Here is a 144179-nt window from a genome sequence, read left to right as displayed (position 1 = left end):
AACAGTCAGTCTTCTTGTACTTAAGTCGGCCTTGTGCCTTTTGTATTAAATTCCGATGCAATTTCTGTGTTTTATCGTCAATAAGAAGGTCAGAGGGATACAGTAAATCTGAAGTCAAGCATCGGAATCTATAACTAGTGTCACAGGAATGGCTCAACACATAGACAGTAGGAAAAGTCAGTCTACATGTACTTAAGTCGGCATTGTGCCGTTTGTATTAATTTCCGATGCAATTCTGTGTTTCGGAATCTTTAACTAGTGTCACAGGAATGGTTCAAAACATAGTCAGTAAGAAGAGTCAGTCTTCTTGTACTTAAGTTGGCATTGTGCCTTTTGTATTTAATTCCGATGCAATTAGTGTGTTTCATCGTCAATAAGTAGGTCCAAGGGATACAGTAAACCAGAAGTGAAGCATCGGAATCTATAACTATTGTCACAGGAATGGCTCAAAACATAGACAGTAGGAAGAGTCAGTCTTCCTGTACTTAAGTCGGTTTTGTGCCTTTTCTATTTAATTCCGATGCAATTTCTGTGTTTCATCGTCAATAAGTAGGTCAGAGGGATACAGTAAACCTGAAGTGAAGCATGGGAATCTATAACTAGTGTCACAGGATTGGTTCAAATCATAGAGAGTTGGAAGATTCAGTCTTCTTGTACTTAAGTCGGCATTGTGCCTTTTGTATTTCATTCCGATGCAATTTCTGTGTTTCATCGTCAATAAGAAGGTCCGAGGGATATAGTAAACCTCAAGTGAAGCATCGGAATAAAAAACTAGTGTCACACGAATGGTTCAAAGCATAGAGAGTAGGAAGAGCCAGTCTTCTTGTACTTAAGTCGGCATTGTGGTTATTCTATTTAATACCGATGCGATTTCTGTGTCTCATCGTCAATAAGAATGTCCTAGGGATACAGTAAACCTGAAGTGAAGCATCGGAATCTATAACTAGTGTCACAGGAATGGTTGCAAACATAGTCAGTAAGAAGAGTCAGTCTTCTTGTACTTAAGTCGGCATTGTGCCTTTTGTATTTAATTCCGATGCAAAATCTGTGTTTCATCGCCAATAAGAAGGTCCAAGGGATACAGTAAACCTGAAGTGAAGCATCAGAATTTATAACTAGTGTCACAGCAATCGTTCAAAACATAGTCAGTAAGAACAGTCAGTCTTCTTGTACTTAAGTCAGCCTTGTGCCTTTTGTATTTAATTCCGATGCAATATCTGTGTTTCATCGTCAATAAGAAGGTCCAAGGGATACAGTAAACATGAAGTGAAGCTTTGAAATCTACAACTAGTGTCGCAGGAATGGTTCAAAACATAGACAGAAGAAGAGACAGCCTTCTTGTACTTAAGTCTGCATTGTGCCTTTTGTATTTAATTCAGATGCAATTTCTGAGTTTCATCGTCCATAAGAAGGGCAGAGGGATACAGTAAACCTGAAGAGAAGCATCGGAATCTTCAACTAGTGTCACAGCAATCGTTCAAAACATAGTCAGTAAGAACAGTCAGTCTTCTTGTACTTAAGTCGGCCTTGTGCCTTTTGTATTAAATTCCGATGCAATTTCTGTGTTTCATCGTCAATAAGAAGGTCCAAGGGGTACAGTAAACCTGGAGTGAAGCATCGGAATCTGTAACTAGTGTCACTGGAATGGTTCAATCATAGACAGTAAGCAGAGACAGTCTTCCTGTACTAAAGTTGGCATTGTGCTTTTTTATTTAATTCCGATGCAATTTCTGTGTTTCACCGACAATAAGAACGTCCAAGGGATACTGTAAACCTAGAGTGAAGCATCGGAATCTATAACTCGTGTCACAGGAATGGTTCAAAACATAGACAGTAAGAAGAGTCAGTCTTCTTGTACTTAATTCGGCATTGTGCGTTTTGTATTTAATTCCGACGCAATTTCTGTGTTTCATCGTCAATAAGAACGTCAGAGGGATACAGTAAACCTGGAGTGAAGCATCGGAATCTATAACTAGTGTCACAGGGATGGTACAAAACATAGACAGTAGGAAGAGTCAGTCTTCTTGTACTTAAGTCGGCATTGTGCCCATTGTATTTAATTCCGATGCTATTTTTGTGTTTCATCGTCAATAAGAAGGTCCAAGGGATACAGTAAACCTGAAATGAAGCATCGGAATCTATGACTACTGTCATAGGGATGGTTCAAAAGATAGTCAGTAAAAAGAGTCAGTCTTCTTGTACTTAAGTTGGCATTGCGCCTTTTGTATTTAATTCCGATGCAATTAGTGTGTTTCATCGTCAATAAGAAAGTCCAAGGGATACAGTAAACCCGAAGTGAAGCATCGGAATCTATAACTAGTGTCACAGGAATGGCTCAAAACATAGACAGCAGGAAGAGTCAGTCTTCCTGTACTTAAGTCGGTATTGAGCCTTTTCTATTTAATTCCGATGCAATTTCTGTGTTTCATCGTCAATAAGAAGGTCAGAGGGATACAGTAAAACAGAAGTGAAGCATGGGATTCTATAACTAGTGTCACAGGAATGGTTCAAAGCATAGTCTGTAAGAAGAGTCAGTCCTCTTGTACTTAATCCGGCATTGTTGCTTTTGTATTTCATTCCGATGCAATTTCTGTGTTTCATCGTCAATAAGAAGGTCAGAGGGATACAGTAAACCTGAAGTGAAGCATCGGACTCTATAACTAGTGTCACAGGAATGGTTCAAAACATAGTCAGTAAGAAGAGTCAGTCTTCTTGTACTTAAGTCGGCATTGTGCCTTTTGTATTTAATTCCGACGCAATTTCTGTGTTTCATCGTCAATAAGAAGGTCCAAGGGATACAGTAAACCTAGAGTGAAGCATCGGAATCTATAACTAGTGTCACAGGAGTGAATCAAAACATAGTCAGTGAGAAGAGTCAGTCTTCTTGGACTAAAGTTGGCATTGTGTGTTTTGTATTTAATTCCGATGCAATTTCTGTGTTTCGTCGTCAATAAGAAGCTCCAAGGGATACAGTAAAACTGGAGTGAAGCATCGGAATCTATGACTAGTGTCATAGGGATGGTTCAAAACATAGTCAGTAAAAAGAGTCAGTCTTCTTGTACTTAAGTTGGCATTGCGCCTTTTGTATTTAATTCCGATGCAATTAGTGTGTTTCATCGTCAATAAGAAAGTCCAAGGGATACAGTAAACCAGAAGTGAAGCATCGGAATCTATAACTAGTGTCACAGGAATGGCTCAAACATAGACAGTAGGAAGAATTAGTCTTCCTGTACTTAAGTCGGTATTGAGCCTTTTCTATTTAATTCCGATGCAATTTCTGTGTTTCATCGTCAATAAGAAGGTCAGAGGAATACAGTAAAACAGAAGTGAAGCATGGGATTCTATAACTAGAGTCAAAGGAATGGTTCAAATCATAGAGAGTTGGAAGATTCAGTCTTCTTGTACTTAAGTCGGCATTGTGCCATTTGTATTTCATTCCGATGCAATTTCTGAGTTTAATCGTCAATAAGGAGGTCCAAGAAATAGAGTAATCCTGGAGTGAAGCATCGGAATCTATAACTAGTGTCACAGGAATGGTTCAAAACATAGTCAGTAAGAAGAATCAGTCTTCTTGTACTTAAGTCGGCATTGTGCCTTTTGTATTTGATTCCGATGCTATTTTTGTGTTTCATCGTCAATAAGAGGGCCCAAGGGATACAGTAAACCTGGAGTGAAGCATCGGAATCTATAACTACTGTCACAGGAATCGTTCAAAGCATCGACAGTAAGAAGAGACAGTCTTCTTGTACTTAATTCGGCATTGTGCCTTTAGTATTTATTTCCGATGCAATTACTGTGTTTCATCGTCAATAAGAAGGTCAGACGGATACAGTAAATCTGAAGTGAAGCATCGGAATCTATAACAAGTGGCACAGGAATGGTTCAAAACATAGTCAGTGTGAAGAGTCAGTCTTCTTGTACTTAAGTCGGCATTGTGCATTTTGTATTTAATTCCGATGCACTTTCTGTGTTTCATCGTCAATAAGAAGCTCTAAGGGATACAGAAAACCTGAAGTGAAGCATCAGAATCTATAACTAGTGTCACAGGAATGGTTCAAAACATAGTCAGCAAGAAGAGTCAGTCTTCTTGTACTTAAGTCGGCATTGTGCCTTTTCTATATAATTCCGATGTAATTTCTGTGTTTCATCGTTAATAAGCAGGTCCAAGGGATACAGTAAACCTGAAGTAAAGCATCGGAATCTATAACTAGTGTCACAGGAATGGTTCATATCATAGACAGTGGAATGAGTCAGTCTTCTTGTACTTAAGTCGGCATTGTGCCTTTTTTATTTAATTCCGATGCAATTTCTGTGTATCATCGTCAAGAAGAAGGTCAGAGGGATGCAGTGAACCTGAAGTGAAGCATCAGAATCTCTAACTAGTGTCACAGGAATGGTTCAAAACATAGTCAGTAAGATGAGTCAGTCTTCCTGTACTTAAGTCGGCATTGTGCCTTTTGTATTTAATTCCGATGCAATTTCTGTGTTTCATCGTCAATAGGAAGGTCCAAGGGATACAGTAAACCTGAAGCGAAGCACCGGAATCTATAACTAGTGTCACATGAATGGTTCAAAACATAGTCAGTAAGAAGAGACAGTCTTCTTGTACTTAAGTCGCCATTGTGCCTTTTGTATTTAATTCCGATGCAATTTCTGTGTTTCATCGTCAATAAGAAGGTCCAAGGGATACAGTAATCCTGGAGGGAAGCATGGAATCTATAACTAGTGTCACAGTAATGGTTCAAAACATAGACAGTAAGAAGAGTCAGTCTTCTTGTACTTAATCCGGCATTGTGCCTTTTGTATTTAATTCCGATGCAATTTCCGTTGTTTCATCGTCAATAAGTATGTCAGAGGGATACAGTAAACTTGATGTGAAGAATCGGAATCTATAACTAGTACCACAGGAATGGTTCAAAACATAGTCAGTAAGAAGATTCAGTCTTCTTGTACTAAAGTCGGCATTGTGCCTTTTGTATTTAATTCCGATGCAATTAGTGTGTTTCATCCTCAATAAGAAAGTCCAAAGGATACAGTAAACCGGAAGTGAAGCATCGGAATCTATAACTAGTGTCACAGGAATGGCTTAAAACATACACAGTAGGTAGAGTCAGTCTTCCTGTACTTAAGCTGGTATTGAGCCTTTTCTATTTAATTCCGATGCAATTTCTGTCTTTCATCGTCAATAAGAAGGTCAGAGGGATACTGTTAACCAGAAGTGAAGCATGTGATTCTATAACTTGTGTCAAAGGAATGGTTCAAATCATAGAGAGTGGGAAGAGTCAGTCTTCTTGTACTTAAGTCGGCATTGTGCATATTCTATTTAATACCGATGCGATTTCTGAGTCTCATCGTCAATAGGAAGGTCCAAGCGACACAGTAAACCTGAAGTGAAGCATCGGAATCTATAACTAGTGTCACAGGAATGGTTCAAAACATAGACAGTAAGATGAGTCAGTCTTGTTGTACTTAAGTCGGCATTGTGCCCTTTGGTGTTTAATTCCGATGCAAAATCTGTGTTTCATCGCCAATAAGAAGGTCCAAGGGATACAGTAAAGCTGAAGTGAAGCATCAGAATCTAGACTAGTGTCACAGGAATCGTTTAAAACATAGTCAGTAAGAAGAGTCAGTCCTCATGTACTTAAGTCGGCCTTGTGCCTTTTGTATTTAATTCCGATGCAATTTCAGTGTTTCATCGTCAATAAGAAGGTCCAAGGCATACAGTAAACCTGAAGTGAAGCATCGAAATCTATAACTAGTGTCACAGGAATGGTTCAAAACATAGACAGAAGAAGAGTCAGTCTTCCTGTACTTAAGTGGGCATTGTGCCTTTTGTATTTAATTCAGATGCAATTTCTGTGTTTCATCGTCCATAAGAAGGGCAGAGGGATACAGTAAACCTGAAGTGACGCATCGGAATCTATAACTAGTGTCACAGGAATGGTTCAAAGCATAGACAGTAGGAAGAGTCAGTCTTCTTATACTTAAGTCGGCATTGTGCCTTTTCTATTTAATTCCGATTCAATTGCTGTGTTTCATCGTCAATGAGAAGGTCCTAGGGATACAGTAAACCTGAGGTGAAGCATCGGAATCCATAACTAGTGTCACAGGAATGGTTCAAAACATAGACAGTAAGAAGAGTCAGTCTACTTGTACTTAATTCGGCATTGTGCGTTTTGTATTTAATTCCGACGCAATTTCTGTGTTTCATCGTCAATAAGAACGACAGAGGGATACAGTAAACCTGAAGTGAAGCATCGGAATCTATAACTAGTGTCACAGGAATGGTTCATACCATAGTCAGTAAGAAGAGTCAGTCTTCTTGTACTTAAGTTGGCATTCTGCCTTTTGTATTTAATTCCGATGCAATTTCTGTGTTTCATCGTCAATAAGGAGGTCCAAGGAATAGAGTAATCCTGGAGTGAAGCATCGGAATCTATAACTAGTGTTACAGGAATGGTTCATAACATAGTCAGTAAGAAGAGTCAGTCTTCTTGTACTTAAGTCGGCATTGTGCCTTTTGTATTTAATTCCGATGCTATTTTTGTGTTTCATCGTCAATAAGAAGGTCCAAGGGATACAGTAAACCTGAAGTGAAGCATCGTAATCTGTAACTAGTGTCACAGGAATGGTTCAAATCATAGACAGTAGAAAGAGACAGTCTTCTTGTACTTTAGTCGGCATTGTACCTTTTTTATTTAATTCTGATGAAATTTCTGTGTTTCATCGTCAATACGAAGGCCCAAGGGATACAGTAAATCTGGAGTGAGGCATCGGAATCCATACCTACTGTCACAGGAATGGTTCAAAACACCGACAGTACTAAGAGTCAGTCATCTTGTACTTAATTCGGCATTGTGCCTTTAGTATATAATTCCTATTCAATTTCTGTGTTTCATCGTCAATAAGAAGGTCAGAGGGATACAGTAAATCAGAAGTCTAGCATCGGAATCTATAAGTAGTGTCACAGGAACGGTTCAAAACATAGTCAGTAAGAAGAGTCAGTCTTCTTGTACTTACGTCGGCATTGTGCATTTGTATTTAATTCCGATGCAATTTCTGTGTTTCATCGTCAATAAGAAGGTCCAAGGGATACAGTAAACCTGAAGTGAAGCATCGGAATCTATAACTAGTGTCACAGGAATGGTTCAAAATATAGTCAGTAAGAAGAATCAGTCTTCTTGTACTTAAGTCGGCATTGTGCCTTTTGTATTTCATTCCGATGCAATTTCTGTGTTTCATCGTGAATAAGAAGGTCCAAGGCATACAGTAAACCTGGAGTGAAGCATCGGAATCTATAACTAGAGACACTGGGATGGTTCAAAACATCGACAGTAAGATAAGTCAGTATTCTTGTACTTAAGTCGGCATTGTGTCTTTTGTATTTAATTCCGATGCAATTTCTGTGTTTCATCGTCAATAAGAAGGTCCAAGGGATACAGTAAACCTGAAGTGAAGCACCGGAATCTATAACTAGTGTCACAGGAAGGGTTCAAAGCATAGACAGTGGAAAGAGTCAGTCTTCTTGTACTTAAGTCGGTATTGTGCCTTTTGTATTTATTTCCGATGCAATTTCTGTGTTTCATCGTCAATAAGAAGGTCAGAGGGATACAGTAAACCTGAAGTGAAACATCGGAATCTATAACTAGTGTCACAGGAATGGTTCAAAACATAGACAGTAAGTAGGGTCAGTCTTCTTGTACTTAAGTCGGCATTGTGCCTTTTTTATTTAATTCCGATGCTATTTATGTGTTTCATCGTCAATAAGAAGGTCCAAGGGATACAGTAAACATGGAGTGAAGCATCGGAATCTATAACTACTGTCACAGGAATGGTTCTAATCATCGACAGTAGGAAGAGTCAGTCTTCTTTACTTAATTCGGCATTGTGCCTTTAGTATTTAATTCCGATGCAATTTCTGTGTTTCATCGTTAATAAGAAGGTCAGAGGTATACAGTAAATCTGAAGTCAAGCATCGGAATCTATAACTAGTGTCACAGGAATGGTTCAAAACATAGTCTGTAAGAAGAGTCAGTCTTCTTGTACTTCAGTCGGCTTTGTGCCTTTTGTATTTAGTACCGATGCAAGTTCTGTGTTTCATCGTCAATAAGAAGGTCCAAGGGATACAATAAACCTGGAGTGAATCATCGGAATCTATAACTAGTGACACAGGGATCGTTCAAAACATAGACAGTAAGAAGAGTCAGTATTCTTGTACTTAAGTCGGCATTGTGCCTTTTGTATTTAATTCCGATGCAATTTCTGTGTTTCATCGTCAATAAGAAGGTCCAAGGGATACAGCAAACCGGGAGTGAAGCATCGGAATCAATAAGTAGTGTCACAGAAACGGTTCAAACATAGTCACTAAGAAGAGTCAGTGTTCTTGTACTTAAGTCGGCATTGTGCCATTTGTATTTAATTCCGATACAATTTCTGTGTTTCATCGTCAATAAGAAGGTCCAAGGGATACAGTAAACCTGGAGTGAAGCATCGGAATAAATAACTAGTGTCACAGGAATGAATCAAAACATAGTCAGTAAGAAGAGTCAGTCTTCTTGTACTAAAGTCGGCTTTGTGCCTTTTGTATTTAATTCCGATGCAATTTCTGTATTTCATCGTCAATAAGAAGGTCTAAGGGATACAGTAAACCTGAAGTGAAGCATTAGAGTATATAACTAGTGTCAAAGGAATGGTTCAAAACATAGTCTGTAAGAAGAGTCACTCTTCTTGTACATAAGTCGGCATTATGCCTTTTGTATTTAATTCCGATGCAATTTTTGTGTTTCATCGTCAATAAGTAGGTCCAAGGGATACAGTAAACCTAAAGTGAATCATCGGAAAATATAACTAGTGTGACAGGAATGGTTCAAAGCATAGACAGTGGGAAGAGTCAGTCATCTTGTACTTAAGTCGGCATTGTGCCTTTTGCATTTAATTCCGATGCAATTTCTGTGTTTCATCGTCAATAAGAAAGTCAGAGGGTTACAGTAAACCTGAAGTGAAGCACCGGAATCTATAACTAGAGTCACAGGAATGGTTCAAATCATAGACAGTAGGAAGAGACAGTCTTCTTGTACTTAAGTCGGCATTGTGGATTCTGTATTTAATTCCGATGCAATTTCTGTGCTTCATCGTCAATGAGAAGGTCAGAGGGATACAGTAAATCTGAAGTCAAGCATCGGAATCTGTAACTAGTGTCACAGGAATGGTTCAAAACATAGTCAGTAAGAAGAGTCAGTCTTCTTGTACTTAAGTCGGCATTGTGCCTTTTGTATTTAATTTCGATGCAAGTTCTGTGTTTCATCGTCAATAAGAAGGTCCAAGGGATACAGTAAACATGGAGTGAAGCATCGGAATCTATAACTAGTGACACAGGGATGGTTCAAAACATAGACACTAAGAAGAGTTTGTATTCTTGTACTTAAGTCGGCATTGTGCCTTTTGTATTTAATTCCGATGCAATTTCTGTGCTTCCTCGTAATTAAGAAGGTGCAAGGGATACAGTAAACCTGGAGTGAAGCATCGGAATCAATAACTAGTGTCACAGGAATGAATAAAACATAGTCAGTAAGAAGAGTCAGTCTTCTTGTACTAAAGTCGGCATGGTGCCATTTGTATTTAATTCCGATGCAATTTCTGTGTTTCATCGTCAATGAGAAGGTCCAAGGGATACAGTAAACCAGGAGTGAAGCATCGGAATCTATAACTAGTGTCACAGGGATGGTTCAAATCATAGACAGTAAGAAGAGTCAGTATTCTTGTACTTAAGTCGGCATTGTGCCTTTTGTATTTAATTCCGATGCAATTTCTGTGTTTCATCGTCAATACGAAGGTCCAAGGGATACAGTAAACCTGAAGTGAAGCATCGGAATCTATAACTAGTGTCACAGGAATGGTTCAAAACATAGTCAGTAAGAAGAGTCAGTTTTCTTGTACTTAGGTCGGCTTTGCGCCTTTTCTATTTAACTCCGAAGCAATTTCTTTGTATCATCGTCAATAAGATTGTCCAAGGGATGTAGTAAGCCTGGAGTGAAGCATCGGAATCTATAACTAGTGTCACAGGAATGGTTCAAAACATAGACAGTAAGAAGAGTCAGTCTTCTTGTACTTAAGTCGGCATTGTGCCTTTTTTATTTAATTCCGATGCAATTTCTATGTTTCATCGTCAACAAGAGGGTCCAAGGGATACAGTAAACGTGGAGTGAAGCATCGGAATCTATAAGTAGTGTCACAGGGATGGTTCAAATCACAGACAGTGAGAAGAGTCAGTATACTTGTACTTAAGTCGGCATTGTGCCTTTTGTATTTAATTCCGTTGCAATTTCTGTGTTTCATCTTCAATAAGAAGGTCCAAGGGATACAGTAAACCTGAAGTGAAGCATTAGAGTATATAACTAGTGTCACAGGAATGGTTCAAAGCATAGTCAGTAAGAAGAGTCAATCTTCTTGTACATAAGTCGTCAATGTGCCTTTTCCATTTAATTCCGATGCAATTTCTGTGTTTCATCGTCAATAAGTAGGTCCAAGGGATACAGTAAACCTGAAGTGAAGCATCGGAAAATACAACTAGTGGAACAGGAATGGTTCAAAGCATAGACAGTGGGAAGAGTCAGTCTTCTTGTACTTAAGTCCGCATTGTGCCTTTTGTATTTAATTCCGATGCAATTTCTGTGTTTCATCGTCAATAAGAAGGTCAGAGGGATACAGTAAACCTGAGGTGAAGCATCGGAATCTATAACTAGTGTCACAGGAATGGTTCAAAACATAGACAGTAGGAAGTGACAGTCTTCTTGTACTGAAGTCGCATTGTGCCTTTTGAATTTAATTCCGATGCAATTTCTGTGTTTCATCGTCAATACGAATGTCAGAGGGTTACAGTAAACCTGAAGTGTAGCATCGGAATCTATAACTAACGTCACAGGAAAGGTTCAAAACATAGTCAGTAAGAAGAATCAGTCTTCTTGTACTTAAGTCGGCATTGTGCCTTTTGTATTTCATTCCGATGCAATTTCTGTGTTTCATCGTCAATAAGAAGGTCCAGGGGATACAGTAAACATGGAGTGAAGCATCGGAATCTATAACTAGTGACACAGGGAGGGTTCAAAACATCGACAGTAAGAAGAGTCAGTCTCCTTGTACTTAATTCGGCATTGTGCCCATAGTATTTAAATCCGATGCAATTTCTGTGTTTCATCGACAATAAGAAGGTCAGAGGGATACAGTAAATCTGAAGTCTAGCATCGGAATCTATAACTAGTGTCACAGGAATGATTCAAAACATAGTCAGTAAGAAGAGTCAGTCTTCTTGTACTTAAGTCGGCAATGTGCATTTTGTATTTAATTCCGATGCAATTTCTGTGTTTCATCGTCAATACGAAGTTCCAAGGGATACAGTAAACCTGATGTGAAGCATCGGAATCTATAACTAGTGTCACAGGAATGGTTCAAAACATAGTCAGTAAGAAGAGTCAGTCTTCTTGTACTTAGGTCGGCTTTGTGCCTTTTCTATTTAACTCCGATGCAATTTCTGTGTATCATCGTCAATAAGAAGGTCCAAGGGATATAGTAAACCTGGAGTGAAGCATCGGAATCTATAACTAGTTTCACATGAATGGTTCAAAACATAGACAGTAGGAAGAGTCAGTCATCTTGTACTTAAGTCGGCATTGGGCCTTTTGTATTTAATTCCGATGCAATTTCTGTGTTTCATCGTCAATAAGAAAGTCAGAGGGTTACAGTAAACCTGAAGTGAAGCATCGGAATCTATAACTAGAGTCACAGGAATGGTTTATATCATAGACTGTAGCAAGAGACAGTCTTCTTGTACTTAAGTCGGCATTGTGGATTTTGTATTTAATTCCGATGCAATTTCTGTGCTTCATCGTCAATGAGAAGGTCAGAGGGATACAGTAAATCTGAAGTCAAGCATCGGAATCTATAAGTAGTGTCACAGGGATGGTTCAAATCATAGACAGTAAGAAGAGTCAGTATTCTTGTACTTAAGTCGGCATTGTGCCTTTTGTATTTAATTCCGTTGCAATTTCTGTGTTTCATCTTCAATAAGAAGGTCCAAGGGATACAGTAAACCTGAAGTGAAGCATTAGAGTATATAACTAGTGTCACAGGAATGGTTCAAAACATAGTCAGTAAGAAGAGTCAGTCTTCTTGTACATAAGTCGTCATTGTGCCTTTTCCATTTAATTCCGATGCAATTTCTGTGTTTCATCGTCAATAAGAAGGTCAGAGGGATACAGTAAACCTGAGGTAAAGCATCGGAATCTATAACTAGTGTCACAGGAATGGTTCAAAACATAGACAGTAGGAAGAGACAGTCTTCTTGTACTGAAGTCCTCATTGTGCCTTTTGAATTTAATTCCGATGCAATTTCTGTGTTTCATCGTCAATACGAAGGTCAGAGGGTTACAGTAAACCTGAAGTGTAGCATCGGAATCTATAACTATTGTCACAGGAAAGGTTCAAAACATAGTCAGTAAGAAGAATCAGTCTTCTTGTACTTAAGTCGGCATTGTGCCTTTTTGTATTTCATTCCGATGCAATTTCTGTGTTTCTTCGTCAATAAGAAGGTCCAAGGGATACAGTAAACCTGGAGTGAAGATTCGGAATCTATAACTAGTGACACAGGGAGGGTTCAAAACATCGACAGTAAGAAGAGTCAGTCTCCTTGTACTTAATTCGGCATTGTGCCCATAGTATTTAAATCCGATGCAGTTTCTGTGTTTCATCGTCAATAAGAAGGTCAGAGGGATACAGTAAATCTGAAGTCTAGCATCGGAATCTATAACTAGTGTCACAGGAATGGTTCAAAACATAGTCAGTAAGAAGAGTCAGTCTTCTTGTACTTAAGTCGGCAATGTGCCTTTTGTATTTAATTCCGATGCAATTTCTGTGTTTCATCGTCAATACGAAGGTATAAGGGATACAGTAAACCTGATGTGAAGCATCGGAATCTTTAACTAGTGTCACAGGAATGGTTCAAAACATAGTCAGTAAGAAGAGTCAGTCTTCTTGTACTTAGGTCGGCTTTGTGCCTTTTCTATTTAACTCCGATGCAATTTCTGTGTATCATCGTCAATAAGAAGGTCCAAGGGATATAGTAAACCTGGAGAGAAGCATCGGAATCTATAACTAGTGTCACATGAATGGTTCAAAACATAGACAGTAAGAAGAGTCAGTCTTCTTGTACTTAAGTCGGCATTGTGCCTTTTTTATGTAATTCCGATGCAATTTCAGTGTATCATCGTCAATAAGAAGGTCCAAGGGATACAGTAAACCGGGAGTGAAGCATCGGAATCTATAACTGGTGTCACAGAAATGGTTCAAAACATAGTCAGTAAGAAGAGTCAGTCTTCTTGTACTTAAGTCGGCATTGTGCCTTTTGTATTTAATTCCGATGCAATTTCTGTGTCTCATCGTCAATAAGAAGGTCCAAGGGATACAGTAAACCTGGAGTGAAGCATCGGAATCAATAACTAGTGTCACGGGAATGAATCAAAACATAGTCAGCAAGAAGAGTCAGTCTTCTTGTACTAAAGTCGGCATTGTGCCTTTTGTATTTAATTCCGATGCAATTTCTGTGTTTCATCGTCAATAAGAAGGTCCAAGGGATACAGTAAACCTGGAGTGAAGCATCGGAATCTATAACTAGTGTAACAGGGATGGTTCAAATTAAAGACAGTAAGAAGAGTCAGTATTCTTGTACTTACGTCGGCATTGTGCATTTTGTATTTAATTCCGATGCAATTTCTGTGTTTCATCTTCAATAAGAAAGTCCAAGGCATACAGTAAACCTGAAGTGAAGCATTAGAGTATATAACTAGTGTCACAGGAATGGTTCAAAACATAGACAGTAGGAGAAGTCAGTCTTCTTGTACATAAGTTGGCATTGTGCCTTTTGTATTTAGTTCCGATGCAATTTCTGTGTTTTATCGTCAATAAGTTGGTCCAAGGGATACAGTAAACCTGAAGTGAAGCATCGGAAAATATAACTAGTGTAACAGGAATGGTTCAAAGCATAGACAGTGGGAAGAGTCAGTCTTCTTGTACTTAAGTCGGCATTGTGCCTTTTGTATTTAATTCCGATGCAATTTCTGTGTTTCATCGTCAATAAGAAGGGCAGAGGGATACAGTAAACCTGAAGTGGAACATCGGAATGTATAACTAGTGTCACAGGAATGGTTCAAAACATAGACAGTAGGAAGAGACAGTCTTCTTGTACTGAAGTCGGCATTGTGCCTTTTGTATTTAATTCCGATGCAATTTCTGTGTTTCATCGTCAATAAGAAGAGTAGAGGGATACAGTAAACCCGAAGTGAAGCATCGGAATCTATAACTAGTGTCACAGGAAAGTTTCAAAACATAGTCAGTAAGAAGAATCAGTCTTCTTGTACTTAAGTCGGCATTGTGCCTTTTGTATTTAATTCCGGTGCAATTTCTGTGTTTCCTCGTCAATAAGAAGGTCCAAGGGATACAGTAGACATGGAGTAAAGCATCGGAATCTATAACTAGTGACACAGGGATGGTTCAAAACATCGACAGTAAGAAGAGTAAGTCTTCTTGTAATTAATTCGGCATTGTGCCCTTAGTACTTAATTCCGATGCAATTTCTGTGTTTCATCGTCAATAAGAAGGTCAGAGGAATACAGTAAATCTGAAGTCTAGCATCGGAATCTATATCTAGTGTACCAGGAGTTGTTCAAAACATAGTCAGTAAGAAGAGACAGTCTTCTTGTACTTAAGTCGGCATTGTGCCTTTTGTATTTAATTCCCATGCAATTTCTGTGTATCATCCTCAATAAGAAGGTCCAAGTGATATAGTAAACCTGGAGTGAAGCATCGGAATCTATAACTAGTGTCACAGGGATGGTTCAAAACATCGACAGTAGGAAGAGTCAGTCTTCTTGTACTTAATTCAACATTGTGCATTTGGTATTTAATTCAGATGCAATTTCTGTGTTTTATCGTCAATAAGAAGGTCAGAGGGATACAGTAAATCAGAAGTCTAGCATTGGAATCTAAAACTAGTGTCACAGGAATGGTTCAACTCATAGTAAGTAAGAAGAGTCAGTCTCCTTGTACAAAAGTCGGCATGGTGCCATTTGCATTTAATTCCGATGCAATTTCTGTGTTTCTTCGTCAATAAGAAGGTCCAAGGGATACAGTAAACCTGGAGTGAAGCATCGGAATCTATAACTAGTGTCACAGGGATGGTTCAAATCATAGACAGTAAGAAGAGTCAGTGTTCTTGTACTTAAGTCGGCATTGTGCCTTTTGTATTTAATTCGGATGCAATTTCTGTGTTTCATCGTCAATACGAAGGTCCAAGGGATACAGTAACCTGAAGTGAAGCATTAGAGTATATAACTAGTGTCACAGGAATGGTTCAAAACATAGTCAGTAAGAAGAGTCAGTCTTCTTGTACATAAGTCGTCATTGTGCCTTTTCCATTTAATTCCGATGCAATTTCTGTGTTGCATCGTCAATAAGAAGGTCAGAGGGATACAGTAAACCTGAGGTAAAGCATCGGAATCTATAACTAGTGTCACAGGAATGGTTCAAAACATAGACAGTAGGAAGAGACAGTCTTCTTGTACTGAAGTCCTCATTGTGCCTTTTGAATTTAATTCCGATACAATTTCTGTGTTTCATCGTCAATACGAAGGTCAGAGGGTTACAGTAAACCTGAAGTGTAAAATCGGAATCTATAACTAGTGTCACAGGAAAGGTTCAAAACATAGTCAGTAAGAATAATCAGTCTTTTTGTACTTAAGTCGGCATTGTGCCTTTTTGTATTTCATTCCGATGCAATTTCTGTGTTTCATCGTCAATAAGAAGGTCCAAGGGATACAGTAAACCTAGAGTGAAGCATCGGAATCTATAACTAGTGACACAGGGAGGGTTCAAAACATCGACAGTAAGAAGAGTCAGTCACCTTGTACTTAATTCGGCATTGTGCCCATAGTATTTAAATCCGATGCAGTTTCTGTGTTTCATCGTCAATAAGAAGGTCAGAGGGATACAGTAAATCTGAAGTCTAGCATCGGAATCTATAACTAGTGTCACAGGAATGGTTCAAAACATAGTCAGTAAGAAGAGTCAGTCTTCTTGTACTTAAGTCGGCAATGTGCCTTTTGTATTTAATTCCGATGCAATTTCTGTGTTTCATCGTCAATACGAAGGTCCAAGGGATATAGTAAACCTGGAGAGAAGCATCGGAATCTATAACTAGTGTCACATGAATGGTTCAAAACATAGACAGTAAGAAGAGTCAGTCTTCTTGTACTTAAGTCGGCATTGTGCCTTTTTTATTTAATTCCGATGCAATTTCAGTGTATCATCGTCAATAAGAAGGTCCAAGGGATACAGTAAACCGGGAGTGAAGCATCGGAATCTATAACTGGTGTCACAGAAATGGTTCAAAACATAGTCAGTAAGAAGAGTCAGTCTTCTTGTACTTAAGTCGGCATTGTGCCTTTTGTATTTAATTCCGATGCAATTTCTGTGTTTCATCGTCAATAAGAAGGTCCAAGGGATACAGTAAACCTGGAGTGAAGCATCGGAATCAATAACTAGTGTCACGGGAATGAATCAAAACGTAGTCAGCAAGAAGAGTCAGTCTTCTTGTACTAAAGTCGGCATTGTGCCTTTTGTATTTAATTCCGATGCAATTTCTGTGTTTCATCGTCAATAAGAAGGTCCAAGGGATACAGTAAACTTGGAGTGAAGCATCAGAATCTACAACTACTGTCACAGGGATGGTTCAAATTAAAGACAGTAAGAAGAGTCAGTATTCTTGTACTTACGTCGGCATTGTGCATTTTGTATTTAATTCCGATGCAATTTCTGTGTTTCATCTTCAATAAGAAGGTCCAAGGCATACAGTAAACCTGAAGTGAAGCATTAGAGTATATAACTAGTGTCACAGGAATGGTTCAAACATAGACAGTAGGAAGAGTCAGTCTTCTTGTACATAAGTCGGCATTGTGCCTTTTGTATTTAATTCCGATGCAATTTCTGTGTTTTATCGTCAATAAGTAGGTCCAAGGGATACAGTAAACCTGAAGTGAAGCATCGGAAAATATAACTAGTGTAACAGGAATGGTTCAAAGCATAGACAGTGGGAAGAGTCAGTCTTCTTGTACTTAAGTCGGCATTGTGCCTTTTGTATTTAATTCCGATGCAATTTCTGTGTTTCATCGTCAATAAGAAGGGCAGAGGGATACAGTAAACCTGAAGTGGAACATCGGAATGGATAACTAGTGTCACAGGAATGGTTCAAAACATAGACAGTAGGAAGAGACAGTCTTCTTGTACTGAAGTCGGCATTGTGCCTTTTGTATTTAATTCCGATGCAATTTCTGTGTTTCATCGTCAATAAGATGAGTAGAGGGATACAGTAAACCCGAAGTGAAGCATCGGAATCTATAACTAGTGTCACAGGAAAGGTTCAAAACATTGTCATCAAGAAGAGTCAGTCTTCTTGTACATAAGTCGGCATTGTGCCTTTTGTATTTAATTCCGGTGCAATTTCTGTGTTTCCTCGTCAATAAGAAGGTCCAAGGGATACAGTAGACATGGAGTAAAGCATCGGAATCTATAACTAGTGACACGGACGGTTCAAAACATCGACAGTAAGAAGAGTAAGTCTTCTTGTAATTAATTCGGCATTGTGCCCTTAGTACTTAATTCCGATGCAATTTCTGTGTTTCATCGTCAATAAGAAGGTCAGAGGGATACAGTAAATCTGAAGTCTAGCATCGGAATCTATAACTAGTGTACCAGGAGTTGTTCAAAACATAGTCAGTAAGAAGAGACAGTCTTCTTGTACTTAAGTCGGCATTGTGCCTTTTGTATTTAATTCCCATGCAATTTCTGTGTATCATCCTCAATAAGAAGGTCCAAGGGATATAGTAAACCTGGAGTGAAGCATCGGAATCTATAACTAGTGTCACAGGGATGGTTCAAAACATCGACAGTAGGAAGAGTCAGTCTTCTTGTACTTAATTCGGCATTGTGCCTTTGGTATTTAATTCAGATGCAATTTCTGTGTTTTATCGTCAATAAGAAGGTCAGAGGGATACAGTAAATCAGAAGTCTAGCATTGGAATCTATAACTAGTCTCACAGGAATGGTTCAAAACATAGTCAGTAAGAAGCGACAGTCTTCTTGTTCTTAATTCGGCATTGTGCATTTTGTATTTAATTCCGATGCAATTTCTGGGTTTCATCGTCAATAAGAAGGTCAGAGGGATGCAGTAAACCTGAAGTGAAGCATCGGAATCTATAACTAGTGTCACAGGAATGGTTCAAAACATAGACAGTTGGAAGAGCCAGTCTTCTTGTACTTAAGTCAGCATTGTGCCTTTTCTATTTAACTCCGATTCAATTTCTGTGTTTAATCGTCAATAAGAAGGTCCAAGGAATATAGTAAACCTATAGTGAGGCATCGGAATCTATAACTAGTGTCACATGAATGGTTCAAAACATAGACAGTAAGAAGAGTCAGTCCTCTTGTACTTAATCCGGCATTGTGTCTGTTGTATTTAATTCCGATGAAATTTCTGTGTTTCATCGTCAATAAGAATGTCAGAGAGATACAGTAAACCTGAGGTGAAGCATCGGAATCTATAACTAGTGTCACAGGAATGGTTCAAAATATAGTCAGTAAGAAGAATCAGTCTTCTTGTACTTAATTCGGCATTGTGCCTTTTGTATTTAATTCCGATGCAATTTCTGTGTTTCATCGTCAATAAGAAGGTCAGAGGGATACAGTAAACCTGAAGTGAAGCATCGGAATCTATAACTAGTGTCACAGGAATGGTTCAAAACATAGACAGTAGGAAGAGACAGTCTTCTTGTACTTAAGTCGGCACTGTGCCTTTTCTATTTAATTCCTATTCAATTTCTGTATTTAATCGACAATAAGAAGGTCCAAGGGATATAGTAAACCTGGAGTGAGGCATCGGAAACTATAACTAGTGTCACAGGAATGGTTCAAACATAGACAGTAAGTAGGGTCAGTCTTCTTGTACTTAAGTCGGCATTGTGCCTTATTTATTTAATTCCGATGCTATTTCTGTGTTTCATCGTCAATAAGAAGGTCCAAGGGATACAGTAAACATGGAGTGAAGAATCGGAATCTATAACTACTGTCGCAGGAATGGATGTAATCATCGACAGTAAGAAGAGTCAGTCTTCTTGTACTTAATTCGGCATTGTGCCTTTAGTATTTAATTCCGATTCAATTTCTGTGTTTAATCGATAATAAGAAGGTCAGAGGTATACAGTAAATCTGAAGTCAAGCATCGGAATCTATAACTAGCGTCACAGGAATGGTTCAAAACATAGTCAGTAAGAAGAGTCAGTCTTCTTGTACTTAAGTCGGCATTGTGCCTTTTGTATTTAATTCCTATGCAAGTTCTGTGTTTCATCGTCAATAAGAAGGTCCAACGGATACAATAAACCTGGAGTGAAGCATCGGAATCTATAACTAGTGACACAGGGATCGTTCAAAGCATAGACAGTAAGAAGAGTCAGTATTCTTGTACTTAAGTTGGCATTGTGCCTTTTGTATTTAATTCCGATGCAATTTCTGTGTATCATCGTCAATAAGAAGGTCCAAGGGATACAGTATACCAGGAGTGAAGCATCAGAATCTATAAGTTGTCACAGAAATGGTTCAAACATAGTCAGTTAGAAGAGTCAGTCTTCTTGTACTTAAGTCGGCATTGTGCCTTTTTGTATTTCATTCCGATGCAATTTCAGTGTTTCATCGTCAATAAGAAGGTCCAAGGGATACAGTAAACCTAGAGTGAAGCATCGGAATCTATAACTAGTGACACAGGGAGGGTTCAAAACATCGACAGTAAGAAGAGTCAGTCACCTTGTACTTAATTCGGCATTGTGCCCATAGTATTTAAATCCGATGCAGTTTCTGTGTTTCATCGTCAATAAGAAGGTCAGAGGGATACAGTAAATCTGAAGTCTAGCATCGGAATCTATAACTAGTGTCACAGGAATGGTTCAAAACATAGTCAGTAAGAAGAGTCAGTCTTCTTGTACTTAAGTCGGCAATGTGCCTTTTGTATTTAATTCCGATGCAATTTCTGTGTTTCATCGTCAATACGAAGGTCCAAGGGATACAGTAAACCTGATGTGAAGCATCGGAATCTATAACTAGTGTCACAGGAATGGTTCAAAACATAGTCAGTAAGAAGAGTCAGTCTTCTTGTACTTAGGTCGGCTTTGTGCCTTTTCTATTTAACTCCGATGCAATTTCTGTGTATCATCGTCAATAAGAAGGTCCAAGGGATATAGTAAACCTGGAGAGAAGCATCGGAATCTATAACTAGTGTCACATGAATGGTTCAAAACATAGACAGTAAGAAGAGTCAGTCTTCTTGTACTTAAGTCGGCATTGTGCCTTTTTTATTTAATTCCGATGCAATTTCAGTGTATCATCGTCAATAAGAAGGTCCAAGGGATACAGTAAACCGGGAGTGAAGCATCGGAATCTATAACTGGTGTCACAGGAATGAATCAAAACATAGTCAGTAAGAAGAGTCAGTCTTCTTGTACTAAAGTCGGCTTTGTGCCTTTTGTATTTTTTTCCGATGCAATTTCTGTGTTTCATCGTCAATAAGAAGGTCTAAGGGATACAGAAAACCTGAAGTGAAGCATTAGAGTATATGACTAGTGTCACAGGAATGGTTCAAAGCATAGTGAGTAAGAAGAGTCAGTCTTCTTGTACATAAGTCGGCATTGTGCCTTTTGTATTTGATCCCGATGCAATTTCTGTGTTTCATCGTCAATAATTAGGTCCAAGAGATACAGTAAACCTGGAGTGAAGCATCGGAAAATATAACTAGTGTAACAGGAATGATTCAAAGCATAGACAGTGGGAAGAGTCAGTCTTCTTGTACTTAATTCAACATTGTGCATTTGGTATTTAATTCAGATGCAATTTCTGTGTTTTATCGTCAATAAGAAGGTCAGAGGGATACAGTAAATCAGAAGTCTAGCATTGGAATCTATAACTAGTCTCACAGGAATGGTTCAAAACATAGTCAGTAAGAAGCGACAGTCTTCTTGTACTTAAGTCGGCATTGTGCCTTTTGTATTTAATTCCGATGCAATTTCTGTGTTTCATCGTTAGTAAGAAGCTCCAAGGGATACAGCAAACCTGAAGTGAAGCATCGGAATCTATAACTAGAGTCACAGGAATGGTTCAACTCATAGTAAGTAAGAAGAGTCAGTCTCCTTGTTCAAAAGTCGGCATGGTGCCATTTGCATTTAATTCCGATGCAATTTCTGTGTTTCTTCGTCAATGAGAAGGTCCAAGGGATACAGTAAACCTGGAGTGAAGCATCGGAATCTATAACTAGTGTCACAGGGATGGTTCAAATCATAGACAGTAAGAAGAGTCAGTGTTCTTGTACTTAAGTCGGCATTGTGCCTTTTGTATTTAATTCGGATGCAATTTCTGTGTTTCATCGTCAATACGAAGGTCCAAGGGATACAGTAAACCTGAAGTGAAGCATTAGAGTATATAACTAGTGTCACAGGAATGGTTCAAAACATAGTCAGTAAGAAGAGTCAGTCTTCTTGTACATAAGTCGTCATTGTGCCTTTTCCATTTAATTCCGATGCAATTTCTGTGTTGCATCGTCAATAAGAAGGTCAGAGGGATGCAGTAAACCTGAGGTAAAGCATCGGAATCTATAACTAGTGTCACAGGAATGGTTCAAAACATAGACAGTAGGAAGAGACAGTCTTCTTGTACTGAAGTCCTCATTGTGCCTTTTGAATTTAATTCCGATACAATTTCTGTGTTTCATCGTCAATACGAAGGTCAGAGGGTTACAGTAAACCTGAAGTGTAGCATCGGAATCTATAACTAGTGTCACAGGAAAGGTTCAAAACATAGTCAGTAAGAAGAATCAGTCTTTTTGTACTTAAGTCGGCATTGTGCCTTTTTGTATTTCATTCCGATGCAATTTCTGTGTTTCATCGTCAATACGAAGGTCCAAGGGATACAGTAAACCTAGAGTGAAGCATCGGAATCTATAACTAGTGACACAGGGAGGGTTCAAAACATCGACAGTAAGAAGAGTCAGTCACCTTGTACTTAATTCGGCATTGTGCCCATTGTATTTAAATCCGATGCAGTTTCTGTGTTTCATCGTCAATAAGAAGGTCAGAGGGATACAGTAAATCTGAAGTCTAGCATCGGAATCTATATCTAGTGTCACAGGAATGGTTCAAAACATAGTCAGTAAGAAGAGTCAGTCTTCTTGTACTTAAGTCGGCAATGTGCCTTTTGTATTTAATTCCGATGCAATTTCTGTGTTTCATCGTCAATACGAAGGTCCAAGGGATACAGTAAACCTGATGTGAAGCATCGGAATCTATAACTAGTGTCACAGGAATGGTTCAAAACATAGTCAGTAAGAAGAGTCAGTCTTCTTGTACTTAGGTCGGCTTTGTGCCTTTTCTATTTAACTCCGATGCAATTTCAGTGTATCATCGTCAATAAGAAGGTCCAAGGGATACAGTAAACCGGGAGTGAAGCATCGGAATCTATAACTGGTGTCACAGAAATGGTTCAAAACATAGTCAGTAAGAAGAGTCAGTCTTCTTGTACTTAAGTCGGCATTGTGCCTTTTGTATTTAATTCCGATGCAATTTCTGTGTTTCATCGTCAATAAGAAGGTCCAAGGGATACAGTAAACCTGGAGTGAAGCATCGGAATCAATAACTAGTGTCACGGGAATGAATCAAAACGTAGTCAGCAAGAAGAGTCAGTCTTCTTGTACTAAAGTCGGCATTGTGCCTTTTGTATTTAATTCCGATGCAATTTCTGTGTTTCATCGTCAATAAGAAGGTCCAAGGGATACAGTAAACTTGGAGTGAAGCATCAGAATCTACAACTACTGTCACAGGGATGGTTCAAATTAAAGACAGTAAGAAGAGTCAGTATTCTTGTACTTACGTCGGCATTGTGCATTTTGTATTTAATTCCGATGCAATTTCTGTGTTTCATCTTCAATAAGAAGGTCCAAGGCATACAGTAAACCTGAAGTGAAGCATTAGAGTATATAACTAGTGTCACAGGAATGGTCCAAAACATAGACAGTAGGAAGAGTCAGTCTTCTTGTACATAAGTCGGCATTGTGCCTTGTGTATTTAAGTCCGATGCAATTTCTGTGTTTCATCGTCAATAAGTAGGTCCAAGGGATACAGTAAACCTGAAGTGAAGCATCGGAAAATATAACTAGTGTAACAGGAATGGTTCAAAGCATAGACAGTGGGAAGAGTCAGTCTTCTTGTACTTAAGTCGGCATTGTGCCTTTTGTATTTAATTCCGATGCAATTTCTGTGTTTCATCGTCAATACGAAGGGCAGAGGGATACAGTAAACCTGAAGTGGAACATCGGAATGGATAACTAGTGTCACAGGAATGGTTCAAAACATAGACAGTAGGAAGAGACAGTCTTCTTGTACTGAAGTCGGCATTGTGCCTTTTGTATTTAATTCCGATGCAATTTCTGTGTTTCATCGTCAATAAGATGAGTAGAGGGATACAGTAAACCCGAAGTGAAGCATCGGAATCTATAACTAGTGTCACAGGAAAGGTTCAAAACATTGTCATCAAGAAGAATCAGTCTTCTTGTACTTAAGTCGGCATTGTGCCTTTTGTATTTAATTCCGGTGCAATTTCTGTGTTTCCTCGTCAATAAGAAGGTCCAAGGGATACAGTAGACATGGAGTAAAGCATCGGAATCTATAACTAGTGACACGGATGGTTCAAAACATCGACAGTAAGAAGAGTAAGTCTTCTTGTAATTAATTCGGCATTGTGCCCTTAGTACTTAATTCCGATGCAATTTCTGTGTTTCATCGTCAATAAGAAGGTCAGAGGGATACAGTAAATCTGAAGTCTAGCATCGGAATCTATAACTAGTGTACCAGGAGTTGTTCAAAACATAGTCAGTAAGAAGAGACAGTCTTCTTGTACTTAAGTCGGCATTGTGCCTTTTGTATTTAATTCCCATGCAATTTCTGTGTATCATCCTCAATAAGAAGGTCCAAGGGATATAGTAAACCTGGAGTGAAGCATCGGAATCTATAACTAGTGTCACAGGGATGGTTCAAAACATCGACAGTAGGAAGAGTCAGTCTTCTTGTACTTAATTCGGCATTGTGCCTTTGGTATTTAATTCAGATGCAATTTCTGTGTTTTATCGCCAATAAGAAGGTCAGAGGGATACAGTAAATCAGAAGTCTAGCATTGGAATCTATAACTAGTCTCACAGGAATGGTTCAAAACATAGTCAGTAAGAAGCGACAGTCTTCTTGTACTTACGTCGGCATTGTGCCTTTTGTATTTAATTCCGATGCAATTTCTGTGTTTCATCGTCAATAAGAAGCTCCAAGGGATACAGTAAACCTGAAGTGAAGCATCGGAATCCATAACTAGTGTCACAGGAATGGTTCAACTCATAGTAAGTAAGAAGAGTCAGTCTCCTTGTACCTAAGTCGGCATTGTGCCTTTTCTATTTAACTCCGGTGCAATTTCTGTGTATCATCGTCAATAAGAAGGTCCAAGGGATACAGTAAACCTGGAGTGACGCATCGGAACCTATAACTAGTGTCACAGGAATGGTTCAAAGCATAGACAGTAAGAAGAGTCAGTCTTCTTGTACTTAAGTCGGCATTGTGCCTTTTTTATTTAATTCCGATGCAATTTCTGTGTTTCATCGTCAAAAAGAAGGTCCAAGGGATACAGTAAACCAGGAGGGAAGCATCGGAATCCATAACTAGTGTCACAGGAATGGTTCCAAACATCGACAATATGAAGAGCCAGTCTTCTTGTTCTTAATTCGGCATTGTGCCTTTAGTATTTCATTCCGATGCAATTTCTGTATTTCATCGTCAATAAGAAGGTAAGAGGGACACAGTAAATCTGAAGTGAAGCATCTGAATCTATTACTGGTGTCACAGGAATGGTTCAAATCATAGTCAGTGAGAAGAGTCAGTCTTCTTGTACTTAAGTCGGCATTGTGCATTTTGTATTTAATTCCGATGCAATTTCTGGGTTTGATCGTCAATAAGAAGGTCAGAGGGATGCAGTAAACCTGAAGTGAAGCATCGGAATCTATAACTAGTGTCACAGGAATGGTTCAAAACATAGACAGTTGGAAGAGCCAGTCTTCTTGTACTTAAGTCAGCATTGTGCCTTTTCTATTTAACTCCGATTCAATTTCTGTGTTTAATCGTCAATAAGAAGGTCCAAGGAATATAGTAAACCTATAGTGAGGCATCGGAATCTATAACTAGTGTCACATGAATGGTTCAAAACATAGACAGTAAGAAGAGTCAGTCCTCTTGTACTTAATCCGGCATTGTGTCTGTTGTATTTAATTCCGATGAAATTTCTGTGTTTCATCGTCAATAAGAATGTCAGAGAGATACAGTAAACCTGATGTGAAGCATCGGAATCTATAACTAGTGTCACAGGAATGGTTCAAAATATAGTCAGTAAGAAGAATCAGTCTTCTTGTACTTAAGTCGGCATTGTGCCTTTTGTATTTAATTCCGATGCAATTTCTGTGTTTCATCGTCAATAAGAAGGTCAGAGGGATACAGTAAACCTGAAGTGAAGCATCGGAATCTATAACTAGTGTCACAGGAATGGTTCAAAACATAGACAGTAGGAAGAGACAGTCTTCTTGTACTTAAGTCGGCACTGTGCCTTTTCTATTTAATTCCTATTCAATTTCTGTATTTAATCGACAATAAGAAGGTCCAAGGGATATAGTAAACCTGGAGTGAGGCATCGGAAACTATAACTAGTGTCACAGGAATGGTTCAAACATAGACAGTAAGTAGGGTCAGTCTTCTTGTACTTAAGTCGGCATTGTGCCTTATTTATTTAATTCCGATGCTATTTCTGTGTTTCATCGTCAATAAGAAGGTCCAAGGGATACAGTAAACATGGAGTGAAGAATCGGAATCTATAACTACTGTCGCAGGAATGGATGTAATCATCGACAGTAAGAAGAGTCAGTCTTCTTGTACTTAATTCGGCATTGTGCCTTTAGTATTTAATTCCGATTCAATTTCTGTGTTTAATCGATAATAAGAAGGTCAGAGGTATACAGTAAATCTGAAGTCAAGCATCGGAATCTATAACTAGCGTCACAGGAATGGTTCAAAACATAGTCAGTAAGAAGAGTCAGTCTTCTTGTACTTAAGTCGGCATTGTGCCTTTTGTATTTAATTCCTATGCAAGTTCTGTGTTTCATCGTCAATAAGAAGGTCCAACGGATACAATAAACCTGGAGTGAAGCATCGGAATCTATAACTAGTGACACAGGGATCGTTCAAAACATAGACAGTAAGAAGAGTCAGTATTCTTGTACTTAAGTTGGCATTGTGCCTTTTGTATTTAATTCCGATGCAATTTCTGTGTATCATCGTCAATAAGAAGGTCCAAGGGATACAGTATACCAGGAGTGAAGCATCGGAATCTATAAGTTGTCACAGAAATGGTTCAAACATAGTCAGTAAGAAGAGTCAGTCTTCTTGTACTTAAGTCGGCAATGTGCCTTTTGTATTTAATTCCGACGCAATTTCTGTGTTTCATCGTCAATAAGAAGGGCCAAGGGATACAGTAAACTTGGAGTGAAGCATCGGAATCAATAACTAGTGTCACAGGAATGAATCAAAACATAGTCAGTAAGAAGAGTCAGTCTTTTGTACTAAAGTCGGCTTTGTGCCTTTTGTATTTTTTTCCGATGCAATTTCTGTGTTTCATCGTCAATAAGAAGGTCTGAGGGATACAGAAAACCTGAAGTGAAGCATTAGAGTATATAACTAGTGTCACAGGAATGGTTCAAAGCATAGTGAGTAAGAAGAGTCAGTCTTCTTGTACATAAGTCGGCATTGTGCCTTTTGTATTTGATCCCGATGCAATTTCTGTGTTTCATCGTCAATAATTAGGTCCAAGAGATACAGTAAACCTGAAGTGAAGCATCGGAAAATATAACCAGTGTAACAGGAATGATTCAAAGCATAGACAGTGGGAAGAGTCAGTCTTCTTGTACTTATGTCGGCATTGTGCCTTTTGTATTTAATTCCGATGCAATTTCTGTGTTTCATCGTCAATAAGAAGGTCTGAGGGATACAGTAAACACGAAGTGAAGCATCGGAATGTATAACTAGAGTCACAGGAATGGTTCAAAACATAGATTGTAGGAAGAGACAGTCTTCTTGTACTTAAGTCGGCATTGTGCCTTTTGTATTTAATTCCGATGCAATTTCTGTGTTTCATCGTCAATAAGAAGGTCAGAGGGATACAGTAAATCTGAAGTCAAGCATCGGAATCTATAACTAGTGTCACAGGAATGGTTCAAAACATAGTCAGTAAGAAGAGTCAGTCTTCTTGTTCTTAAGTCGGCATTGTGCCTTTTGTATTTAATTCCGATGCACGTTCTGTGTTTCATCGTCAATAAGAAGGTCCAAGGGATACAGTAAACCTGGAGTGAAGCTTCGGAATCTATAACTAGTGACACAGGGATGGTTCAAAACATAGGCAGTAAGAAGAGTCAGTATTCTTGTACTTAAGTCGCCATTGTGCCTTTTGTATTTAATTCCGATGCAATTTCTGTGTTTCATCGTCAATAAGAAGGTCCAAGGGATACAGTAAACCGGGAGGGAAGCATCGGAATCTACAACTAGTGTCACAGAAATGGTTCAAAACATAGTCTGTAAGAAGAGTCAGTCTTCTTGTACTTAAGTCGGCATTGTGCCTTTTTTATTTAATTCCGATGCAATTTCTATGTTTCATCGTCAAAAAGAAGGTCCAAGGGATACAGTAAACCAGGAGGGAAGCATCGGAATCCATAACTAGTGTCACAGGAATGGTTCAAAACATCCACAGTATGAAGAGCCAGTCTTCTTGTTCTTAATTCGGCATTGTGCCTTTAGTTTTTTATTCCGATGCAATTTCTGTATTTCATCGTCAATAAGAAGGTAAGAGGGACACAGTAAATCTGAAGTGAAGCATCTGAATCTAATACTAGTGTCACAGGAATGGTTCAAATCATAGTCAGTGAGAATATCAGTCTTCTTGTACTTAAGTCGGCATTGTGCATTTTGTATTTAATTCCGATGCAATTTCTGTGTTTCATCGTCAATAAGAAGGTCAGAGGGATGCAGTAAACCTGAAGTGAAGCATCGGAATCTATAACTAGTGTCACAGGAATGGGTTCAAAACATAGACAGTTGGAAGAGCCAGTCTTCTTGTACTTAAGTCAGCATTGTGCCTTTTCTATTTAACTCCGATTCAATTTCTGTGTTTAATCGTCAATAAGAAGGTCCAAGGGATATAGTAAACCTGGAGTGAAGCATCGGAATCTATAACTAGTGTTACATGAATGGTTCAAAACATAGACAGTAAGAAGAGTCAGTCCTCTTGTACTTAATCCGGCATTGTGTCTGTTGTATTTAATTCCGATGAAATTTCTGTGTTTCATCGTCAATAAGAATGTCAGTGAGATACAGTAAACCTGAGGTGAAGCATCGGAATCTATAACTAGTGACACAGGAATGGTTAAAAATATAGTCAGTAAGAAGAATCAGTCTTCTTGTACTTAAGTCGGCATTGTGCCTTTTGTATTTAATTCCGATGCAATTTCTGTGTTTCATCGTCAATAAGAAGGTCAGAGGGATACAGTAAACCTGAAGTGAAGCATCGGAATCTATAACTAGTGTCACAGGAATGGTTCAAAACATAGACAGTAGGAAGAGACAGTCTTCTTGTACTTAAGTCGGCACTGTGCCTTTTTTATTTAATTCCTATTCAATTTCTGTATTTAATCGACAATAAGAAGGTCCAAGGGATATAGTAAACCTGGAGTGAGGCATCGGAAACTATAACTAGTGTCACAGGAATGGTTCAAACATAGACAGTAAGTAGGGTCAGTCTTCTTGTACTTAAGTCGGCATTGTGCCTTATTTATTTAATTCCGATGCTATTTCTGTGTTTCATCGTCAATAAGAAGGTCCAAGGGATACAGTAAACATGGAGTGAAGAATCGGAATCTATAACTACTGTCGCAGGAATGGATCTAATCATCGACAGTAAGAAGAGTCAGTCTTCTTGTACTTAATTCGGCATTGTGCCTTTAGTATTTAATTCCGATTCAATTTCTGTGTTTAATCGATAATAAGAAGGTCAGAGGTATACAGTAAATCTGAAGTCAAGCATCGGAATCTATAACTAGCGTCACAGGAATGGTTCAAAACATAGTCAGTAAGAAGAGTCAGTCTTCTTGTACTAAAGTCGGCATTGTGCCTTTTGTATTTAATTCCTATGCAAGTTCTGTGTTTCAGCGTCAATAAGAAGGTCCAACGGATACAATAAACCTGGAGTGAAGCATCGGAATCTATAACTAGTGACACAGGGATCGTTCAAAACATAGACAGTAAGAAGAGTCAGTATTCTTGTACTTAAGTTGGCATTGTGCCTTTTGTATTTAATTCCGATGCAATTTCTGTGTATCATCGTCAATAAGAAGGTCCAAGAGATACAGTAAACCAGGAGTGAAGCATCGGAATCTATAAGTTGTCACAGAAATGGTTCAAACATAGTCAGTAAGAAGAGTCAGTCTTCTTGTACTTAAGTCGGCATTGTGCCTTTTGTATTTAATTCCGAGGCAATTTCTGTGTTTCATCGTCAATAAGAAGGGCCAAGGGACACAGTAAACCTGGAGTGAAGCATCGGAATCAATAACTAGTGTCACAGGAATGAATCAAAACATAGTCAGTAAGAAGAGTCAGTCTTCTTGTACTAAAGTCGGCTTTGTGCCTTTTGTATTTAATTCCGATGCAATTTCTGTGTTTCATCGTAAATAAGAAGGTCCAAGGGATACAGTAAATCTGGAGAGAAGCATCGGAATCAATAACAAGTGTCACAGGAATGAATAAAATATAGTCAGTAAGAAGAGTTAGTCTTCTTGTACTAAAGTCGGCATTGTGCCTTTTGTATTTAATTCCGATGCAATTTCTGTGTTTCATCGTCAATAAGAAGGTCCAAGGGATACAGTAAACCTGGAGTGAAGCATCGGAATCTATAACTAGTGTCACAGTGATGGTTCAAATCATAGACAATAAGAAGAGTCAGTATTGTTGTACTTAAGTCGGCATTGTGCCTTTTGTATTTCATTCCGATGCAATTTCTGTGTTTCATCTACAATAGGAAGGTCCAAGGGATACAGTAAACCTGAAGTGAAGCATCGGAAAATATAACTAGTGTAACAGGAATGGTTCAAAGCATAGACAGTGGGAAGAGTCAGTCTTCTTGTACTCAATTCGGCATTGTGCCTTTTGCATTTAATTACGATGCAATTTCTGTGTTTCATCGTCAATAAGAAGGTCAGAGGGATACAGTAAACCTGAAGTGAAGCATCGGAATCTATAACTTGTGTCACAGGAATGGTTCAAAGCATAGACAGTAGGAAGAGACAGGCTTATTGTACTGAAGTCGGCATTGTGCATTTTGAATTTAATTCCGATGCAATTTCTGTGTTTCACCGTCAATAAGAAGGTCAGAGAGATACAGTAAACCTGAAGTGAAGCATCGGAATCTAAAACTAGTGTCACAGGAATGGTTCAAAACATAGACAGTAAGAAGAGTCAGTCTTGTTGTACTTAAGTCGGCATTGTGCATTTTTTATTTGATTCCGATGCAATTTCTGTGTTTCATCGTCTATAAGAAGGTCCAAGGGATACAGTAAACCGGGAGTGATGCATCGGAATCTATAACTAATGTCACACAAATGGTTCAAAACATAGTCAGTAAGAAGAGTCAGTCTTCTTGTACTTAAGTAGGCATTGTGACTTTTGTATTTAATTCCGATGCAATTTCTGTGTTACATCGTCAATACGAAGGTCCAAGGGACACAGTAAACCTGGAGTGAAGCATCGAAATCAATAACTAGGTTCACAGGAATGAATCAAAACATATTCAGTAAGAAGAGTCAGTCTTCTTGTACTAAAGTGGGCATTGTGCCTTTTGTATTTAATTCCGATGCAATTTCTGTGTTTAATCGTCAATAAGAAGGTCAGAGGGATACAGTAAATCTGAAGTCTAGCATCGGAATCTATAACTAGTGTCACAGGAAAGGTTCAAAACATAGTCAGTAAGAAGAATCAGTCTTCTTGTACTTAAGTCGGCACTGTGCCTTTTGTATTTAATTCCGATGCAATTTCTGTGTTTCATCGTCAATAAGAAGGTCCAAGGGATGCAGTAAACCTGGAGTGAAGCATCGGAATCTATAACTAGTGACACAGGGATGGTTCGAAACATCGACAGTAAGAAGAGTTAGTCTTCTTGTACTTAATTCGGCATTGTGCCCTTAGTAATTAATTCCGATGCAATTTCTGTGTTTCATCGTCAATAAGAAGGTCAGAGGGATACAGTAAATCTGAAGTCTAGCATCGGAATCTATAACTAGTGTCACAGGAATGGTTCAAATCATAGTCAGTAAGAAGAGTCAGTCTCCTAGTACTTAAGTCAGCATTGTGCCTTTTGTATTTAATTCCGATGCAATTTCTGTGTTTCATCGTCAATACGAAGGTCCAAGGGATACAGTAAACCTGAAGTGAAGCATCGGAATCTATAACTAGTGTCACAGGAATGGTTCAAAACATAGTCACTAAGAAGAGTCAGTTTTCTTGTACTTAGGTCGGCTTTGTGCCTTTTCTATTTAACTCCGATGGAATTTCTGTGTATCATCGTCAATAAGAATGTCCAAGGGATGTAGTAAACCTGGAGTGAAGCATCGGAATCTATAACTAGTGTCACAGGAATGGTTCAAAACATAGACAGAAAGAAGAGTCAGTCTTCTTGTACTTAAGTCGGCATTGTGCCTTTTTTATTTAATTCCGATGCAATTTCTGTGTTTCATCGTCAATAAGAAGGTCCAAGGGATACAGTAAACGTGGAGTGAAGCATCGGAATCTATAACTAGTGTCACAGGGATGGTTCAAATCATAGACAGTAAGAACAGTCAGTATTCTTGTACTTAAGTCGGCATTGTGCCTTTTGTATTTATTTCCGATGCAATTTCTGTGTTTCATCTTCAATAAGAAGGTCCAAGGGATACAGTAAACCTGCAGTGAAGCATTAGAGTATATAAATAGTGTCACATGAATGGTTCAAAACATAGTCAGTAAGAAGAGTCAGTCTTCTTGTACATAAGTCGTCATTGTGCCTTTTCCATTTAATTCCGATGCAATTTCTGTGTTTCATCGTCAATAAGTAGGTCCAAGGGATACAGTAAACCTGAAGTGAAGCATCGGAAAATATAACTAGTGTAACAGGAATGGTTCAAAGCATAGACAGTAGGAAGAGTCAGTCTTCTTGAACTTAAGTCGGCATTGTGCCTTTTGTATTTAATTCCGATGCAATTTCTGTGTTTCATCGTCAATAAGAAGGTCAAAGGGATACAGTAAACCTGAAGAGAAGCATCGGAATCTATAACTAGTGTCACAGGAATGGCTCAAAACATAGACAGTAGGAAGAGACAGTCTTCTTGTACTGAAGTCGGCATTGTGCCTTTTGAATTTAATTCCGATGCAATTTCTGTGTTTCATCGTCAATACGGAGGTCAGAGGGTTACAGTAAACCTGAAGTGAAGCATCGGAATCTATAACTAGTGTCACAGGAAAGGTTCAAAACATAGTCAGTAAGAAGAATCAGTCTTCTTGTACTTAAGTCGGCATTGTGCCTTTTGTATTTAATTCCGATGCAATTTCTGTGTTTCATCGTCAATAAGAAGGTCCAAGGGATACAGTAAACCTGGAGTGAAGCATCGGAATCTATAACTAGTGACACAGGGATGGTTCAAAGCATCGACAGTAAGAAGAGTCAGTCTTCTTGTACTTAATTCGGCATTGTGCCCATAGTATTTAATTCCGATGCAATTTCTGTGTTTCATCGTCAATAAAAAGGTCAGAGGGATACAGTAAATCTGAAGTCTAGCATCGGAATCTACAACTAGTGTCACAGGAATGGTTCAAAACATAGTCAGTAAGAAGAGTCAGCCTTCTTGTACTAAAGTCGGCATTGTGCTTTTTGTATTTAATTCCGATGCAATTTCTGTGTTTCATCGTCAATACGAAGGTCCAAGGGATACAGTAAACCTGAAGTGAAGCATCGGAATCTATAACTAGTGTCACAGGAATTGTTCAAAACATAGTCAGTAAGAAGTGTCAGTCTTGTTGTACTTAGGTCGGCTTTGTTCCTTTTCTATTTAACTCCGATGCAATTATTGTGTATCATCGTCAATAGGAAAGTCCAAGGGATATAGTAAACCTGGAGTGAAGCATCGGAATCTATAACTAGTGTCACAGGAATGGTTCAAAACAAAGACAGTAAGAAGAGTCAGTCTTCTTGTACTTAAGTCGGCATTGTGCCTTTTTTATTTAATTCCGATGCAATTTCTGTGTTTCATCGTCAATAAGAAGGTCCAAGGGATAAAGTAAACCGGGAGTGAAGCATCGGAATCTGTAACTAGTGTAACAGAAATGGTTCAAAAGATAGTCAGTAAGAAGAGTCAGTCTTCTTGTACTTAAGTCGGCATTGTGCCTTTTGTATTTAATTCCGATGCAATTTCTGTGTTTCATCGTCAATAAGAAGGTCCAAGGGATACAGTAAACCTGGAGTGAAGCATCGGAATCAATAACTAGTGTCACAGGAATGAATCAAAACATAGTCAGTAAGAAGAGTCAGTCTTCTTGTACTAAAGTCGGCATTGTGCCTTTTGTATTTAATTCCGATGCAATTTCTGTGTTTCATCGTCAATAAGGTGGTCCAAGGGATACAGTAAACCTGGAGTGAAGCATCGGAATCTATAACTAGTGTCACAGGGATGGTTCAAATTATAGACAGTAAGAAGAGTCAGTATTCTTGTACTTAAGTCGGCATTGTGCATTTTGTATTTAATTCCGATGCAATTTCTGTGTTTCATCTTCAATAAGAAGGTCCAAGGCATACAGTAAACCTGAAGTGAAGCATTAGAGTATATAACTAGTGTCACATAAATGGTTCAAAGCATAGTCAGTAAGAAGAGTCAGTCTTCTTGTACATAAGTCGGCATTGTGCCTTTTGTATTTAATTCCGATGCAATTTCTGTGTTTTATCGTCAATAAGTAGGTCCAACGGATACAGTAAACCTGAAGTGAAGCATCGGAAAATATAACTAGTGTAACAGTAATGGTGCAAAGCATAGACAGTGGGAAGAGTCAGTCTTCTTATACATAAGTCGACATTGTGCCTTTTGTATTTAATTCCGATGCAATTTCTGTGTTTCATCGTCAATAAGAAGGTCAGAGGGATACAGTAAACCTGAAGTGAAGCATCGGAATCTGTAACTAGTGTCACAGGAATGGTTCAAAACATAGACAGTAGGAAGAGACAGTCTTCTTGTACTGAAGTCGGCATTGTGCCTTTTGTATTTAATTCCGATGCAATTTCTGTGTTTCATCGTCAATAAGAAGAGTAGAGGGATACAGTAAACCTGAAGTGAAGCATCGGAATCTATAACTAGTGTCACAGGAAAGGTTCAAAACATAGTCAGTTAGAAGAATCAGTCTTCTTGTACTTAAGTCGGCATTGTGCCTTATGTATTTAATTCCGATGCAATTTCTGTGTTTCATCGTCAATAAGAAGGTCCAAGGGATACAGTAGACATGGAGTAAAGCATCGGAATCTATAACTAGTGACACAGGGATGGTTCAAAACATCGACAGTAAGAAGAGTAAGTCTTCTTGTAATTAAATCGGCATTGTGCCCTTAGTACTTAATTCCGATGCAATTTCTGTTTTTCACCGTCAATAAGAAGGTCAGAGGGATACAGTAAATCTGAAGTCTAGCATCGGAATCTATAACTAGTGTACCAGGAATTGTTCTGAACATAGTCAGTAAGAAGAGACAGTCTTCTTGTCCTTAAGTCGGCATTGTGCGTTTTGTATTTAATTCCCATGCAATTTCTGTGTATCATCGTCAATAAGAAGGTCCAAGGGATATAGTAAACCTGGAGTGAAGCATCGGAATCTATAACTAGTGTCACAGGGATGGTTCAAAACATCGACAGTAGGAAGAGTCAGCCTTCTTGTACTTAATTCGGCATTGTGCCTTTGGTATTTAATTCAGATGCAATTTCTGTGTTTCATCGTCAATAAGAAGGTCAGAGGGATACAGTAAATCTGAAATCTAGCATCGGAATCTATAACTAGTCTCACACGAATGGTTCAAAACATAGTCAGTAAAAAGCGACAGTCTTCTTGTACTTAAGTCGGCATTGTGCCTTTTGTATTTAATTCCGATGCAATTTCTGTGTTTCATCGTCAATAAGAAGCTCCAAGGGATACAGTAGACCTGAAGTGAAGCATCGGAATCTATAACTAGTGTCACATGAATGGTTCAAAACATAGACAGTAAGAAGAGTCAGTCCTCTTGTACTTAATCCGGCATTGTGCCTTTTGTAGTTAATTCCGATGAAATTTCTGTGTTTCATCGTCAATAAGAATGTCAGAGGGATACAGTAAACCTGAGGTGAAGCATCGGAATCTATAACTAGTGTCACAGGAATGGTTTAAAAAATAGTCAGTAAGAAGAATCAGTCATCTTGTACTTAATTCGGCATTGTGCCTTTTGTATTTAATTCCGATGCAATTTCTGTGTTTCATCGTGAATAAGAAGGTCCAAGGGATACAGTAAACCTGGAGTGAAGCATCGGAATCTATATCTAGTGACACTGGGATGGTTTAAAACATCGACAGTAAGATGTGTCAGTATTCTTGTACTTAAGTCGGCATTGGGCCTTTTGTATTTAATTCCGATGCAATTTCTGTGTTTCATCTTCAATAAGAAGGTCCAAGGGATACAGTAAACCTGAAGTGAAGCAACGGAATCTATAACTAGTTTCACAGGAATGGCTCAAAGCATAGACAGTGGGAAGAGTCAGTCTTCTTGTACTTAAGACGGTATTGCGCCTTTTGTATTTAATTCCGATGCAATTTCTGTGTTTCATCGTCAATAAGAAGGTCAGAGGGATACAGTAAACCTGAAGTGAAGCATCGGAATCTATCACTAGTGACACAGGAATGGTTCAAAACATAGACAGTAGGAAGAGACAGTCTTCTTGTACTTAAGTCGGCACTGTGCCTTTTCTATTTAATTCCTATTCAATTTCTGTGTTTCATCGTCAATAAGAAGGTCCAAGGGATACAGTAAACACGGAGTGAAGAATCGGAATCTATTACTACTGTCACAGGAATGGATCTAATCATCGACAGTAAGAAGTGTCAGTCTTCTTGTACTTAATTCGGCATTGTGCCTTTAGTATTTAATTCCGATTCAATTTCTGTGTTTCACCGATAATAAGAAGGTCAGAGGTATACAGTAAATCTGAAGTCAAGCATCGGAATCTATAACTAGTGTCACAGGAATGGTTCAAAACATAGTCAGTAAGAAGAGTCAGTCTTCTTGTACTTAAGTCGGCATTGTGCCTTTTGTATTTAATTCCGATGCAAGTTCTGTGTTTCATCGTCAATAAGTAGGTCCAAGGGATACAATAAACCTGGAGTGAAGCATCGGAATCTATAACTAGTGACACTGGGATCGTTCAAAACATAGACAGTAAGAAGAGTCAGTCTTCTTGTAATTAATTCGGCATTGTGCCCTTAGTACTTAATTCTGATGCAATTTCAGTTTTTCATCGTCAATAAGAAGGTCAGAGGGATACAGTAAATCTGAAGACTAGCATCGGAATCTATAACTAGTGTACCAGGAATTGTTCAGAACATAGTCAGTAAGAAGGAACAGTCTTCTTGTACTTAAGTCGGCACTGTGCTTTTTGTATTTAATTCCCATGCAATTTCTGTGTATCATCGTCAATAAGAAGGTCCAAGGGATATAGTAAACCTGGAGTGAAGCATCGGAATCTATAATTAGTGTCACAGGGATGGTTCAATACATCGACAGTAGGAAGAGTCAGCCTTCTTGTACTTAATTCGGCATTGTGCCCTTGGTATTTAATTCAGATGCAATTTCTGTGTTTCATCGTCAATAAGAAGATCAGAGGGATACAGTAAATCTGAAGTCTAGCATCGGAATCTATAACTAGTCTCACACGAATGGTTCAAAACATAGTCAGTAAGAAGCGACAGTCGTCTTGTACTTAAGTCGGCATTGTGCCTTTTGTATTCAATTCCGATGCAATTTCTGTGTTTCATCGTCAATAAGAAGCTCCAAGGGATACAGTAAACCTGAAGTGAAGCATCGGAATCTATAAGTAGTGTCACAGGAATGGTTCAACTCATAGTAAGTAAGAAGAGTCAGTCTCCTTGTACTTAAGTCGGCATTGTGCCTTTTCTATTTAACTCCAGTGCAATTTCTGTGTATCATGGTCAATAAGAAGGTCCAAGGGATATAGTAATCCTGGAGTGAAGCATCGGAATCTATAACTAGTGTCACATGAATGGTTCAAACCATAGACAGTAAGAAGAGTCAGTCCTCTTGTACTTAATCCGGCATTGTGCCTTTTGTATTTAATTCCGATGAAATTTCTGTGTTTCATCGTCAATAAGAATCTCAGAGGGATACAGTAAACCTGAGGTGAAGCATCGGAATCTATAACTAGTGTCACAGGAATGGTTCAAAATATAGTCAGTAAGAAGAATCAGTCTTCTTGTACTTAAGTCGGCATTGTGCCTTTTGTATTTAATTCCGATGCAATTTCTGTGTTTCATCGTGAATAAGAAAGTCCAAGGGATACAGTAAACCTGAAGTGAAGCATCGGAATCTATAATTAGTGTAACAGGAATGGTTAAAAGCATAGACAGTGGGAAGAGTCAGTCTTCTTGTACTTAAGTCGGCATTGTGCCTTTGTATTTAATTCCGATGCAATTTCTGTGTTTCATCGTCAATAAGATGGTCAGAGGGATACAGTAAACCCGAAGTGAAGCATAGGAATCTATAACTAGAGTCACAGGAATGGTTCAAAACATAGACAGTAGGAAGAGACAGTCTTCTTGTACTTAAGTCGGCATTGTGCATTTTGTATTTAATTCCGATGCAATTTCTGTGTTTCATCGTCATTAAGAAGGTCAGATGGATACAGTAAATCTGAAGTCAAGCATCGGAATCTATAACTAGTGTCACAGGAATGGTTCAAAACATAGTCAGTAAGAAGAGTCAGTCTTCTTGTACTTAAGTCGGCATTGTGCCTTTGTATTTAATTCTGATGCACGTTCTGTGTTTCATCGTCAATAAGAAGGTCCAAGGGATACAGTACACCTGGAGTGAAGCTTCGGAATCTATAACTAGTGACACAGGGATGGTTCAAAACATAGGCAGTAAGAAGAGTCAGTATTCTTGTACTTAAGTCGCCATTGTGCCATTTGTATTTAATTCCGATGCAATTTCTGCGTTTCATCGTCAATAAGAAGGTCCAAGGGATACAGTAAACCGGGAGTGAAGCATCGGAATCTATAACTAGTGTCACAGAAATGGTTCAAAACATAGTCAGTAAGAAGAGTCAGTCTTCTTGTACTTAAGTCGGCAATGTGCCTTTTGTATTTAATTCCGACGCAATTTCTGTGTTTCATCGTAAATATGAAGGTCCAAGGGATACAGTAAATCTGGAGTGAAGAATCGGAATCAATAACTAGTGTCACAGGAATGAATAAAACATAGTCAGTAAGAAGAGTCAGTCTTCTTGTACGAAAGTCGGTATTGTGCCTTTTGTATTTAATTCCGATGCAATTTCTGTGTTTCATCGTCAATAAGAAGGTCCAAGGGATACAGTAAACCTGGAGTGAAGCATCGGAATCTATAACTAGTGTCACATTGATGGTTCAAATCATAGACAGTAAGAAGAGTCAGTATTCTTGTACTTAAGTCGGCATTGTGCCGTTTGTATTTAATTCCGATGCAATTTCTGTGTTTCATCGTCAATAAGAAGCTCCAAGGGATACAGTAGACCTGAAGTGAAGCATCGGAATCTATAACTAGTGTCACATGAATGGTTCAAAACATAGACAGTAAGAAGAGTCAGTCCTCTTGTACTTAATCCGGCATTGTGCCTTTTGTAGTTAATTCCGATGAAATTTCTGTGTTTCATCGTCAATAAGAATGTCAGAGGGATACAGTAAACCTGAGGTGAAGCATCGGAATCTATAACTAGTGTCACAGGAATGGTTTAAAAAATAGTCAGTAAGAAGAATCAGTCATCTTGTACTTAATTCGGCATTGTGCCTTTTGTATTTAATTCCGATGCAATTTCTGTGTTTCATCGTGAATAAGAAGGTCCAAGGGATACAGTAAACCTGGAGTGAAGCATCGGAATCTATATCTAGTGACACTGGGATGGTTTAAAACATCGACAGTAAGATGTGTCAGTATTCTTGTACTTAAGTCGGCATTGGGCCTTTTGTATTTAATTCCGATGCAATTTCTGTGTTTCATCTTCAATAAGAAGGTCCAAGGGATACAGTAAACCTGAAGTGAAGCAACGGAATCTATAACTAGTTTCACAGGAATGGCTCAAAGCATAGACAGTGGGAAGAGTCAGTCTTCTTGTACTTAAGACGGTATTGCGCCTTTTGTATTTAATTCCGATGCAATTTCTGTGTTTCATCGTCAATAAGAAGGTCAGAGGGATACAGTAAACCTGAAGTGAAGCATCGGAATCTATCACTAGTGACACAGGAATGGTTCAAAACATAGACAGTAGGAAGAGACAGTCTTCTTGTACTTAAGTCGGCACTGTGCCTTTTCTATTTAATTCCTATTCAATTTCTGTGTTTCATCGTCAATAAGAAGGTCCAAGGGATACAGTAAACACGGAGTGAAGAATCGGAATCTATTACTACTGTCACAGGAATGGATCTAATCATCGACAGTAAGAAGTGTCAGTCTTCTTGTACTTAATTCGGCATTGTGCCTTTAGTATTTAATTCCGATTCAATTTCTGTGTTTCACCGATAATAAGAAGGTCAGAGGTATACAGTAAATCTGAAGTCAAGCATCGGAATCTATAACTAGTGTCACAGGAATGGTTCAAAACATAGTCAGTAAGAAGAGTCAGTCTTCTTGTACTTAAGTCGGCATTGTGCCTTTTGTATTTAATTCCGATGCAAGTTCTGTGTTTCATCGTCAATAAGTAGGTCCAAGGGATACAATAAACCTGGAGTGAAGCATCGGAATCTATAACTAGTGACACTGGGATCGTTCAAAACATAGACAGTAAGAAGAGTCAGTCTTCTTGTAATTAATTCGGCATTGTGCCCTTAGTACTTAATTCTGATGCAATTTCAGTTTTTCATCGTCAATAAGAAGGTCAGAGGGATACAGTAAATCTGAAGACTAGCATCGGAATCTATAACTAGTGTACCAGGAATTGTTCAGAACATAGTCAGTAAGAAGGAACAGTCTTCTTGTACTTAAGTCGGCATTGTGCTTTTTGTATTTAATTCCCATGCAATTTCTGTGTATCATCGTCAATAAGAAGGTCCAAGGGATATAGTAAACCTGGAGTGAAGCATCGGAATCTATAATTAGTGTCACAGGGATGGTTCAATACATCGACAGTAGGAAGAGTCAGCCTTCTTGTACTTAATTCGGCATTGTGCCCTTGGTATTTAATTCAGATGCAATTTCTGTGTTTCATCGTCAATAAGAAGGTCAGAGGGATACAGTAAATCTGAAGTCTAGCATCGGAATCTATAACTAGTCTCACACGAATGGTTCAAAACATAGTCAGTAAGAAGCGACAGTCGTCTTGTACTTAAGTCGGCATTGTGCCTTTTGTATTCAATTCCGATGCAATTTCTGTGTTTCATCGTCAATAAGAAGCTCCAAGGGATACAGTAAACCTGAAGTGAAGCATCGGAATCTATAAGTAGTGTCACAGGAATGGTTCAACTCATAGTAAGTAAGAAGAGTCAGTCTCCTTGTACTTAAGTCGGCATTGTGCCTTTTCTATTTAACTCCAGTGCAATTTCTGTGTATCATGGTCAATAAGAAGGTCCAAGGGATATAGTAATCCTGGAGTGAAGCATCGGAATCTATAACTAGTGACACATGAATGGTTCAAACCATAGACAGTAAGAAGAGTCAGTCCTCTTGTACTTAATCCGGCATTGTGCCTTTTGTATTTAATTCCGATGAAATTTCTGTGTTTCATCGTCAATAAGAATCTCAGAGGGATACAGTAAACCTGAGGTGAAGCATCGGAATCTATAACTAGTGTCACAGGAATGGTTCAAAATATAGTCAGTAAGAAGAATCAGTCTTCTTGTACTTAAGTCGGCATTGTGCCTTTTGTATTTAATTCCGATGCAATTTCTGTGTTTCATCGTGAATAAGAAAGTCCAAGGGATACAGTAAACCTGAAGTGAAGCATCGGAATCTATAATTAGTGTAACAGGAATGGTTAAAAGCATAGACAGTGGGAAGAGTCAGTCTTCTTGTACTTAAGTCGGCATTGTGCCTTTGTATTTAATTCCGATGCAATTTCTGTGTTTCATCGTCAATAAGAAGGTCAGAGGGATACAGTAAACCCGAAGTGAAGCATAGGAATCTGTAACTAGAGTCACAGGAATGGTTCAAAACATAGACAGTAGGAAGAGACAGTCTTCTTGTACTTAAGTCGGCATTGTGCCTTTTGTATTTAATTCCGATGCAATTTCTGTGTTTCATCGTCATTAAGAAGGTCAGATGGATACAGTAAATCTGAAGTCAAGCATCGGAATCTATAACTAGTGTCACAGGAATGGTTCAAAACATAGTCAGTAAGAAGAGTCAGTCTTCTTGTACTTAAGTCGGCATTGTGCCTTTGTATTTAATTCTGATGCACGTTCTGTGTTTCATCGTCAATAAGAAGGTCCAAGGGATACAGTACACCTGGAGTGAAGCTTCGGAATCTATAACTAGTGACACAGGGATGGTTCAAAACATAGGCAGTAAGAAGAGTCAGTATTCTTGTACTTAAGTCGCCATTGTGCCATTTGTATTTAATTCCGATGCAATTTCTGCGTTTCATCGTCAATAAGAAGGTCCAAGGGATACAGTAAACCGGGAGTGAAGCATCGGAATCTATAACTAGTGTCACAGAAATGGTTCAAAACATAGTCAGTAAGAAGAGTCAGTCTTCTTGTACTTAAGTCGGCAATGTGCCTTTTGTATTTAATTCCGACGCAATTTCTGTGTTTCATCGTAAATATGAAGGTCCAAGGGATACAGTAAATCTGGAGTGAAGAATCGGAATCAATAACTAGTGTCACAGGAATGAATAAAACATAGTCAGTAAGAAGAGTCAGTCTTCTTGTACGAAAGTCGGTATTGTGCCTTTTGTATTTAATTCCGATGCAATTTCTGTGTTTCATCGTCAATAAGAAGGTCCAAGGGATACAGTAAACCTGGAGTGAAGCATCGGAATCTATAACTAGTGTCACATTGATGGTTCAAATCATAGACAGTAAGAAGAGTCAGTATTCCTGTACTTAAGTCGGCATTGTGCCGTTTGTATTTAATTCCGATGCAATTTCTGTGTTTCATCTTCAATAAGAAGGTCCAAGGGATACAGTAAACCTGAAGTGAAGCATTAGAGTATATAACTAGTGTCACAGGAATGGTTCAAAACACAGTCTGTAAGAAGAGTCAGTCTTCTTGTACATAAGTCGGCATTGTGCCTTTTCTATTTAATTCCGATGCAGTTTCTGTGTTTCATCGTCAATAAGTACGTACAAGGGATACAGTAAACCTGAAGTGAAGCATCGGAAAATATAACTAGTGTAACAGGAGTGGTTCAAAGCATAGACAGTGGGAAGAGTCAGTCTTCTTGTACTCAAGTCGGCATTGTGCCTTTTGTATTTAATTACGATGCAATTTCTGTATTTCATCGTGAATAAGAAAGTCCAAGGGATACAGTAAACCTGGAGCGAAGCATCGGAATCTATAACTAGTGTCACATGAATGGTTCAAACCATAGACAGTAAGAAGAGTCAGTCCTCTTGTACTTAATCCGGCATTGTGCCTTTTGTATTTAATTCCGATGAAATTTCTGTGTTTCATCGTCAATAAGAATCTCAGAGGGATACAGTAAACCTGAGGTGAAGCATCGGAATCTATAACTAGTGTCACAGGAATGGTTCAAAATATAGTCAGTAAGAAGAATCAGTATTCTTGTACTTAAGTCGGCATTGTGCCTTTTGTATTTAATTCCGATGCAATTTCTGTGTTTCATCGTGAATAAGAAAGTCCAAGGGATACAGTAAACCTGAAGTGAAGCATCGGAATCTATAATTAGTGTAACAGGAATGGTTAAAAGCATAGACAGTGGGAAGAGTCAGTCTTCTTGTACTTAAGTCGGCATTGTGCCTTTGTATTTAATTCGGATGCAATTTCTGTGTTTCATCGTCAATAAGAAGGTCAGAGGGATACAGTAAACCCGAAGTGAAGCATAGGAATCTATAACTAGAGTCACAGGAATGGTTCAAAACATAGACAGTAGGAAGAGACAGTCTTCTTGTACTTAAGTCGGCATTGTGCCTTTTGTATTTAATTCCGATGCAATTTCTGTGTTTCATCGTCATTAAGAAGGTCAGATGGATACAGTAAATCTGAAGTCAAGCATCGGAATCTATAACTAGTGTCACAGGAATGGTTCAAAACATAGTCAGTAAGAAGAGTCAGTCTTCTTGTACTTAAGTCGGCATTGTGCCTTTGTATTTAATTCTGATGCACGTTCTGTGTTTCATCGTCAATAAGAAGGTCCAAGGGATACAGTACACCTGGAGTGAAGCTTCGGAATCTATAACTAGTGACACAGGGATGGTTCAAAACATAGGCAGTAAGAAGAGTCAGTATTCTTGTACTTAAGTCGCCATTGTGCCATTTGTATTGAATTCCGATGCAATTTCTGTGTTTCATCGTCAATAAGAAGGTCCAAGGGATACAGTAAACCGGGAGTGAAGCATCGGAATCTATAACTAGTGTCACAGAAATGGTTCAAAACATAGTCAGTAAGAAGAGTCAGTCTTCTTGTACTTAAGTCGGCAATGTGCCTTTTGTATTTAATTCCGACGCAATTTCTGTGTTTCATCGTAAATATGAAGGTCCAAGGGATACAGTAAATCTGGAGTGAAGAATCGGAATCAATAACTAGTGTCACAGGAATGAATAAAACATAGTCTGTAAGAAGAGTCAGTCTTCTTGTACATAAGTCGGCATTGTGCCTTTTCTATTTAATTCCGATGCAGTTTCTGTGTTTCATCGTCAATAAGTACGTACAAGGGATACAGTAAACCTGAAGTGAAGCATCGGAAAATATAACTAGTGTAACAGGAATGGTTCAAAGCATAGACAGTGGGAAGAGTCAGTCTTCTTGTACTCAAGTCGGCATTCTGCCTTTTGTATTTAATTACGATGCAATTTCTGTGTTTCATCGTCAATAAGAAGGTCAGAGGGATACAGTAAACCTGAAGTGAAGCATCGGAATCTATAACTTGTGTCACAGGAATGGTTCAAAGCATAGACAGTAGGAAGAGACAGGCTTCTTGTACTGAAGTCGGCATTGTGCATTTTGAACTTAATTCCGATGCAATTTCTGTGTTTCACCGTCAATAAGAAGGTCAGAGAGATACAGTAAACCTGAAGTGAAGCATCGGAATCTATAACTAGTGTCACAGGAATTGTTCAAAACATAGACAGTAAGAAGAGTCAGTCTTGTTGTACTTAAGTCGGCATTGTGCCTTTTTTATTTAATTCCGATGCAATTTCTGTGTTTCATCGTCTATAAGAAGGTCCAAGGGATACAGTAAACCGGGAGTGATGCATCGGAATCTATAACTAGTGTCACACAAATGGTTCAAATCATAGTCAGTAAGAAGAGTCAGTCTTCTTGTACTTAAGTCGGCATTGTGACTTTTGTATTTAATTCCGATGCAATTTCTGTGTTTCATCGTCAATAAGAAGGTCAGAGGGATACAGTAAACCCGAAGTGAAGCATCGGAATCTATAACTAGTGTCACAGGAATGGTTCAATACATAGACAGTAGGAAGAGACAGTCTTCTTGTACAGAAGTCGGCATTGTTCCTTTTGTATTTAATTCTGATACAATTTCTGTGTTTCATCGTCAATTAGAAGGTCAGAGGGATACAGTAAACCTGAAGTGAAGCATCGGAATCTATAACTAGTGTCACAGGAAATGTTCAAAACATAGTCAGTTAGAAGAATCAGTCTTCTTGTACTTAAGTCGGCATTGTGCCTTTTGTCTTTAATTCCGATGCAATTTCTGTGTTTCATCGTCAATAAGAAGGTCCAAGGGATACAGTAAACCTGGAGTGAAGCGTCGGAATCTATAAATAGTGACACAGGGATGGTTCAAAACATCGACAGTAAGAAGAGTCAGTCTTCTTGTACTTAATTCGGCATTGTGCCTTTAGTACTTAATTCCGATGCGATTTCTGTGTTTCATCGTCAATAAGAAGGTCAGAGGGATACATTAAAACTGAAGTCTAGCATCGGAATCTATAACTAGTGTCACAGGAATGGTTCAAAACATAGTCAGTAAGAAGAGTCAGTCTTCTTGTACTTAAGTCGGCATTGTGCCTTTTGTACTTAATTCCGGTGCAATTTCTGTGTTTCATCGTCAATAAGAAAGTCCAAGGGGTACAGAAAACCTGAAGTGAAGCATCGGAATCTATAACTAGTGTCACAGGAATTGTTCAAAACATAGACAGTAAGAAGAGTCAGTCTTGTTGTACTTAAGTCGGCATTGTGCCTTTTTTATTTAATTCCGATGCAATTTCTGTGTTTCATCGTCTATAAGAAGGTCCAAGGGATACAGTAAACCGGGAGTGATGCATCGGAATCTATAACTAGTGTCACACAAATGGTTCAAATCATAGTCAGTAAGAAGAGTCAGTCTTCTTGTACTTAAGTCGGCATTGTGACTTTTGTATTTAATTCCGATGCAATTTCTGTGTTTCATCGTCAATAAGAAGGTCCAAGGGATACAGTAGACCTGGAGTGAAGCATCGGAATCAATAACTAGTGTCACAGGAATGAATCAAAACATAGTCAGTAAGAAGAGTCAGTCTTCTTGTACATAAGCCGGCATTGTGCCTTTTGTATTTAATTCCGTTGCAATTTCTGTGTTTCATCGTCAATAAGTAGGTCCAAGGGATACAGTAAACCTGAAGTGAAGCATCGGAAAATATAACTAGTGTAACAGGAATGGTTCAAAGCATAGACAGTGGGAAGAGAAAGTCTTTATGTACTTAAGTCGGCATTGTGCCTTTTGTATTAAATTCCGATGCAATTTCTGTGTTTCATCGTCAATAAGAAGGTCAGAGGGATACAGTAAACCCGAAGTGAAGCATCGGAATCTATAACTAGTGTCACAGGAATGGTTCAATACATAGACAGTAGGAAGAGACAGTCTTCTTGTACAGAAGTCGGCATTGTTCCTTTTGTATTTAATTCTGATACAATTTCTGTGTTTCATCGTCAATAAGAAGGTCAGAGGGATACAGTAAACCTGAAGTGAAGCATCGGAATCTATAACTAGTGTCACAGGAAATGTTCAAAACATAGTCAGTTAGAAGAATCAGTATTCTTGTACTTAAGTCGGCATTGTGCCTTTTGTATTTAATTCCGATGCAATTTCTGTGTTTCATCGTCAATAAGAAGGTCCAAGGGATACAGTAAACCTGGAGTGAAGCATCGGAATCTATAAATAGTGACACAGGGATGGTTCAAAACATCGACAGTAAGAAGAGTCAGTCTTCTTGTACTTAATTCGGCATTGTGCCTTTAGTACTTAATTCCGATGCGATTTCTGTCTTTCATCGTCAATAAGAAGGTCAGAGGGATACATTAAAACTGAAGTCTAGCATCGGAATCTATAACTAGTGTCACAGGAATGGTTCAAAACATAGTCAGTAAGAAGAGTCAGTCTTCTTGTACTTAAGTCGGAATTGTGCCTTTTGTATTTAATTCCGGTGCAATTTCTGTGTTTCATCGTCAATAAGAAAGTCCAAGGGGTACAGAAAACCTGAAGTGAAGCATCGAAATCTATAACTAGTGTCACAGGAATGGTTCAAAACATAGTCAGTAAGAAGAGTCAGTCTTCTTGTACTTAATTCGGCATTGTGCCTTTTTTATGTAATTCCGATGCAATATCTGCGTTTCATCGTCAATAAGAAGGTCCAAGGGTTACAGTAAACCTGGAGTGAAGCATCGGAATCCATAACTACTGTCACAGGAATTGTTCAAAACATAGCCAGTAAGAAGAGCCAGTCTCCTTGTACTTAATTCGGCATTGTGCCTTTAGTAATAAAATCCGATGCAATTTCTGTGTTTCATCGGTAATAACAAGGTCCAAGGGATACAGTAAACCTGGAGTGAAGCTTCGGAATCTATAACTAGTGACACAGGGATGGTTCAAATCATAGACAGTAAGAAGAGTCAGTATTCTTGTACTTAAGTCGGCATTGTGCATTTTGTATTTAATTCCGATGCAATTTCTGTGTTTCATCTTCAATAAGAAGGTCCAAGGTATACAGTAAACCTGAAGTGAAGCATTAGAGAATATAACTAGTGTCACAGGAATGGTTCAAATCATAGTCAGTAAGAAGAGTCAGTCTTCTTGTACATAAGTCGGCATTGTGCCTTTTCTATTTAATTCCGATGCAGTTTCTGTGTTTCATCGTCAATACGTACGTACAAGGGATACAGTTAACCTGAAGTGAAGCATCGGAAAATATAACTAGTGTAACAGGAATGGTTCAAAGCATAGACAGTGGGAAGAGACAGTCATCTTGTACTCAAGTCGGCATTGTGACTTTTGTATTTAATTACGATGCAATTTCTGTGTTTCATCGTCAATAAGGAGGTCAGAGGGATACAGTAAACCTGAAGTGAAGCATCGGAATCTATAACTTGTGTCACAGGAATGGTTCAAAGCATAGACAGTAGGAAGAGACAGGCTTCTTGTACTGAAGTCGGCATTGTGCATTTTGAACTTAATTCCGATGCAAATTCTGTGTATCACCGTCAATAAGAAGGTCAGAGAGATACAGTGAATCTGAAGTGAAGCATCGGAATCTCTAACTAGTGTCACAGGAATGGTTCAAAACATAGACAGTAATAAGAGTCAGTCTTGTTGTACTTAAGTCGGCATTGTGCCTTTTCATTTAATTCCGATGCAATTTCTGTATTTCATCGTCTATAAGAAGGTCCAAGGGATACAGTAAACCGGGAGTGATGCATCGGAATCTATAACTAGTGTCACACAAATGGTTCAAATCATAGTCAGTAAGAAGAGTCAGTCTTTTTGTACTTAAGTCGGCATTGTGACTTTTGTATTTAATTTCGATGCAATTTCTGTGTTTCATCGTCAGTAAGAAGGTCAGAGGGATACAGTAAACCCGAAGTGAAGCATCGGAATCTATAACTAGTGTCACAGGAATGGTTCAAAACATAGACAGTAGGAAGAGACAGTCTTCTAGTACAGAAGTCGGCATTGTTCCTCTTGTATTTAATTCCGATGCAATTTCTGTGTTTCATCGTCAATAAGAAGGTCAGAGGGATACAGTAAACCTGAAGTGAAGCATCGGAATCTATAACTAGTGTCACAGGAAATGTTCAAAACATAGTCAGTTAGAAGAATCAGTCTTCTTGTACTTAAGTCGGCATTGTGCCTTTTATATTTAATTCCGATGCAATTTCTGTGTATCATCGTCAATAAGAAAGTCCAAGGGATACAGTAAACCTGCAGTGAAGCATCGGAATCTATAAATAGTGACACAGGGATGGTTCAAAACATCGACAGTAAGAAGAGTCAGTCTTCTTGTACTTAATTCGGCATTGTGCCTTTAGTACTTAATTCCGATGCAATTTCTGTGTTTCATCGTCAATAAAAAGGTCAGAGGGATACAGTAAAACTGAAGTCTAGCATCGGAATCTATAACTAGTGTCACAGGAATGGTTCAAAACATAGTCAGTAAGAAGAGTCAGTCTTCTTGTACTTAAGACGGCATTGTGCCTTTTGCATTTAATTCCGATGCAATTTCTGTGTTTCATCGTCAATAAGAAGGTCCAAGGGATACAGAAAACCTGAAGTGAAGCATCGGAATCTATAACTAGTGTCACAGGAATGGTTCGAAACATAGTCAGTAAGAAGAGTCAGTCTTCTTGTACTTAAGTCGGCATTGTGCCTTTTCTATATAACTCCGATGCAATTTCTGTGTATCATCGTCAATAAGAAGGTCTAAGGGATATAGTAAACCTGGACTGAAGCATCGAAATCTATAACTAGTGTCTCAGGAATGGTTCAAAACATAGACAGTAAGAAGAGTCAGTCTTCTTGTACTTAAGTCGGCATTGTGCCTTTTCTATATAACTCCGATGCAATTTCTGTGTTTCATCGTCAATAAGAAGGTCCAAGGGTTACAGTAAACCTGGAGTGAAGCATCGGAATCTATAACTACTGTCACAGGAATTGTTCAAAACATAGCCAGTAAGAAGAGCCAGTCTTCTTGTACTTAATTCGGCATTGTGCCTTTAGTAATTAAATCCGATGCAATTTCTGTGTTTCATCGTTAATAAGAAGGTCAGAGGTATACAGTAAATCTGAAGTGAAGCATCGGAATCTATAACTAGTGTCACAGGAATGGTTCAAAACATAGTCAGTAAGAAGAGTCAGTCTTGTTGTACTTAAGTCGGCATTGTGCCTTTTGTATTTAATTCCGATGCAATTTCTGTGTTTCATCGTCAATAAGAAGGTCCAAGGTATATAGTAAACCTGAAGTGAAGCATTAGAGTATATAACTAGTGTCACAGGAATGGTTCAAAACATAGTCAGTAAGAAGAGTCAGTCTTCTTGTACTTAAGTCGGTATTCTGCCTTTTGTATTTAATTCCGATGCTAGTTCTGTGTTTCATCGTCAATAAGAAGGACCAAGGGATACAGTAAACCTGGAGTAAAGCATCGGAATCTATAACTAGTGACACAGGGATGGTTCAAACATAGACAGTAAGAAGAGTCAGTATTCTTGTACTTAAGTCGGCATTGTGCCTTTTGTATTTAGTTCCGATGCAATTTCTGTGTTTCATCGTCAATAAGAAGGTCCAAGCGATACAGTAAACCGCGAGTGAAGCATCGGAATCTATAACTAGTGTCACAGAAATGGTTCAAAACGTAGTCAGTAAGAAGAGTAGGTCTTCTTGTACTTAAGTCGGCATTGTGCCTTTTGTATTTAATTCCGATGCAATTTCTGTGATTCATCGTCAATAAGAAGGTCCAAGGGATACAGTAAAACTGGAGTGAAGCATCGGAATCTATAACTAGTGTCACTGGAATGCTTCAAACCATCGACAGTAAGAAGAGACAGTCTTCTTGTACTTAATTCGGCATTGTGCTTTTATTATTTAATTCCGATGCAATTCCTGTGTTTCATCGTCAATAAGGAGGTCAGAGAGATACAGTAAATCAGAAGTGGAGCATCGGAATCTATAACTAGGTTCACAGGTATGGTTCAAAACATAGTCAGTGAGAAGAGTCAGTCTTCTTGTACTTAAGTCGGCTTTGTGCATTTTGTATTTAATTCCGATGCAGTTTCTGTGTTTCATCGTCAATAAGAAGGTCTGAGGGATACAGTAAACCTGAAGTGAAGGATCAGAATCTGTAACTAGTGTCACAGGAATGGTTCAAAACATAGTCAGTAAGAAGAGTCAGTCTTCTTGTACTTAAGTCGGCATTGTGCCTTTTGTATTCAATTCCTATGCAATTTCTGTGTTTCATCGTCAATAAGAAGGTCCTAGGGATACAGTAAACCTCAAGTGAAGCATCGGAATCTATAACTAGTGTCACAGGAATGGTTCAAATCATAGACAGTGGGTTGAGTCAGTCTTCTTGTACTTAAGTCGGCATTGTGCCTTTTGTATTTAATTCCGATGCAATTTCTGTGTTTCATCGTCAATAGGAAGGTCAGAGGGATGCAGTAAACCTGAAGTGAAGCATCGGAATCTATAACTAGTGTCACAGGTATGGTTCAAAACATAGACAGTAGGAAGAGTCAGTCTTCTTTTACTTAACTCTGCATTGTGCCTTTTGTATTTGATTCCGATGCAATTTCTGTGTTTCATCGTCAATAATAAGGTCCAAGGGATACAGTAAACCTGGAGTGAAGCATCGGAATCTATAACTTGTGACGCAGGGATGGTTAAAATCATAGACAGTAAGAAGAGTCAGTATTCTTGTACTTAAGTCTGCATTGTGCCTTTTGTATTTATCTCCGATGCAATTTCTGTGTTTCATCGTCAATAAGGAGGTCCAAGTGATACAGTAAACCTCGAGTAAAGCATCGGAATCTATAACTGATGTCACAGGAATGGTTCAATACATAGTCAGTAAGAAGAGTCAGTCTTCTTGTACTTGGCATTGTGCCTTTGGTATTTAATTCCGATGCAATTTCTGTGTTTCTTCGTCAATGAGGAGGACCAAGGGATACAGTAAACCCGGAGTGAAGCATCAGAATCTATAACTAGAGTCACAGGAATGGTTCGAAACATAGTCAGTAAGAGGAGTCAGTCTTCTTGTACTTAAGTCGGCATTGTGCCTTTTGTATTTAATTCCGAAGCTATTTTTGTGTTTCATCGTCAATAAGAAGGTCAGAGGGATACAGTAAACCAGAAGTGAAGCATCGGAATCTATAACTAGTGTAACAGGAATGGTTCATATCATACACAGTGGGAAGAGTCAGTCTTCTTGTATTTAAGTCGGCACTGTGGTTTTAGTATTTAATTCCGATGCAATTTCAGTGTTTCATCGTTAATAAGAAGGTCTGAGGGATACATTAAATCTGAAGTCAAGCATCGGATTCCATAACTAGTGTCACAGGAATGGTTCAAAACATAGTCAGTAAGAAGAGTCTGTCTTCTTGTACTTAAGTCGGCAATGTGTCTTTTGTTTTTATTTCCGATGCAAGTTCTGTGTTTCATCTTCAATAAGAAGGTCCGCGGGATACAGTAAACCTGGAGTGTAGCATCGGAATCTATAACTAGTGACACAGGGACGGTTCAAAACATAGACAGTAAGAAAAGTCAGTATTCTTGTACTTAAGTCGGCATTGTGAATTTTGTATTTAATTCCGATGCAATTTCTGTGTTTCATCGTCAATAAGAAGGTACAAGGAATACAGTAAACCTGAAGTGAAGCACCGGAATCTATAACTAGTGTCACAGGAATGGTTCAAAGCATAGTCAGTAAGAAAAGTCAGTCTTCTTGTACTTAAGTCGTCATTGTGCCTTTTGTATTTAATTCCGATGCAATTTCTTTGTTTCTTCGTCTATAAGGAGGTCCAAGGGATAAAGTAAACCTGGAGTGAAGCATCGGAATCTATAACTAGTGTCACAGTAATGGTTCAAAGCATAGTCAGTAAGAAGAGTCAGTCTTCTTGTACTAAAGTCGGCATTGTAGCTTTTGTATTTAATTCCGATGCAATTTCTGTGTTTCATCGTCAATAAGAATGTCCAAGGGATACAGTAAACCTGGAGTTAAGCATCGGAATCTATAATAGTGTCACAGGGATGGTTCAAAACATAGACAGTAAGAAGAGGCAGTATTCTTGTACTTAAGTCGGCATTGTGCCTTTTGTATTTAATTCCGATGCAATTTCTGTGTTTCATCGTCAAGAAGAAGGTCCAAGGGATACAGTTAACCTGAAGTGAAACATCGGAGTCTATAACTATTGTAACAGGAATGGTTCAAAGCATAGACAGTGGGAAGAGTCAGTCTTCTTGTACTTAAGTCTGTATTGTGCATTTTGTATTTAATTCCGATGCAATTTCTGTGTTTCATCGTCAATAAGAAGGTCCAAGGGATACAGTAAACCTGGAGTGAAGCATCGGAATCTATAACTAGTGTCACAGGGATGGTTCAAATCATAGACAGTGAGAAGAGTCAGTATTCTTGTACTTAAGTAGGCATTGTGCCTTTTGTATTTAATTCCGATGCAATTTCTGTGTTTCATCTTAAATAAGAAGGTCAGAAGGATACAGTAAACTTGAAGTGAAGCATCAGAGTCTATAACTAATGTCACATAAATGGTTCAAAACATAGTCAGTAAGAAGAGTCTGTCTTCTTGTACATAAGTCGGCATTGTGCCTTTTGTATTTAATTCCGACGCAATTTTTGTGTTTCATCGTCAATAAGAAGGTCCAAGGGATAAAGTAAACCTGGAGTGAAGCATCGGAATCTATAACTAGTAACACAGGGATGGTTCTAAACATCGACAGTAAGAAGAGTCGTACTTCTTGTACTTAAGTCGGCATTGTGCCTTTTGTATTTTATTCCGATGCAATTTCTGTGTTTCATCGTCATTAAGACGGTCCAACGTATACAGTAAACCTGAAGTGAAGCATCGGAATCTATAACTAGTGTCACAGGAATGGTTCAAAACATAGCCAGTAAGAAGAGTCAGTCTTCTTGTACTTAAGTCGGCATTGTGCCTTTTCTGTTTAACTCCGATGCAATTTCTGTGTATCATCGTCAATAAGAAGGGCCAATGGATATAGTAAACCTGGAGTGAAGCATCGGAATCTATAACTAGTGTCACGGGAATGGTTCGAATCGTAGACAGTAAGAAGAGTCAGTCTTCTTGTACTTAAGTCGGCATTGTGCATTTTTTATTTAATTCCGATGCAATTTCTGTTTTTCATTGTCAATAAGAAGGTCCAAGGGATACAGCAAACTTGGAGTGAAGCATCGGAATCTATAACTAGTGTCACAGGAATGGTTCAAACCATCGACAGTAAGAAGAGTCAGTATTCTTGTACTTAAGTCGGCATTGTGCCTTTTGTATTTAATTCCGATGCAATTTCTGTGTTTCATCGTCAATAAGAAGGTCAGAGGGATGCAGTAAACCTGAAGTGAAGCATCGGAATCTATAACTAGTGTCACAGGAATGGTTCAAAACATAGACAGTAGGAAAAGACTGTCTTCTTGTACTTAAGTCGGCATTTTGCCTTTTCTATTTAATTCCTATGCAATTTCTGTGTTTCATTGTCAATAAGAAGGTCCAAGGGATATAGTAAACCTGGAGTGAAGCATCGGAATCTGTAACTAGTGTCAGAGGAATGGTTCAAAACATAGACAGTAACTAGGGTCAGTCTTCTTGTACTTACGTTGGCATTGTGCCTTTTTTATTTAATTCCGATGCAATTTCTGTGTTTCATCGTCAATAAGGAGGTCCAAGGGATACAGTAAACCTGGAGTGCAGCATCGGAATCTATAACTAGTGTCACAGGAATGGTTCAAAACATAGTCAGTAAGAAGAGTCAGTCTTCTTGTACTTAAGTCGGCAATGTGCGTTTTGTATATAATTCCGATGCTATTTTTGTGTTTCATCGTCAATAAGAAATTCCAAGGGATACAGTAAACCGGGAGTGAAGCATCGGAATCTATAACTAGTGTCGCAGAAGTGGTTCAAAACACAGTCAGTAAGAAGAGTCAGTCTTCTTGTACTTAAGTCGACATTGTGCCTTTTGTATTTAATTCCGATGAAATTTCTGTGTTTCATCGTCAATAAGAAGGTCCAAGGGATACAGTAAACCTGGAGTGAAGCATCGGAATCAATAACTAGTGTCACAGGAATGAATCAAAACATAGTCAGTAAGAAGAGACAGTCTTCTTGTACTTAAGTCGGCATTGTGCCTTTTGTATATAATTCCGATGCAATTTCTGTGTTTCATCGTCAATAAGAAGGTCCAAGGGATACAGTAAACCTGGAGTGAAGCATCGGAATCTATAACTAGTGTCACAGGAATGAATCAAAACATAGTCAGTAAGTAGAGTCAGCTTTCTTGTACTTAAGTCGGCATTGTGCCTTTTGTATTTAATTCCGATGCAATTTCTGTGTTTCATCGTCATTAAGAAGGTCCAAGGGATACAGTAAACCTAGAGTTAAGCATCGGAATCTATAACTAGTGTCACAGGGATGGATCAAAACATAGACAGTAAGAAGAGTCGGTATTCTTGTACTTAAGTCGGCATTGTGCCTTTTGTATTTAATTCCGATGCAATTTCTGTGTTTATTCTTCAATAAGAAGGTCCAAGGGATACAGTAAACCTGAAGTGAAGCATCAGAGTCTATAACTAGTGTCACAGGAATGGTTCAAAGCATAGACAGTGGCAAGAATCAGTCTTCTTGTACTTAAGTCGGCATTGTTCCTTTTGTATTTAATTCCGATGCAATTTCTATGTTTCATCGTCAATAAGAAGGTCAGAGGGATACAGTAAACCTGGAGTGAAGCATCGGAATCTATAACTAGTGTCACAGGAATGGTTCAAACCATAGACAGTAGGAAGAGACAGTCTTCTGGTACTTAAGTCGGCATTGTGCCTTTTCTATTTACTTCCTATGTAATTTCTGTGTTTCATCGTCAATAAGAAGGTCCAAGGGATATAGTAAACCTGGAGTGAAGCATCGGAATCAATAACTAGTGTCACAGGAGTGGTTCAAAACATAGACAGTAAGTAGGGTCAGTCTTCTTGTACTTAAGTCGGCATTGTGCCTTTTTTATTTAATTCCGATGCAATTTCTGTGTTTGATCGTCAATAAGAAGGTCCAAGGCATATAGTAAACCTGGAGTGAAGCATCGGAATCAATAACTAGTGTCACAGGAATGGTTCAAAACATCGACAGTAAGAAGAGTCAGTCTTCTTGTACTTAATTCGGCATTGTGCCTTTAGTATTTAATTCCGAAGCAATTTATGTGTTTCATCGTTAATAAAAAGGTCAGAGGGATACAGTAAATCTGAAGTCAAGCATCGGAATCTATAACTAGTGTCACAGGAATGGTTCAAAACATAGTCAGTAAGAAGAGTCAGTCTTCTTGTACTTAAGTCGGCATTGTGCCTTTTGTATTTAATTCCGATGCAAGTTCTGTGTTTCATGGTCAACAAGAAGTTCAGAGGGATACAGGAAACCTGAAGTGATGCATCGGAATCTATAACTAGTGTCACAGGAATGGTTCAAAACATAGACAGTAGGAAAAGACAGTCTTCTTGTACTTAAGTCGGCTTTGTGCCTTTAGTATTTAATTCCCATGCAATTTATGTGTTTCATCGTTAATAAGAAGGTCAGAGGGATACAGTAAATCTGAAGTCAAGCATCGGAATCTACAACTAGTGTCACAGGAATTTTTCAAAACATAGTCAGTAAGAAGAGTCAGTCTTCTTGTACTTAAGTCTTCATTGTGTCTTTTCTATTTACTTCCTATGCAATTTCTGTGTTTCATCGTCAATAAGAAGGTCCAAGGGATATAGTAAACCTGGAGTGAAGCATCGGGATCTATAACTAGTAGCACAGGAATGGTTCAAACCATAGACAGTAAGTAGGGTCAGTCTTCTTGTACTTACGTCGGCATTGTGCTTTTTTTATTTAATTGCGATGCAATTTCTGTGTTTCATCATTTCAATAAGAAAGTCCAAGGGATACAGTAAACCAGGAGTGAAGCATCGGAATCTATAACTAGTGTCACAGCTATGGTTCAAAACATAGTCAGTAAGAAGACAAAGCCTTCTTGTACTTAAGTCGGCATTGTGCCTTTTGTATTTGATTCCGATGCAATTTCTGTGTTTCATCGCCAATAAGAAGGTCCAAGGGATACAGTAAACCTGGAGTTAAGCATCGGAATCTATAACTAGTGTCACAGGAATGGTTCAAAACATAGACAGTAGGAAAAGACAGTCTTCTTGTACTTAAGTCGGCATTGTGCCTTTAGTATTTAATTCCCATGCAATTTATGTGTTTCATCGTTAATAAGAAGGTCAGAGGGATACAGTAAATCTGAAGTCAAGCATCGGAATCTATAACTAGTGTCACAGGAATTTTTCAAAACATAGTCAGTAAGAAGAGTCAGTCTTCTTGTACTTAAGTCGGCATTGTGCCTTTTCTAATTGCTTCCTATGCAATTTCTGTGTTTCATCGTCAATAAGAAGGTCCAAGGGATATAGTAAACCTGGAGTGAAGCATCGGAATCTATAACTATTAGCACAGGAATGGTTCAAACCATAGACAGTAAGTAGGGTCAGTCTTCTTGTACTTAAGTCGGCGTTGTGCCTTTTTTATTTAATTGCGATGCAATTTCTGTGTTTCATCATTTCAATAAGAAAGTCCAAGGGATACAGTAAACCAGGAGTGAAGCATCGGAATCAATAACTAGTGTCACAGCAATGGTTTAAAACATAGTCAGTAAGAAGACAAAGCCTTCTTGTACTTAAGTCGGCATTGTGCCTTTTGTATTTGATTCCGATGCAATTTCTGTGTTTCATCGTCAATAAGAAGGTCCAAGGGATACAGTAAACCTGGAGTTAAGCATCGGAATCTATAACTAGTGTCACAGGCATGGATCAAAACATAGTCAGTAAGATGAGTCAGTCTTCTTGTACTTAAGTCGGCATTGTGCCTTTTGTATGTAGTTCCGATGCAATTTCTGTATTTCATCTTCAATATGAAGGTCCAAGGGATACAGTAAACCTAAAGTGAAGCATCAGAGTCTATAATTAGTGTCACAGGAATGGTTTAAAGCATAGACAGTGGGAAGAGTCAGTCTTCTTGTACTTAAGTCGGCATTGTTCCTTTTGTATTTAATTCCGATGCAATCTCTATGTTTCATCGTCAATAAGAAGGTCAGAGGGATACAGTAAACCTGATGTGAAGCATCGGAATCTATAACTAGTGTCACAGGAATGGTTCAAATCTTAGACAGTAGGAAGAGACAGTCTTCTTGTACTTAAGTCGGCATTGTGCCTTTTCTATTTACTTCCTATGCAATTTCTGTGTTTCATCGTTAATAAGAAGGTCCAAGGGATATAGTAAACCTGGAGTGAAGCATCGGAATCGATAACTAGTGTCACAGGAATGGATTAAAACATAGACAGTAAGTAGAGTCAGTATTCTTGTACATAAGTCGGCATTGTGCCTTTTGTATTTAATTCCGACGCAATTTCTGTGTTTCATTTTCAATAAGAAGGTCCAAAGGATACAGTAAACTTGAAGTGAAGAATCAGACTCTATAACTAGTGTCACAGGAATGGTTCAAAACATTGTCAGAAAGAAGAGTCAGTCTTCTTGTACATAAGTCGGCATTGTGCCTTTTGTATTTAATTCCGATGCAATTTTTGTGTTTCATCGTCAATAAGAAGTTCCTAGGGATACAGTAAACCTGAAGTGAGGCATCGGAATCTATAACTAGTGTAACAGGAATGGTTCAAAGCATTGACAGTGGGAAGAGTCAGTCTTCTTGTACTTATGTCGGCATTGTGCCTTTTGTATTTAATTCCGATGCAATTTCTGTGTTTCATCGTCAATAAGAAGGTCAGAGGGATACAGTAAACCGAACGTGAAGCATCGGAATCTATAACTAGTGTCACAGGAACGGTTCAAAACATAGACAGTAGGAAGAGACAGTCTTCTTGTACATAAGTCAGCATTGTGCCTTTTCTATTTAATTCCTATGCAATTTCTGTGTTTCATCGTCAATAAGAAGGTCATTGGAATATAGAAAAACCTGGAGTGAAGCATCAGAATCCATAGCTAGTGTCACAGGAATGGTTCAAATCATAGAGATTAAGTAGGGTCAGTCTTCTTGTACTTAACTCGTCATTGTGCCTTTTTTATTTAATTCCGATGCAATTTCTGTGTTTCATCTTCTATATGAAGGTCCAAGGGATACAGTAAACCTGAAGTGAAGCATCAGAGTCTATACCTAGTGTCACAGGAATGGTTCAAAGCATAGTCAGTAAGAAGAGTCAGTCTTCGTGCACTTAAATCGGCAATGTGCCTTTTGTATTTAATTCCGATGCATTTTCTATGTTTCATCGTCAATAAGAAGGTCCAAGGGATATAGTAACCCTGGAGTGAAGGATCGGAATCTATAACTAGTAGCACAGGAATGGTTCAAACCATAGACAGTAAGTAGGGTCAGTCTTCTTGTACTTAAGTCGGCATTGTGCCTTTTTTATTTAATTGCGATGCAATTTCTGTGTTTCATCATTTCAATAAGAAAGTCCAAGGGATACAGTAAACCAGGAGTGAAGCATCGGAATCTATAACTAGTGTCACAGCAATGGTTCAAAACATAGTCAGTAAGAAGACATAGCCTTCTTGTACTTAAGTCGGCATTGTGCCTTTTGTATTTGATTCCGATGCAATTTCTGTGTTTCATCGTCAATAAGAAGCTCCAAGGGATACAGTAAACCTGAAGTGAAGCACCGGAATCTATGACTAGTGTCTCAGGAATTGTTCAAAGCATAGTCAGTAAGATGAGTCAGTCTTCTTGTACTTAAGTCGGCATTGTGCCTTTTGTATGTAATTGCGATTCAATTTCTGTGTTTCTTCGTCAATAAGGAGGTCCAAGGAAGACAGTAAACCTGGAGTGAAGCATCGGAATCTATAACTAGTGTCACAGGAATGGTTCAAAACATAGTCAGTCAGAAGAGTCAGTCTTCTTGTACTTAAGTCCGCATTGTGCCTTTTGCATTTAATTCCGATGCAATTTCTGTGTTTCATCTTCAATAAGAAGGTCCAAAGGATACAGTAAACTTGAAGTGAAGCATCAGAGTCTGTAACTAGTGTCACAGAAATGGATCAAAACATAGTCAGTAAGAAGAGTCAGTCTTCTTGTACATAAGTCGGCATTGTGCCTTTTGTATTTAATTCCGATGCAATTTTTTTGTTTCATCGTCAATAAGAAGGTCCAAGGGATACAGTAAACCTGAAGTGATGCATCGGAATCTATAACTAGTGTAACAGGAATGGTTCAAAGCATAGACAGTGGGAAGAGTCAGTCTTCTTGTACTTAAGTCGGCATTGTGCCTTTTGCATTTAATTCCAATGCAATTTCTGTGTTTCATCTTCAATAAGAAGGTCCAAAGGATACAGTAAACTTGAAGTGAAGCATCAGAGTCTATTACTAGTGTAACAGGAATGGTTCAAAGCATAGACTGTGGGAAGAGTCAGTTTTCTTGTACTTAAGTCGGCATTGTGCCTTTTGTATTTAATTTCGATGCAATTTCTATGTTTCATCGTCAATAACAAGGTAAGAGGGATACAGTAAACCTAAAGTGAAGCATCGGAATCTATAACTAGTGTAACAGGAATGGTTTAAAGCATAGACATTGGGAAGAGTCAGTCTTCTTGTACTTAAGTCGGCATTGTGCATTTTGTATTTAATTCCAATGCAATTTCTGTGTTTCATCGTCAATAAGAAGGTCAGAGGGATACAGTAAACCTGAAGTGAAGCATCGGAATCTATAACTAGTGTCACAGGAATGGTTCAAAACATAGACAGTAGGAAGAGACTGTCTTCTTGTACTTAAGTCGGCCTTCTACCTTTTCTATATAATTCCTATGCAATTTCTGTGTTTCTTCGTCAATATGAAGGTCCAATGGATATAGTAAGCCTGGAGTGAAGCATCGGAATCTATAACTAGTGTCACAGGAATGGTTCAAAACATAGACAGTAAGTAGGGTCAGTCTTCGTGTACTTAAGTCGGCATTGTGCTTTTTTTATTTAATTATGATGCAATTTCTGTGTTTCATCGTCAATGAGAAGGTCCAAGGGATACAGTAAACCTGGAGTGAAGCATCGGAATCTATAACTACTGTCACAGGAATGGTTCAAAACATCGACACTAAGAAGAGTCAGTCTTCCTGTACTTAATTCGGTATTGTGCCTTTTTAATTTAATTCCGACGCAATTTATGTGTTTCATCGTTAAAAAGAAGGTCAGAGGGATACAGTAAATCTGAAGTCAAGCATCGGAATCTATAACTAGTGTGACAGGAATGGTTCAAAACATAGCCAGTTAGAGGAGTCAGTCTTCTTGTACTTAAGTCGGCATTGTGCCTTTTGTATTTAATTCCGAAGCACGTTCTGTGTTTCATCGTCAACAAGAAGGTCCAAGGGATACAGTAAACCTGGAGTGAAGCATCGGAATTTATAACTAGTGACACAGGGATGGTTTAAAACATAGACAGTAAGAAGAGTCAGTATTCTTGTACTTAAGTCGGCATTGTGCCTTTTGCATTTAATTCCGATGCGATTTCTGTGTTTCATCGTCAATAAGAAGGTCCAAGGGATACAGTAAACCTGTAGTGAAGCACCGTAATCTATAAGTCGTGTCACAGGAATGGTTCAAAGCATAGTCAGTAAGAAGAGTCAGTCTTCTTGTACTTAAGTCGGCATTGTGCCCTTTGTATTTAATTCCGATGCAATTTCTGTGTTTCTTCGACAATAAGGAGGTCCAAGGGATACAGTAAACCTGGAGTGAAGCATCAGAATCTATAACTAGTGTCACAGGAATGGTTCAAATCATAGTCGGTAAGAAGAGTCAGTCTTCTTGTACTTAAGTCGGCATTGTGCCTTTTGTATTTAATTCCGATGCAATTTTTGTGTTTCATCGTCAATAAGAAGGTCCAAGGGATACAGTAAACCTGGATTGAAGCATCGGAATCTATAACTAGTGTCACAGGAATGAATCAAAACATAGTCAGTAAGAAGAGTCAGTCTTCTTGTACTTAAGTCCGCATTGTGCCTTTTGTATTTATTTCCGATGCAATTTCTGTGTTTCATCTTCAATAAGAAGGTCCAGGGGATACAGTAAACCTGAAGTGAGGCGACGGAATCAATAACTAGTGTCACGTGAATGGTTCAAATCATAGTCAGTAAGAAGAGTCAGTCTTCTTGTACTTAGGTTGCCATTGTGCCTTTTGTATTTAATTCTGATGCAATTTCTGTGTTTCATCGTCAATAAGAATTTCCAAGGGATACACCAAACCTGAAGTGTAGCATCAGAATCCATAACTAGTGTCACAGGAATGGTTCAAACATAGTCAGTAAGTAGAGTCAGTCTTCTTGTACTTAAGTCGGCATTGTGCCTTTTTTGTATTTATTTCCGATGCAATTTCTGTGTTTCATCTTCAATAAGAAGGTCCAAGGGATACAGTAAACCTGAAGTGAGGCGACGGAATCAATAACTAGTGTCACATGAATGGTTCAAATCATAGTCAGTAAGAAGAGTCAGTCTTCTTGTACTTAAGTCCGCATTGTGCCTTTTGTATTTAATTCCGATGCAATTTCTGTGTTTCATCGTCAATAAGAATGTCCAAGGCATACAGTAAACCTGGAGTGAAGCATCGGAATCTATAACTATTGTCACAGGAATGAATGAAAACATAGACAGTAGGAAGTGTCAGTCTTCTTGTACTTAAGTCGGCAATGTGCCTTTTTTATTTAATTCCGATGCAATTTCTGTGTTTCATCGTCAATAAGAAGGTCCAAGGGACACAGTAAACCTGGAGTTAAACATCGGAATCTATAATTAGTGTCACAGGGATGGATGAAAACCTAGACAGTAAGAAGAGTCAGTATTCTTGTACTTAAGTCGGCATTGTGCCTTTTGTATTTAATTCCGATGCAATTTCTATGTTTCATCTTCAATATGAAGGTCCAAGGGATACAGTAAACCTGAAGTGAAGCATCAGAGTCTATAACTACTGTCACAGGAACGGTTCAAAACATCGACAGCAAGAACAGTCAGTCTTCGTGTACTTAAGTCGGCATTGTGCCTTGTTTATTGAATTCCGATGCAATTTCTGTGTTTCATCGTCAATAAGAAGGTCCAAGGGATACAGTAAACCTGGAGTGAAGCATCGGAATCTATAACTACTGTCACAGGAATGGTGCAAAACATCGACAGCAAGAAGAGTCAGTCTTCTTGTACTTAAGTCGGCATTGTGCCTTTTGTATTTTTTTCCGATGCAATTTCTGTGTTTCATCTTCATTAAGAAGGTCCAAGGGATACAGTAAACCTGAAGTGAAGCACCGGAATCTATTACTAGTGTCACATGAATGGTTCAAATCATAGTCAGCAAGAAGACTCAGTCTTCTTGTACTTAAGTCGCCATTGTGCCTTTTGTATTTAATTCCGATGCAATATCTGTGTTTCATCGTCAATAAGAAGGTCCATGGGATATAGTAAACCTGGAGTGAAGCATCGGAATCTGTCGCTAGTGTCACAGGAATGGTTCAATACATAGACAGTAAGTAGGGTCAGTCTTCTTGTACTTAAGTCGGCATTGTGCCCTTTTTATTTAATTCCGATGCAATTTCTGTGTTTCATCTTCAATATGAGGGTCCAAGGGATACAGTAAACCTGAAGTGAAGCATCAGGGTCTATAACTAGTGTCACAGGTATGGTTCAAAATATAGTCGGTAAGTAGGGTCAGTCTTCTTGTACTTAAGTCGGCATTGTGCCTTTTGTATTTAATTCCGATGCAATTTCTGTGTTTCATCGTCAATAAGAATGTCCAAGGGATACAGTAAACCTGAAGTGAAGCATCGGAATCTATAACTAGTGTAACAGGAATGGTTCAAGGCATAGACAGTGGGCGGAGTCAGTATTCTTGTACTTAAGTCAGCATTGTGCCTTTTGTATTTAATTCCGATGCAATTTCTGTGTTTCATCGTCAATAGGAAGGTCCAAGGGATACAGTAAACCTGAAGTGAAGCACCGGAATCTATTACTAGTGTTACAGGAATGGTTCAAAAGATAGACAGTAAGAAGAGTCAGTCTTCTTGTACTGTCGTCGGCATTGTGCCTTTTGCATTTAATTCCGATGCAATGTCTGTGATTCATCTTTAATGAGAAGGTCCAAAGGATACAGTAAACTTGAAGTGAAGCATCAGAGTCTATAACTAGTGTCACAGGAATGGATCACAACATAGTCGGTAAGAAGAGTCAGTCTTCTTGTACATAAGTCGGCATTGTGCCTTTTGTATTTATTTCCGATGCAATTTTTGTGTTTCATCGTCAATAAGAAGGTCCAAGGGATACAGTAAACCTGAAGTGATGCATCGGAATCTATAACTAGTGTAACAGGAATGGTTCAAAGGATAGACAGTGGGAAGAGTCAGTCTTCTTGTACTTAAGTCGGCATTGTGCCTTTTGTATTTAATTCCGATGCAATTTCTAAGTTTCATCGTCAATAAGAAGGTCAGAGGGATACAGTAAACCTGAAGTGAAGCATCGGAATCTATAACTAGTGTCACAGGAATGGTTCAAAGCATAGTCAGTAAGAAGAGTCAGTCTTCTTGTACTTAAGTCGGCATTGTGCATTTTGTATTTAATTCCAATGCAATTTCTGTGTTTCATCGTCAATAAGAAGGTCAGAGGGATACAGTAAACCTGAAGTGAAGCATCGGAATCTATAACTAGTGTCACAGGAATGGTTCAAAACATAGACAGTAGGAAGAGACTGTCTTCTTGTACTTAAGTCGGCCTTCTACCTTTTCTATATAATTCCTATGCAATTTCTGTGTTTCTTCGCCAATAAGAAGGTCCAATGGATATAGTAAATCTGGAGTGAAGCATCGGAATCTATAACTAGTGTCACAGGAATGGTTCAAACATAGTCAGTAAGTAGGGTCAGTCTTCGTGTACTGAAGTCGACATTGTGCCTTTTTTATTTAATTCCGATGCAATTTCTGTGTTTCATCGTCAATGAGAAGGCCCAAGGGATACAGTAAACCTGGAGTGAAGCATCGGAGTCTATAACTACTGTCACAGGAATGGTTCAAAACATCGACAGTAGGAAGAGTCAGTCTTCCTGTACTTAATTCGGTATTGTGCCTTTAGTATTTAATTCCGATGCAATTTATGTGTTTCATCGTTAAAAAGAAGGTCAGAGGGATACAGTAAATCTGAAGTCAAGCATCGGAATCTATAACTAGTGTGACAGGAATGGTTCAAAACATAGTCAGTAAGAGGAGTCAGTCTTCTTGTACTTAAGTCGGCATTGTGCCTTTTGTATTTAATTGCGATGCACGTTCTGTGTTTCATCGTCAACAAGAAGGTCCAAGGGATACAGTAAACCTGGAGTGAAGCATCGGAATCTATAACTAGTGACACAGGGATGGTTTAAAACATAGACAGTAAGAAGAGTCAGTATTCTTGTACATAAGTCGGCATTGTGCCTTTTGTATTTAATTCCGATGCAATTTCTGTGCTTCATCGTCAATAAGAAGGTCCAAGGTATACAGTAAACCTGAATTGAAGCACCGTAATCTACAACTCGTGTCACAGGAATAGTTCAAAGCATAGTCAGTAAGAAGAGTCAGTCTTCTTGTACTTAAGTCGACATTGTGGCCTTTGCATTTAACTCCGATGCAATTTCTGTGTTTCTTCGACAATAAGGAAGTCCAAGGGATACAGTAAACCTGGAGTGAAGCATCGGAATCCATAACTAGTGTCACAGGAATGGTTCAAATCATAGTCGGTAAGAAGAGTCAGTCTTCTTGTACTTAGGTCGGCTTTGTGCCTTTTGTATTTAATTCCGATGCAATTTCTGTGTCTCATCGCCAATAAGAAGGTCCAAGGGATACAGTAAACCTGGAGTGAAGCATCGGAATCTATAACTAGTGTCACAGGAATGAATGGAAACATAGACAGTAAGAAGTGTCAGTATTCTTGTACTTAAGTCGGCATTGTGACTTTTGTATTTAATTCTGATGCAATTTATGTGTTTCATCTTCAATATGAAGGTCCAAGGGATACACTAAACCTGAAGTGTAGCATCAGAATCTATAACTAGTGTCACAGGAATGGTTCAAACATAGTCAGTAAGAAGAGTCAGTCTTCTTGTACTTAAGTCGGCATTGTGCCTTTTGTATTTATTTCCGATGCAATTTCTGTTATTCATCTTCAATATGAAGGTCCAAGGGATACAGTAAACCTGAAGTGAGGCGACGGAATCAATAACTAGTGTCCCATGAATGGTTCAAATCATGGTCAGTAAGAAGAGTCAGTCTTCTTGTACTTAAGTCGCCATTGTGCCTTTTGTATTTAATTCCGATGCAATTTCTGTGTTTCATCGTCAACAAGAATTTCCAAGGGATACACCAAACCTGAAGTGTAGCATCAGAATCCATAACTAGTCTCACATGAATGGTTCAAATCATAGTCAGTAAGAAGAGTCAATCTTCTTGTACTTAAGTCGCCTATGTGCCTTATGTATTTAATTCCGATTCAATTTCTGTGTTTCATCGTCAATAAGAAGGTCCAAGGGATACAGTAAACCTGGAGTGAAGCATCGGAATCTATAACTAGTGTCACATGAATGGTTCAAAACATAGACAGTAAGAAGAGTCAGTCTGCTTGTACTTAATTCGGCATTGTGCCTTTTGTATTTAATTCCGATGCAATTTCTATGTTGCATCGTCAATAAGAAGGTCAGAGGGATACAGTAAACCTGAAGTGAAGCATCGGAATCTATAACTAGTGTTACAGGAATGGTTCAAAAGATAGACAGTAAGAAGAGTCAGTCTGCTTGTACTTAATTCGGCATTGTGCCTTTTGTATTTAATTCCGATGCAATTTCTGTGTTTCATCGTCAATAAGAAGGTCCAAGGGATACAGTATACCTGAAGTGAAGCACCGGAATCTGTAACTAGTGTTACAGGAATGGTTCAAATGATAGACAGTAAGAAGAGTCAGTCTTCTTGTACTTTCGTCGGCATTGTGCCTTTTGCATTTAATTCCGATGCAATTTCTGTGTTTCATCTTCAATAAGGATGTCCAAAGGATACAGTAAACTTGAAGTGAAGCATCAGAGTCTATAACTAGTGTCACAGGAATGGATCAAAACATAGTCAGTAAGAAGAGTCAGTCTTCTTGTACATAAGTCGGCATTGCGCCTTTTGTATTTAATTCCAATGCAATTTCTGTGTTTCATCGTCAATAAGAAGGTCAGAGGGATACAGTAAACCTGAAGTGAAGCATCGGAATCTATAACTAGTGTCACAGGAATGGTTCAAAGCATAGTCAGTCAGAAGAGTCAGTCTTCTTGTACTTAAGTCCGCATTGTGCCTTTTGCATTTAATTCCGATGCAATTTCTGTGTTTCATCGTCATAAGAAGGTCCAAGGGATATAGTAAACCTGGAGTGAAGCATCGGAATCAATAACTAGTGTCACAGGAATGGATCAAAACATAGACAGTAAGTAGAGTCAGTCTTCTTGTACTTAAGTCGGCATTGTGCCTTTTGTATTTAGTTCCGATGCAATTTCTGTGTTTCATCGTCAATAAGAATGTCCGAGGGATACAGTAAACCTGGAGTGAAGCATCGGAATCTATAACTAGTGTCACAGGGATGGTTCAAATCATTGACAGTAAGAAGAGTCAGTATTCTTGTACCTAAGTCGGCATTGTGCCTTTTGTATTTAATTCCGACGCAAATTCTGTGTTTCTTCTTCAATAAGAATATCCAAAGGCCACAGTAAATTTGAAGTGAAGCATCAGACTCTATAACTAGTGTCACAGGAATGGTTCAAAACATTGTCAGAAAGAAGAGTCAGTCTTCTTGTACATAAGTCGGCATTGTGCCTTTTGTATTTAATTCCGATGCAATTTTTGTGTTTCATCGTCAATAAGAAGTTCCAAGGGATACAGTAAACCTGAAGTGAGGCATCGGAATCTATAACTAGTGTAACAGGAATGGTTCAAAGCATTGACAGTGGGAAGAGTCAGTCTTCTTGTACTTATGTCGGCATTGTGCCTTTTGTATTTAATTCCGATGCAATTTCTGTGTTTCATCGTCAATAAGAAGGTCAGAGGGATACAGTAAACCTAAAGTGAAGCATCGGAATCTATAACTAGTGTCACAGGAACAGTTCAAAACATAGACAGTAGGAAGAGACAGTCTTCTTGTACTTAAGTCAGCATTGTGCCTTTTCTATTTAATTCCTATGCAATATCTGTGTTTCATCGTCAATAAGAAGGTCATTGGAATAGGGAAAAACCAGGAGTGGAGCATCAGAATCTATAGCTAGTGTCAAAGGAATGGTTCAAAACATAGAGATTAAGTAGGGTCAGTCTTCTTGTACTTAAGTTGTCATTGTGCCTTTTTTATTTAATTCCGATGCAATTTCTGTGTTTCATCTTCTATATGAAGGTCCAAGGGATACAGTAAACCTGAAGTGAAGCATCAGAGTCTATACCTAGTGTCACAGGAATGGTTCAAAGCATAGTCAGTAAGAAGAGTCAGTCTTCGTGCACTTAAGTCGGCAATGTGCCTTTTGTATTTAATTCCGATGCAATTTCTATGTTCCATCGTCAATAAGAAGGTCCAAGGGATATAGTAACCCTGGAGTGAAGGATCGGAATCAATAACTAGAGTCACATGAATGGTTCAAAACATAATCAGTGAGTATGGTCAGTCTTCTTGTACTTAAGTCGGCATTGTGCCTTTTGTATTTAATTCCGATGTAATTTCTGTGTTTCATCGTCAATAAGAAGGTCCAAGGGATATAGTAAACCTGGAGTGAAGCATCGGAATCTATAACTAGTGGCACAGGAATGGTTCAAAGCATAGACAGTAAGTAGAGTCAGTCTTCTTGTACCTAAGTCGGCATTGTGCCTTTTCTATTTAATTCCTATGCAATTTCTGTGTTTCATCGTCAATAAGAAGGTCCAAGGGATATAGTAAACCTGGAGTGAAGCATCGGAATCTATAACTAGTGGCACAGGAATGGTTCAAACCATAGACAGTAAGTAGGGTCAGTCTTCTTGTACTTAAGTCGGCATTGTGCCTTTTTTATTTAATTGCGATGCAATTTCTGTGTTTCATCATTTCAATAAGAAGGTCCAAGGGATACAGTAAACCAGGAGTGAAGCATCGGAATCTATAACTAGTGTCACAGCAATGGTTCAAAACATAGTCAGTAAGAAGACAAAGCCTTCTTGTACTTAAGTCGGCATTGTGAATTTTGTATTTGATTCCGATTCAATTTCTGTGTTTCTTCGTCAAGAAGGAGGTCCAAGGGAGACAGTAAACCTGGAGTGAAGCATCGGAATTTATAACTAGTGTCACAGGAATGGTTCAAAACATAGTCAGTCAGAAGAGTCAGTCTTCTTGTACTTAAGTCCGCATTGTGCCTTTTGCATTTAATTCCGATGCAATTTCTGTGTTTCATCTTCAATAAGAAGGTCCAAAGGATACAGTAAACTTGAAGTGAAGCATCAGAGTCTGTAACTAGTGTCACAGAAATGGATCAAAACATAGTCAGTAAGAAGAGTTAGTCTTCTTGTACATAAGTCGGCATTGTGCCTTTTGTATTTAATTCCGAAGCAATTTTTTTGTTTCATCGTCAATAAGAAGGTCCAAGGGATACAGTAAACCTGAAGTGATGCATCGGAATCTATAACTAGTGTAACAGGAATGGTTCAAAGCATAGACAGTGGGAAGAGTCAGTCTTCTTGTACTTAAGTCGGCATTGTGCCTTTTGAATTTAATTCCGATGCAATTTCCGTGTTTCATCGTCAATAAGAAGGTCAGAGGGATACAGTAAACCTGAAGTGAAGCATCGGAAACTATAACTAGTGTCACAGGAATGGTTCAAAACATAGACAGTAGGAAGAGAGAGTCTTCTTGTACTTAAGTCGGCATTGTGCCTTTTCTATTTAATTCCTATGCAATTTCTGTGTTTCATCGTCAATAAGAAGGTCCATGGGATATAGTAAACCTGGAGTGAAGCATCGGAATCTGTCGCTAGTGTCACAGGAATGGTTCAATACATAGACAGTAAGTAGGGTCAGTCTTCTTGTACTTAAGTCGGCATTGTGCCCTTTTTATTTAATTCCGATGCAATTTCTGTGTTTCATCTTCAATATGAAGGTAAAAGGGATACAGTAAACCTGAAGTGAAGCATCAGAGTCTATAACTAATGTCACAGGTATGGTTTAAAACATAGTCAGTAAGTAGGGTTAGTCTTCTTGTACTTAAGTCGGCATTGTGCCTTTTGTATTTAATTCCGATGCAAGTTCTGTGTTTCATCGTCAATAAGAATGTCCAAGGGATACAGCAAACCTAAAGTGAAGCATCGGAATCTATAACTAGTGTAACAGGAATGGTTCAAAGCATAGGCAGTGGGAGGAGTCGGTATTCTTGTACTTAAGTCAGCATTGTGCCTTTTGTATTTTATTCCGATGCAATTTCTGTGTTTCATCGTCAATAAGAAGGTCCAAGGGAAACAGTAAACCTGAAGTGAAGCACCGGAATCTATAACTAGTGTTACAGGAATGGTTCAAAAGATAGACAGTAAGAAGAGTCAGTCTTCTTGTACTTTCGTCGGCATTGTGCCTTTTGCATTTAATTCCAATGCAATTTCTGTGTTTCATCTTCAATAAGAAGGTCCAAAGGATACAGTAAACTTGAAGTGAAGCATCAGAGTCTATAACTAGTGTAACAGGAATGGTTCAAAGCATAGACTGTGGGAAGAGTCAGTTTTCTTGTACTTAAGTCGGCATTGTGCCTTTTGTATTTAATTTCGATGCAATTTCTATGTTTCATCGTCAATAACAAGGTAAGACGGATACAGTAAACCTGAAGTGAAGCATCGGAATCTATAACTAGTGTAACAGGAATGGTTCAAAGCATAGACAGTGGGAAGAGTCAGTCTTCTTGTACTTAAGTCGGCATTGTGCATTTTGTATTTAATTCCAATGCAATTTCTGTGTTTCATCGTCAATAAGAAGGTCAGAGGGATACAGTAAACCTGAAGTGACGCATCGGAATCAATAACTAGTTTCACAGGAATGGTTCAAAACATAGACAGTAGGAAGAGACTGTCTTCTTGTACTTAAGTCGGCCTTCTACATTTTCTATATAATTCCTATGCAATTTCTGTGTTTCTTCGTCAATAAGAAGGTCCAATGGTTATAGTAAACCTGGAGTGAAGCATCGGAATATATAACTAGTGTCACAGGAATGGTTCAAAACATAGTCAGTTAGAGGAGTCAGTCTTCTTGTACTTAAGTCGGCATTGTGCCTTTTGTATTTAATTCCGAAGCACGTTCTGTGTTTCATCGTCAACAAGAAGGTCCAAGGGATACAGTAAACCTGGAGTGAAGCATCGGAATTTATAACTAGTGACACAGGGATGGTTTAAAGCATAGACAGTAAGAAGAGTCAGTATTCTTGTACTTAAGTCGGCATTGTGCCTTTTGCATTTAATTCCGATGCAATTTCTGTGTTTCATCGTCAATAAGAAGGTCCAAGGGATACAGTAAACCTGAAGTGAAGCACCGTAATCTATAAGTCGTGTCACAGGAATGGTTCAAAGCATAGTCAGTAAGAAGAGTCAGTCTTCTTGTACTTAAGTCTTCATTGTGCCCTTTGTATTTAATTCCGATGCAATTTCTGTGTTTCTTCGACAATAAGGAGGTCCAAGGGATACAGTAAACCTGGAGTGAAGCATCAGAATCTATAACTAGTGTCACAGGAATAGTTCCAATCATAGTCGGTAAGAAGAGTCAGTCTTCTTGTACTTAAGTCGGCATTGTGCCTTTTGTATTTAATTCCGATGCAATTTTTGTGTTTCATCGTCAATAAGAAGGTCCAAGGGATACAGTAAACCTGGAGTGAAGCATCGGAATCTATAACTAGTGTCACAGGAATGAATCAAAACATAGTCAGTAAGAAGAGTCAGTCTTCTTGTACTTAAGTCGGCATTGTGCCTTTTGTATTTAATTCCGATGCTATTTCTGTGTTTCATCGTCAATAAGAAGGTCCAAGGGATAGAGTAAACCTGGACTTAAGCATCGGAATCTATAACTAGTGTCACAGGGATGGTTCAAAAACATAGACAGTAAGAAGAGTCAGTATTCTTGTACTTAAGTCGGCATTGTGCCTTTTGTATTTAATTCTGATGCAATTTCTGTGTTTCATCTTCAATATGAAGGTCCAAGGGATACACTAAACCTGAAGTGTAGCATCAGAATCTATAACTAGTGTCACAGGAATGGTTCAAACATAGTCAGTAAGAAGAGTCAGTCTTCTTGTACTTAAGTCGGCATTGTGCCTTTTGTATAAAGTTCCGATGCAATTTCTGTGTTTCATCTTAAATAAGAAGGTCCAGGGGATACAGTAAACCTGAAGTGAGGCGACGGAATCAATAACTAGTGTCACGAGAATGGTTCAAATCATAGTCAGTAAGAAGAGTCAGTCTTCTTGTACTTAAGTTGCCATTGTGCCTTTTGTATTTAATTCCGATGCAATTTCTGTGTTTCATCGTCAATGAGAATTTCCAAGGGATACACCAAACCTGAAGTGTAGCATCAGAATCCATAACTAGTGTCACGTGAATGGTTCAAATCATAGTCAGTAAGAAGAGTCAGTCTTCTTGTACTTAAGTCCGCATTGTGCCTTTTGTATTTAATTCCGATGCAATTTCTGTGTTTCATCGTCAATAAGAAGGTCCAAGGCATACAGTAAACCTGGAGTGAAGCATCGGAATCTATAACTATTGTCACAGGAATGAATGAAATCATAGACAGTAGGAAGTGACAGCCTTCTTGTACTTAAGTCGGCAATGTGCCTTTTTTATTTAATTCCGATGCAATTTATGTGTTTCATCGTCAATAAGAAGGTCCAAGGGACACAGTAAACCTGGAGTTAAACATCGGAATCTATAACTAGTGTCACAGGGATGGATGAAAACCTAGACAGTAAGAAGAGTCAGTATTCTTGTACTTAAGTCGGCATTGTGCCTTTTGTATTTAATTGCGATGCAATTTCTATGTTTCATCTTCAATATGAAGGTCCAAGGGATACAGTAAACCTGAAGTGAAGCATCAGAGTCTATAACTACTGTCACAGGAACGGTTCAAAACATCGACAGCAAGAACAGTCAGTCTTCGTGTACTTAAGTCGGCATTGTGCCTTTTTTATTGAATTCCGATGCAATTTCTGTGTTTCATCGTCAATAAGAAGGTCCAAGGGATACAGTAAACCTGGAGTGAAGCATCGGAATCTATAACTACTGTCACAGGAATGTGCAAAACATCGACAGCAAGAAGAGTCAGTCTTCTTGTACTTAAGTAGGCATTGTGCCTTTTGTATTTTTTTCCGATGCAATTTCTGTGTTTCATCTTCATTAAGAAGGTCCAAGGGATACAGTAAACCTGAAGTGAAGCACCGGAATCTATTACTAGTGTCACATGAATGGTTCAAATCATAGTCAGCAAGAAGAGTCAGTCTTCTTGTACTTAAGTCGCCATTGTGCCTTTTGTATTTAATTCCGATGCAATTTCTGTGTTTCATCGTCAATAAGAAGGTCCATGGGATATAGTTAACCTGGAGTGAAGCATCGGAATGTGTCGCTAGTGTCACAGGAATGGTTTAATACATAGACAGTAAGTAGGGTCAGTCTTCTTGTACTTAAGTCGGCATTGTGCCCTTTTTATTTAATTCCGATGCAATTTCTGTGTTTCATCTTCAATATGAGGGTCCAAGGGATACAGTAAACCTGAAGTGAAGCATCAGAGTCTATAACTAGTGTCACAGGTATGGTTCAAAATATAGTCGGTAAGTAGGGTCAGTCTTCCTGTACTTAAGTCGGCATTGTGCCTTTTGTATTTAATTCCGATGCAATTTCTGTGTTTCATCGTCAATAAGAATGTCCAAGGGATACAGTCAACCTGAAGTGAAGCATCGGAATCTATAACTAGTGTAACAGGAATGGTTCAAGGCATAGACAGTGGGAGGAGTCAGTATTCTTGTACTTAGGTCAGCATTGTGCCTTTTGTATTTAATTCCGATGCAATTTCTGTGTTTCATCGTCAATAGGAAGGTCCAAGGGATACAGTAAACCTGAAGTGAAGCACCGGAATCTATTACTAGTGTCACATGAATGGTTCAAATCATAGTCAGCAAGAAGAGTCAGTCTTCTTGTACTTAAGTCGCCATTGTGCCTTTTGCATTTAATTCCGATGCAATTTCTGTGTTTCATCGTCAATAAGAAGGTCCAAGAGATACAGTAAACCTGAAGTGATGCATCGGAATCTATAACTAGTGTAACAGGAATGGCTCAAAGGATAGACAGTGGGAAGAGTCAGTCTTCTTGTACTTAAGTCGGCATTGTGCCTCTTGTATTTAATTCCGATGCAATTTCTGTGTTTCATCGTCAATAAGAAGGTCAGAGGGATACAGTAAACCTGAAGTGAAGCATCGGAATCTATAACTAGTGTCACAGGAATGGTTCAAAACATAGACAGTAGGAGGAGACATTGTTCTTTCACTTAAGTCGGCATTGTGCCTTTTCTATTTAATTCCTATGCAATTTCTAAGTTTCATCGTCAATAAGAAGGTCCAAGGGATATAGTAAACCTGGAGTAAAGCATCGGAATCAATAACTAGTGTCACAGGAATGGTTCAAAACATAGACAGTAGGAAGAGACTGTCTTCTTGTACTTAAGTCGGCCTTCTACCTTTTCTATATAATTCCTATGCAATTTCTGTGTTTCTTCGCCAATAAGAAGGTCCAATGGATATAGTAAATCTGGAGTGAAGCATCGGAATCTATAACTAGTGTCACAGGAATGGTTCAAACATAGACAGTAAGTAGGGTCAGTCTTCGTGTACTGAAGTCGGCATTGTGCCTTTTTTATTTAATTCCGATGCAATTTCTGTGTTTCATCGTCAATGAGAAGGTCCAAGGGATACAGTAAACCTGGAGTGAAGCATCGGAATCTATAACTACTGTCACAGGAATGGTTCAAAACATCGACAGTAAGAAGAGTCAGTCTTCCTGTACTTAATTCGGTATTGTGCCTTTAGTATTTAATTCCGATGCAATTTATGTGTTTCATCGTTAAAAAGAAGGTCAGAGGGATACAGTAAATCTGAAGTCAAGCATCGGAATCTATAACTAGTGTGACAGGAATGGTTCAAAACATAGTCAGTAAGAGGAGTCAGTCTTCTTGTACTTAAGTCGGCATTGTGCCTTTTGTATTTAATTGCGATGCACGTTCTGTGTTTCATCGTCAACAAGAAGGTCCAAGGGATACAGTAAACCTGGAGTGAAGCATCGGAATGTATAACTAGTGACACAGGGACGGTTTGAAACATAGACAGTAAGAAGAGTCAGTATTCTTGTACATAAGTCGGCATTGTGCCTTTTGTATTTAATTCCGATGCAATTTCTGTGTTTCATCGTCAATAAGAAGGTCCAAGGTATACAGTAAACCTGAAGTGAAGCACCGTAATCTATAACTCGTGTCACAGGAATGGTTCAAAGCATAGTCAGTAAGAAGAGTCAGTCTTCTTGTACTTAAGTCGACATTGTGCCCTTTGCATTTAATTCCGATGCAATTTCTGTGTTTCTTCGACAATAAGGAGGTCCAAGGGATACAGTAAACCTGGAGTGAAGCATCGGAATCTATAACTAGTGTCACAGGAATGGTTCAAATCATAGTCGGTAAGAAGAGTCAGTCTTCTTGTACTTAGGTCGGCATTGTGCCTTTTGTATTTAATTCCGATGCAATTTCTGTGTCTCATCGCCAATAAGAAGGTCCAAGGGATACAGTAAACCTGGAGTGAAGCATCGGAATCTATAACTAGTGTCACAGGAATGAATCAAAACATAGTCAGTAAGAAGAGTCAGTCTTCTTGTACTTAAGTCGGCATTGTTCCTTTTGAATTTAATTCCGATGCAATTTCTGTGTTTCATCGTCAATAAGAAGGTCCAAGGAATACAGTAAACCTGGAGTTAAGCATTGGAATCTATAACTAGTGTCACAGGGATGGTTTAAAACATAGACAGTAAGAAGTGTCAGTATTCTTGTACTTAAGTCGGCATTGTGACTTTTGTATTTAATTCTGATGCAATTTCTGTGTTTCATCTTCAATATGAAGGTCCAAGGGATATAGTAAACCTGGAGTGAAGCATCGGAATCAATAACTGGTGTCACAGGAATGGTTCAAAACATAAACAGTGAGTATGGTCAGTCTTCTTGTACTTAAGTCGGCATTGTGCCTTTTGTATTTAATTCCGATGTAATTTCTGTGTTCCATCGTCAATAAGAAGGTCCAAGGGATATAGTAAACCTGGAGTGAAGCATCGGAATCTATAACTAGTGGCACAGGAATGGTTCAAAACATAGACAGTAAGCAGGGTCAGTCTTCTTGTACCTAAGTCGGCATTGTGCCTTTTTTATTTAATTCCTATGCAATTTCTGTGTTTCATCGTCAATAAGAAGGTCCAAGGGATATAGTAAACCTGGAGTGAAGCATCGGAATCTATAACTAGTGGCACAGGAATGGTTCAAACCATAGACAGTAAGTAGGGTCAGTCTTCTTGTACATAAGTCGGCATTGTGCCTTTTTTATTTAATTGCGATGCAATTTCTGTGTTTCATCATTTCAATAAGAAGGTCCAAGGGATACAGTAAACCAGGAGTGAAGCATCGGAATCTATAACTAGTGTCACAGCAATGGTTCAAAACATAGTCAGTAAGAAGACAAAGCCTTCTTGTACTTAAGTCGGCATGGTGCCTTTTGTATTTGATTCCGATGCAATTTCTGTGTTTCATCGTCAATAAGAAGGTCCAAGGGATAGAGTAAACCTGAAGTGAAGCACCGGAATCTATAACTAGTGTCACAGGAATGGTTCAAAGCATAGTCAGTAAGATGAGTCAGTCTTCTTGTACTTAAGTCGGCATTGTGCCTTTTGTATTTAATTCCGATTCAATTTCTGTGTTTCTTCGTCAAGAAGGAGGTCCAAGGGAGACAGTAAACCTGGAGTGAAGCATCGGAATCTATAACTAGTGTCACAGGAATGGTTCAAAACATAGTCAGTCAGAAGAGTCAGTCTTCTTGTACTTAAGTCCGCATTGTGCCTTTTGCATTTAATTCCGATGCAATTTCTGTGTTTCATCTTCAATAAGAAGGTCAGAGGGATACAGTAAACCTGAAGTGAAGCATCGGAAACTATAACTAGTGTCACAGGAATGGTTCAAAACATAGACAGTAGGAAGAGAGAGTCTTCTTGTACTTAAGTCGGCATTGTGCCTTTTCTATTTAATTCCTATGCAATTTCTGTGGTTCATCGTCAATAATAAGGTCCATGGGATATAGTAAACCTGGAGTGAAGCATCGGAATCTGTCGCTAGTGTCACAGGAATGGTTCAATACATAGACAGTAAGTAGGGTCAGTCTTCTTGTACTTAAGTCGGCATTGTGCCCTTTTTATTTAATTCCGATGCAATTTCTGTGTTTCATCTTCAATATGAAGGTAAAAGGGATACAGTAAACCTGAAGTGAAGCATCAGAGTCTATAACTAATGTCACAGGTATGGTTCAAAACATAGTCAGTAAGTAGGGTCAGTCTTCTTGTACTTAAGTCGGCATTGTGCCTTTTGTATTTAATTCCGATGCAATTTCTGTGTTTCATCGTCAATAAGAATCTCCAAGGGATACAGCAAACCTAAAGTGAAGCATCGGAATCTATAACTAGTATAATAGGAATGGTTCAAAGCATAGGCAGTGGGAGGAGTCAGTATTCTTGTACTTAAGTCAGCATTGTGCCTTTTGTATTTAATTCCGATGCAATTTCTTTGTTTCATCGTCAATAAGAAGGTCCAAGGGAAACAGTAAACCTGAAGTGAAGCACCGGAATCTATAACTAGTGTTACAGGAATGGTTCAAAAGATAGACAGTCAGAAGAGTCAGTCTTCTTGTACTTTCGTCGGCATTGTGCCTTTTGCATTTAATTCCAATGCAATTTCTGTGTTTCATCTTCAATAAGAAGGTCCAAAGGATACAGTAAACTTGAAGTGAAGCATCAGAGTCTATAACTAGTGTAACAGGAATGGTTCAAAGCATAGACTGTGGGAAGAGTCAGTTTTCTTGTACTTAAGTCGGCCTTGTGCCTTTTGTATTTAATTTCGATGCAATTTCTATGTTTCATCGTCAATAACAAGGTAAGAGGGATACAGTAAACCTGAAGTGAAGCATCGGAATCTATAACTAGTGTAACAGGAATGGTTCAAAGCATAGACAGTGGGAAGAGTCAGTCTTCTTGTACTTAAGTCGGCATTGTGCATTTTGTATTTAATTCCAATGCAATTTCTGTGTTTCATCGTCAATAAGAAGGTCAGAGGGATACAGTAAACCTGAAGTGAAGCATCGGAATCTATAACTAGTGTCACAGGAATGGTTCAAAACATAGACAGTAGGAAGAGACTGTCTTCTTGTACTTAAGTCGGCCTTCTACCTTTTCTATATAATTCCTATGCAATTTCTGTGTTTCTTCGTCAATAAGAAGGTCCAATGGATATAGTAAACCTGGAGTGAAGCATCGGAATCTATAACTAGTGTCACAGGAATGGTTCAAAACGTAGACAGTAAGTAGGGTCAGTCTTCGTGTACTTAAGTCGGCATTGTGCTTTTTTTATTTAATTATGATGCAATTTCTGTGTTTCATCGTCAATGAGAAGGTCCAAGGGATACAGTAAACCTGGAGTGAAGCATCGGAATCTATAACTACTGTCACAGGAATGGTTCAAAACATCGACGGTAAGAAGAGTCAGTCTTCTTGTACTTAATTCGGTATTGTGCCTTTTTAATTTAATTCCGACGCAATTTATGTGTTTCATCGTTAAAAAGAAGGTCAGAGGGATACAGTAAATCTGAAGTCAAGCATCGGAATCTATAACTAGTGTGACAGGAATGGTTCAAAACATAGTCAGTTAGAGGAGTCAGTCTTCTTGTACTTAAGTCGGCATTGTGCCTTTTGTATTTAATTCCGAAGCACGTTCTGTGTTTCATCGTCAACAAGAAGGTCCAAGGGATACAGTAAACCTGGAGTGAAGCATCGGAATTTATAACTAGTGACACAGGGATGGTTTAAAACATAGACAGTAAGAAGAGTCAGTATTCTTGTACTTAAGTCGGCATTGTTCCTTTTGCATTTAATTCCGATGCAATTTCTGTGTTTCATCGTCAATATGAAGGTCCAAGAGATACAGTAAACCTGAAGTGAAGCACTGTAATCTATAAGTCGTGTCACAGGAATGGTTCAAAGCATAGTCAGTAAGAAGAGTCAGTCTTCTTGTACTTAAGTCGGCATTGTGCCCTTTGTATTTAATTCCGATGCCATTTCTGTGTTTCTTCGACAATAAGGAGTTCCAAGGGATACAGTAAACCTGGAGTGAAGCATCAGAATCTATAACTAGTGTCACATGAATGGTCCAAATCATAGTCGGTCAGAAGAGTCAGTCTTCTTGTACTTAAGTCGGCATTGTGCCTTTTGTATTTAATTCCGATGCAATTTTTGTGTTTCGTCGTCAATAAGAAGGTCCAAGGGATACAGTAAACCTGGAGTGAAGCATCGGAATCTATAACTAGTGTCACAGGAATGAATCAAAACATAGTCAGTAAGAAGAGTCAGTCTTCTTGTACTTAAGTCGGCATTGAGCCTTTTGTATTTAATTCCGATGCTATTTCTGTGTTTCATCGTCAATAAGAAGGTCCAAGGGATACAGTAAACCTGGACTTAAGCATCGGAATCTATAACTAGTGTCACAGGGATGGTTCAAAAACATAGACAGTAAGAAGAGTCAGTATTCTTGTACTTAAGTCGGCATTGTGCCTTTTGTATTTAATTCCGATGCAATTCCTGTGTTTCATCGTCAATAAGAAGGTCCAAGGGAAACAGTAAACCTGAAGTGAAGCACCGGAATCTATAACTAGTGTTACAGGAATGGTTGAAAAGATAGACAGTAAGAAGAGTCAGTCTTCTTGTACTTTCGTCGGCATTGTGCCTTTTGCATTTAATTCCAATGCAATTTCTGTGTTTCATCTTCAATAAGAAGGTCCAAAGGATACAGTAAACTTGAAGTGAAGCATCAGAGTCTATAACTAGTGTAACAGGAATGGTTCAAAGCATAGACTGTGGGAAGAGTCAGTTTTCTTGTACTTAAGTCGGCATTGTGCCTTTTGTATTTAATTTCGATGCAATTTCTATGTTTCATCGTCAATAACAAGGTAAGAGGGATACAGTAAACCTTAAGTGAAGCATCGGAATCTATAACTAGTGTAACAGGAATGGTTCAAAGCATAGACAGTGGGAAGAGTCAGTCTTCTTGTACTTAAGTCGGCATTGTGCATTTTGTATTTAATTCCAATGCAATTTCAGTGTTTCATCGTCAATAAGAAGGTCAGAGGGATACAGTAAACGTGAAGTGAAGCATCGGAATCTATAACTAGTGTCACAGGAATGGTTCAAAACATAGACAGTAGGAAGAGACTGTCTTCTTGTACTTAAGTCGGCCTTCTACCTTTTCTATTTAATTCCTATGCAATTTCTGTGTTTCTTCGTCAATAAGAAGGTCCAATGGATATAGTAAACCTGGAGTGAAGCATCGGATTCTATAACTAGTGTCACAGGAATGGTTCAAAACATAGACAGTAAGTAGGGTCAGTCTTCGTGTACTTAAGTCGGCATTGTGCTTTTTTTATTTAATTATGATGCAATTTCTGTGTTTCATCGTCAATGAGAAGGTCCAAGGGATACAGTAAACCTGGAGTGAAGCATCGGAATCTTTAACTACTGTCACAGGAATGGTTCAAAACATCGACAGTAAGAAGAGTCAGTCTTCCTGTACTTAATTCGGTATTGTGCCTTTTTAATTTAATTCCGACGCAATTTATGTGTTTCATCGTTAAAAAGAAGGTCAGAGGGATACAGTAAATCTGAAGTCAAGCATCGGAATCTATAACTAGCGTGACAGGAATAGTTCAAAACATAGTCAGTTAGAGGAGTCAGTCTTCTTGTACTTAAGTCGGCATTGTGCCTTTTGTATTTAATTCCGAAGCACGTCCTGTGTTTCATCGTCAACAAGAAGGTCCAAGGGATACAGTAAACCTGGAGTGAAGCATCGGAATTTATAACTAGTGACACAGGGATGGTTTAAAACATAGACAGTAAGAAGAGTCAGTATTCTTGTACTTAAGTCGGCATTGTGCCTTTTGCATTTAATTCCGATGCAATTTCTGTGTTTCATCGTCAATAAGAAGGTCCAAGGGATACAGTAAACCTGAAGTGAAGCACCGTAATCTATAACTCGTGTCACAGGTATGGTTCAAAGCATAGTCAGTAAGAAGAGTCAGTCTTCTTGTACTTAAGTCGGCATTGTGCCCTTTGTATTTAATTCCGATGCAATTTCTGTGTTTCTTCGACAATAAGGAGGTCCAAGGGATACAGTAAACCTGGAGTGAAGCATCAGAATCTATAACTAGTGTCACAGGAATGGTTCAAATCATAGTCGGTAAGAAGAGTCAGTCTTCTTGTACTTAAGTCGGCATTGTGCCTTTTGTATTTAATTCCGATGCAATTTTTGTGTTTCATCGTCAATAAGAAGGTCCAAGGGATACAGTAAACCTGGAGTGAAGCATCGGAATCTATAACTAGTGTCACAGGAATGAATCAAAACATAGTCAGTAAGAAGAGTCAGTCTTCTTGTACTTAAGTCGGCATTGTGATTTTTGTATTTAATTCCGATGCTATTTCTGTGTTTCATCGTCAATAAGAAGGTCCAAGGGATACAGTAAACCTGGACTTAAGCATCGGAATCTATAACTAGTGTCACAGGGATGGTTCAAAAACATAGACAGTAAGAAGAGTCAGTATTCTTGTACTTAAGTCGGCATTGTGCCTTTTGTATTTAATTCTGATGCAATTTCTGTGTTTCATCTTCAATATGAAGGTCCAAGGGATACACTAAACCTGAAGTGTAGCATCAGAATCTATAACTAGTGTCACAGGAATGGTTCAAACATAGTCAGTAAGAAGAGTGAGTCTTCTTGTACTTAAGTCGGCATTGTGCCTTTTGTATTTATTTCCGATGCAATTCCTGTGTTTCATCTTCAATAAGAAGGTCCAGGGGATACAGTAAACCTGAAGTGAGGCGACGGAATCAATAACTAGTGTCACGTGAATGGTTCAAATCATAGTCAGTAAGAAGAGTCAGTCTTCTTGTACTTAAGTTGCCATTGTGCCTTTTGTATTTAATTCCGATGCAATTTCTGTGTTTCATCGTCAATAAGAATTTCCAAGGGATACACCAAACCTGAAGTGTAGCATCAGAATCCATAACTAGTGTCACGTGAATGGTTCAAATCATAGTCAGTAAGAAGAGTCAGTCTTCTTGTACTTAAGTCCGCATTGTGCCTTTTGTTTTTAATTCCGATGCAATTTCTGTGTTTCATCGTCAATAAGAAGGTCCAAGGTATACAGTAAACCTGGAGTGAAGCATCGGAATCTATAACTATTGTCACAGGAATGAATGAAAACATAGACAGTAGGAAGTGTCAGTCTTCTTGTACTTAAGTCGGCAATGTGCCTTTTTTATTTAATTCCGATGCAATTTATGTGTTTCATCGTCAATAAGAAGGTCCAAGGGACACAGTAAACCTGGAGTTAAACATCGGAATCTATAACTAGTGTCACAGGGATGAATGAAAACCTAGACAGTAAGTAGAGTCGGTATTCTTGTACTTAAGTCGGCATTGTGACTTTTGTATTTAATACCGATGCCATTTCTATGTTTCATCTTCAATATGAAGGTCCAAGGGATACAGTATACCTGAAGTGAAGCATCAGAGTCTATAACTACTGTCACAGGAACGGTTCAAAACATCGACAGCAAGAACAGTCAGTCTTCGTGTACTTAAGTCGGCATTGTGCCTTTTTTATTGAATTCCGATGCAATTTCTGTGTTTCATCGTCAATAAGAAGGTCCAAGGGGTACAGTAAACCTGGAGTGAAGCATCGGAATCTATAACTACTGTCACAGGAATGGTGCAAAACATCGACAGCAAGAAGAGTCAGTCTTCTTGTACTTAAGTCGGCATTGCGCCTTTTGTATTTTTTTCCGATGCAATTTCTGTGTTTCATCTTCATTAAGAAGGTCCAAGGGATACAGTAAACCTGAAGTGAAGCACCGGAATCTATTACTAGTGTTACATGAATGGTTCAAATCATAGTCAGCAAGAAGAGTCAGTCTTCTTGTACTTAAGTCGCCATTGTGCCTTTTGTATTTAATTCCGATGCAATTTCTGTGTTTCATCGTCAATAAGAAGGTCCATGGGATATAGTAAACCTGGAGTGAAGCATCGGAATCTGTCGCTAGTGTCACAGGAATGGTTCAATACATAGACAGTAAGTAGGGTCAGTCTTCTTGTACTTAAGTCGGCATTGTGCCCTTTTTATTTAATTCCGATGCAATTTCTGTGTTTCATCTTCAATATGAGGGTCCAAGGGATACAGTAAACCTGAAGTGAAGCATCAGAGTCTATAACTAGTGTCACAGGTATGGTTCAAAATATAGTCGGTAAGTAGGGTCAGTCTTCTTGTACTTAAGTTGGCATTGTGCCTTTTGTATTTAATTCCGATGCAATTTCTGTGATTCATCGTCAATAAGAATGTCCAAGGGATACAGTCAACCTGAAGTGAAGCATCGGAATCTATAACTAGTGTAACAGGAATGGTTCAAGGCATAGACAGTGGGAGGAGTCAGTATTCTTGTACTTAAGTCAGCATTGTGCCTTTTGTATTTAATTCCGATGCAATTTCTGTGTTTCATCGTCAATAGGAAGGTCCAAGGGATACAGTAAACCTGAAGTGAAGCACCGGAATCTATAACTAGTGTTACAGGAATGGTTCAAAAGATAGACAGTAAGAAGAGTCAGTCTTCTTGTACTGTCGTCGGCATTGTGCCTTTTGCATTTAATTCCGATGCAATTTCTGTGATTCATCTTTAATAAGAAGGTCCAAAGGATACACTAAACTTGAAGTGAAGCATCAGAGTCTATAACTAGTGTCACAGGAATGGATCAAAACATAGTCAGTAAGAAGAGTCAGTCTTCTTGTACATAAGTCGGCATTGTGCCTTTTGTATTTATTTCCGATGCAATTTTTGTGTTTCATCGTCAATAAGAAGGTCCAAGGGATACAGTAAACCTGAAGTGATGCCTCGGAATCTATAACTAGTGTAACAGGAATGGTTCAAAGGATAGACAGTGGGAAGAGTCAGTCTTCTTGTACTTAAGTCGGCATTGTGCCTCTTGTATTTAATTCCGATGCAATTTCTGTGTTTCATCGTCAATAAGAAGGTCAGAGGGATACAGTAAACCTGAAGTGAAGCATCGGAATCTATAACTAGTGTCACAGGAATGGTTCAAAACATAGACAGTAGGAGGAGACATTGTTCTTTCACTTAAGTCGGCATTGTGCCTTTTCTATTTAATTCCTATGCAATTTCTATGTTTCATCGTCAATAAGAAGGTCCAAGGGATATAGTAAACCTGGAGTGAAGCATCGGAATCAATAACTGGTGTCACAGGAATGGTTCAAAACATAGACAGTAAGTAGGGTCAGTCTTCTTGTACTTAAGTCGGCATTGTGCCTTTTGTATTTAATTCCGATGCAATTTCTGTGTTTCATCGTCAATAAGAAGGTTCAAGGGATACAGTAAACCTGAAGTGAAGCATCGGAATCTATAACTAGTGTCACAGGAATGGTTCAAAACATAGACAGTAGGAGGAGACATTGTTCTTTCACTTAAGTCGGCATTGTGCATTTTGTATTTAATTCCAATGCAATTTCTGTGTTTCATCGTCAATAAGAAGGTCAGAGGGATACAGTAAACCTGAAGTGAAGCATCGGAATCTATAACTAGTGTCACAGGAATGGTTCAAAACATAGACAGTAGGAAGAGACTGTCTTCTTGTACTTAAGTCGGCCTTCTACCTTTTCTATATAATTCCTATGCAATTTCTGTGTTTCTTCGCCAATAAGAAGGTCCAATGGATATAGTAAATCTGGAGTGAAGCATCGGAATCTATAACTAGTGTCACAGGAATGGTTCAAACATAGACAGTAAGTAGGGGACAGTCTTCGTGTACTGAAGTCGGCATTGTGCCTTTTTTATTTAATTCCGATGCAATTTCTGTGTTTCATCGTCAATGAGAAGGTCCAAGGGATACAGTAAACCTGGAGTGAAGCATCGGAATCTATAACTACTGTCACAGGAATGGTTCAAAGCATCGACAGTAAGAAGAGTCAGTCTTCCTGTACTTAATTCGGTATTGTGCCTTTAGTATTTAATTCCGATGCAATTTATGTGTTTCATCGTTAAAAAGAAGGTCAGAGGGATACAGTAAATCTGAAGTCAAGCATCGGAATCTATAACTAGTGTGACAGGAATGGTTCAAAACATAGTCAGTAAGAGGAGTCAGTATTCTTGTACTTAAGTCAGCATTGTGCCTTTTGTATTTAATTCCGATGCAATTTCTGTGTTTCATCGTCAATGGGAAGGTCCAAGGGATACAGAAAACCTGAAGTGAAGCACCGGAATCTATAACTAGTGTTACAGGAATGGTTCAAAAGATAGACAGTAAGAAGAGTCAGTCTTCTTGTACTGTCGTCGGCATTGTGCCTTTTGCATTTAATTCCGATGCAATTTCTGTGATTCATCTTTAATAAGAAGGTCCAAAGAATACAGTAAACTTGAAGTGAAGCATCAGAGTCTATAACTAGTGTCACAGGAATGGATCAAAACATAGTCAGTAAGAAGAGTCAGTCTTCTTGTACATAAGTCGGCATTGTGCCTTTTGTATTTATTTCCGATGCAATTTTTGTGTTTCATCGTCAATAAGAAGGTCCAAGGGATACAGTAAACCTGAAGTGATGCATCGGAATCTATGACTAGTGTAACAGGAATGGTTCAAAGGATAGACAGTGGGAAGAGTCAGTCTTCTTGTACTTAAGTCGGCATTGTGCCTCTTGTATTTAATTCCGATGCAATTTCTGTGTTTCATCGTCAATAAGAAGGTCAGAGGGATACAGTAAACCTGAAGTGAAGCATCGGAATCTATAACTAGTGTCACAGGAATGGTTCAAAACATAGACAGTAGGAGGAGACATTGTTCTTTCACTTAAGTCGGCATTGTGCCTTTTCTATTTAATTCCCATGCAATTTCTATGTTTCATCGTCAATAAGAAGGTCCAAGGGATATAGTAAACCTGGAGTGAAGCATCGGAATCAATAACTGGTGTCACAGGAATGGTTCAAAACATAGACAGTTAGTAGGGTCAGTCTTCTTGTACTTAAGTCGGCATTGTGCCTTTTGTATTTAATTCCGATGCAATTTCTGTGTTTCATCGTCAATAAGAAGGTTCAAGGGATACAGTAAACCTGAAGTGAAGCATCGGAATCTATAACTAGTGTAACAGGAATGGTTCAAAGCATAGACTGTGGGAAGAATCAGTCTTCTTGTACCTAAGTCGGCATTGTGCCTTTTGTACTTAATTCCGATGAAATTTCTATGTTTCATCGTCAATAAGATGGTAAAAGGGATACAGTAAACCTGAAGTGAAGCATCGGAATCTATAACTAGTGTAACAGGAATGGTTCAATGCATAGACAGTGGGAAGAGTCAGTCTTCTTGTACTTAAGTCGGCATTGTGCATTTTGTATTTAATTCCAATGCAATTTCTGTGTTTCATCGTCAATAAGAAGGTCAGAGGGATACAGTAAACCTGAAGTGAAGCATCGGAATCTATAACTAGTGTCACAGGAATGGTTCAAAACATAGACAGTAGGAAGAGACTGTCTTCTTGTACTTAAGTCGGCCTTCTACCTTTTCTATATAATTCCTATGCAATTTCTGTGTTTCTTCGCCAATAAGAAGGTCCAATGGATATAGTAAATCTGGAGTGAAGCATCGGAATCTATAACTAGTGTCACAGGAATGGTTCAAACATAGACAGTAAGTAGGGTCAGTCTTCGTGTACTGAAGTCGGCATTGTGCCTTTTTTATTTAATTCCGATGCAATTTCTGTGTTTCATCGTCAATGAGAAGGTCCAAGGGATACAGTAAACCTGGAGTGAAGCATCGGAATCTATAACTACTGTCACAGGAATGGTTCAAAACATCGACAGTAAGAAGAGTCAGTCTTCCTGTACTTAATTCGGTATTGTGCCTTTAGTATTTAATTCCGATGCAATTTATGTGTTTCATCGTTAAAAAGAAGGTCAGAGGGATACAGTAAATCTGAAGTCAAGCATCGGAATCTATAACTAGTGTGACAGGAATGGTTCAAAACATAGTCAGTAAGAGGAGTCAGTCTTCTTGTACTTAAGTCGGCATTGTGCCTTTTGTATTTAATTGCGATGCACGTTCTGTGTTTCATCGTCAACAAGAAGGTCCAAGGGATACAGTAAACCTGGAGTGAAGCATCGGAATGTATAACTAGTGACACAGGGACGGTTTGAAACATAGACAGTAAGAAGAGTCAGTATTCTTGTACATAAGTCGGCATTGTGCCTTTTGTATTTAATTCCGATGCAATTTCTGTGTTTCATCGTCAATAAGAAGGTCCAAGGTATACAGTAAACCTGAAGTGAAGCACCGTAATCTATAACTCGTGTCACAGGAATGGTTCAAAGCATAGTCAGTAAGAAGAGCCAGTCTTCTTGTACTTAAGTCGACATTGTGCCCTTTGCATTTAATTCCGATGCAATTTCTGTGTTTCTTCGACAATAAGGAGGTCCAAGGGATACAGTAAACCTGGAGTGGAGCATCGGAATCTATAACTAGTGTCACAGGAATGGTTCAAATCATAGTCGGTAAGAAGAGTCAGTCTTCTTGTACTTAGGTCGGCATTGTGCCTTTTGTATTTAATTCCGATGCAATTTCTGTGTCTCATCGCCAATAAGAAGGTCCAAGGGATACAGTACACCTGGAATGAAGCATCGGAATCTATAACTAGTGTCACAGGAATGAATCAAAACATAGTCAGTAAGAAGAGTCAGTCTTCTTGTACTTAAGTCGGCATTGTTCCTTTTGTATTTAATTCCGATGCAATTTCTGTGTTTCATCGTCAACAAGAAGGTCCAAGAAATACAGTAAACCTGGAGTTAAGCATTGGAATCTATAACTAGTTTCACAGGGATGGTTCAAACCATAGACAGTAAGAAGTGTCAGTATTCTTGTACTTAAGTCGGCATTGTGACTTTTGTATTTAATTCCGATGCAATTTCTGTGTTTCATCGTCAATAAGAATTTCCAAGGGATACACCAAACCTGAAGTGTAGCATCAGAATCCATAACTAGTGTCACGTGAATGGTTCAAATCATAGTCAGTAAGAAGAGTCAGTCTTCTTGTACTTAAGTCCGCATTGTGATTTTTGTTTTTAATTCCGATGCAATTTCTGTGTTTCATCGTCAATAAGAAGGTCCAAGGTATACAGTAAACCTGGAGTGAAGCATCGGAATCTATAACTATTGTCACAGGAATGAATGAAAACATAGACAGTAGGAAGTGTCAGTCTTCTTGTACTTAAGTCGGCAATGTGCCTTTTTTATTTAATTCCGATGCAATTTCTGTGTTTCATCTTCAATATGAGGGTCCAAGGGATACAGTAAACCTGAAGTGAAGCATCAGAGTCTATAACTAGTGTCACAGGAACGGTTCAAAACATCGACAGCAAGAACAGTCAGTCTTCGTGTACTTAAGTCGGCATTGTGCCTTTTTTATTGAATTCCAATGCAATTTCTGTGTTTCATCGTCAATACGAAGGTCCAAGGGGTACAGTAAACCTGGAGTGAAGCATCGGAATCTATAACTACTGTCACAGGAATGGTGCAAAACATCGACAGCAAGAAGAGTCAGTCTTCTTGTACTTAAGTCGGCATTGCGCCTTTTGTATTTTTTTCCGATGCAATTTCTGTGTTTCATCTTCATTAAGAAGGTCCAAGGGATACAGTAAACCTGAAGTGAAGCACCGGAATCTATTACTAGTGTTACATGAATGGTTCAAATCATAGTCAGCAAGAAGAGTCAGTCTTCTTGTACTTAAGTCGCCATTGTGCCTTTTGTATTTAATTCCGATGCAATTTCTGTGTTTCATCGTCAATAAGAAGGTCCATGGGATATAGTAAACCTGGAGTGAAGCATCGGAATCTGTCGCTAGTGTCACAGGAATGGTTCAATACATAGACAGTAAGTAGGGTCAGTCTTCTTGTACTTAAGTCGGCATTGTGCCCTTTTTATTTAATTCCGATGCAATTTCTGTGTTTCATCTTCAATATGAGGGTCCAAGGGATACAGTAAACCTGAAGTGAAGCATCAGAGTCTATAACTAGTGTCACAGGTATGGTTCAAAATATAGTCGGTAAGTAGGGTCAGTCTTCTTGTACTTAAGTTGGCATTGTGCCTTTTGTATTTAATTCCGATGCAATTTCTGTGATTCATCGTCAATAAGAATGTCCAAGGGATACAGTCAACCTGAAGTGAAGCATCGGAATCTATAACTAGTGTAACAGGAATGGTTCAAGGCATAGACAGTGGGAGGAGTCAGTATTCTTGTACTTAAGTCAGCATTGTGCCTTTTGTATTTAATTCCGATGCAATTTCTGTGTTTCATCGTCAATAGGAAGGTCCAAGGGATACAGTAAACCTGAAGTGAAGCACCGGAATCTATAACTAGTGTTACAGGAATGGTTCAAAAGATAGACAGTAAGAAGAGTCAGTCTTCTTGTACTGTCGTCGGCATTGTGCCTTTTGCATTTAATTCCGATGCAATTTCTGTGATTCATCTTTAATAAGAAGGTCCAAAGGATACACTAAACTTGAAGTGAAGCATCAGAGTCTATAACTAGTGTCACAGGAATGGATCAAAACATAGTCAGTAAGAAGAGTCAGTCTTCTTGTACATAAGTCGGCATTGTGCCTTTTGTATTTATTTCCGATGCAATTTTTGTGTTTCATCGCCAATAAGAAGGTCCAAGGGATACAGTAAACCTGAAGTGATGCCTCGGAATCTATAACTAGTGTAACAGGAATGGTTCAAAGGATAGACAGTGGGAAGAGTCAGTCTTCTTGTACTTAAGTCGGCATTGTGCCTCTTGTATTTAATTCCGATGCAATTTCTGTGTTTCATCGTCAATAAGAAGGTCAGAGGAATACAGTAAACCTGAAGTGAAGCATCGGAATCTATAACTAGTGTCACAGGAATGGTTCAAAACATAGACAGTAGGAGGAGACATTGTTCTTTCACTTAAGTCGGCATTGTGCCTTTTCTATTTAATTCCTATGCAATTTCTATGTTTCATCGTCAATAAGAAGGTCCAAGGGATATAGTAAACCTGGAGTGAAGCATCGGAATCAATAACTGGTGTCACAGGAATGGTTCAAAACATAGACAGTAAGTAGGGTCAGTCTTCTTGTACTTAAGTCGGCATTGTGCCTTTTGTATTTAATTCCGATGCAATTTCTGTGTTTCATCGTCAATAAGAAGGTTCAAGGGATACAGTAAACCTGAAGTGAAGCATCGGAATCTATAACTAGTGTAACAGGAATGGTTCAAAGCATAGACAGTGGGAAGAGTCAGTCTTCTTGTACTTAAGTCGGCATTGTGCATTTTGTATTTAATTCCAATGCAATTTCTGTGTTTCATCGTCAATAAGAAGGTCAGAGGGATACAGTAAACCTGAAGTGAAGCATCGGAATCTATAACTAGTGTCACAGGAATGGTTCAAAACATAGACAGTAGGAAGAGACTGTCTTCTTGTACTTAAGTCGGCCTTCTACCTTTTCTATATAATTCCTATGCAATTTCTGTGTTTCTTCGCCAATAAGAAGGTCCAATGGATATAGTAAATCTGGAGTGAAGCATCGGAATCTATAACTAGTGTCACAGGAATGGTTCAAACATAGACAGTAAGTAGGGGACAGTCTTCGTGTACTGAAGTCGGCATTGTGCCTTTTTTATTTAATTCCGATGCAATTTCTGTGTTTCATCGTCAATGAGAAGGTCCAAGGGATACAGTAAACCTGGAGTGAAGCATCGGAATCTATAACTACTGTCACAGGAATGGTTCAAAGCATCGACAGTAAGAAGAGTCAGTCTTCCTGTACTTAATTCGGTATTGTGCCTTTAGTATTTAATTCCGATGCAATTTATGTGTTTCATCGTTAAAAAGAAGGTCAGAGGGATACAGTAAATCTGAAGTCAAGCATCGGAATCTATAACTAGTGTGACAGGAATGGTTCAAAACATAGTCAGTAAGAGGAGTCAGTACTCTTGTACTTAAGTCAGCATTGTGCCTTTTGTATTTAATTCCGATGCAATTTCTGTGTTTCATCGTCAATGGGAAGGTCCAAGGGATACAGAAAACCTGAAGTGAAGCACCGGAATCTATAACTAGTGTTACAGGAATGGTTCAAAAGATAGACAGTAAGAAGAGTCAGTCTTCTTGTACTGTCGTCGGCATTGTGCCTTTTGCATTTAATTCCGATGCAATTTCTGTGATTCATCTTTAATAAGAAGGTCCAAAGAATACAGTAAACTTGAAGTGAAGCATCAGAGTCTATAACTAGTGTCACAGGAATGGATCAAAACATAGTCAGTAAGAAGAGTCAGTCTTCTTGTACATAAGTCGGCATTGTGCCTTTTGTATTTATTTCCGATGCAATTTTTGTGTTTCATCGTCAATAAGAAGGTCCAAGGGATACAGTAAACCTGAAGTGATGCATCGGAATCTATGACTAGTGTAACAGGAATGGTTCAAAGGATAGACAGTGGGAAGAGTCAGTCTTCTTGTACTTAAGTCGGCATTGTGCCTCTTGTATTTAATTCCGATGCAATTTCTGTGTTTCATCGTCAATAAGAAGGTCAGAGGGATACAGTAAACCTGAAGTGAAGCATCGGAATCTATAACTAGTGTCACAGGAATGGTTCAAAACATAGACAGTAGGAGGAGACATTGTTCTTTCACTTAAGTCGGCATTGTGCCTTTTCTATTTAATTCCCATGCAATTTCTATGTTTCATCGTCAATAAGAAGGTCCAAGGGATATAGTAAACCTGGAGTGAAGCATCGGAATCAATAACTGGTGTCACAGGAATGGTTCAAAACATAGACAGTTAGTAGGGTCAGTCTTCTTGTACTTAAGTCGGCATTGTGCCTTTTGTATTTAATTCCGATGCAATTTCTGTGTTTCATCGTCAATAAGAAGGTTCAAGGGATACAGTAAACCTGAAGTGAAGCATCGGAATCTATAACTAGTGTAACAGGAATGGTTCAAAGCATAGACTGTGGGAAGAATCAGTCTTCTTGTACCTAAGTCGGCATTGTGCCTTTTGTACTTAATTCCGATGAAATTTCTATGTTTCATCGTCAATAAGATGGTAAAAGGGATACAGTAAACCTGAAGTGAAGCATCGGAATCTATAACTAGTGTAACAGGAATGGTTCAATGCATAGACAGTGGGAAGAGTCAGTCTTCTTGTACTTAAGTCGGCATTGTGCATTTTGTATTTAATTCCAATGCAATTTCTGTGTTTCATCGTCAATAAGAAGGTCAGAGGGATACAGTAAACCTGAAGTGAAGCATCGGAATCTATAACTAGTGTCACAGGAATGGTTCAAAACATAGACAGTAGGAAGAGACTGTCTTCTTGTACTTAAGTCGGCCTTCTACCTTTTCTATATAATTCCTATGCAATTTCTGTGTTTCTTCGCCAATAAGAAGGTCCAATGGATATAGTAAATCTGGAGTGAAGCATCGGAATCTATAACTAGTGTCACAGGAATGGTTCAAACATAGACAGTAAGTAGGGTCAGTCTTCGTGTACTGAAGTCGGCATTGTGCCTTTTTTATTTAATTCCGATGCAATTTCTGTGTTTCATCGTCAATGAGAAGGTCCAAGGGATACAGTAAACCTGGAGTGAAGCATCGGAATCTATAACTACTGTCACAGGAATGGTTCAAAACATCGACAGTAAGAAGAGTCAGTCTTCCTGTACTTAATTCGGTATTGTGCCTTTAGTATTTAATTCCGATGCAATTTATGTGTTTCATCGTTAAAAAGAAGGTCAGAGGGATACAGTAAATCTGAAGTCAAGCATCGGAATCTATAACTAGTGTGACAGGAATGGTTCAAAACATAGTCAGTAAGAGGAGTCAGTCTTCTTGTACTTAAGTCGGCATTGTGCCGTTTGTATTTAATTGCGATGCACGTTCTGTGTTTCATCGTCAACAAGAAGGTCCAAGGGATACAGTAAACCTGGAGTGAAGCATCGGAATGTATAACTAGTGACACAGGGACGGTTTGAAACATAGACAGTAAGAAGAGTCAGTATTCTTGTACATAAGTCGGCATTGTGCCTTTTGTATTTAATTCCGATGCAATTTCTGTGTTTCATCGTCAATAAGAAGGTCCAAGGTATACAGTAAACCTGAAGTGAAGCACCGTAATCTATAACTCGTGTCACAGGAATGGTTCAAAGCATAGTCAGTAAGAAGAGTCAGTCTTCTTGTACTTAAGTCGACATTGTGCCCTTTGCATTTAATTCCGATGCAATTTCTGTGTTTCTTCGACAATAAGGAGGTCCAAGGGATACAGTAAACCTGGAGTGAAGCATCGGAATCTATAACTAGTGTCACAGGAATGGTTCAAATCATAGTCGGTAAGAAGAGTCAGTCTTCTTGTACTTAGGTCGGCATTGTGCCTTTTGTATTTAATTCCGATGCAATTTCTGTGTCTCATCGCCAATAAGAAGGTCCAAGGGATACAGTACACCTGGAGTGAAGCATCGGAATCTATAACTAGTGTCACAGGAATGAATCAAAACATAGTCAGTAAGAAGAGTCAGTCTTCTTGTACTTAAGTCGGCATTGTTCCTTTTGTATTTAATTCCGATGCAATTTCTGTGTTTCATCGTCAACAAGAAGGTCCAAGAAATACAGTAAACCTGGAGTTAAGCATTGGAATCTATAACTAGTTTCACAGGGATGGTTCAAACCATAGACAGTAAGAAGTGTCAGTATTATTGTACTTAAGTCGGCATTGTGACTTTTGTATTTAATTCTGATGCAATTTCTGTGTTTCATCTTCAATATGAAGGTCCAACGGATACACTAAACCTGAAGTGTAGCATCAGAATCTATAACTAGTGTCACAGGAATGGTTCAAACATAGTCAGTAAGAAGAGTCAGTCTTCTTGTACTTAAGTCGGCATTGTGCCTTTTGTATTTATTTCCGATGCAATTTCTGTTTTTCATCTTCAATAAGAAGGTCCAAGGGATTCAGTAAACCTGAAGTGAGGCGACGGAATCAATAACTAGTGTCACATGAATGGTTCAAATCATGGTCAGTAAGAAAAGTCAGTCTTCTTGTACTTAAGTCGCCATTGTGCCTTTTGTATTTAATTCCGATGCAATTTCTGTGTTTCATCGTCAACAAGAATTTCCAAGAGATACACCAAACCTGAAGTGTAGCATCAGAATCCATAACTAGTGTCACATGAATGGTTCAAATCATAGTCAGTAAGAAGAGTCAGTCTTCTTGTACTTAATTCGGCATTGTGCCTTTTGTATTTAATTCCGATGCAATTTCTATGCTGCATCGTCAATAAGAAGGTCAGAGGGATACAGTAAACCTGAAATGAAGCATCGGAATCTATAACTAGTGTTACAGGAATGGTTCAAAAGATAGACAGTAAGAAGAGTCAGTCTGCTTGTACTTAATTCGGCATTGTGCCTTTTGTATTTAATTCCGATGCAATTTCTGTGTTTCATCGTCAATAAGAAGGTCCAAGGGATACAGTATACCTGAAGTGAAGCACCGGAATCTATAACTAGTGTTACAGGAATGGTTCAAAAGATAGACAGTAAGAAGAGTCAGTCTTCTTGTACTTTCGTCGGCATTGTGCCTTTTGCATTTAATTCCGATGCAATTTCTGTGTTTCATCTTCAATAAGGATGTCCAAAGGATACAGTAAACTTGAAGTGAAGCATCAGAGTCTATAACTAGTGTCACAGGAATGGATCAAAACATAGTCAGTAAGAAGAGTCAGTCTTCTTGTAGATAAGTCGGCATTGCGCCTTTTGTATTTAATTCCAATGCAATTTCTGTGTTTCATCGTCAATAAGAAGGTCAGAGGGATACAGTAAACCTGAAGTGAAGCATCGGAATCTATAACTAGTGTCACAGGAATGGTTCAAAACATGGACAGTAGGAAGAGACTGTCTTCTTGTACTTAAGTCGGCCTTTTACCTTTTCTATATAATTCCTATGCAATTTCTGTGTTTCTTCGTCAATGAGAATGTCCAAGGGATACAGTAAACCTGGAGTGAAGCATCGGAATCTAATACTACTGTCACAGGAATTGTTCAAAACATCGACAGTAAGAAGAGTCAGTCTTCCTGTACTTAATTCGGTATTGTGCCTTTAGTATTTAATTCCGATGCAATTTATGTGTTTCATCGTTAAAAAGAAGGTCAGAGGGATACAGTAAATCTGAAGTCAAGCATCGGAAACTATAACTAGTGTGACAGGAATGGTTCAAAACATAGTCAGTAAAAGGAGTCAGTCTTCTTGTACTTAAGTCGGCATTGTGCCTTTTGTAATTAATTCCTATGCACGTTCTGTGTTTCATCGTCACCAAGAAGGTCCAAGGGATACAGTAAACCTGGAGTGAAGCATCGGAATCTATAACTAGTGACACAGGGATGGTTTAAAACACAGACAGTAAGAAGAGTCAGTATTCTTGTACTTACGTCGGCATTGTGCCTTTTGTATTTAATTCCGATGCAATTTCTGTGTTTCATCGTCAATAAGCAGGTCCAAGGAATACAGTAAACCTGAAGTGAAGCACCGTAATCTATAACTCGTGTCACAGGAATGGTTCAAAGCATAGTCAGTAACAAGAGTCAGTCTTCTTGTACTTAAGTCGGCATTGTGCCCTTTGTATTTAATTCCGATGCCATTTCTGTGTTTCTTCGTCAATAAGGAGGTCCAAGGGATACAGTAAACCTGGAGTGAAGCATCGGAATCTATAACTAGTGTCACAGGAATGGTTCAAATCACAGTCGGTAAGAAGAGTCAGTCTTCTTGTACTTAAGTCGGCATTGTGCCTTTTGTATTTAATTCCGATGCAATTTCTGTGTTTCATCGTCAATAAGAAGGTCCAAGGGATACAGTAAACCTGGAGTGAAGCATCGGAATCTATAACTAGTATCACAGGAAAGAATCAAAACATAGTCAGTAAGAAAAGTCAGTCTTCTTGTACTTAAGTCGTCATTGTGCCTTTTGTATTTAATTCCGATGCAATTTCTGTGTTTCATCGTCAATAAGAAGGTCCAAGGGATACAGTAAACCTGGAGTTAATCATCGGAATCTATAACTAGTGTCACAGGGATGGTGCAAAACATAGACAGTAAGAAGAGTAAGTATTCTTGTACTTAAGTCGGCATTGTGCCTTTTGTATTTAATTGCGATGTAATTTCTGTGTTTCATCTTCAATATGAAGGTCCAAGGGATACACTAAACCTGAAGTGCAGCATCAGAAACTATAACTAGTGTCACAGGAATAGTTCAAACATAGTCAGTAAGAAGAGTCAGTCTTCTTGTACTTAAGTCGGCATTGTGCCTTTTGTATTTATTTCCGATGCAATTTCTGTGTTTCATCTTCAATAAGAAGGTCCAAGGGATACCGTGAACCTGAAGTGAGGCGACGGAATCAATAACTAGTGTCACATGAATGGTTCAAATCATAGTCAGTAAGAAGAGTCAGTCTTCTTGTACTTAAGTCGCCATTGTGCCTTTTGTATTTAATTCCGATGCAATTTCTGTGTTTCATCGCCAATAAGAATTTCCAAGGGATACACCAAACCTGAAGCGTAGCATCAGAATCCATAACTAGTGTCACAGGAATGGTTCAAACATAGTCAGTAAGAAGAGTCAGTCTTCTTGTACTTAAGTCGGCATTGTGCCTTTTGTATTTATTTCCGATGCAATTTCTGTGTTTCATCTTCAATAAGATGGTCCAAGGGATACAGTAAACCTGAAGTGACCCGACGGATTCAATAACTAGTGTCACATGAATGGTTCAAATCATAGTCAGTAAGACGAGTCAGTCTTCTTGCACTTAAGTCGCCATTGTGCCTTTTGTATTTAATTCCGATTCAATTTCTGTGTTTCATCGTCAATAAGAAGGTCCAAGGGATACAGTAAACCTGGAGTGAAGCATCGGAATCTATAACTAGTGTCACATGAATGGTTCAAAACATAGACAGTAAGAAGAGTCAGTCTGCTTGTACTTAATTCGGCATTGTGCCTTTTGAATTTAATTCCGATGCAATTTCTATGTTTCATTGTCAATAAGGAGGTCCAAGGGATACAGTAAACCTGGAGTGAAGCATCGGAATCTATAACTAGTGCCACAGGAATGGTTCAAAACATAGTCAGTAAGAAGAGTCAGTATTCTTGTAATTAAGTCGGCATTGTGCTTTTTGTATTTAATTCCGATGCAATATTTGTGTTTCATTCTCAATAAGAAGGTCCAAGGGATACAGTAAACCGGGAGTGAAGCATCGGAATCTATAACTAGTGTCACAGGAATGGTTCAAAACATAGTCAGTAAGAAGAGTCAGTCTTCTTGTACTTAAGTCGGCATTGTGCCTTTTGTATTTAATTCCGATGCAAGTCCTGTGTTTCATCGTCAACAAGAAGGTCCAAGGGATACAGTAAACCTGGAGTGAAGCATCGGAATCTTTAACTAGTGACACAGGGATGGTTCAAACATAGACAGTAAGAAGAGTCAGTATTCTTGTACTTAAGTCGGCATTGTGCCTTTTGTATTTAATTCCGATGCAATTTCTGTGTTTCATCGTCAATAAGAAGGTCCAAGGGATACAGTAAACCAGAAGTGAAGCGCCGTAATCTATAACTAGTGTCACAGGAATGGTTCAAAGCATAGTCAGTAAGAAGAGTCAGCCTTCTTGTACTTAAGTCGGCATTGTGCCTTTTGTATTTAATTCCGATGCAATTTCTGTGTTTCTTCGTCAATAAGGAGGTCCAAAGTATACAGTAAACCTGGAGTGATGCATCGGAATCTATAACTAGTGTCACAGGAATGGTTCAAAACATAGTCAGCAAGAAGAGTCAGTCTTCTTGTACTTATGTCGGCAATGTGCCTTTTGTATTTAATTCCGATGCAATTTTTGTGTTTCATCGTCAATAAGAAGGTCCAAGGGATACAGTAAACCAGTTGTGAAGCATCGGAATCTATAACTAGTGTGACAGGAATGAATCAAAACATGGTCCGTAAGAAGAGTCAGTCTACTTGTACTTAAGTCGGCATTGTGCCTTTTGTATTTAATTCCGATGCAATTTCTGTGTTTCATCGTCAATAAGAAGGTCCAAGGGATACCGTGAACCTGAAGTGAGGCGACGGAATCAATAACTAGTGTCACATGAATGGTTCAAATCATAGTCAGTAAGAAGAGTCAGTCTTCTTGTACTTAAGTCGCCATTGTGCCTTTTGTATTTAATTCCGATGCAATTTCTGTGTTTCATCGCCAAAAAGAATTTCCAAGGGATACACCAAACCTGAAGCGTAGCATCAGAATCCATAACTAGTGTCACAGGAATGGTTCAAACATAGTCAGTAAGAAGAGTCAGTCTTCTTGTACTTAAGTCGGCATTGTGCCTTTTGTATTTATTTCCGATGCAATTTCTGTGTTTCTTCGTCAATAAGGAGGTCCAAGGTATACAGTAAACGTGGAGTGAAGCATCGGAATCTATAACTAGTGTCACAGGGATGGTTCAAAACATTGACAGTAAGAAGAGTAAGTATTCTTGTACTTAAGTCGGCATTGTGCCTTTTGTATTTAATTGCGATGCAATTTCTGTGTTTCATCTTCAATATGAAGGTCCAAGGGATACACTAAACCTGAAGTGCAGCATCAGAAACTATAAGTAGTGTCACAGGAATGGTTCAAACATAGTCAGTAAGAAGAGTCAGTCTTCTTGTACTGAAGTCGCCATTGTGCCTTTTGTATTTAATTCCGATGCAATTTCTGTGTTTCATCGCCAATAAGAATTTCCAAGGGATACACCAAACCTGAAGCGTAGCATCAGAATCCATAACTAGTGTCACAGGAATGGTTCAAACATAGTCAGTAAGAAGAGTCAGTCTTCTTGTACTTAAGTCGGCATTGTGCCTTTTGTATTTATTTCCGATGCAATTTCTGTGTTTCATCTTCAATAAGATGGTCCAAGGGATACAGTAAACCTGAAGTGACCCGACGGATTCAATAACTAGTGTCACATGAATGGTTCACATCATAGTCAGTAAGAAGAGTCGGTCTTCTTGCACTTAAGTCGCCATTGTGCCTTTTGTATTTAATTCCGATTCAATTTCTGTGTTTCATCGTCAATAAGAAGGTCCAAGGGATACAGTAAACCTGGAGTGAAGCATCGGAATCTATAACTAGTGTCACATGAATGGTTCAAAACATAGACAGTAAGAAGAGTCAGTCTGCTTGTACTTAATTCGGCATTGTGCCTTTTGTATTTCATTCCGATGCAATTTCTATGTTTCATTGTCAATAAGGAGGTCCAAGGGATACAGTAAACCTGGAGTGAAGCATCGGAATCTATAACTAGTGTCACAGGAATGGTTCAAAACATAGTCAGTAAGAAGAGTCAGTATTCTTGTAATTGAGTCGGCATTGTGCTTTTTGTATTTAATTCCGATGCAATTTTTGTGTTTCATTCTCAATAAGAAGGTCCAAGGGATACAGTAAACCGGGAGTGAAGCATCGGAATCTATAACTAGTGTCACAGGAATGGGTCAAAACATTGTCAGTAAGAAGAGTCAGTCTTCTTGTACATAAGTCGGCATTGTGCCTTTTGTATTTAATTCCGATGCAAGTCCTGTGTTTCATCGTCAACAAGAAGGTCCAAGGGATACAGTAAACCTGGAGTGAAGCATCGGAATCTATAACTAGTGACACAGGGATGGTTCAAACATAGACAGTAAGAAGAGTCAGTATTCTTGTACTTAAGTCGGCACTGTGCCTTTTGTATTTAATTCCGATGCAATTTCTGTGTTTCATCGTCAATAAGAAGGTCCAAGGGATACAGTAAACCAGAAGTGAAGCACCGTAATCTATAACTAGTGTCACAGGAATGGTTCAAAGCATAGTCAGTAAGAAGAGTCAGCCTTCTTGTACTTAAGTCGGCATTGTGCCTTTTGTATTTAATTCCGATGCAATTTCTGTGTTTCTTCGTCAATAAGGAGGTCCAAGGTATACAGTAAACCTGGAGTGATTCATCGGAATCTATAACTAGTGTCACAGGAATGGTTCAAAACATAGTCAGTAAGAAGAGTCAGACTTCTTGTACTTATGTCGGCAATGTGCCTTTTGTATTTAATTCCTATGCAATTTCTGTGTTTCATCGTCAATAAGAAGGTCCAAGGGATACAGTAAACCGGGAGTGAAGCATCGGAATCTATAACTGTGTCACAGAAATGGTTCAAAACATAGTCAGTAAGAAGAGTCAGTCTTCTTGTACTTAAGTCGGCATTGTGCCTTTTGTATTTATTTTCGATGCAATTTCTGTGTTTCATCGTCAATAAGAAGGTCCAAGGGATACAGTAAACCAGGTGTGAAGCATCGGAATCCATAACTAGTGTGACAGGAATGAATCAAAACATGGTCCGTAAGAAGAGTCAGTCTTCTTGTACTTAAGTCGGCATTGTGCCTTTTGTATTTAATTCCGATGCAATTTCTATGTTTCATTGTCAATAAGGAGGTCCAAGGGATACAGTAAACCTGGAGTGAAGCATCGGAATCTATAACTTGTGTCACAGGGATAGTTCAAAACATAGACAGTAATTAGAGTCAGTATTCTTGCACTTAAGTCGGCATTGTGCCTTTTGTATTTAATTCCGATGCAATTTCTGTGTTTCATCTTCAATATGAAGGTCCAAAGGATACAGTAAACCTGAAGTGAGGCATCAGAGTCTATAAGTAGTGTAACAAGAATGGTTCAAAACATAGTCAGGAAAAAGAGTCAGTCTTCTTGTACATAAGTCGGCATTGTGCCTTTTTTATTTCATTCCGATGCAATTTCTGTGTTTCATCGTCAATAAGAAGATCCAAGGTATACAGTAAACCTGAAGTGAAGCATCGGAATCTATAACTAGTGTCACAGGAATGGTTCAAAACATAGTCAGTAAGAAGAGACAGTCTTCTTGTACTTAAGTCGGCATTGTGCCTTTTCTATTTAATTCCTATGCAATTTCTGTGTTTCATCGTCAATAAGAAGGTCGAAGGGATATAGTATACCTGGAGTGAAGCATCGGAATCAATAACTACTGTCACAGGAATAGTTCAAAACATAGACAGTAAGAAGAGTCAGTCTTCTTGTACTTAGGTCGGCATTGTGCTTTTTGTAATTAATTTCGATGCAATTTCTGTCTTTCATCGTCAATAAGAAGGTCCAAGGGATACAGTAAACCTGGAGTGATGCATCTAAATGTATAACTAGTGTCACAGGAATGAATCCAAACATAGTCAGTAAGAAGAGTCAGTCCTCTTGTACTTAAGTCGGCATTGTGCATTTTGTATTTAATTCCGATGCAATTTCTGTAGTTTCAGCGTCAACAAGAAGGTCCAAGGGATACAGTAAACCAGAAGTGAAGCATCGGAATCTATAACTAGTGTCACAGGAATGGTTTAACACATAGACATTAGGAAGAGACAGTCTTCTTGTAATTAAGTCTGCATTGTGCCTTTTCTATTTACTTCCGATGCAATTTCTGTGTTTCATCGTCAATAAGAAGGTCCCAGGGGTACAGTAAACCGGGAGTGAAGCATCGGAATCTATAACTAGTGTCACAGGAAAGGTTCAAAACATAGACAGTAGGAAGAGACAGTGTTCTTGTATTTCAGTCGGCATTGTGCCTTTTGTATTTAATTCGGATGCAATTTCTGTGTTTCATCGTCAATAAGAAAGTAAGAGGGATACAGTATACCTGAAGTGAAGCATCGGAAACTATAACTAGTGTCTCAGGAATGGTTCAAAACATAGACAGTAGGAAGAGTCAGTCTTATTGTCCTTAAGTCGGCATTGTGCCTTTAGTATTTTATTCCGATGCAATTTCTGTGTTTCATCGTCAATAAGAAGGTCCAAGGGATATAGTAAATCTGGAGTGAAGCATCGGAATCTATAACTAGTGTCACAGGAATGGTTCAAAACATAGACAGTAAGTAGGGTCAGTCTTCTTGTATTTAAGTCGGCATTGGGCATTTTTTATTTAATTCCGATGCAGTTTGTGTGCTTCATCGTCAATAAGAAGGTCCAAGGGATACAGTAAACCTGGAGTGAAGCATCGGAATCTATAACTACTGTCACAGGAATGGTTCATAACATCGACGGTAAGAAGAGTCAGTCTTCTTGTACTTAATTCGGCATTGTTCCTTTGGTATTCAATTCCGATGCCATTTATGTGTTTCATCGTTAAAAAGAAGGTCAGAGGGATGCAGTAAATCTGAAGTCAAGCATCGGAATCTATAACTAGTGTCACAGGAATGGTTCAAAACATAGTCAGTAAGAAGAGTCAGTCTTCTTGTACTTAAGTCGGCATTGTGCCTTTTGTATTCAATTCCGATGTAAGTCCTGTGCTTCATCGTCAACAAGAAGGTCCAAGGGATACAGTAAACCTGGAGTGAAGCATCGGAATCTATAACTAGTGACACAGGGATGGTTCAAAACATAGACAGTAAGAAGAGTCAGTATTCTTGTACTTAAGTCGGCATTGTGCCTTTTGTATTTAATTCCGATGCAATTTCTGTGTTTCATCGTCAATAAGAAGGTCCAAGGGATACAGTAAACCAGAAGTGAAGCACCGTAATCTATAACTAGTGTCACAGGAATGGTTCAAAGCATAGTCAGTAAGAAGAGTCAGCCTTCTTGTACTTAAGTCTGCATTGTGCCTTTTGTATTTAATTCCGATGCAATTTCTGTGTTTCTTCGTCAATAAGGAGGTCCAAGGGATACAGTAAACCTGGAGTGAAGCATCGGAATCTATAACTAGTGTCACAGGAATGGTTCAAAACATAGACAGTAGGAAGAGTCAGTCTTCTTGTAATTATGTCTGCATTGTGCCTTTTCTATTTACTTCCGATGCAATTTCTGTGTTTCATCGTCAATAAGAAGGTCCCAGGTGTACAGTAAACCGGGAGTGAAGCATCGGAATCTATAACTAGTGTCACAGGAAAGGTTCAAAACATAGACAGTAGGAAGAGTCAGTCTTCTTGTACTTAAGTCGGCATTGGGCCTTTAGTATTTTATTCCGATGCAATTTCTGTGTTTCATCGTCAATAAGAAGGTCCAAGGGATATAGTAAATCTGGAGTGAAGCATCGGAATCTAAAACTAGTGTCACAGGAATGGTTCAAAACATAGTCAGTAAGAAGAGTCAGTATTCTTGTAATTAAGTCGTCATTGTGCTTTTTGTATTTAATTCCGATGCAATTTTTGTGTTTCATCCTCAATAAGAAGGTCCAAGGGATACAGTAAACCGGGAGTGAAGCATCGGAATCTATAACTAGTGTCACAGGAATAGTTCAAAGCATAGTCAGTAAGAAGAGTCAGTCTTCTTGTACTTAAGTCGTCATGGTGCCTTTTGTATTTAATTCCGATGCAATTTCTGTGTTTCATCGTCAATAAGAAGGTCCAAGGGATACAGTAAACCTGGAGTTAATCATCGGAATCTATAACTAGTGTCACAGGGATGGTTCAAAACATAGACAGTAAGAAGAGTAAGTATTCTTGTACTTAAGTCGGCATTGTGCCTTTTGTATTTAATTGCGATGCAATTTCTGTGTTTCATCTTCAATAAGATGGTCCAAGGGATACAGTAAACCTGAAGTGACCCGACGGATTCAATAACTAGTGTCACATGAATGGTTCAAATCATAGTCAGTAAGAAGAGTCAGTCTTCTTGCACTTAAGTCGGCATTGTGCCTTTTGTATTTAATTCCGATTCAATTTCTGTGTTTCATCGTCAATAAGAAGGTCCAAGGGATACAGTAAACCTGGAGTGAAGCATCGGAATCTATAACTAGTGTCACATGAATGGTTCAAAACATAGACAGTAAGAAGAGTCAGTCTGCTTGTACTTAATTCGGCATTGTGCCTTTTGTATTTAATTCCGATGCAATTTCTATGTTTCATTGTCAATAAGGAGGTCCAAGGGATACAGTAAACCTGGAGTGAAGCATCGGAATCTATAACTAGTGACACAGGGAAGGTTCAAACGTAGACAGTAAGAAGAGTCAGTATTCTTGTACTTAAGTTGGCATTGCGCCTTTTGTATTTAATTCCGATGCAATTTCTGTGTTTCATCGTCAATAAGAAGGTGCAAGGGATACAGTAAACCAGAAGTGAAGCACCGTAATCTATAACTAGTGTCACAGGAATGGTTCAAAACATAGTCAGTAAGAAGAGTCAGCCTTCTTGTACTTAAGTCGGCATTGTGCCTTTTGTATTTAATTCCGATGCAATTTCTGTTTTTCTTCGTCAATAAGGAGGTCCAAGGTATACAGTAAACCTGGAGTGATGCATCGGAATCTATAACTAGTGTCACAGGAATGGTTCAAAACATAGTCAGTAAGAAGAGTCAGTCTTTATGTACTTATGTCGGCAATGTGCCTTTTGTATTTAATTCCGATGCAATTTTTGTGTTTCATCGTCAATAAGAAGGTCCAAGGGATACAGTAAACCGGGAGTGAAGCATCGGAATCTGTAACTGTGTCACAGAAATGGTTCAAAACATAGTCAGTAAGAAGAGTCCGTCTTCTTGTACTTAAGTCGGCATTGTGCCTTTTGTATTTAATTTCGGTGCAATTTCTGTGTTTCATCGTCAATAAGAAGGTCCAAGGGATACAGTAAACCAGGTGTGAAGCATCGGAATCTATAACTACTGTCACAGGAATGGTTCATAACATCGACGGTAAGAAGAGTCAGTCTTCTTGTACTTAATTCGGCATTGTTCCTTTGGTATTCAATTCCGATGCCATTTATGTGTTTCATCGTTAAAAAGAAGGTCAGAGGGATGCAGTAAATCTGAAGTCAAGCATCGGAATCTATAACTAGTGTCACAGGAATGGTTCAAAACATAGTCAGTAAGAAGAGTCAGTCTTCTTGTACTTAAGTCGGCATTGTGCCTTTTGTATTTAATTTCGGTGCAATTTCTGTGTTTCATCGTCAATAAGAAGGTCCAAGGGATACAGTAAACCTGGAGTGAAGCATCGGAATCTATAACTACTGTCACAGGAATGGTTCATAACATCGACGGTAAGAAGAGTCAGTCTTCTTGTACTTAATTCGGCATTGTTCCTTTGGTATTCAATTCCGATGCCATTTATGTGTTTCATCGTTAAAAAGAAGGTCAGAGGGATGCAGTAAATCTGAAGTCAAGCATCGGAATCTATAACTAGTGTCACAGGAATGGTTCAAAACATAGTCAGTAAGAAGAGTCAGTCTTCTTGTACTTAAGTCGGCATTGTGCCTTTTGTATTCAATTCCGATGCAAGTCCTGTGCTTCATCGTCAACAAGAAGGTCCAAGGGATACAGTAAACCTGGAGTGAAGCATCGGGATCTATAACTAGTGACACAGGGATGGTTCAAAACATAGACAGTAAGAAGAGTCAGTATTCTTGTACTTAAGTCGGCATTGTGCCTTTTGTATTTAATTCCGATGCAATTTCTGTGTTTCATCGTCAATAAGAAGGTCCAAGGGAAACAGTAAACCAGAAGTGAAGCACCGTAATCTATAACTAGTGTCACAGGAATGGTTCAAAGCATAGTCAGTAAGAAGAGTCAGCCTTCTTGTACTTAAGTCTGCATTGTGCCTTTTGTATTTAATTCCGAAGCAATTTCTGTGTTTCTTCGTCAATAAGGAGGTCCAAGGGATACAGTAAACCTGGAGTGAAGCATCGGAATCTATAACTAGTGTCACAGGAATGGTTCAAAACATAGACAGTAGGAAGAGTCAGTCTTCTTGTAATTATGTCTGCATTGTGCCTTTTCTATTTACTTCCGATGCAATTTCTGTGTTTCACCGTCAATAAGAAGGTCCCAGGGGTACAGTAAACCGGGAGTGAAGCATCGGAATCTATAACTAGTGTCACAGGAAAGGTTCAAAACATAGACAGTAGGAAGAGTCAGTCTTCTTGTACTTAAGTCGGCATTGGGCCTTTAGTATTTTATTCCGATGCAATTTCTGTGTTTCATCGTCAATAAGAAGGTCCAAGGGATATAGTAAATCTGGAGTGAAGCATCGGAATCTATAACTAGTGTCACAGGAATGGTTCAAAACATAGTCAGTAAGAAGAGTCAGTATTCTTGTAATTAAGTCGTCATTGTGCTTTTTGTATTTAATTCCGATGCAATTTTTGTGTTTCATCCTCAATAAGAAGGTCCAAGGGATACAGTAAACCGGGAGTGAAGCATCGGAATCTATAACTAGTGTCACAGGAATAGTTCAAAGCATAGTCAGTAAGAAGAGTCAGTCTTCTTGTACTTAAGTCGGCATTGTGCCTTTTGTATTTAATTCCGATGCAAGTCCTGTGTTTCATCGTCAACAAGAAGGTCCAAGGGATACAGTAAACCTGGAGTGAATCATCGGAATCTATAACTACTGACACAGGGATGGTTCAAAACATAGACAGTAAAAAGAGTCAGTATTCTTGTACTTAAGTCGGCATTGTGCCTTTTGTATTTAATTTCGATGCAATTTCTGTGTTTCTTCGTCAATAAGGAAGTCCAAGGGATACAGTAAACCAGGAGTGAAGCATCGGAATCTATAACTAGTGTCACAGGAATGGTTCAAAACATAGACAGTAGGAAGAGTCAGTCTTCTTGTAATTAAGTCTGCATTGTGCCTTTTCTATTTACTTCCGATGCAATTTCTGTGTTTCATCGTCAATAAGAAGGTCCCAGGGGTACAGTAAACCGGGAGTGAAGCATCGGAATCTATAACTAGTGTCACAGGAAAGGTTCAAAACATAGTCAGTAAGAAGAGTCAGTCTTCTTGTACTTAAGTCGTCATGGTGCCTTTTGTATTTAATTCCGATGCAATTTCTGTGTTTCATCGTCAATAAGAAGGTCCAAGGGATACAGTAAACCTGGAGTTAATCATCGGAATCTATAACTAGTGTCACAGGGATGGTTCAAAACATAGACAGTAAGAAGAGTAAGTATTCTTGTACTTAAGTCGGCATTGTGCCTTTTGTATTTAATTGCGATGCAATTTCTGTGTTTCATCTTCAATAAGATGGTCCAAGGGATAGAGTAAACCTGAAGTGACCCGACGGATTCAATAACTAGTGTCACATGAATGGTTCAAATCATAGTCAGTAAGAAGAGTCAGTCTTCTTGCACTTAAGTCGGCATTGTGCCTTTTGTATTTAATTCCGATTCAATTTCTGTGTTTCATCGTCAATAAGAAGGTCCAAGGGATACAGTAAACCTGGAGTGAAGCATCGGAATCTATAACTAGTGTCACATGAATGGTTCAAAACATAGACAGTAAGAAGACTCAGTCTGCTTGTACTTAATGCGGCATTGTGCCTTTTGTATTTAATTCCGATGCAATTTCTATGTTTCATTGTCAATAAGGAGGTCCAAGGGATACAGTAAACCTGGAGTGAAGCATCGGAATCTATAACTAGTGACACAGGGAAGGTTCAAACATAGACAGTAAGAAGAGTCAGTATTCTTGTACTTAAGTTGGCATTGCGCCTTTTGTATTTAATTCCGATGCAATTTCTGTGTTTCATCGTCAATAAGAAGGTCCAAGGGATACAGTAAACCAGAAGTGAAGCACCGTAATCTATAACTAGTGTCACAGGAATGGTTCAAAACATAGTCAGTAAGAAGAGTCAGCCTTCTTGTACTTAAGTCGGCATTGTGCCTTTTGTATTTAATTCCGATGCAATTTCTGTTTTTCTTCGTCAATAAGGAGGTCCAAGGTATACAGTAAACCTGAAGTGATGCATCGGAATCTATAACTAGTGTCACAGGAATGGTTCAAAACATAGTCAGTAAGAAGAGTCAGTCTTCTTGTACTTAAGTCGGCATTGTGCCTTTTGTATTTAATTTCGGTGCAATTTCTGTGTTTCATCGTCAATAAGAAGGTCCAAGGGATACAGTAAACCAGGTGTGAAGCATCGGAATCTATAACTAGTGTGACAGGAATGAATCAAAACATGGTCCGTAAGAAGAGTCAGTCTTCTTGTACTTAAGTCGGCATTGTGCCTTTTGTATTTAATTCCGATGCAATTTCTGTGTTTCATCGTCAATAAGAAGGTCCAAGGGATACCGTGTACCTGAAGTGAGGCGACGGAATCAATAACTAGTGTCACATGAATGGTTCAAATCATAGTCAGTAAGAAGAGTCAGTCTTCTTGTACTTAAGTCGCCATTGTGCCTTTTGTATTTAAATCCGATGCAATTTCTGTGTTTCATCGCCAATAAGAATTTCCAAGGGATACACCAAACCTGAAGCGTAGCATCAGAATCCATAACTAGTGTCACAGGAATGGTTCAAACATAGTCAGTAAGAAGAGTCAGTCTTCTTGTACTTATGTCGGCATTGTGCCTTTTGTATTTATTTCCGATGCAATTTCTGTGTTTCTTCGTCAATAAGGAGGTCCAAGGTATACAGTAAACGTGGAGTGAAGCATCGGAATCTATAACTAGTGTCACAGGGATGGTTCAAAACATAGACAGTAAGAAGAGTAAGTATTCTTGTACTTAAGTCGGCATTGTGCCTTTTGTATTTAATTGCGATGCAATTTCTGTGTTTCATCTTCAATATGAAGGTCCAAGGGATACACTAAACCTGAAGTGCAGCATCAGAAACTATAACTAGTGTCACAGGAATGGTTCAAACATAGTCAGTAAGAAGAGTCAGTCTTCTTGTACTTAAGTCGGCATTGTGCCTTTTGTATTTATTTCCGATGCAATTTCTGTGTTTCATCTTCAATAAGAAGGTCCAAGGGATACCGTGAACCTGAAGTGAGGCGACGGAATCAATAACTAGTGTCACATGAATGGTTCAAATCATAGTCAGTAAGAAGAGTCAGTCTTCTTGTACTTAAGTCGCCATTGTGCCTTTTGTATTTAATTCCGATGCAATTTCTGTGTTTCATCGCCAATAAGAATTTCCAAGGGATACACCAAACCTGAAGCGTAGCATCAGAATCCATAACTAGTGTCACAGGAATGGTTCAAACATAGTCAGTAAGAAGAGTCAGTCTTCTTGTACTTAAGTCGGCATTGTGCCTTTTGTATTTATTTCCGATGCAATTTCTGTGTTTCATCTTCAATAAGATGGTCCAAGGGAAGCAGTAAACCTGAAGTGACCCGACGGATTCAATAACTAGTGTCACATGAATGGTTCAAATCATAGTCAGTAAGAAGAGTCAGTCTTCTTGCACTTAAGTCGCCATTGTGCCTTTTGTATTTAATTCCGATTCAATTTCTGTGTTTCATCGTCAATAAGAAGGTCCAAGGGATACAGTAAACCTGGAGTGAAGCATCGGAATCTATAACTAGTGTCACATGAATGGTTCAAAACATAGACAGTAAGAAGAGTCAGTCTGCTTGTACTTAATTCGGCATTGTGCCTTTTGCATTTAATTCCGATGCAATTTCTATGTTTCATTGTCAATAAGGAGGTCCAAGGGATACAGTAAACCTGGAGTGAAGCATCGGAATCTATAACTAGTGTCACAGGAATGGTTCAAAACATAGTCAGTAAGAAGAGTCAGTATTCTTGTAATTGAGTCGGCATTGTGCTTTTTGTATTTAATTCCGATCAATTTTTGTGTTTCATTCTCAATAAGAAGGTCCAAGGGATACAGTAAACCTGGAGTGAAGCATCGGAATCTATAACTAGTGTCACAGGAATGGTTCAAAACATAGTCAGTAAGAAGAGACAGTCTTCTTGTACTTAAGTCGGCATTGTGCCTTTTCTATTTAATTCCTATGCAATTTCTGTGTTTCATCGTCAATAAGAAGGTCGAAGGGATATAGTAAACCTGGAGTGAAGCATCGGAATCAATAACTACTGTCACAGGAATGGTTCAAAACATAGACAGTAAGAAGAGTCAGTCTTCTTGTACTTAGGTCGGCATTGTGCTTTTTGTATTTAATTTCGATGCAATTTCTGTCTTTCATCGTCAATAAGAAGGTCCAAGGGATACAGTAAACCTGGAGTGAAGCATCTAAATGTATAACTAGTGTCACAGGAATGAATCAAAACATAGTCAGTAAGAAGAGTCAGTCTTCTTGTACTTAAGTCGGCATTGTGCATTTTGTATTTAATTCCGATGCAATTACTGTAGTTTCAGCGTCAACAAGTAGGTCCAAGGGAAACAGTAAACCAGAAGTGAAGCATCGGAATCTATAACTAGTGTCACAGGAATGGTTCAACACATAGACAGTAGGAAGAGACAGTCTTCTTGTAATTAAGTCTGCATTGTGCCTTTTCTATTTACTTCCGATGCAATTTCTGTGTTTCATCGTCAATAAGAAGGTCCCAGGGGTACAGTAAACCGGGAGTGAAGCATCGGAATCTATAACTAGTGTCACAGGAAAGGTTCAAAACATAGACCGTAGGAAGAGACAGTGTTCTTGTATTTAAGTCGGCATTGTGCCTTTTGTATTTAATTCCGATGCAATTTCTGTGTTTCATCGTCAATAAGAAAGTAAGAGGGATACAGTATACATGAAGTGAAGCATCGGAAACTATAACCAGTGTCTCAGGAATGGTTCAAAACATAGACAGTAGGAAGAGTCAGTCTTATTGTACTTAAGTCGGCATTGTGCCTTTAGTATTTTATTCCGATGCAATTTCTGTGTTTCATCGTCAATAAGAAGGTCCAAGGGATATAGTTAATCTGGAGTGAAGCATCGGAATCTATAACTAGTGTCACAGGAATGGTTCAAAACATAGACAGTAAGTAGGGTCAGTCTTCTTGTACTTAAGTCGGCATTGGGCCTTTTTTATTTAATTCCGATGCAGTTTGTGTGCTTCATCGTCAATAAGAAGGTCCAAGGGATACAGTAAACCTGGAGTGAAGCATCGGAATCTATAACTACTGTCACAGGAATGGTTCATAACATCGATGGTAAGAGGAGTCAGTCTTCTTGTACTTAATTCGTCATTGTTCCTTTGGTATTCAATTCCGATGCAATTTATGTGTTTCATCGTTAAAAAGAAGGTCAGAGGGATGCAGTAACTCTGAAGTCAAGCATCGGAATCTATAACTAGTGTCACAGGAATGGTTCAAAACATAGTCAGTAAGAAGAGTCAGTCTTCTTGTACTTAAGTCGGCATTGTGCCTTTTGTATTTAATTCCGATGCAAGGCCTGTGCTTCATCGTCAACAAGAAGGTCCAAGGGATACAGTAAACCTGGAGTGAAGCATCGGAATCTATAACTAGTGACACAGGGATGGTTCAAAACATAGACAGTAAGAAGAGTCAGTATTCTTGTACTTAAGTCGGCATTGTGCCTTTTGTATTTAATTCCGATGCAATTTCTGTGTTTCATCGTCAATAAGAAGGTCCAAGGGATACAGTAAATCAGAAGTGAAGCACCGTAATCTATAACTAGTGTCACAGGAATGGTTCAAAGCATAGTCAGTAAGAAGAGTCAGCCTTCTTGTACTTAAGTCGGCATTGTGCCTTTTGTGTTTAATTCCGATGCAATTTCTGTGTTTCTTCGTCAATAAGGAGGTCCAAGGGATACAGTAAACCTGGAGTGAAGCATCGGAATCTATAACTAGTGTCACAGGAATGGTTCAAAACATAGACAGTAGGAAGAGTCAGTCTTCTTGTAATTAAGTCTGCATTGTGCCTTTTCTATTTACTTCCGATGCAATTTCTGTGTTTCATCGTCAATAAGAAGGTCCCAGGGGTACAGTAAACCGGGAGTGAAGCATCGGAATCTATAACTAGTGTCACAGGAAAGGTTCAAAACATAGACAGTAGGAAGAGTCAGTCTTCTTGTACTGAAGTCGGCATTGGGCCTTTAATATTTTATTCCGATGCAATTTCTGTGTTTCATCGTCAATAAGAAGGTCCAAGGGATATAGTAAATCTGGAGTGAAGCATCGGAATCTATAACTAGTGTCACAGGAATGGTTCAAAACATAGTCAGTAAGAAGAGTCAGTATTCTTGTAATTAAGTCGTCATTGTGCTATTTGTATTTAATTCCGATGCAATTTTTGTGTTTCATCCTCAATAAGAAGGTCCAAGGGATACAGTAAACCGGGAGTGAAGCATCGGAATCTATAACTAGTGTCACAGGAATAGTTCAAAGCATAGTCAGTAAGAAGAGTCAGTCTTCTTGTACTTAAGTCGGCATTGTGCCTTTTGTATTTAATTTCGATGCAATTTCTGTCTTTCATCGTCAATAAGAAGGTCCAAGGGATACAGTAAACCTGGAGTGAAGCATCTAAATGTATAACTAGTGTCACAGGAATGAATCAAAACATAGTCAGTAAGAAGAGTCAGTCTTCTTGTACTTAAGTCGGCATTGTGCATTTTGTATTTAATTCCGATGCAATTTCTGTAGTTTCAGCGTCAACAAGAAGGTCCAAGGGATACAGTAAACCAGAAGTGAAGCATCGGAATCTATAACTAGTGTCACAGGAATGGTTCAACACATAGACAGTAGGAAGAGACAATCTTCTTGTAATTAAGTCTGCATTGTGCCTTTTCTATTTACTTCCGATGCAATTCCTGTGTTTCATCGTCAATAAGAAGGTCCCAGGGGTACAGTAAACCGGGAGTGAAGCATCGGAATCTATAACTAGTGTCACAGGAAAGGTTCAAAACATAGACAGTAGGAAGAGACAGTGTTCTTGTATTTAAGTCGGCATTGTGCCTTTTGTATTTAATTCCGATGCAATTTCTGTGTTTCATCGTCAATAAGAAAGTAAGAGGGATACAGTATACCTGAAGTGAAGCATCGGAAACTATAACCAGTGTCTCAGGAATGGTTCAAAACATAGACAGTAGGAAGAGTCAGTCTTATTGTACTTAAGTCGGCATTGTGCCTTTAGTATTTTTTTCCGATGCAATTTCTGTGTTTCATCGTCAATAAGAAGGTCCAAGGGATATAGTAAATCTGGAGTGAAGCATCGGAATCTATAACTAGTGTCACAGGAATGGTTCAAAACATAGACAGTAAGTAGGGTCAGTCTTCTTGTACTTAAGTCGGCATTGGGCCTTTTTTATTTAATTCCGATGCAGTTTGTGTGCTTCATCGTCAATAAGAAGGTCCAAGGGATACAGTAAACCTGGAGTGAAGCATCGGAATCTATAACTACTGTCACAGGAATGGTTCATAACATCGACGGTAAGAAGAGTCAGTCTTCTTGTACTTAATTCGGCATTGTTCCTTTGGTATTCAATTCCGATGCAATTTATGTGTTTCATCGTTAAAAAGAAGGTCAGAGGGATGCAGTAAATCTGAAGTCAAGCATCGGAATCTATAACTAGTGTCACAGGAATGGTTCAAAACATAGTCAGTAAGAAGAGTCAGTCTTCTTGCACTTAAGTCGGCATTGTGCCTTTTGTATTTAATTCCGATGCAAGTCCTGTGCTTCATCGTCAACAAGAAGGTAAAAGGGATACAGTAAACCTGGAGTGAAGCATCGGAATCTATAACTAGTGACACAGGGATGGTTCAAAACATAGACAGTAAGAAGAGTCAGTATTCTTGTACTTAAGTCGGCATTGTGCCTTTTGTATTTAATTCCGATGCAATTTCTGTGTTTCATCGTCAATAAGAAGGTCCAAGGGATACAGTAAACCTGGAGTGAAGCATCGGAATCTATAACTAGTGTCACAGGAATGGTTCAAAACATAGACAGTAGGAAGAGTCAGTCTTCTTGTAATTAAGTCTGCATTGTGCCTTTTCTATTTACTTCCGATGCAATTTCTGTGTTTCATCGTCAATAAGAAGGTCCCAGGGGTACAGTAAACCGGGAGTGAAGCATCGGAATCTATAACTAGTGTCACAGGAAAGGTTCAAAACATAGACAGTAGGAAGAGTCAGTCTTCTTGTAATTAAGTCGGCATTGGGCCTTTAGTATTTTATTCCGATGCAATTTCTGTGTTTCATCGTCAATAAGAAGGTCCAAGGGATATAGTAAATCTGGAGTGAAGCATCGGAATCTATAACTAGTGTCACAGGAATGGTTCAAAGCATAGTCAGTAAGAAGAGTCAGTATTCTTGTAATTAAGTCGTCATTGTGCTTTTTGTATTTAATTCCGATGCAATTTTTGTGTTTCATCCTCAACAAGAAGGTCCAAGGGATACAGTAAACCTGGAGTGAAGCATCGGAATCTATAACTAGTGTCACAGGAATGGTTCAAAACATAGACAGTAGGAAGAGTCAGTCTTCTTGTAATTAAGTCTGCATTGTGCCTTTTCTATTTACTTCCGATGCAATTTCTGTGTTTCATCGTCAATAAGAAGGTCCCAGGGGTACAGTAAACCGGGAGTGAAGCATCGGAATCTATAACTAGTGTCAGAGGAAAGGTTCAAAACATAGTCAGTAAGAAGAGTCAGTCTTCTTGTACTTAAGTCGTCATTGTGCCTTTTGTATTTAATTCCGATTCAATTTCTGTGTTTCATCGTCAATAAGAAGGTCCAAGGGATACAGTAAACCCGGAGTTAATCATCGGAATCTATAACTAGTGTCACAGGGATGGTTCAAAACATAGACAGTAAGAAGAGTAAGTACTCTTGTACTTAAGTCGGCATTGTGCCATTTGTATTTAATTGCGATGCAATTTCTGTGTTTCATCTTCAATAAGATGGTCCAAGGGATACAGTAAACCTGAAGTGACCCGACGGATTCAATAACTAGTGTCACATGAATGGTTCAAATCATAGTCAGTAAGAAGAGTCAGTCTCCTTGCACTTAAGTCGGCATTGTGCCTTTTGTATTTAATTCCGATTCAATTTCTGTGTTTCATCGTCAATATGAAGGTCCAAGGGATACAGTAAACCTGGAGTGAAGCATCGGAATCTATAACTAGTGTCACATGAATGGTTCAAAACATAGACAGTAAGAAGAGTCAGTCTGCTTGTACTTAATTCGGCATTGTGCCTTTTGTATTTAATTCCGATGCAATTTCTATGTTTCATTGTCAATAAGGAGGTCCAAGGGATACTGTAAACCTGGAGTGAAGCATCGGAATCTATAACTAGTGTCACAGGAATGGTTCAAAACATAGTCAGTAAGAAGAGTCAGTATTCTTGTAATTAAGTCGGCATTGTGCCTTTTCTATTTACTTCCGATGCAATTTCTGTGTTTCATCGTCAATAAGAAGGTCCCAGGGGTACAGTAAACCGGGAGTGAAGCATCGGAATCTATAACTAGTGTCACAGGAAAGGTTCAAAACATAGACAGTAGGAAGAGACAGTGTTCTTGTATTTAAGTCGGCATTGTGCCTTTTGTATTTAATTCCGATGCAATTTCTGTGTTTCATCGTCAATAAGAAAGTAAGAGGGATACAGTATACCTGAAGTGAAGCATCGGAAACTATAACCAGTGTCTCAGGAATGGTTCAAAACATAGACAGTAGGAAGAGTCAGTCTTATTGTACTTAAGTCGGCATTGTGCCTTTAGTATTTTATTCCGATGCAATTTCTGTGTTTCATCGTCAATAAGAAGGTCCAAGGGATATAGTAAATCTGGAGTGAAGCATCGGAATCTATAACTAGTGTCACAGGAATGGTTCAAAACATAGACAGTAAGTAGGGTCAGTCTTCTTGTACCTAAGTCGGCATTGGGCCTTTTTTATTTAATTCCGATGCAGTTTGTGTGCATCATCGTCAATAAGAAGGTCCAAGGGATACAGTAAACCTTGAGTGAAGCATCGGAATCTATAACTACTGTCACAGGAATGGTTCATAACATCGACGGTAAGAAGAGTCAGTCTTCTTGTACTTAATTCGGCATTGTTCCTTTGGTATTCAATTCCGATGCAATTTATGTGTTTCATCGTTAAAAAGAAGGTCGGAGGGATGCAGTAAATCTGAAGTCAAGCATCGGAATCTATAACTAGTGTCACAGGAATGGTTCAAAACATAGTCAGTAAGAAGAGTCAGTCTTCTTGTACTTAAGTCGGCATTGTGCCTTTTGTATTTAATTCCGATGCAAGTCCTGTGCTTCATCGTCAACAAGAAGGTCCAAGGGATACAGTAAACCTGGAGTGAAGCATCGGAATCTATAACTAGTGACACAGGGATGGTTCAAAACATAGACAGTAAGAAGAGTCAGTATTCTTGTACTTAAGTCGGCATTGTGCTTTTTGTATTTAATTCCGATGCAATTTCAGTGTTTCATCGTCAATAAGAAGGTCCAAGGGATACAGTAAATCAGAAGTGAAGCACCGTAACCTATAACTAGTGTCACAGGAATGGTTCAAAGCATAGTCAGTAAGAAGAGTCAGCCTTCTTGTACTTAAGTCGGCATTGTGCCTTTTGTGTTTAATTCCGATGCAATTTCCGTGTTTCTTCGTCAATAAGGAGGTCCAAGGGATACAGTAAACCTGGAGTGAAGCATCGGAATCTATAACTAGTGTCACAGGAATGGTTCAAAACATAGACAGTAGGAAGAGTCAGTCTTCTTGTAATTAAGTCTATATTGTGCCTTTTCTATTTACTTCCGATGCAATTTCTGTGTTTCATCGTCAATAAGAAGGTCCCAGGGGTACAGTAAACCGGGAGTGAAGCATCGGAATCTATAACTAGTGTCACAGGAAAGGTTCAAAACATAGACAGTAGGAAGAGTCAGTCTTCTTGTAATTAAGTCGGCATTGGGCCTTTAGTATTTTATTCCGATGCAATTTCTGTGTTTCATCGTCAATAAGAAGGTCCAAGGGATATAGTAAATCTGGAGTGAAGCATCGGAATCTATAACTAGTGTCACAGGAATGGTTCAAAACATAGTCAGTAAGAAGAGTCAGTATTCTTGTAATTAAGTCGTCATTGTGCTTTTTGTATTTAATTCCGATGCCATTTTTGTGCTTCATCCTCAACAAGAAGGTCCAAGGGATACAGTAAACCGGGAGTGAAGCATCGGAATCTATAACTAGTGTCACAGGAATAGTTCAAAGCATAGTCAGTAAGAAGAGTCAGTCTTCTTGTACTTAAGTCGGCATTGTGCCTTTTGTATTTAATTCCGATGCAAGTCCTGTGTTTCATCGTCAACAAGAAGGTCCAAGGGATACAGTAAACCTGGAGTAAATCATCGGAATCTATAACTACTGACACAGGGATGGTTCAAAACATAGACAGTAAGAAGAGTCAGTATTCTTGTACTTAAGTCGGCATTGTGCCTTTTGTATTTAATTCCGATGCAATTTCTGTGTTTCATCGTCAATAAGAAGGTCCAAGGGATACAGTAAATCAGAAGTGAAGCACCGTAATCTATAACTAGTGTCACAGGAATGGTTCAAAGCATAGTCAGTAAGAAGAGTCAGCCTTCTTGTACTTAAGTCGGCATTGTGCCTTTTGTGTTTAATTCCGATGCAATTTCTGTGTTTCTTCGTCAATAAGGAGGTCCAAGGGATACAGTAAACCTGGAGTGAAGCATCGGAATCTATAACTAGTGTCACAGGAATGGTTCAAAACATAGACAGTTGGAAGAGTCAGTCTTCTTGTAATTAAGTCTGCATTGTGCCTTTTCTATTTACTTCCGATGCAATTTCTGTGTTTCATCGTCAATAAGAAGGTCCCAGGGGTACAGTAAACCGGGAGTGAAGCAGCGGAATCTATAACTAGTGTCACAGGAAAGGTTCAAAACATAGACAGTAGGAAGAGTCAGTCTTCTTGTACTTAAGTCGGCATTGGGCCTTTAGTATTTTATTCCGATGCAATTTCTGTGTTTCATCGTCAATAAGAAGGTCCAAGGGATATAGTAAATCTGGAGTGAAGCAACGGAATCTATAACTAGTGTCACAGGAATGGTTCAAAACATAGTCAGTAAGAAGAGTCAGTATTCTTGTAATTAAGTCGTCATTGTGCTTTTTGTATTTAATTCCGATGCAATTTTGGTGTTTCATCCTCAACAAGAAGGTCCAAGGGATACAGTAAACCGGGAGTGAAGCATCGTAATCTATAACTAGTGTCACAGGAATAGTTCAAAACATAGTCAGTAAGAAGAGTCAGTCTTCTTGTACTTAAGTCGGCATTGTGCCTTTTATATTTAATTCCGATGCAAGTCCTGTGTTTCATCGTCAACAAGAAGGTCCAAGGGATACAGTAAACCTGGAGTGAATCATCGGAATCTATAACTACTGACACAGGGATGGTTCAAAACATAGACAGTAAGAAGAGTCAGTATTCTTGTACTTAAGTCGGCATTGTGCCTTTTGTATTTAATTTCGATGCAATTTCTGCGTTTCTTCGTCAATAAGGAGGTCCAAGGGATACAGTAAACCTGGAGTGAAGCATCGGAATCTATAACTAGTGTCACAGGAATGGTTCAAAACATAGACAGTAGGAAGAGTCAGTCTTCTTGTAATTAAGTCTGCATTGTGCCTTTTCTATTTACTTCCGATGCAATTTCTGTGTTTCATCGTCAATAAGAAGGTCCCAGGGGTACAGTAAACCGGGAGTGAAGCATCGGAATCTATAACTAGTGTCACAGGAAAGGTTCAAAACATAGTCAGTAAGAAGAGTCAGTCTTCTTGTACTTAAGTCGTCATTGTGCCTTTTGTATTTAATTCCGATGCAATTTCTGTGTTTCATCGTCAATAAGAAGGTCCAAGGGATACAGTAAACCCGGAGTTAATCATCGGAATCTATAACTAGTGTCACAGGGATGGTTCAAAACATAGACAGTAAGAAGAGTAAGTATTCTTGTACTTAAGTCGGCATTGTGCCTTTTGTATTTAATTGCGATGCAATTTCTGTGTTTCATCTTCAATAAGATGGTCCAAGGGATACAGTAAACCTGAAGTGACCCGACGGATTCAATAACTAGTGTCACATGAATGGTTCAAATCATAGTCAGTAAGAAGAGTCAGTCTTCTTGCACTTAAGTCGGCATTGTGCCTTTTGTATTTAATTCCGATTCAATTTCTGTGTTTCATCGTCAATAAGGAGGTCCAAGGTATACAGTAAACCTGGAGTGATGCATCGGAATCTATAACTAGTGTCACAGGAATGGTTCAAAACATAGTCAGTAAGAAGAGTCAGTCTTTATGTACTTATGTCGGCAATGTGCCTTTTGTATTTAATTCCGATGCAATTTTTGTGTTTAATCGTCAATAAGAAGGTCCAAGGGATACAGTAAACCGGGAGTGAAGCATCGGAATCTATAACTGTGTCACAGAAATGGTTCAAAACATTGTCATTAAGAAGAGTCAGTCTTCTTGTACTTAAGTCGGCATTGTGCCTTTTGTATTTAATTTCGATGCAATTTCTGTGTTTCATCGTCAATAAGAAGGTCCAAGGGATACAGTAAACCAGGTGTGAAGCATCGGAATCTATAACTAGTGTGACAGGAATGAATCAAAACATGGTCCGTAAGAAGAGTCAGTCTTCTTGTACTTAAGTCGGCATTGTGCCTTTTGTATTTAATTCCGATGCAATTTCTGTGTTTCATCGTCAATAAGAAGGTCCAAGGGATACCGTGAACCTGAAGTGAGGCGACGGAATCAATAACTAGTGTCACATGAATGGTTCAAATCATAGTCAGTAAGAAGAGTCAGTCTTCTTGTACTTAAGACGCCATTGTGCCTTTTGTATTTAATTCCGATGCAATTTCTGTGTTTCATCGCCAATAAGAATTTCCAAGGGATACACCAAACCTGAAGCGTAGCATCAGAATCCATAACTAGTGTCACAGGAATGGTTCAAACATAGTCAGTAAGAAGAGTCAGTCTTCTTGTACTTAAGTCGGCATTGTGCCTTTTGTATTTATTTCCGATGCAATTTCTGTGTTTCTTCGTCAATAAGGAGGTCCAAGGTATACAGCAAACGTGGAGTGAAGCATCGGAATCTATAACTAGTGTCACAGGGATGGTTCAAAACATAGACAGTAAGAAGAGTAAGTATTCTTGTACTTAAGTCGGCATTGTGCCTTTTGTATTTAATTGCGATGCAATTTCTGTGTTTCATCTTCAATATGAAGGTCCAAGGGATACACTAAACCTGAAGTGCAGCATCAGAAAGTATAACTAGAGTCACAGGAATGGTTCAAACATAGTCAGTAAGAAGAGTCAGTCTTCTTGTACTTAAGTCGGCATTGTGCCTTTTGTATTTATTTCCGATGCAATTTCTGTGTTTCATCTTCAATAAGAAGGTCCAAGGGATACCGTGAACCTGAAGTGAGGCGACGGAATCAATAACTAGTGTCACATGAATGGTTCAAATCATAGTCAGTAAGAAGAGTCAGTCTTCTTGTACTTAAGTCGCCATTGTGCCTTTTGTATTTAATTCCGATGCAATTTCTGTGTTTCATCGCCAATAAGAATTTCCAAGGGATACACCAAACCTGAAGCGTAGCATCAGAATCCATAACTAGTGTCACAGGAATGGTTCAAACATAGTCAGTAAGAAGAGTCAGTCTTCTTGTACTTAAGTCGGCATTGTGCCTTATGTATTTATTTCCGATGCAATTTCTGTGTTTCATCTTCAATAAGATGGTCCAAGGGATACAGTAAACCTGAAGTGACCCGACGGATTCAATAACTAGTGTCACATGAATGGTTCAAATCATAGTCAGTAAGAAGAGTCAGTCTTCTTGCACTTAAGTCGCCATTGTGCCTTTTGTATTTAATTCCGATTCAATTTCTGTGTTTCATCGTCAATAAGAAGGTCCAAGGGATACAGTAAACCTGGAGTGAAGCATCGGAATCTATAACTAGTGTCACAGGAATGGTTCAAAACATAGTCAGTAAGAAGAGTCAGTCTTCTTGTACATAAGTCGGCATTGTGCCTTTTGTATTTAATTCCGATGCAAGTCCTGTGTTTCATCGTCAACAAGAAGGTCTAAGGGATACAGTAAACCTGGAGTGAAGCATCGGAATCTATAACTAGTGACACAGGGATGGTTCAAACATAGACAGTAAGAAGAGTCAGTATTCTTGTACTTAAGTCGGCATTGTGCCTTTTGTATTTAATTCCGATGCAATTTCTGTGTTTCATCGTCAATAAGAAGGTCCAAGGGATACAGTAAACCAGAAGTGAAGCACCGTAATCTATAACTAGTGTCACAGGAATGGTTCAAAACATAGTCAGTAAGAAGAGTCAGTCTTCTTGTACTTATGTCTTCAATGTGCCTTTTGTATTTAAATCCGATGCAATTTTTGTGATTCATCGTCAATAAGAAGGACCAAGGGATACAGTAAACCGGGAGTGAAGCATCGGAATCTATAACTGTGTCACAGAAATGGTTCAAAACATAGTCAGTAAGAAGAGTCAGTCTTCTTGTACTTAAGTCGGCATTGTGCCTTTTGTATTTAATTTCGATGCAATTTCTGTGTTTCATCGTCAATAAGAAGGTCCAAGGGATACAGTAAACCAGGTGTGAAGCATCGGAATCTATAACTAGTGTGACAGGAATGAATCAAAACATGGTCCGTAAGAAGAGTCAGTCTTCTTGTACTTAAGTCGGCATTGTGCCTTTTGTATTTAATTCCGATGCAATTTCTGTGTTTCATCGTCAATAAGAAGGTCCCAGGGGTACAGTAAACCGGGAGTGAAGCATCGGAATCTATAACTAGTGTCACAGGAAAGGTTCAAAACATAGACAGTAGGAAGAGTCAGTCTTCTTGTACTTAAGTCGTCATTGGGCCTTTAGTATTTTATTCCGATGCATATTTCTGTGTTTCATCGTCAATAAGAAGGTCCAAGGGATATAGTAAATCTGGAGTGAAGCATCGGAATCTATAACTAGTGTCACAGGAATGGTTCAAAGCATAGTCAGTAAGAAGAGTCAGTATTCTTGTAATTAAGTGGTCATTGTGCTTTTTGTATTTAATTCCGATGCAATTTTTGTGTTTCATCCTCAATAAGAAGGTCCAAGGGATACAGTAAACCGGGAGTGAAGCATCGGAATCTATAACTAGTGTCACAGGAATAGTTCAAAGCATAGTCAGTAAGAAGAGTCAGTCTTCTTGTACTTAAGTCGGCATTGTGCCTTTTGTATTTAATTCCGATGCATTCCTGTGTTTCATCGTCAACAAGAAGGTCCAAGGGATACAGTAAACCTGGAGTGAATCATCGGAATCTATAACTACTGACACAGGGATGGTTCAAAACATAGACAGTAAGAAGAGTCAGTATTCTTGTACTTAAGTCGGCATTGTGCCTTTTGTATTTAATTTCGATGCAATTTCTGTGTTTCTTCGTCTATAAGGAGGTCCAAGGGATACAGTAAACCTGGAGTGAAGCATCGAAATCTATAACTAGTGTCACAGGAATGGTTCAAAACATAGACAGTAGGAAGAGTCAGTCTTCTTGTAATTAAGTTTGCATTGTGCCTTTTCTATTTAATTCCGATGCAATTTCTGTGTTTCAACGTCAATAAGAAGGTCCAAGGGATGCAGTAAACCTGGAGTTAATCATCGGAATCTATAACTAGTGTCACAGGGATGGTTCAAAACATAGACAGTAAGAAGAGTAAGTATTCTTGTACTTAAGTCGGCATTGTGCCTTTTGTATTTAATTGCGATGCAATTTCTGTGTTTCATCTTCAATAAGATGGTCCAAGGGATACAGTAAACCTGAAGTGACCCGACGGATTCAATAACTAGTGTCACATGAATGGTTCAAATCATAGTCAGTAAGAAGAGTCAGTCTTCTTGCACTTATGTCGGCATTGTGCCTTTTGTATTTAATTCCGATTCAATTTCTGTGTTTCATCGTCAATAAGAAGGTCCAAGGGATACAGTAAACCTGGAGTGAAGCATCGGAATCTATAACTAGTGTCACATGAATGGTTCAAGACATAGTCAGTAAGAAGAGTCAGTATTCTTGTAATTAAGTCGGCATTGTGCTTTTTGTATTTAATTCCGATGCAATTTTTGTGTTTCATTCTCAATAAGAATGTCCAAGGGATACAGTAAACCGGGAGTGAAGCATCGGAATCTATAACTAGTGTCACAGGAATGGTTCAAAACATAGTCAGTAAGAAGAGTCAGTCTTCTTGTACTTAAGTCGGCATTGTGCCTTTTGTATTTAATTCCGATGCAAGTCCTGTGTTTCATCGTCAACAAGAAGGTCCAAGGGATACAGTAAACCTGGAGTGAAGCATCGGAATCTATAACTAGTGACACACGGATGGTTCAAACATAGACAGTAAGAAGAGTCAGTATTCTTGTACTTAAGTCGGCATTGTGCCTTTTGTATTTAATTCCGATGCAATTTCTGTGTTTCATCGTCAATAAGAAGGTCCAAGGGATACAGTAAACCAGAAGTGAAGCACCGTAATCTATAACTAGTGTCACAGGAATGGTTCAAAGCATAGTCAGTAAGAAGAGTCAGCCTTCTTGTACTTAAGTCGGCATTGTGCCTTTTGTATTTAATTCCGATGCAATTCCTGTGTTTCTTCGTCAATAAGGAGGTCCAAGGTATACAGTAAACCTGGAGTGATGCATCGGAATCTATAACTAGTGTCACAGGAATGGTTCAAAACATAGTCAGTAAGAAGAGTCAGTCTTTATGTACTTATGTCGGCAATGTGCTTTTTGTATTTAATTCCGATGCAATTTTTGTGTTTCATCGTCAATAAGAAGGTCCAAGGGATACAGTAAACCGGGAGTGAAGCATCGGAATCTATAACTGTGTCACAGAAATGGTTCAAAACATAGTCAGTAAGAAGAGTCAGTCTTCTTGTACTTAAGTCGGCATTGTGCCTTTTGTATTTAATTTCGATGCAATTTCTGTGTTTCATCGTCAATAGGAAGGTCCAAGGGATACAGTAAACCAGGTGTGAAGCATCGGAATCTATAACTAGTGTGACAGGAATGAATCAAAACATGGTCCGTAAGAAGAGTCAGTCTTCTTGTACTTAAGTCTGCATTGTGCCTTCTGTATTTAAATCCGATGCAATTTCTGTGTTTCATCGTCAATAAGAAGGTCCAAGGGATACCGTGAACCTGAAGTGAGGCGACGGAATCAATAACTAGTGTCACATGAATGGTTCAAATCATAGTCAGTAAGAAGAGTCAGTCTTCTTGTACTTAAGTCGCCATTGTGCCTTTGTAGTTAATTCCGATGCAATTTCTGTGTTTCATCGCCAATAAGAATTTCCAAGGGATACACCAAACCTGAAGCGTAGCATCAGAATCCATAACTAGTGTCACAGGAATGGTTCAAACATAGTCAGTAAGAAGAGTCAGTCTTCTTGTACTTAAGTCGGCATTGTGCCTTTTGTATTTATTTCCGATGCAATTTCTTTGTTTCTTCGTCAATAAGGAGGTCCAAGGTATACAGTAAACGTGGAGTGAAGCATCGGAATCTATAACTAGTGTCACAGGGATGGTTCAAAACATAGACAGTAAGAAGAGTAAGTATTCTTGTACTTAAATCGGCATTGTGCCTTTTGTATTTAATTGCGATGCAATTTCTGTGTTTCATCTTCAATATGAAGGTCCAAGGGATACACTAAACCTGAAGTGCAGCATCAGAAACTATAACTAGTGTCACAGGAATGGTTCAAACATAGTCTGTAAGAAGAGTCAGTCTTCTTGTACTTAAGTCGGCATTGTGCCTTTTGTATTTATTTCCGATGCAATTTCTGTGTTTCATCTTCAATAAGAAGGTCTAAGGGATACCGTGAACCTGAAGTGAGGCGACGGAATCAATAACTAGTGTCACATGAATGGTTCAAATCATAGTCAGTAAGAAGAGTCAGTCTTCTTGTACTTAAGTCGCCATTGTGCCTTTTGTATTTAATTCCGATGCAATTTCTATGTTTCATTGTCAATAAGGAGGCCCAAGGGATACAGTAAACCTGGAGTGAAGCATCGGAATCTATAACTAGTGTCACAGGAATGGTTCAAAACATAGTCAGTAAGAAGAGTCAGTATTCTTGTAATTGAGTCGGCATTGTGCTTTTTGTATTTAATTCCGATGCAATTTTTGTGTTTCATTCTCAATAAGAAGGTCCAAGGGATACAGTAAACCGGGAGTGAAGCATCGGAATCTGTAACTAGTGTCACAGGAATGGTTCAAAACATAGTCAGTAAGAAGAGTCAGTCTTCTTGTACATAAGTCGGCATTGTGCCTTTTGTATTTAATTCCGATGCAAGTCCTGTGTTTCATCGTCAACAAGAAGGTCCAAGGGATACAGTAAACCTGGAGTGAAGCATCGGAATCTATAACTAGTGACACAGGGATGGTTCAAACATAGACAGTAAGAAGAGTCAGTATTCTTGTACTTAAGTCGGCATTGTGCCTTTTGTATTTAATTCCGATGCAATTTCTGTGTTTCATCGTCAATAAGAAGGTCCAAGGGATACAGTAAACCAGAAGTGAAGCACCGTAATCTATAACTAGTGTCACAGGAATGGTTCAAAACATAGTCAGTAAGACGAGTCAGTCTTCTTGTACTTATGTCGGCAATGTGCCTTTTGTATTTAATTCCGATGCAATTTTTGTGTTTCATCGTCAATAAGAAGGTCCAAGGGATACAGTAAACCGGGAGTGAAGCATCGGAATCTATAACGGTGTCACAGAAATGGTTCAAAACATAGTCAGTAAGAAGAGTCAGTCTTCTTGTACTTAAGTCGGCATTGTGCCTTTTGTATTTAATTTCGATGCAATTTCTGTGTTTCATCGTCAATAAGAAGGTCCAAGGGATACAGTAAACTAGGTGTGAAGCATCGGAATCTATAACTAGTGTGACAGGAATGAATCAAAACATGGTCCGTAACAAGAGTCAGTCTTCTTGTACTTAAGTCGGCATTGTGCCTTTTGTATTTAATTCCGATGCAATTTCTGTGTTTCATCGTCAATAAGAAGGTACCAGGGGTACAGTAAACCGGGAGTGAAGCATCGGAATCTATAACTAGTGTCACAGGAAAGGTTCAAAACATAGACAGTAGGAAGAGTCAGTCTTCTTGTACTTAAGTCGGCATTGGGCCTTTAGTGTTTTATTCCGATGCAATTTCTGTGTTTCGTCGTCAATAAGAAGGTCCAAGGGATATAGTAAATCTGGAGTGAAGCATCGGAATCTATAACTAGTGTCACAGGAATGGTTCAAAACATAGTCAGTAAGAAGAGTCAGTATTCTTGTAATTAAGTCGTCATTGTGCTTTTTGTACTTAATTCCGATGCAATTTTTGTGTTTCATCCTCAATAAGAAGGTCCAAGGGATACAGTAAACCGGGAGAGAAGCATCGGAATCTATAACTAGTGTCACAGGAATAGTTCAAAGCATAGTCAGTAAGAAGAGTCAGTCTTCTTGTACTTAAGTCGGCATTGTGCCTTTTGTATTTAATTCCGATGCAAGTCCTGTGTTTCATCGTCAACAAGAAGGTCCAAGGGATACAGTAAACCTGGAGTGAAACATCGGAATCTATAACTACTGACACAGGGATGGTTCAAAACATAGACAGTAAGAAGAGTCAGTATTCTAGTACTTAAGTCGGCATTGTGCCTTTTGTATTTAATTTCGATGCAATTTCTGTGTTTCTTCGTCAATAAGGAGGTCCAAGGGATACAGTAAACCTGGAGTGAAGCATCGGAATCTATAACTAGTGTCACAGGAATGGTTCAAAACATAGACAGTAGGAAGAGTCAGTCTTCTTGTAATTAAGTCTGCATTGTGCCTTTTCTATTTACTTCCGATGCAATTTCTGTGTTTCATCGTCAATAAGAAGGTCCCAGGGGTACAGTAAACCGGGAGTGAAGCATCGGAATCTATAACTAGTGTCACAGGAAAGGTTCAAAACATAGTCAGTAAGAAGAGTCAGTCTTCTTGTACTTAAGTCGTCATTGTGCTTTTGTATTTAATTCCGATGCAATTTCTGTGTTTCATCGTCAATAAGAAGGTCCAAGAGATACAGTAAACCTGGAGTTAATCATCGGAATCTATAACTAGTGTCACAGGGATGGTTCAAAACATAGACAGTAAGAAGAGTAAGTATTCTTGTACTTAAGTCGGCATTGTGCCTTTTGTATTTAATTGCGATGCAATTTCTGTGTTTCATTTTCAATAAGATGGTCCAAGGGATACAGTAAACCTGAAGTGACCCGACGGATTCAATAACTAGTGTCACATGAATGGTTCAAATCATAGTCAGTAAGAAGAGTCAGTCTTCTTGCACTTAAGTCGGCATTGTGCCTTTTGTATTTAATTCCGATTCAATTTCTGTGTTTCATCGTCAATAAGAAGGTCCAAGGGATACAGTAAACCTGGAGTGAAGCATCGGAATCTATAACTAGTGTCACATGAATGGTTCAAAACATAGACAGTAAGAAGAGTCAGTCTGCTTGTACTTAATTCGGCATTGTGCCTTTTGTATTTAATTCCGATGCAATTTCTATGTTTCATTGTCAATAAGGAGGTCCAAGGGATACAGTAAACCTGGAGTGAAGCATCGGAATCTATAACTAGTGTCACAGGAATGGTTCAAAACATAGTCAGTAAGAAGAGTCAGTCTTCTTGTACTTAAGTCGCCATTGTGCCTTTTGTATTTAATTCCGATGCAAGTCCTGTGTTTCATCGTCAACAAGAAGGTCCAAGGGATACAGTAAACCTGGAGTGAAGCATCGGAATCTATAACTAGTGACACAGGGATGGTTCAAACATAGACAGTAAGAAGAGTCAGTATTCTTGTACTTAAGTCGGCATTGTGCCTTTTGTATTTAATTCCGATGCAATTTCTGTGTTTCATCGTCAATAAGAAGGTCCAAGGGATACAGTAAACCAGAAGTGAAGCACCGTAATCTATAACTAGTGTCACAGGAATGGTTCAAAGCATAGTCAGTAAGAAGAGTCAGCCTTCTTGTACATAAGTCGGCATTGTGCCTTTTGTATTTAATTCCGATGCAATTTCTGTGTTTCTTCGTCAATAAGGAGGTCCAAGGTATACAGTAAAAGTGGAGTGATGCATCGGAATCTATAACTAGTGTCACAGGAATGGTTCAAAACATAGACAGTAAGAAGAGTCAGTCTTTATGTACTTATGTCGGCAATGTGCCTTTTGTATTTAATTCCGATGCAATTTTTGTGTTTCATCGTCAATAAGAAGGTCCAAGGGATACAGTAAACCGGGAGTGAAGCATCGGAATCTATAACTGTGTCACAGAAATGGTTCAAAACATAGTCAGTAAGAAGAGTCAGTCTTCTTGTACTTAAGTCGGCATTATGCCTTTTGTATTTAATTTCGATGCAATTTCTGTGTTTCATCGTCAATAAGAAGGTCCAAGGGATACAGTAAACCAGGTGTGAAGCATCGTAATCTATAACTAGTGTGACAGGAATGAATCAAAACATGGTCCGTAAGAAGAGTCAGTCTTCTTGTACTTAAGTCGGCATTGTGCCTTTTGTACTTAATTCCGATGCAATTTCTGTGTTTCATCGTCAATAAGAAGGTCCAAGGGATACCGTGAACCTGAAGTGAGGCGACGGAATCAATAACTAGTGTCACATGAATGGTTCAAATCATAGTCAGTAAGAAGAGTCAGTCTTCTTGTACTTAAGTCGCCATTGTGCCTTTTGTATTTAATTCCGATGCAATTTCTGTGTTTCATCGCCAATAAGAATTTCCAAGGGATACACCAAACCTGAAGCGTAGCATCAGAATCCATAACTAGTGTCACAGGAATGGTTCAAACATAGTCAGTAAGTAGAGTCAGTCTTCTTGTACTTAAGTCGGCATTGTGCCTTTTGTATTTATTTCCGATGCAATTTCTGTGTTTCTTCGTCAATAACGAGGTCCAAGGTATACAGTAAACGTGGAGTGAAGCATCGGAATCTATAACTAGTGTCACAGGGATGGTTCAAAACATAGACAGTAAGAAGAGTAAGTATTCTTGTACTTAAGTCGGCATTGTGCCTTTTGTATTTAATTGCGATGCATTTTCTGTGTTTCATCTTCAATATGAAGGTCCAAGGGATACACTAAACCTGAAGTGCAGCATCAGAAACTATAACTAGTGTCACAGGAATGGTTCAAACATAGTCAGTAAGAAGAGTCAGTCTTCTTGTACTTAAGTCGGCATTGTGCCTTTTGTATTTATTTCCGATGCAATTTCTGTGTTTCATCTTCAATAAGAAGGTCCAAGGGATACCATGAACCTAAAGTGAGGCGACGGAATCAATAACTAGTGTCACATGAATGGTTCAAATCATAGTCAGTAAGAAGAGTCAGTCTTCTTGTACTTAAGTCGCCATTGTGCCTTTTGTATTTAATTCCGATGCAATTTCTGTGTTTCATCGCCAATAAGAATTTCCAAGGGATACACCAAACCTGAAGCGTAGCATCAGAATCCGTAACTAGTGTCACAGTAATGGTTCAAACATAGTCAGTAAGAAGAGTCAGTCTTCTTGTACTTAAGTCAGCATTGTGCCTTTTGTATTTATTTCCGATGCAATTTCTGCGTTTCATCTTCAATAAGATGGTCCAAGGGATACAGTAAACCTGAAGTGACCCGACGGATTCAATAACTAGTGTCACATGATTGGTTCAAATCACAGTCAGTAAGAAGAGTCGGTCTTCTTACACTTAAGTCGCCATTGTGCCTTTTGTATTTAATTCCGATTCAATTTCTGTGTTTCATCGTCAATAAGAAGGTCCAAGGGATACAGTAAACCTGGAGTGAAGCATCGGAATCTATAACTAGTGTCACATGAATGGTTAAAAACATAGACAGTAAGAAGAGTCAGTCTGCTTGTACTTAATTCGGCATTGTGCCTTTTGTATTTAATTCCGATGCAATTTCTGTGTTTCATCGTCAATAAGAAGGTCCAAGGGATACAGTAAACCAGAAGTGAAGCACCGTAATCTATAACTAGTGTCACAGGAATGGTTCAAAACATAGTCAGTAAGAAGAGTCAGTCTTCTTGTACTTATGTCGGCAATGTGCCTTTTGTATTTAATTCCGATGCAATTTTTGTGTTTCATCGTCAATAAGAAGGTCCAAGGGATACAGTAAACCGGGAGTGAAGCATCGGAATCTATAACTGTGTCACAGAAATGGTTCAAAACATAGTCAGAAAGAAGAGTCAGTCTTCTTGTACTTAAGTCGGCATTGTGCCTTTTGTATTTAATTTCGATGCAATTTCTGTGTTTCATCGTCAATAAGAAGGTCCAAGGGATACTGTAAACCAGGTGTGAAGCATCGGAATCTATAACTAGTGTGACAGGAATGAATCAAAGCATGGTCCGTAAGAAGAGTCAGTCTTCTTGTACTTAAGTCGGCACTGTGCCTTTTGTATTTAATTCCGATGCAATTTCTGTGTTTCATCGTCAATAAGAAGGTCCAAGGGATACAGTAAACTTGGAGTTAAGCATCGGAATCTATAACTAGTGTCACAGGGATGGTTCAAAACATAGACAGTAATTAGAGTCAGTATTCTTGCACTTAAGTCGGCATTGTGCCTTTTGTATTTAATTCCGATGCAATTTCAGTGTTTCATCTTCAATATGAAGGTCCAAAGGATACAGTAAACCTGAAGTGAAGCATCAGAGTCTATAACTAGTGTAACAAGAATGGTTCAAAACATAGTCAGGAAAAAGAGTCAGTCTTCTTGTACATAAGTCGGCATTGTGCCTTTTGTATTTCATTCCGATGCAATTTCTGTGTTTCATCGTCAATAAGAAGGTCCAAGGTATACAGTAAACCTGAAGTGAAGCATCGGAATCTATAACTAGTGTCACAGGAATGGTTCAAAACATAGTCAGTAAGAAGAGACAGTCTTCTTGTACTTAAGTCGGCATTGTGCCTTTTCTATTTAATTCCTATGCAATTTCTGTGTTTCATCGTCAATAAGAAGGTCCAAGGCATACAGTAAACCGGGAGTGAAGCATCGGCATCTATAACTGTGTCACAGAAATGGTTCAAAACATAGTCAGTAAGAAGAGTCAGTCTTCTTGTACTTAAGTCGGCATTGTGCCTTTTGTATTTAATTTCGATGCAATTTCTGTGTTTTATCGTCAATAAGAAGGTCCAAGGGATACAGTAAACCAGGTGTGAAGCATCGGAATCTATAACTAGTGTGACAGGAATGAATCAAAACATGGTCCGTAAGAAGAGTCAGTCTTCTTGTACTTAAGTCGGCATTGTGCCTTTTGTATTTAATTCCGATGCAATTTCTGTGTTTCATCGTCAATAAGAAGGTCCAAGGGATACAGTAAACTTGGAGTTAAGCATCGGAATCTATAACTAGTGTCACAGGGATAGTTCAAACATAGACAGTAATTAGAGTCAGTATTCTTGCACTTTAGTCGGCATTGTGCCTTTTGTATTTAATTCCGATGCAATTTCTGTGTTTCATCTTCAATATGAAGGTCCAAAGGATACAGTAAACCTGAAGTGAAGCATCAGAGTCTATAACTTGTGTAACAAGAATGGTTCAAAACATAGTCAGGAAAAAGAGTCAGTCTTCTTGTACATAAGTCGGCATTGTGCCCTTTGTATTTCATTCCGATGCAATTTCTGTGTTTCATCGTCAATAAGAAGGTCCAAGGTATACAGTAAACCTGAAGTGAAGCATCGGAATCTATAACTAGTGTCACAGGAATGGTTCAGAACATAGTCAGTAAGAAGAGACAGTCTTCTTGTAATTAAGTCTGCATTGTGCCTTTTCTATTTACATCCGATGCAATTTCTGTGTTTCATCGTCAATAAGAAGGTCCAAGGGATACAGTAAACTTGGAGTTAAGCATCGGAATCTGTAACTAGTGTTACAGGAATGGTTCAAAACATAGTCAGTAAGAAGAGTCAGTCTTCATGTACTTAGGTCGGCATTGTGCTTTTTGTATTTAATTCCGAGGCAATTTCTGTCTTTCATCGTCAATAAGAAGGTCCAAGGGATACAGTAAACCTGGAGTGAAGCATCTAAATGTATAACTAGTGTCACAGGAATGAATCAAAACATAGTCAGTAAGAAGAGTCAGTCTTCTTGTACTTAAGTCGGCATTGTGCATTTTGTATTTAATTCCGATGCAATTTCTATAGTTTCAGCGTCAACAAGAAGGTCCAAGGGATACAGTAAACCAGAAGTGAAGCATCGGAATCTATAACTAGTGTCACAGGAATGGTTCAAAACATAGACAGTAGGGAGAGACAGTCTTCTTGTAATTAAGTCTGCATTGTGCCTTTTCTATTTACATCCGATGCAATTTCTGTGTTTCATCGTCAATAAGAAGGTCCCAGGGGTACAGTAAACCGGGAGTGAAGCATCGGAATCTATAACTAGTGTCACAGGAAAGGTTTAAAACATAGACAGTAGGAAGAGACAGTCTTCTTGTATTTAAGTCGGCATTGTGCCTTTTGTATTTAATTCCGATGCAATTTCTGTGTTTCATCGTCAATAAGAAAGTAAGAGGGATACAGTATACCTGAAGTGAAGCATAGGAAACTATAACTAGTGTCTCAGGAATGGATCAAAACATAGACAGTAGGAAGAGTCAGTCTTATTGTACTTAAGTCGGCATTGTGCCTTTAGTATTTTATTCCGATGCAATTTCTGCGTTTCATCGTCAATAAGAAGGTCCAAGGGATATAGTAAATCTGGAGTGAAGCATCGGAATCTATAACTAGTGTCACAGGAATGGTTCAAAACATAGACAGTAAGTAGGGTCAGTCTTCTTGTACTTAAGTCGGCATTGGGCCTTTTTTATTTAATTCCGATGCAGTTTGTGTGCATCATCGTCAATAAGAAGGTCCAAGGGATACAGTAAACCTGGAGTGAAGCATCGGAATCTATAACTACTGTCACAGGAATGGTTCATAACATCGACGGTAAGAAGAGTCAGTCTTCTTGTACTTATTTCGGCATTGTTCCTTTGGTATTCAATTCCGATGCAATTTATGTGTTTCATCGTTAAAAAGAAGGTCAGAGGGATGCAGTAAATCTGAAGTCAAGCATCGGAATCTATAACTAGTGTCACAGGAATGGTTCAAAACATAGTCAGTAAGAAGAGTCAGTCTTCTTGTACTTAAGTCGGCATTGTGCCTTTTGTATTTAATTCCGATGGAAGTCCTGTGCTTCATCGTCAACAAGAAGGTCCAAGGGATACAGTAAACCTGGAGTGAAGCATCGGAATCTATAACTAGTGACACAGGGATGGTTCAAAACATAGACAGTAAGAAGAGTCAGTATTCTTGTACTTAAGTCGGCATTGTGCCTTTTGTATTTAATTCTGATGCAATTTCTGTGTTTCATCGTCAATAAGAAGGTCCAAGGGATACAGTAAATCAGAAGTGAAGCACCGTAATCTAATACTAGTGTCACAGAAATGGTTCGAAGCATAGTCAGTAAGAAGTAGTCAGCCTTCTTGTACTTAAGTCGGCATTGTGCCTTTTGTATTTAATTCCGATGCAATTTCTGTGTTTCTTCGTCAATAAGGAGGTCCAAGGGATACAGTAAACCTGGAGTGAAGCATCGGAATCTATAACTAGTGTCACAGGAATGGTTCAAAACATAGACAGTAGGAAGAGTCAGTCTTCTTGTAATTAAGTCTGCATTGTGCCTTTTCTATTTACTTCCGATGCAATTTCTGTGTTTCATCGTCAATAAGAAGGTCCCAGGGGTACAGTAAACCGGGAGTGAAGCATCGGAATCTATAACTAGTGTCACAGGAAAGGTTCAAAACATAGACAGTAGGAAGAGTCAGTCTTCTTGTACTTAAGTCGGCATTGGGCGTTTAGTATTTTATTCCGATGCAATTTCTGTGTTTCATCGTCAATAAGAAGGTCCAAGGGATATAGTAAATCTGGAGTGAAGCATCGGAATCTATAACTAGTGTCACAGGAATGGTTCAAAACATAGTCAGTAAGAAGAGTCAGCATTCTTGTAATTAAGTCGGCATTGTGCTTTTTGTACTTAATTCCGAAGCAATTTTTGTGTTTCATCCTCAATAAGAAGGTCCAAGGGATACAGTAAACCGGGAGGGAAGCATCGGAATCTATAACTAGTGTCACAGGAATAGTTCAAAGCATAGTCAGTAAGAAGAGTCAGTCTTCTTGTACTTAAGTCGGCATTGTGCCTTTTGTATTTAATTCCGATGCAAGTCCTGTGTTTCATCGTCAACAAGAAGGTCCAAGGGATGCAGTAAACCTGGAGTGAAGCATCGGAATCTATAACTACTGACACAGGGATGGTTCAAAACATAGACAGTAAGAAGAGTCAGTATTCTTGTACTTATGTCGGCATTGTGCCTTTTGTATTTAATTTCGATGCAATTTCTGTGTTTCTTCGTCAATAAGGAGGTCCAAGGGATACAGTAAACCTGGAGTGAAGCATCGGAATCTATAACTAGTGTCACAGGAATGGTTCAAAACATAGTCAGTAAGAAGAGACAGTCTTCTTGTACTTATGTCGGCAGTGTGCCTTTTGTATTTAATTTCGATGCAATTTTTGTGTTTCATCGTCAATAAGAAGGTCCAAGGGATACAGTAAACCGGGAGTGAAGCATCGGAATCTATAACTGTGTCACAGAAATGGTTCAAAACATAGTCAGTAAGAAGAGTCAGTCTTCTTGTACTTAAGTCGGCATTGTGCCTTTTGTATTTAATTTCGATGCAATTTCTGTGTTTCATTGTCAATAAGAAGGTCCAAGGGATACAGTAAACCTGGTGTGAAGCATCGGAATCTATAACTAGTGTCACAGGAATGAATCAAAACATGGTCAGTAAGAAGAGTCAGTCTTCTTGTACTTATGTCGGCAGTGTGCCTTTTGTATTTAATTCCGATGCAATTTTTGTGTTTCATCGTCAATAAGAAGGTGCAAGGGATATAGTAAATCTGGAGTGAAGCATCGGAATCTATAACTAGTGTCACAGGAATGGTTCAAAACATAGACAGTAAGTAGGGTCAGTCTTCTTGTACTTAAGTCGGCATTGGGCCTTTTTTATTTAATTCCGATGCAGTTTCTGTGCTTCATCGTCAATAAGAAGGTCCAAGGGATACAGTAAACCTGGAGTGAAGCATCGGAATCTATAACTACTGTCACAGGAATGGTTCATAACATCGACGGTAAGAAGAGTCAGCCTTCTTGTACTTAATTCGGCATTGTTCCTTTGGTATTCAATTCCGATGCAATTTATGTGTTTCATCGTTAAAAAGAAGGTCAGAGGGATGCAGTAAATCTGAAGTCAAGCATCGGAATCTATAACTAGTGTCACAGGAATGGTTCAAAACATAGTCAGTAAGAAGAGTCAGTCTTCTTGTACTTAAGTCGGCATTGTGCCTTTTGTATTTAATTCCGATGCAAGTCCTGTGCTTCATCGTCAACAAGAAGGTCCAAGGGATACAGTAAACCTGGAGTGAAGCATCGGAATCTATAACTAGTGACACAGGGATGGTTCAAAACATAGACAGTAAGAAGAGTCAGTATTCTTGTACTTAAGTCGGCATTGTGCATTTTGTATTTAATTCCGATGCAATTTCTGTGTTTCATCGTCAATAAGAAGGTCCAAGGGATACAGTAAATCGAAAGTGAAGCACCGTAATCTATAACTAGTGTCACAGGAATGGTTCAAAGCATAGTCAGTAAGAAGAGTCAGCCTTCTTGTACTTAAGTCGGCATTGTGCATTTTGTATTTAATTCCGATGCAATTTCTGTGTTTCTTCGTCAATATGGAGGTCCAAGGGATACAGTAAACCTGGAGTGACGCATCGGAATCTATAACTAGTGTCACAGGAATTGTTCAAAACATAGACAGTAGGAAGAGTCAGTCTTCTTGTAATTAAGTCTGCATTGTGCCTTTTCTATTTACTTCCGATGCAATTTCTGTGTTTCATCGTCAATAAGAACGTCCCAGGGGTACAGTAAACCGGGAGTGAAGCATCGGAATCTATAACTAGTGTCACAGGAAAGGTTCAAAACATAGACAGTAGGAAGAGTCAGTCTTCTTGTACTTAAGTCGGCATTGGGCCTTTAGTATTTTATTCCGATGCAATTTCTGTGTTTCATCGTCAATAAGAAGGTCCAAGGGATACAGTAAACCTGGAGTGAAGCATCGGAATCTATAACTACTGACACGGGGATGGTTCAAAACATAGACAGTAAGAAGAGTCAGTATTCTTGTACTTAAGTCGGCATTGTGCCTTTTGTATTTAATTTCGATGCAATTTCTGTGTTTCTTCGTCAATAAGGAGGTCCAAGGGATACAGTAAACCTGGAGTGAAGCATCGGAATCTATAACTAGTGTCACAGGAATGGTTCAAAACATAGTCAGTAAGAAGAGACAGTCTTCTTGTACTTATGTCGGCAGTGTGCCTTTTGTATTTAATTCCGATGCAATTTTTGTGTTTCATCGTCAATAAGAAGGTCCAAGGGATACAGTAAACCGGGAGTGAAGCATCGGAATCTGTAACTGTGTCACAGAAATGGTTCAAAACATAGTCAGTAAGAAGAGTCAGTCTTCTTGTACTTAAGTCGGCATTGTGCCTTTTGTATTTAATTCCGATGCAATTTCTATGTTTCATTGTCAATAAGGAGGTCCAATGAATACAGTAAACCTGGAGTGAAGCATCGGAATCTATAACTAGTGTCACAAGAATGGTTCAAAACATAGTCAGTAAGAAGAGTCAGTATTCATGTAATTAAGTCGGCATTGTGCCTTTTGTATTTAATTCCGATGCAAGTCCTGTGTTTCATCGTCAACAAGAAGGTCCAAGGGATACAGTAAACCTGGAGTGAAGCATCCGAATCTATAACTAGTGACACAGGGATGGTTCAAAACATAGACAGTAAGAAGAGTCAGTCTTCTTGTACTTAAGTCGGCATTGTGCCTTTTGTATTTAATTTCGATGCAATTTCTGTGTTTCATTGTCAATAAGAAGGTCCAAGGGATACAGTAAACCTGGTGTGAAGCATCGGAATCTATAACTAGTGTCACAGGAATGAATCAAAACATGGTCAGTAAGAAGAGTAAGTCTTCTTTTACTTAACTCGGCATTGTGCCTTTTGTATTTAATTCCGATGCAATTTCTATGTTTCATTGTCAATAAGGAGGTCCAAGGGTTACAGTAAACCTGGAGTGAAGCATCGGAATCTATATCTAGTGTCATAGGAATGGTTCAAAACATAGACAGTAAGGAGAGTCAGTCTTCTTGTACTTAAGTCGGCATTGTGCCATTTGTATTTAATTCCGATGCAATATCTGTGTTTCATCGTCCATAAGAAGGTCAGAGGGATACAGTAACCCTGAAGTGAGGCATCGGAATCTACTACTAGTGTCACAGGAATGGTTCAAAACAGTCAGTGAGAAGAGTGAGTCTTCTTGTACTTAAGTCGGCATTGTGCATTATGTATTTAATTCCGATGCTATTTCTGTGATTCATCGTCAATAAGAAGGTCCAAGGGATACAATAAACCTGAAGTGAAGCATCGGAATCTATATCTAGTGTCATACGAATGGTTCAAAACATAGACAGTAAGGAGAGTCAGTCTTCTTGTACTTAGGTCGGCATTGTGCCTTTTCTATTTAATTCCGATGTAATTTTTGTGTTTCATCGTCAATAGGAAGGTCCAAGGGATACAATAAACTGGAAGTGAATCATCGGAATCAATAACTAGTGTCACAGGAATGGTTCAAAACATAGTCAGTAAGAAGAGTCAGTCCACTTGTACTTGAGTCGGCATTGTGCCTTTTGTATTTAATTCCGATGCAATTTCTGTGATTCATCGTCAATAAGAAGGTCCAAGGGATACAGTAAACCTGAAGTGAAGCTTCGGAATATATTACTAGTGTCACAGGAATGGTTCAAAACATAGACAAAAAGAAGAGTCAGCCTTCTTGTACTGAAGTCGGCATTGTGCCCTTTGTATGTAATTCCGATGCAATTTCTGTGTTTCATCGTCAATAAGAAGGTCAAAGGGATACAGTAAACCAGAAGTGAAGCTTCGGAATCTACAACTAGTGTCACAGGTATGGTTCAAAACAGTCAGTAAGAAGAGTCAGTCTTCTTGTACTTAAGTCGGCATTGTCCCTTTTGTATTTAATTCCGACGCAATTTCTGTGTTTCATCGCCAATAAGAAGGTCCAAGGGATACAGCAAATCTGAATTGAAGCATCGGAATCTATAACTAGTGTCACAGGAATGGTTGAAAACATACATAGTAAGAAGAGTCAGTCTTCTAGTACTTAAGTCGACATTGTGCCTTTTGAATTTAATTCCGATCCAATTTCTGTGTTTCATCGTCAATAAGAAGGTCAGAGGGATACAGTAAACCTGAAGTGAAGCATCGGAATCTATAACTAGTGTCACAGGAATGGTTCAAAACATAGTCAGTAAGAAGAGTAAGTCTTCTTGTACTTAAGTCGGCATTGTGCCCTTTGTATTTAATTCCGATGCAATATCTGTGTTTCATCGTCAATAAGAAGGTCCAAGGGATACAATAAACCTGAAATGAAGCATCGGAATCTATATCTAGTGTCATAGGAATGGTTCAAAACATAGACAGTAAGGAGTGTCAGTCTTCTTGTACTTAAGTCGGCATTGTGCCATTTGTATTTAATTCCGATGAAATTTCTGTGTTTCATCGTCAACAAGAACGTCAGAGGGATACAGTAAACCTGAAGTGAAGCATCGGAATTTATAACTAGTGTCACAGGATTGGTTCAAAACAGTCAGTAAGAAGAGTAAGTCTTCTTGTACTTAAGACGGCATTGTGCCTTTTGTATTTAATTCCAATCCAATTTCTGTGTTTCATCGTCAATAAGAAGGTCCAAGGGATACAGTAAACCTGAAGTGAAGCATCGGAATCAATAACTAGTGTCACAGGAATGGTTCAAAACATAGTCAGTAAGAAGAGTCAGTCTTCTTGTACTTAAGTCGGCATTGTGCCTTATCTATTTAATTCCGATGCAATTTCTGTGTTTCATCGTCAATAAAAAGGTCAGAGGGATACAGTAAACCTGAAGTGAAGCATCGTAATCTATAACGAGTGTCACAGGAATGGTTCAAAATATAGACAGTAAGAAGAGTCAGACTTCTTGTACTTAAGTCGGCATTATGCCCTTTTCAATTTATTTCCGATGCAATTACTGTGTTTCATCCACAATTAGAAGGTCAGAGGGATACAGTAAACCTGAAGTGTAGCATCGGAATCTATAACTAGTGTCACAGGAATGGTTCAAAGCACAGACAGTAGGAAGAGTGAGTCTTCTTGTACTTAAGTCGGCATTGTGCCTTTTCTATTTAATTCTTATGCAATTTCTGTGTTTCATCGTCAATAAGAAGGTCAGAGGGACACAGTAAACCTGAAGTGAAGCATCGGAATCTATAACTAGTGTCACAGGAATGGTTCAAATCATAGACAGTAAGAAGAGTCAGTCCTCTTGTACTTATGTCGGCATTGTGCCTTTTCTATTTAATTCCGATGCAATTTCTGTGTTCCATCGTCAATAAGATGGTCTGAGGAATACAGTAAATCTGAAGTGAAGCATCGGAATCTATAACTAGTGTCACAGGAATGGTTCAAATCATAGTCAGTAAGAAGAGTCAGTCTTCTTGTACTTAAGTCGGCATTGTGCCTTTTCTATTTAATTCCGATGCAATATCTGTGTTTCATCGTCAATAAGAAGGTCCAAGGGATACAGTAAACCTGAAGTGAAGCATCGGAATCTATAACTAGTGTCACAGGAATTTTTCAAATCATAGTCAGTAAGAAGAGTCAGTCTTCTTGTACTTAAGTCGGCATTGTGCCTTTTCAATTTAATTCCGATGCAATTTCTGTGTTTCATCGTCAATAAGAAGGTCAGATGGATACAGTAAACCTGAAGTGAAGCATCGGAATCTATAACTAGTGTCACAGGAATGGTTCAAATCATAGTCAGTAAGAAGAGAAAGTCTTCTTGTACTTTAGTCGGCATTGTGCCTTTTCTATTTAATTCCGATGGAATATCTGTGTTTCATCGTCAATAAGAAGGTCCAAGGGATACAGTAAACTTGAAGTGAAGCATCGGAATCTATAACTAGTGTCACTAGAATGGTTCCAAACACAGTCAGTAAGAAGAGTCAGTCTTCTTGTACTTATGTCGGCATTGTGCCTTATCCATTTAATTCCGATGCAATTTTTGTGTTTCATCGTCAATAAGAAGGTCCAAAGAATACAGTAAACCTGAAGTGAATCATCGGAATAAATAACTAGTGTCACAGGAATGGTTCAAAACATAGTCAGTACGAAGAGTCAGTCTTCTTGTACTTAAGTCGGCTTTGTGCCTTTTGTATTTAATTCCGATGCAATATCTGTGTTTCATCGTCAATAAGAAGGTCCAAGGGATACAGTAAACCTGAAGTGAAGCATCGGAATCTATAACTAGTGTCACAGGAATGGTTCAAAACATAGACAAAAAGAAGAGTCAGTCTTCATGTACTGAAGTCGGCATTGTGCCTTTTGTATGTAATTCCGATGCAATTTCTGTGTTTCATCGTCAATAAGAAGGTCCAAGAGATACAGTAAACCTGAATTGAAGCTTCGGAATCTATAACTAGTGTCACAGGAATGGTTCAAAACAGTCAGTAAGAAGAGTCAGTCTTCTTGTACTTAAGTCGGCACTGTGCCTTTTGTATTTAATTCCGATGCAATTTCTGTGTTTCATCGTCAATAAGAAGGTCCAAGGGATACAGTAAATCTGAAGTGAAGCATCGGAATCTGTAACTAGTGTCACAGGAATGGTTCAAAACATAGATAGTAAGAAGAGTCAGTCTTCTAGTACTTAAGTCGGCATTGTGCCCTTTGTATTTAATTCCGATCCAATTTCTGTGTTTCTTCGTCAATAAGAAGGTCCAAGGGATACAGTAAACCTGAAGTGAAGCATCGGAATCTACAACTAGTGTCACAGGAATGGTTCAAAACAGTCAGTAAGAAGAGTCAGTCTTCTTGTGCTTAAGTCGTCATTGTGCCTTTTGTATTTAATTCCGATCCAATTTCTGTGTTTCATCGTCAATAAGAAGGTCCAAGGGATACAATAAAACTGAAGTGAAGCATCGGAATCTATATCTAGTGTCATAGGAATGGTTCAAAATATAGACAGTAAGGAGAGTCAGTCTTCTTGTTCTTAAGTCGGCATTGTGCAATTTGTATTTAATTCCGATGCAATTTCTGTGTTTCATCGTCAATAAGAAGGTCAGAGGGATACAGTAATCCTGTAGTGAAGCATCGGAATCTACAACTAGTGTCACAGGAATGGTTCAAAACAGTTAGTAAGAAGAGTCAGTCTTCTTGTACTTAAGTTGGCATTGTGCCCTTTGTATTTAATTCCGATGCAATATCTGTGTTTCATCGTCAATAAGAAGGTCCAAGGGATGCAATAAACCTGAAGTGAAGCTTCGGAATCTATATCTAGTGTCATAGGAATGGTTCAAAACATAGACAGTAGGGAGAGTCAGTCTTCTTGTACTTAAGTCGGCATTGTGCCATTTGTATTTAATTCCGATGCAATTTCTGTGTTTCATCGTCAATAAGAAGGTCAGAGGGATAAAGTAAACCTAAAGTGAAGCATCGGAATCTATAACTAGTGTCACAGGAATGGTTCAAAGCAGTCAGTAAGAAGAGTCAGTCTTCTTGTACTTAAGTCGGCATTGTGCCTTTTGTATTTAATTCCGATCCAATATCTGTGTTTCATCGTCAATAGGAAGGTCCAAGGGATACAGTAAACCTGAAGTGAAGCATCGGAATCTATAACTAGTGTCACAGGAATGGTTCAAAACACAGTCAGTAAGAAGAGTCAGTCTTCTTGTACTTAAGTCGGCATTGTGCCTTTTGTATTTAATTCCGATGCAATTTCTGTGTTTCATCGTCAATAAGAAGGTCCAAGGGATACAGTAAACCTGAAGTGAAGCATCGGAATCTATAACTAGTGTCACAGGAATGGTTCAAAACATAGACAGTATGAAGAGTCAGTCTTCTTGTACTTAAGTCGGCATTGTGCCTTTTCTATTTAATTCCGATGGAATATCTGTGTTTCATCGTCAACAAGAAGGTCCAAGGGATACAGTAAACCTGAAGTGAAGCATCGGAATCTATAACTAGTGCCACAACAATGGTTCCAAACATAGTCAGTAAGAAGAGTCAGTCTTCTTGTACTTAAGTCGGCATTGTGCCTTTTCTATTTAATTCCGATGCAATTTTTGTGTTTCATCGTCAATAAGAAGGTCCAAGGGATACAGTAAACCTGAAGTGAATCATCGGAATCAATAACTAGTGTCACAGGAATGGTTCAAAACATAGTCAGTACGAAGAGTCAGTCTTGTTGTACTTAAGTCGGCCTTGTGCCCTTTGTATTTAATTCCGATGCAATTTCTGTGTTTCATCGTCAATACGAAGGTCCAAGGGATACAGTAAACCTGAAGTGAAGCATCGGAATCTATAACTAGTGTCACAGGAATGGTTCAAAGCAGTCAGTAAGAAGAGTTAGTCTTCTTGTACTTAAGTCGGCATTGTGCCTTTTGTATTTAATTCCGATATAATTTCTGTGTTTCATCGTCAATAAGAAGGTCCAAGGGATACAGTAAACCTGAAGTGAAGCATCGGAATCTATAACTAGTGTCACAGGAATGGTTCAAAACATAGTCAGTAAGAAGAGTCAGTCTTCTTGTACTTAAGTCGGCATTGTGCCTTTTGTATTTAATTCCGATGCAATTTCTGTGTTTCATCGTCAATACGAAGGTCCAAGGGATACAGTAAACCTGAAGTGAAGCATCAGAATCTATAACTAGTGTCACAGGAATGTTTCAAAACATAGACAAAAAGAAGAGTCAGTCTTCTTGTACTGAAGTCGGCCTTGTGCTTTTGTATGTAATTCCAATGCATTTCTGTGTTTCATCGTCAATAAGAAGGTCAAAGGGTTGCAGTAAACCTGAAGTGAAGCTTCGAAATCCATAACTAGTGTCACAGGAATGGTTCAAAACAGAAAGTACGAAGAGTCAGTCTTCATGTACTTAAGTCGGCATTGTGCCTTTTGTATTTAATTCCGATGCAATTTCTGTGTTTCATCGCCAATATGAAGGTCCAAGGGATACAGTAAATCTGAAGTGAAGCATCGGAATCTATAACTAGTGTCACAGGAATAGTTCAAAACTTAGATAGTAGGAAGAGTCAGTCTTATAGTACTTAAGTCGGCATTGTGCCTCTTGTATTTAATTCCGATCCAATTTCTGTGATTCATCGTCAATAAGAAGGTCAGAGGGATACAGTAAACCTGAAGTGAAGCATCGGAATCTATAACTAGTGTCACAGGAATGGTTCAATACATAGTCAGTAAGAAGAGTCAGTCTTCTTCAACTTAAGTCGACATTGTGCCCTTTGTATTTAATTCCGATGCAATATCTGTGTTTCATCGTCAATAAGAAGGTCCAAGGGATACAATAAACCTTAAGTGAAGCATCAGAATCTATATGTAGTGTCATAGGAACGGTTCAAAACATAGACAGTAAGGAGAGTCAGTCTTCTTGTGCCATTTGTATTTATTACCGATGCAATTTCTGTGTTTCATCGTAAATAAGATGGTCAGAGGGATACAGTAAACTTGAAGAGAAGCATCGGAATCAATAACTAGTGTCACAGGAATGGTTCAAAACAGTCAGTAAGAAGAGTTAGTCTTCTTGTACTTAAGTCGGCACTTTGCCTTTTGTATTTAATTCCGATATAATTTCTGTGTTTCAACGTCAATAAGAAGGTCCAAGGAATACAGTAAACCTGAAGTGAAGCATCGGAATCTATAACTAGTGTCACAGGAATGGTTCAAAACATAGTCAGTAAGAAGAGTCAGTCTTCTTGTACTTAGGTCGGCATTGCGCCTTTTGTATTTAATTCCGATGCAATTTCTGTGTTTCATCGTCAATAAGAAGGTCCAAGGGATACAGTAAACCTGAAGTGAAGCATCGGAATCTATAACTAGTGTCACAGGAATTTTTCAAATCATAGTCAGTAAGAAGAGTCAGTCTTCTTGTACTTAAGTCGGCATTGTGCCTTTTCAATTTAATTCCGATGCAATTTCTGTGTTTCATCGTCAATAAGAAGGTCAGAGGGATACAGTAATCCTGTAGTGAAGCATCGGAATCTACAACTAGTGTCACAGGAATGGTTCAAAACAGTCAGTAAGAAGAGTCAGTCTTCTTGTACTTAAGTTGGCATT

This window comes from Schistocerca americana, chromosome 2 (genome assembly GCF_021461395.2).
Source record: "Schistocerca americana isolate TAMUIC-IGC-003095 chromosome 2, iqSchAmer2.1, whole genome shotgun sequence".
Taxonomy (NCBI): Eukaryota; Metazoa; Arthropoda; class Insecta; order Orthoptera; family Acrididae; genus Schistocerca; species Schistocerca americana.
The sequence above is the reverse complement of the archived record's forward strand: the minus strand, read 5'-3'. Positions refer to the sequence as shown.